Source organism: Euleptes europaea, chromosome 9 (assembly GCF_029931775.1).
Source record: "Euleptes europaea isolate rEulEur1 chromosome 9, rEulEur1.hap1, whole genome shotgun sequence".
Classification (NCBI taxonomy): domain Eukaryota; kingdom Metazoa; phylum Chordata; class Lepidosauria; order Squamata; family Sphaerodactylidae; genus Euleptes; species Euleptes europaea.
Window position 1 is genome coordinate 78045498 of NC_079320.1, and position 144179 is coordinate 78189676.

Here is a 144179-nt window from a genome sequence, read left to right on the forward strand (position 1 = left end):
GGAGGGCAGGGTTTGGAGATGGGAGGGACTTCAATTCCATAGAGTCCAATTGCCAAAGCGGCCATTTTCTCCGGGTGAACTGATCTCTATTGGCTGGGGATCAGTTGTAATAGCAGGAGATCTCCAGCCACTACCTGGAGGTTGGCAACCCTAGTTGGACTAGTTGACCCTGGTGGTCCCTTCTAACTCTATGATTCTAAGGCGATAGCTTCCTTAGGTTCAGGCTATCCTAGTATGAGTTTCAGCTCAGACTGGTAAGTGACCGGCATTCTCAGTGACACATCTTCTTCAACCCCCCACACCGACTGGACTTGCTCTCACCCTCCAAACCACCACAACATCAAAAGCCATGAAAGTTCAGTACAGCCCTTATCGTTATCGTAACCGCTGCTGTTGAGGGAGGATCGGCGAACTGCTAGTCTGTGCCGGTACAAGCAGCAGTACGGCGTTGGCCATCTTAGCTGGATTCTGGAACTGGCCTGCCCGACCTGGTCGCACGTATTCCAAACTTCAGAGTAACAATCCATCTTCCCTCACGCGCAGATGGTGTCAGGCGCATATGTTCCAATTGAAAAGGGCTTACCTTGTTACCTTACCCGAGCATTCTTTCGGTTGATCATTTGGGAGTATTTAATTGGACCTTCTGTGCCTGCACCTGCCATTCTCTTTCTACTGTGTCGCAACAGATGAAGAAATTATGCATTTCTCCCCCACAGTCGAGTCGTTACGGGTCTTGAAACGTTCTTCCGGGCTGCTGCGCACAAAGTGGATGAGTACATCATCCTCTAGATCGGACCAACCTCGAGGCAGCTTCCAAGGACAGCAATTCTCCATCTGCCCAGCCAACAAGTCAACACAGGGCAATCCAAAAGGGGGGGGGGAAACAACCCTGCCGCCTACGATTCCGTCGCATAAAGCAGCACATCTCTCCGAGGTATGAGCAATTATTCTTCATTTGTTTGATATGGGAAATTAACTTTGGAAGCACTCTGACAAGCAAAACCTTCAACTTATTTTGCTAAACAAATGTGCCTTTTTAAAAAAAGTTGTGTTTTTCATGACAGGGCCTCCTGCACTCAGCATGGCTTCCAAGAAGCGTGAGGGCTCTGCTCTCCCTGCGCAAGAAGATTTCCCACCCAAATAATTCTTGGCACAGGAGAACTGTTCCTGGATTGGACTGCTGGAGATTGCGAGTGAGGAATCTGCACAGCGGAATGCTCACAGTGAGGAAGGAAGGAAGGAAGGAAGGAAGGAAGGAAGGAAGGAAGGAAGGAAGGAAGGAAGGAAGGAAGGAAGGAAGGAAGGAAGGAAGGAAGGAAGGAAGGAAGGAAGGAAGGAGAAAAAGAGGAGTTGGTTTTTTATATGCTGACTTTCTCTACCACTTAAGAAAGAATCAAACTGGCTTACAATCCCCTTCCCTTCCCCTCCCCACAACAGACACCCTGTGAGGTAGGTGGGGCTGAGAGAGTGTGACTAGCTCAACGTCACCCAGCTGGCTTCATGTGGAGGAGTGGGGAAACCAACCCAGTTCACCAGATTAGTGTCCACCGCCCATGTGGAGGAGTGGGGAATCAAACCCGGTTCTCCAGATTAGAGTCCACTGCTCTTAACCACTACACCACACTGGAAACAATTGCAGAAAACTACCAAATAGAGAAGACTAAGGCTGCAATCCTGGGTGGGGGAGAGAGACACTCCATAGGAGCTGGCGTGACCCCGCGGTGGCATAAGTGCCCATTTAACCTGGGACAAGGAGCCCTAACACCATCACGGGTGGCACCCATGCTGGTGCCGGGAATCCACCGAGTTGCGCAGGGCTCTGCTGCCAGCATGCAATGGCGAAGGAGAAAAAAGACACCTCTGTACTATTATGAGGAGGATGAGAAAACCAGTACAGAAGCAATGCTGCTAACAATGCCAATATATTATAGCTACATATACACTTTACAGTATGTGGTAATGAAACCACCAACAACACATACATTCAGTACAACAGTGGATGTACAAAATTTCCACAGCTCATTTGAATTCCATCTGGTAAGTATCAAATAAGTCCTTTGAAGTAATTATCTTAGTTGGTTCTTGTAGGTTATCCGGGCTGTGTAACCGTGGTCTTGGAATTTTCTTTCCTGACGTTTCGCCAGCAACTGTGGCAGGCATCTTCAGAGTAGTAACACTGAAGGACAGTGTCTCTCAGTGTCAAGGGTGTAGAAAGAGTAATATATAGTCAGAAAGGGGTTGGGTTTGAGCTGAGTATTGTCCTGCAAAAGTATTGTCCTGTAAGTATCAAGATAATGTGCTAATGAGGGTATGGTATGTTAATATGGAACCATTGTATCCTGAAGTGATCTGTTAATGTGTGTAATCCAAAACTAATCTGTATGGCTATTGTTGAATGTTGTCTTTGTCTGGAGGTGTTTCAGGGCAGGAAGCCAAGCCTTATTCATTCTTAAACTCTCCTCTTTTCTGTTAAAGTTGTGCTGATGTTTGTGAATTTCAATGGCTTCTCTGTGCAATCTGACAAAATAGTTGGTAGAATTGTCCAGTCTTTCAGTGTCTTGGAATAAGACCCTGTGTCCTGTTTGTGTCAGTCCATGTTCAGCCACTGCTGATTTCTCAGGTTGGCCAAGTCTGCAGTATCTTTCATGTTCTTTTATCCTTGTTTGTATGCTGCGTTTTGTGGTCCCGATGTAAACTTCTCCACAGCTGCAAGGTATACGATATACTCCTGCAGAGGTGAGGGGGTCTCTTTTGTCTTTTGCTGATCGTAGCATTTGTTGTATTTTCTTGGTGGGTTTAAACACTGTTTGTAGGTTATGTTTTTTCAAAAGTTTCTCCATCCTATCAGTGACTCCTTTAATAAATGGCAAGAATACCTTTCCTATGGGAGACTGTTTTTCTTGAGTTTTCTGATTTTTGTTTGGTTTAATGGCCCTTCTGATTTCATTCTTGGAGTAGCCGTTTGCTACTCCAAGAATGAAATCAGAAGGGCCATTAAACCAAACAAAAATCAGAAAACTCAAGAAAAACAGTCTCCCATAGGAAAGGTATTCTTGCCATTTATTAAAGGAGTCACTGATAGGATGGAGAAACTTTTGAAAAAACATAACCTACAAACAGTGTTTAAACCCACCAAGAAAATACAACAAATGCTACGATCAGCAAAAGACAAAAGAGACCCCCTCACCTCTGCAGGAGTATATCGTATACCTTGCAGCTGTGGAGAAGTTTACATCGGGACCACAAAACGCAGCATACAAACAAGGATAAAAGAACATGAAAGATACTGCAGACTTGGCCAACCTGAGAAATCAGCAGTGGCTGAACATGGACTGACACAAACAGGACACAGGGTCTTATTCCAAGACACTGAAAGACTGGACAATTCTACCAACTATTTTGTCAGATTGCACAGAGAAGCCATTGAAATTCACAAACATCAGCACAACTTTAACAGAAAAGAGGAGAGTTTAAGAATGAATAAGGCTTGGCTTCCTGCCCTGAAACACCTCCAGACAAAGACAACATTCAACAATAGCCATACAGATTAGTTTTGGATTACACACATTAACAGATCACTTCAGGATACAATGGTTCCATATTAACATACCATACCCTCATTAGCACATTATCTTGATACTTACAGGACAATACTTTTGCAGGACAATACTCAGCTCAAACCCAACCCCTTTCTGACTATATATTACTCTTTCTACACCCTTGACACTGAGAGACACTGTCCTTCAGTGTTACTACTCTGAAGATGCCTGCCACAGTTGCTGGCGAAACGTCAGGAAAGAAAATTCCAAGACCACGGTTACACAGCCCGGATAACCTACAAGAACCAATGAACTCTGACCGTGAAAGCCTTCGACAATAATTATCTTAGTCTTTTCTCAAAACAGATGCTGCAAGATGAACAGTCAAGGAGAATACGATCGTTTCAGAGCACAAGGGCTCAGTTCTTCATCAGTTCTTCAAAAGATGCAATGCATGCAATCCTATATCAACATCCATGATATCAGGTTTCAAAGAATAACCTTTTCCAGAATAAAGTGCATAATACTCCCCCAGAGGGGTAAGATGCTGAGTTCCTTCCACTCCTGGTAAGGACTCAAGTGGAGAACCTGTGCCGGCGTGGAGGGTGCATTCCCAGGGATGGAGTTGACGTTAGTTAACTTCCTTTTGCAGAGACGTTGCTTCAGCGCCTTTTTGGGTGGCGTAGCCTTGTTAAAGTCAATGGGAGATTTTTCGCCTTTTCCTGTCCCCCCCCCCCTTTTTTTATTTTTATTTTGCAGCCGGGTAGCCTCTGTGGTGGTGGTGGCGGCGGGACTGCGCTGCTCCCAGCCTCCGTCTAGCCGTTTATATGCTGGATTGGGCTATAAGATAGAACCCTTCTCTTTGATATAAAGTTTACCCTTGGGAAGTGAAGGATTAATATATAGGGGAGAATGTTGCCACGAGGTGACCAGCCTGCAGGCTGGAATGGTTTCACCTCTGCCCCCCACATAGACCACTTCAGATGCTGTCAGCACACAAGACAACAACATTGGCTAGTAGTAAGCTCAGGTCACAGAGCACATACACAGCCTCATGCTAAACACAGTCCAGCAACTAGAACACACTGCTGTAAAATGTGATCATGTGGACCCTAGGCCAGGAATGTCAAACTCATTTGTTAGGAGGACCAGGTATAGGGTTGCCAGGTCCCTCTTGGCCACTGGCAGGAGGTTTTGGGGCTGGAGCCTGAGGAGGGTGGGGTTTGGGGAGGGGAGGGACTTCAATGCCAAAGAGTCCAATTGCCAAAGCGGCCTTTTTCTCAGGTATTCTTCACGGAGATTTGCTGCTGTTTCGATGCTGATTTGCGTCGGAGGCAAATTTTGGTTATTCACTGCAGATCCGTGTTTTCCCCCACTGAACAAAATAAGCAGGGTTAAAAGAGAGGCAATCCAAACCACTTCTGAGCCGTACTTTCCAGTAGAAGAGCGTTTTGTTGCTCGGATGCCCATGAAAAAATGTTTGCTTCGCTCCCCGGGACGTCTCCTTTCTCCTCCCCCAAGAACGGTGATTGGCTGGGGGAGTTGCCACTCTAACAGCATCGCACCGGCAGGAGGGAGACCCAAAGCAGACTGGCTGCCCCTCTTCAGAAGGGTGATGGGGGTTTTGGCTTGGATGTGCTGCTCTCAGGATGCCCCTCCCCAACACACACACACATAGGATCGCACCGGCTGGAGGGAGACCCAGAGCAGACTGGCTGCCCCTCTTCAGAAGGGTAATGGGGGTTTTGGCTTGGATTTGCTGCTCTCAGGATGCCCCCCCCCAAACACACACACAGGATCATGGGAAGAGTGGGCGGGATTAGGCGGATTTGGAGCGGTGAGTCATGAGCGGCAGCAGACGTAAGCAGCGCAGAGAAGTGCGCTGTTTGTCCCGTGAAAAATTGAAGATGCCTCGGGATGGGGGGGAGAATCTGCGCTGCCATGAAAAAGCTATTTAAATCGGTTTATTGTTTGCTCCGATTCGAAACCGAAGCAAAATCCACCGTGAAAAATACCCCACTGTGATATGATCTCTATCAGCTGGAGATCAGTTGTAATAGCAGGAAATCTCCAGCTATTACCTGGAGGTTGGGGAGAAAAACGGCACCTCTGTACTCGTACCAAAAGGTTTAGAAAAACAGTACAGGAAACTGTATATACACAAAGTGCAAATATTTATAAGCTACTGAGGTGAAACATAGACCAAATGAATGCTGATATTGTAATCCTTGTGACTAGCTGCACTATGTGATGTACTTTACTGACGTCTGATTGCTCATACTTACCCTGTGTGGGAAGGAATGATGAATATGTAACAGCACTTTTGTATTAAGGACTGAAGAAAGATTTCCACTGCTGTGGATCTGAAACGGCCGTATCCATCGATGATTGTGGCTCTATATGAACTTTACACAAGGATTACAATATTAGCATTCATTTGGTACTCAGTTGAGACCTTTGGAACTTCTTCTATATATTTGTGGTACTCAGTTGAGACCTTTGGAAATTTCTCTACATTTTTTGTGTGAACTGTACATATTGTATATAATTGTGTTGTATATATGTCACGTATATGGTCTATGTTTCACCTCAGTAGCTTATAAATATTTGCACTTTGTGTATATACAGTTTCCATTACCTGGAGGTTGGCAGCCCTAGCTAGATCTGACATAAATTGGTTAGGCTGGGCCATGTGTACCAAGTCAAACAAATACATAAATAAATACCATAATGTAATGCCAGGTACCGAGGTGCTGAAGAACAAATTCACATCTATCATTTTGCTCAATAATAGCAATTTCTAAAAAGCCTTTGGCTTGCATCCTTTAATAATCATAGGAAAGAGTTGGTCTCAGTATGATAAAATGAAAATTTGCAAACATATATTACAATTCATTATTATTCTTTATGTGCCTGAATTGATATCCACAATCCTCTTTTCATTTTTTTCAAAAGCATCATACTATACAAGCCTAAAAAGAAATACAAAGAGGCAATTTTGTTGATTTTTCCTCCTATTTTTCGCTGATTGCGCTACGACTGCAGAACAGAAAAAAATACTGACAAATTGGGTCAGGTTTACAATTTCACTGTTCTCTGTTTGATCTGAGAAACTCTGGATTACAAATTCCAGTGCACCAACTTCCTCTAGTTTAGCAAGCTGTTCTGCAGTACAAGTAAGGTTGCCAAGTCCCTCTTCGACACCAGCAGGAGGTTTTTGGGGCAGAGCCTAGGAGGGCGGGGTTTTTGGAGGGGCTTCAATGCTATTGAGGCCAATTGCCAAAGCAGCCGTTTTCTCCAGGGGAACTGATCTCTATCAGCTGGACATCAGTTGTAATAGCAGGAGATCTCCAGCTAGTACCTGGAGGTTAGCAACCCTAAGTACAAGTATCCCACCCACATGGGCTGGGGAGCCCGCAAGCGGCGCTCAGATCGCTCTTCCAAACAAGGGGGGGGGGGAAACAGCACAAACTTCCTCTAGTCTAGCAAGCTGTAGTACAAGCACCTTACCCAAGTGAACTTGGGAGCTTGCAACTGGCTCAGCCCCGATACCCCGCCCAGCAGCCGACCTACCAAACAGCAGGAAGGCTTTCCAGCAGGCAGGTAAGGAAGGAGGGCAGCCCAGGTGCTTACCTTTTTTCTTCTCCCTGCTTTCAGGACAGGCTTCTTTTACTAAATGTGACTCTCTCCCTCTGCCCCATAGGCACAGTTTGGCCCCTCGCCTGCCGCACAAACACAACCTCAACTCTGGTAGAAAAGGACTGTAAGTGTAATCATTCCTCTGCAGAGGCAAAAATATCTGCAGCCCAAAGGGGGGAGAGTGGGGCTGGCTCGGCGGGCCAGATCACAGCGTTCAAAGGGCCGGATCCGGCCCACAGGCCATATCTTTGACATTCCTGGCCTAGACAAATCCATGAAGGTCATCAGTGGTTTTTAGCTAGGATACATGGATGGAGTATCCATGTTCAGAGGTAGTATATCCATCTAGCTCATTTATACCAAGGAGTTTAGGATAGTACACATGGTTCTCTCGAAATTTTATCCTTAGGACAGTCCTGTGAGGTAGGGTAGGCTGTAAGAGTGGGAGAAGCCAGCCCCAGGAAGCTCAACGAGTTTCATGACTGAGTCTTGTGCTCTGACCACTAAACATATTTGTATCTGAAGAAGCGAGCTGTGACTCACAAAAGCTCATTCCCTGCCAGAAATTTGGTTAGTCTTTAAAGTGCTACTGGACTCTTGCTCTTTTCTACCATTAAACATATTGTCTCTCTGAATTCCAGAAGCTTCTGACAAACAAGGATAGGATACTACCTTCATGCCCTGCTTCTGAGCCTCCAGAGAATCTAGCTGGTGATTTTTAGCTTGCAGGGCAAGCTGGACTTGAGTCCAATTCAGCAAGGCTGTTTTTATATCCTTAATTAAAGAGATGGCAATACATTTTGTACTGCTTAGGAAGTTGCACACACTTGTATTCTGTTTAGCTAACCCGAAGCCTCCACCGAGATTTTTTGAAACGTTACCACTAACCTCTTTTAAAATTCCAGCTCCACTCAGCATGTTCCCTAGTATACCTGACCCACCATCTGTACTGACGGTTCTGAGCTACAAGAAGTTCAAGCCCTCAGGGGGACTTTAGTAGGCAAGAGACGTCTGCCCTTTAGGTTTCCGGCAAAAAGTGCTGTGCTTGGAACCACAGCAGTAAATTTCTAATCCAAGTCCTGCTTTAAAAAAAACACACTGCTACATAAGTTATATTAATGCACTCAAGACACCCCTGAAAACATTTAAAAGGCATTGCTTTCCCCCCCCCCCCACTTCATTTCATTGACCATTCGGTTGCCAGGTCCCCCCTCACCTCCGGCAGAAGATTTTGGGGGTGGGGATTGCACGCACACAGCCACGCGCAAAGCACTCCCGTGACTTCCAGAAGTGCCGCAGCACAAGAGGATGATTTACCACTCAAATCCCCATTTGAGTGTTAAATCGTCCCGTCAGGCTGCAGCGTTCCCAGAAGTAAGCCAGGAGCGTTCCCGGAAATAAACCAGATTGCGTTGCTCACAGCCATGTGTACACACGATCCTTGCTGTCAGCCAGCAGATGGATTGGTAGACAATTGTCCACCATTCCAAGCCACCCAGCAACCCTATCAGTCAGGGCTAATCTAAATGACACGCCAGTCATAGGGAGGCTTCCCTTTCCATGAGACATGTTTGTTCAGAAGTGTTTAGCGTATGGAGTTGGTTAACTCGCCATTGCAGGAGTCTACAATTCCATTTGTGATATTTTTAGCCTGTAGCACTCTGAACACTTAAGACCATGTCATTTCAACAGTGCCATCAGTTCTGGTCAGGACCGCTACAGTATTGGGGGGGCCCTCCTGCCTCCCCCTCCCACAAACATACCATTTTCCCAACTTGGAATGGTGCTGGAGAGTGTTATTTGCCAACATGCCCCCCCCCATGCTATTTTGGGTTGGAAAAATAGCACGAGGGGAGACAGGAGCCCGCCCCTCTTACTCCATGCTGTGGTGGTCCCCACCAGAATTGGGCCACTGCGGCTCTGTCAAAAGGCGTTCCCCAATGGGAATTCACTCTACAAAATGGCAGTGTGTCCCTGGGGCGAATTTGAGGACCTTAGATTACACTTAGAAGGAAGACACTTTTCCTGTCTTGAAACATAACTTCAGGGTTATTTTCCATACACCATTCCTACTTACATATATTGTGTGTGTGTGTATGCACACACATGTATATACACACACATTTAAAATACTGGTTCAGCCCTCAGCCTTGTTCACATGTTCCAGGTCAATTCCCCACCTCAGGCACCTATTTTTCCCCCCAGGAAAGGATCAGTGCCTTTAAACATGACACAGTATTTATTCAGATATTTATTTCAAGCTTTTCTTCCCAATAGTGACTCAAAGCAGCTTAAAACATCATTCCTTTCTCCATTTTCACCTCAGAACCACCACCCCTGCGATGTAGGTTAGGCTGACTGTGCTATGGAAATTCTAAAGGTGTCATTTGTCCTCATACGACAACACCTCAAAGTCTTTGGGAGTCACATACTAAAAGGCCCTGTGATTCTGTCAAGAAAAGGAATGTGGCATTTCTAGCATTGCTAGGTCACTTAGATTGGCGGGCAATTTCCCGGCTCGGTAGTGGGGATTGCTTGCATGCAGCCGCACCAACACGATCATGTCACTTCCGGTTTACACCTGGAAGCATTGTATCACAACGGGCCTTTTACCACTCAACTCCCTGTTTGAGTGGTAAAAGGCCCATTGCAATGCGGCCGTGCCCATTCAATCCCTGCCTCAGCTCCGTCCCTAAACGCCCTGCCAGAGAAGAGGGGGGACCTGGCAACACTAGGTTCCTACCATGTGAACAGCACAAAGGTTGTCATGTGTTTGTGTACAAAAATTTGCATAGTGCTGCATAGTTAAAAGGAAAAGTTTAAATTGAGGTATGCAAAACTTATTGGAAGGTCAGACAAGTTTCAGTTGCAGTCACAATTACACCTTGGGACTAACTGTTCTGTCAACTTCTTTTCATAGGGAAGGGCTACAAAGGGCTCCTATTCATGCGCACCATGTAGAAGCTGACAAACGGGCTACTGATGTTTTCATCAGTGCAAATCTATAATTCAGAAAGTGCTGTGGAAATGGTAGATAATTAAGGCGACATGGTGCATTAAATTAATCTGACAGTGTCGAAACTGCTCAAGATGAGAGAGGCAAGCCAGCCTGTCAAAACACACCATAAATGGAAATAAACCAGCTCCAATATTTCAGAACAGATTCATGATTCAGCAGTTGGTTCACTATGGGGTTTAACGCATGGCCAATTTGTCTTGCCTTTGTGCATTAAAAGTAGCGAATTCCTATGGTCTAAACGCATGACCGTCCAAGGGCTGCGCATCAGACCCACCTTAGTCGCGAATTAAGGCACTGATCCTTTCCTGGGGGGATAAAGGAGTCCCTTGTTGTCGGTGGAGATCGGCATGGGCTTTATAGGCGGCCTTGGCACGGTCAAGATGCTCCTGCAAGAGAGTGTGCTGGGCCTGGAGTTCTTGAACAAACTCATTTGCCGCAGGTACGGTCTCGGTCATGGGTGCTGCCTGCCAGAATCGGGGATGGTATCCATAGTTTGCGAGGAATGGGGATTGTCCTGTGGATGAATGATCGGAGTTGTTATATGCAAACTCGGCAAGTGGAAGTAACTTCACCCAGTTGTCCTGCTGGTAGCTGATGAAGCACCGGAGATACTGCTCCAGGATGGCATTAACTCTCTCCGTTTGCCCATCAGACTGCACATGGTGGGCCGATGAGAAGTGTAGCTGGGTCCCCAGGGTTTTGTGCAGTGCTTTCCAGAAGTGGGAGGTGAACTGCACCCCCCTATCCGAAATCAGGTGCTCGGGAACTCCGTGCAAGCGGAAGATGTTTTGGATGTACAGGGTAGCTGTCTCCCGAGCAGTGGGCAGGTCCAGTGCATGGAATGAAATGTCCCATCTTGGTGAAGGAGTCCACCACCACCAGGATGGTGGTGTAGGTCTGGTCTTCTGGGAGATCTGTAATAAAGTCCAGGGTGACGGTGTGCCATGGCCGGGGTGGTGTCGGGAGGGGTAGCAGCAACCCTCCCGGCTTTCCTGGCATGTACTTGGCTCGGCGGCATGTGGAACACTGGTGGATGTACCGGAACACCTCATCCCGCAGCCGGGGCCAATTGAACACTCGTGTAATCAGCTGGGTGGTCTTGAACCGACCGAAGTGTCCTGCCGGTGGGGTATCGTGGTGCAACTGAATGATTTCAGCCCGTAATGGGCCAGAAGGCACGTACAACTGTCCCCGGAACCACAATTCTTCATCTTGGATGGAGTAGTTCGTTGTTCCACGGACCCTCCCTTCGCGGATCTCCTGGATCTTGGCTTGTGTATCTGGATCCGTCCGTTGCTGTTCTCGGACCCGGGTGACCAATGTCTGTGCCTCAATAGCTGCAGTAAAGACCTCGGGGTTGAGGATGGGTGGAGCTGGAGGTTCCTGGGCTGTTAGGCAGTTTGTCTCGGAAATCCGGGAGAGGGCATCTGCCCGTTTGTTCTGGGACTTTGGGATGTATTGGATTCTGAAGTCGAAGCGAGAAAAGAACAAAGACCAACGAATCAGCCGCTGACTCAAGCAGCGGGCGGTTTTCAGGTGCTCCAAGTTCTTGTGGTCCATCCGTACCACCACTGGGTGTCGAGCCCCTTCCAAGTGGTGGCGCCAGACTTCGAATGCCACTTTAATTGCCAATAACTCTTTTTCCCAGATAGTATAGTTCTTTTCAGCGACCGAGAGTTGCCTGGAATAGAAGGCACATGGTCTCAGGACCTCGGTACCTGCTGTAGCCTGCAATAAGATGGCACCTAGTGCTCGGTTAGAGGCATCTGTCTCTACCACAAAGGGGATCGAGGGGTCAGGATGAGCCAGGACAGGTTCCTGCGCAAAGGCATGTTTCAGGGACTGGAAGGCTTCGTCTGTGGCAGGAGTCCACCGGTAGGGAGTCCTGGGTCGAAGCAACTGGGTGAGGGGTTGAGCCCGGTCGGCGAAGCGATGGATAAAGGTTCTGTAGTAATTCATGAATCCCAGGAATCGCTGCAGCTCTTTCCGATTCTTGGGGGCTGGCCATTCTAGAATGGATTGGACTTTGTCAGGGTCCATCTGGACGCCCGCTGGCAAGATCCGATGACCCAGAAAATCTATAGTAGATACATGGAACTCGCACTTCTCCAGTTTTGCGTACAATCGGTGCTCCCGCAGCCGATGGAGCACCTCCTGAACGTGTTGCCGATGTTGCTGTGGGTCCCAGGAATAGATTAAGAAGTTATCAAGGTAGATGATCAGATACTGGTCAAGCAAGTCCCTGAAAATCGAATGCATGAAGCGCTGGAACACTGCAGGGGTGTTACACAGGCCGAACGGCATGACCAGATATTCGTATTGGCCGTACCGCGTTCCAAACGCAGTCTTCCATTCGTCTCCCTCTCTGATTCGGACCAGATTGTAAGCCCCACGTAAATCCAGTTTGGTGAAGATGGTAGCTCCCTTAATCCGTTCCAATAAGTCAGAGATCAGGGGAAGTGGGTACCGATCCCGAATGGTGATCTTATTCAAGGCCCGGTAATCATTGCAGAGCCGGAGTTCTCCACACTTCTTCTTGACGAAGAGGACCGGTGCAGATGTAGGCGAGGTGGAGGGTCGGACAAATCCCCGTTGCAGGTTCTTTTCCAGAAAGTCTTGGAGTGCCAATCGTTCGGGTTCAGAGAGGGAATACAACCGGCTGACGGGAAGTGGTGCCCCTGGCTGCAAAGTGATCCCACAATCAAAAGGTCGATGGGGGGGTAGCTGGTCTGCTCCGGTCTCCTCAAAGACATCTTGGAATGTCTGGTGTTTAAAAGTTTAGTTGATCTTCAATTGGCTCATGGAGAGCAGAGCTCTAGACTCTGCTAGAGTAACCTTGATGGGAAAGTCATTACCCACCTTGTTCCCTGGGATCCCTGAAGTTTTAGGGTTCGCCTACCAATTACACTGGCTACGGGGACTATCATTTCCCAGGGGGGCACCCCTAAAACATTTCACATGAGAAGAAGATATAATAATATTATAGTATTGGCTAAGAGTCACTATATGTGGTGACAGAGGCAGGATAGAAACACTTTAATTAATAAAATAATCAATTTCATACACAAACCCAATCTTGAACCCTGTGCCCATTTTCAGGACAAACAAAAGCAGGCAAAACTTATCAGAAAGCAGACAGTAGCAAGCACATAGAGAAGCAATGCTAGTTTTAATACAGCTTGGTTATCCCAGACTGTTCATAGCTTTCCAGCCAAGCAGTTGGATCCCGTCTAAATTTTCCACAAGCAGAACGTAAATTTCCTGCCTTCCCTCGTTCCACCGATCTCCATGAAATGTCACTCCAGGGGGACCCCAAGGAACGACATGGGGAGGGGGTCCCCTAAGGTTTTCTTGTTGAATTAGGACTTCTTCCGAAAGAAGAGCATGAATTTGTGCTTAAGGCAGTATCATCGGCAAGGTTGACACTTGCCCAAAATTGAAAGAAAAATATAATCCCAAAGGAGGAGGAGTGGCTGGAGGAGCTGTCAGGGTGTATTAGCCTGAGTAAACTAACCTGTCTTTTACACGGCCAAAAGTCTAAAAAGTTTGAAAAATGGAATTTTTTTGTCTAGAATGTGCTGGTATATTTTGTTGAATATGTATTTAGTAATTTCTGTTCTAGACTCTTGTATTGTATTTTATTTATGTATTTTTTTAATGAATGCATACCTTAACGTGGTGAGGGGGTTTGTGTGTGTCAGAGAAGCTGGGAGCAATACCATAAGGGGTCTAGACTCTATCAAGAGACTAAACTCCTAACAGAGTCACTCAAGACGGAATGGTCACAGCTGAGACACCAGACGAAGATGCATCCCTTAAGGGATCAATGGCCACATCCATAGAAGAGAACAGGCAGTTCCAATGGGGATGGGGGCAAAGGAATCCCTGAAGGTTAGCTACTGGGCAGCAGCAGTAGTGGAAGGTAACACTGGCGGAGGATATTTCATAGACAACGGCAGTGCCACTACGGCTAACCCTGGTTAGTACTGTGTAGAAGAAGGCACTGGTAAATCACTTCTGACCAACTTTTACCTTGAAAACCCTATGATGAGACAATCCAAAATGAAAAAAGATATAGTGCTGGAAGATGGGACCCCCAGGTCGGATGGCACTCAATCTGCTACTGGGGTAGAGCAGAGGACAAGTACGAGTAGCGCTGTTCTTAATTATGCGATTAGACTAAAGCTGAAAGGACGTTCAGTGGCTGACATGAATAGATGCAAAAGGAAAGTCTGAAGCTGTTCGACACATATAATAGGAACATGGAATGTGAGAAGCATGAATCAGGGTAAGCTTGAAATTGTTAAACAAGAAATTTTTAAACAAGAAATGGAACGTATGGACATTTCAGTCCTGGGAGTAAGTGAATTAAAGTGGACTGGATGAGGACATTTTCAATCAGAAAATTACAAAGTATTTTATTCAGGGAATGACAAAAAGAGAAGAAATGGAGTTGCTTTAATAGTGAGGCAAGATGTAGCAAAGGCAGTCAGGAGCTATAATGCAAAGTCTGACTGAATAATATCAATCAGACTTCAGGGAAAGCCTATCAACATAAGCATCATTCAGGTTTATGCCCCAACTACTGAAGTGGGTGAGTGCCTTTCGAGTGACTATGCTCTTAGAATCGACCCCTTCCTGAGAAGTGGTATGTTATCTTATTCAGTTGGTCACCTACTAAGCAGGACTCAACTACTTTACTCACTTTAAAAAGTCTTTTTATTGATGTGCTCCAATGTAATTGTATATATGTGTGTGTATATGCAAGTATTACAAAGTCTTAAAATTCAGTAACAATGTATACAGTAAAGCAAGCAAGTTCTACATACTATTCAGTTTTAAAATCCAACACTTAAAATATAACAGTTAAAGAAGTCTGATTTAGTTCAAAGTATCTAATTCACATTCTAGAATAATATATTTGTAAAGCCATACATACCAATACCATCTTCTGAGCCTCCCTTAGAGGTCTGAAGTTCTAGCCTTTTCCCTGCCTATATTTATACTGTTTCAGTCACCTTCAATGAGCTTGAACCTTGAGCACAAGCAGGAGACAGTTGTACTGCACATGCTCAGTGGCTTCTCTTTAGATTGCCATATAAGGACTTCCCCTTCCACCAGGCTAATTTGCTAAACCTTAAACACTCAGTTCTGAGTCATGTTATCTCTCTATATAATCAATTTTACCATCATTCTCATCTCCAGAAAAATACGTTGAGATTGAACCTATTCGACCGACTTCCGGTGGGACCGACTTCCGGTGGTGCCACTGGAGTGAGTGCCACGTTTCCCCAGGCTGTCCTGGGGGAAATCCAAGTTTGCGTTAATCCTGGGATGCTATATGCACCCCAACCCGACCCTTGCAAGTGGGTCGGATAGCAGGAACTCCCTGCAGCCCGCAAACGCAGTTTGACCTCCCAAATACTCCAAGGGAGCTTCCATAAGTCCCCCGGAGTTTTGGACGCCAGTCCTGCGAGGGCACCAAGGGAAGGAAATCGCCAAAACGCAACTTCGGCATAAGGCTCTACCCTCCACCACCTTATAACCAACATAAGGACTACTTTAAGATAAGAACCTCACCTCTAGACGCTCAAGTGAGTACGCAAGAACCCTTCGTCTTTTACTGACGTTACTGAATAACCGGGGGGTAGATGAAGACATTCCCAGTACCCTTGTTCCTCCCTTAATTGAATCGGATAAGTTTGACTTATAAAATTCATCAGGATTAGAGGCAGGAGCCTTATCAAGTTGATCAGCTTAAACTAAAACAAAGAGCTAGAAAGACGCTTATAAGATGGACTAAAATCTCCACCAATGAGAAGTATTCTTGAGGGAAGGGGAGGGTGAATTTCTTTCTTCCGGTGGAAAGAAGAAAAGGGGGTCCTCCTGCCACGTTTGCAGCAAGGGATTCCTTAGACCGGAAGACCCTCTATACCACCCTCTCTATCATCTGGCTTACAACAACAGGAAGCAAGTCATAGGACCAGATACACGTCGCACTCGAGCAACATAGAAATAGTTCCTGAAGGAAACAATCATCGAGAAGAGGCGGTAGAAGGTCCACGGCGAAATTAACTTCCGGAATACTTCCTGATTGACCCGACCTAGAGTGGCCGGCAAAACTCGCTGGTATTTTAAAACTTTAATAAGCTGTTTTAAAGCGAAATAGGGGTCTTTTCAATGCGGAAAAATTATTAAGCTGATCATCGAAACACTTTCTATCAACAACTAATTAGGGGGCCCTGACTGAGGACATGTATTTTACCAGCCTTATTTCAATGTAAATGTCTGCATCCCGACCCCGTTCTGGCTCATTACATAGCCCTGCCTATACAAAACTGAAAGAAGCGACACAAACCTTAACCATGGAAAAGAAATTGCAAGACATGTTAGCCAAACAAACAGAGGCAACAACTAAACAGTTTGAACAGATGTCTGCACAGATGACACAGCTGACTGCCATGATGACAAATCTTGGCCAAGCATCTCAAGCTATTAACCAAAAATTAGATGTGGTTACAGAAGACCTTAAAGATGTAAAGACCCAAATGAATACTATGAAGATGGACATGCAAGCAATGGACTCATCAGTTAAGAAAGTGATGGAAGAACACAAGGATACAAAGAAAAAATTAGCAGGCCAAGAAAAGCAGATTGAAACAATACAAACTAACCAGACAGCTGTTAAAGATCAGATAGCAATGATGGAGATGAGAGTTAGAGAAACCAACCTTCGTCTGCGCAATTTTCCAGATATGATGGGAGATAACAAAGAAACTGTAGTCCCTAATCTGGCTTACTTATTTCAAATAGAGGAACAAGACTTAAACCAAGCCATTAACAGAGTTTATAGAATACCATTACCTGCTAGAATGAAAAGATCTAAACCAAGAGATCTCATGATTGTCTTTTATGATACTAGGATCAAGGATAGGATCATGAAGATCCATTATGATAACCCAGTTTCAGCAGGAGACATTCCTCTAATATTATTAAAAGCCATACCAAGACATCTACTCTCACAGAGGAATAATTACAAAGAATTTGTGTCTGTTCTGAAAGCTAATGGTATCAAATATCGTTGGATCATGCCACAAGGCTTGGCTTTTACCTACAAAGAAATGAAAATGACAATCTTATCCTCATCAGATGTTGGAAAATTTTTGAGGAAATACAAAACAGAACTTAAAGGACTAACCCTGGAACAAAAGGAAGAGGAAGAAGAAGAAGAACCACAGGGAGCAGAAGGAGGCACTGCGTTATAGACTGAATATTTTGCTTCAATAATTACTACATCATGGCAAAAGTAATTTCTTGGAATGTGAACGGTTTGAATGAAAAAACCAAACGGGCTAGAATTTTTAAATATTTACAGAAATACAAATACTCCCTAATCTGCTTACAAGAGACTCATAGAGCAACAAAACACAAAAAATATCTAGATAGACAAATGCTTGGACAAGCATTTGTTGCATCGGCTAAAACAAAAACAAAGGGAGTAGTGATATATGCTCATTCTAGCCTTAGTCCTGAACTACTGTACAAAGACAATGAAGGGAGAATTGTAATTATCAAGACCAAAATATTGGGGCAAAAGACGATTGTAGTAGGAATATATGCACCTAACGAAGGAAAGCTAAATTCTATGGACAACTACATGAACTGATTTCTCAGTATGCAAATGACCAGATTCTTTTGATGGGTGACTTCAATGGTGTTATCCTCCCAATTTTGGATAAAAAATCAAACGCAAAAGACGAAAATGAAGGATGTTTACCTAAAACCTTCTTCACCATGGCTTCAGAATTGGAATTACAAGACATCTGGAGAACAATGAATACATCGGCTAAAGAATATACTTTTTATTCAGCGAGACACGACTCACACTCCAGAATAGACATGATATGGGCTAGTAAATCTATTTTTACGCAATTACGTAAAATCCAAATCATACCAAGAACTTTTTCTGATCATAACCCGGTTACATTTGAATGGAACAATAAACAAGCATTCAGATGGCGACTAAATGATAAACTTTTAAAGGATAACAAGATTCAAAAAGAATTACAGGATTTAATTAAAGATTTCTTTGAAATTAATCTTAATGGAGAAACTTCGTTGAACACAGTTTGGGATGCATTTAAGGCTGTTCTAAGAGGATTTATGATACCGAAACATACGGCCTGGAAGAAAACCCAACTACAATTTACCAATAATATACTTTGGGATCTACAAAATTTGGAACAAAAACTTGTTATGGCATTACAGGAAGCAGAGAAAAATGAAATACAAATGAAGATTTCTGTAGCTAAACACCAACTAAATTTGGTAATAATGGAGGAAATGAATAAAAACTTAAAATTTGCCAAACAAAAATACTTTGAACATGCTAATAAACCTGGAAAATTTTTAGCAACACAATTGAAAGATTCATTTCAAAAGAAGATTATAACAAAAATCCAATCTGCTAAAGGACCAGTTTATTCGACTTTGGAAATACAAAAGGAATTTGTTTCATTCTATACTAAACTATATCAGAAAGAAAATATTTCAAAACAGAAAATGGACAACTTCTTAAATTCAATACAGATGAACATCCTCTCAGCAACCCAATGGATAGATGCTCCAATTACAAGGGAAGAATTACAAGAAGCAATAACGAAACAAAAAACGGACAAGACACCTGGACCAGATGGAATTACTGCACTATTTTATAGAACATTTAGTGATAATTTAGTAGACTTTTTTTGTATTACTTTGTAACACAATCTTGGATAAGGGAGTATCCCCAGAGACTTGGTCACATGCATGATACCTAAGGAAGGAAGAAATCCAGAAAAAACATCAAACTATAGACCTATTTCGCTGTTAAATGTGGATTATAAGATTTATGCCTCGGTCTTATCAAATAGGATGAAACATTTTATTAAGAACCTTGTACACGAAGATCAAGCAGGCTTTGTTCCAGGAAGGCAAATTAAAGATAATATAAGAATCATGTTAGATTCAATGGAATATTATGACCAGAATATCCAACAAACGGCGGCCTTTGTATTCTTGGACGCAGAGAAAGCTTTTGATATGGTCTCCTGGGATTTTATGAAAAGGATACTGGAAAAATTAAATTTTAGAGACCGTTTCTTGAGAGGTATATCGGCCATATACACATCCCAACAGGCAAAAATTTTGGTGAATGAACGATGTCAGACAATTGTTCAGTCAAGAAAGGAACTAGACAAGGTTGCCCTCTATCTCCGTTATTATTTTTGTTGGTGTTGGAATCACTATGTTGTAAGCTAAGGAGCATGAAGGACATTCGCGGACTAAAAATTAAAAAACATGAATTCAAATTGAGAGCATTCGCAGATGACCTCTTGTTAATTTTAGAAAACCCAACACAATCAATGAAGACATTATTGGAGACTCTGGACGACTTTGGAAGAATATCGGAATTTAAAGTCAATCAAGAAAAGATAAAGACAATATTCAAGAATCTACCAGAAATACAGCAGCAGGAATTTACTTCATACACAGGTTGGGAGAAAGTTAACAAAGTCAAATACTTGGGAATCTGGATCTCTGTGAAGAATAAAGAATTGATAAACAACAACTATCTTAAACTATGGAGTAAAATAAAAACTGATATGATCATTTGGTCAAATAAAAAGTTGTCATTATTGGGACGTATATCAACAGTCCAAATGAACATTTTACCAAGGATACTCTTCTTATTCCAAAATTTACCTATAATATCACATGTCAAATACTTTGATACCTGGAGGAAAGACATATTAAACTACATCTGGCAAGGGGAAAAACCGAGGATTGCTTATAAATATTTGGTGGCTCTTAAAGTTAGAGGAGGTTTAGCACTACCTAATTTTCAACTCTACGCTGAAGCGGCAGCTTTAACATGGCTAAAAGACTGGATGGACTTATCCAATGTGCGTTTGTTAGATCTTGAAGGTTTTAACAACATAAGTGGATGGCACGGCTATTTATGGTACGATAAAATCAAGATACATGCATCATTTCGTAACCATATAATCAGATCCGCTTTATTTCGTACTTGGATGAGATATAAACATATTTTTGAACCAACAACATCGATGTGGATATCACCCCAAGAAATGTTGACACTACGCCCACTTAGACCGGACAAATTTATTACTTACCAGGAATTAATTAACTGGGAAGGGAAAAAATGCTCACTAAAAGACTTTCAGTTACTTAAAGATGATTTACAATGGCTTCAATACTGTCAGATTAAATCAGTCTTTGCACAAGATATGAAAAATGGATTCTCTAAAGAAAAATTGCTCTTTCATAAGATGTTATTAGATAACGACACTCAACTGATTTCTAAAATGTATAATCTTCTTTTAACAATATATTGTGAGCAAGAGACAATTAAACCAACAATGATTGATTGGGCTCAAAATGTGGGACATGATATTGTTTTAAACAAATGGGAAAGACTATGGTCGAAAGACCTGAAAGGAATAAATGCGCAGTCAGTCCGAGAAAATATTTATAAAATGATGTATCGATGGCATTTAACACCTAAGAAGATTGCAAGGATTTACAAAATAACGTCCCCTAAATGTTGGAAATGTAACAAGGAAGTTGGTTCCTTTTACCATATGTGGTGGACCTGTGACAAAGCCAAGGATTTTTGGGGTATGATTTATAATGAATTAAGACTGATACTACAAAAAAATATACCCAAAATACCAGAAATGATGCTACTAAGTATGATACCTGATGACCTGTTAACACAAAGAAACTTTTTGATTTACGCTACAACAGCTGCAAGATTGCTCTATGCAGCAAAATGGAAAGGGGCAGATATCCCTGGGAAAAAAGACTGGATTATGAAAATGTTTGAACTGGTGGAAATGGCAAAACGTACAGCTACTATAAATCAAAAAGACAATGTTCGATTTATGGGGGAATGGGAGGCTTGGATGAAATATTGTGAATATGAATTGAAACTGGGAAAAATGCAAGAATACCTTTTAATCTGATCTAAATGACACTATTAATATTAAGAATTATAACCATTTATATCAATAGAGTATGTTATATGAAATTTAAATGAAATTTAAATGAGTTTAAGAATAATTAAGATCAGACCATATTACGTTGGGATAAAATACTTTATTAAGAGGCGGACAGAGGTGATGGGGAAGTCAAAGAAATTTCCTTTATTTTTTCTCTCTTTTTGTAATGTTTATATGTTCTTAGTTATTATGGAAAATTTCTATTATAAAAACCAATAAAAAATTTTTTAAAAGAGATTGAACCTATTCATTAATTTCTAGAATCATGTCTTCATGGTTAAATCTTAAAATACAATATATTGTTTACATTACATCATTACATCTTAGTCAGCATAGAATACCCTTGGAGTGGAGAGCATTTCTGCACTTGAAGTCATTGGAAAGGCAGGAAGTTAGCACTTTGTTCTGTAGCCTAAAAAATGTAGGAGGTGCTGCAAAGGCTTTGCTCCCTAGCCATTGAGGAAGCTGAGAAAGGTAGGAGGTGCTGCAAAGGCTTTGCTCTCTAGCCATTGAGGAAGCTGAAAAAAGGCAGAAAAAAGGAGTGGAGAGCAGATCTGCACTGACACTGAAACCTTTGACAGAGTAATTCAGAAACATAAGCCTCTGGCCAAGAATATCCAGGCTTTCTTTTCCTTTTAAAAGGAAATTTAAGCCTCTGCTGTATAGTTTGTAGTTTATATGTGTAGCTTGGTTTTACATTGAATATTTCTACATATGTACAACACCAATTCCATAGTTCATGTGCTTCAATATGTCAAAGCCTGTAACACTACAGATGTAGATGAGGAAGAAATTAAAAGTTTTTATGCTAGTGTTCAGGAAGAAATTGATCACACACCTAAACAAGATATTCTTTTTTTTTTTCATAACATTTTTATTATTTTTAAAATATTTTACTGTCTGGTACTTTTCAACAACACATTCATTTCATAAATCATACAATAAAAAACCTTAACAGCGTCATCGAAAAGCATATTCATCTATTAATGAAAAGATATTCAAATAAGAGACTTCCCCCTCACCTTCCTCCATCTTGCTATAAATTTATCTATTCTTTTGCAAAGAAGTTCTAATCCAGAAAAATACATCAAGCTTGATTACTAAGTTAATTCTAAATTATTCAATTCATTTACAATTAGTACGTGTTTATTCTTGATTTCATATATAGTAACAGATTTTATTTCAAAACCGTTCTTAAGATAAAAGGATTAGATCAGTAAATACAAAATTCCCTAGTCATCATTTAAATCCCTGTTTAGCCCTCCGTTTCTCTCTATCACCCATAAACTGCATGTTTCCTTTTAGTTTTGTTCTTGCTGTGAATTTTTGTTTTTCCAACACTTCTGTTATTTATGATGTCCTGTCTTTTTTGTCCAGATGTCAAGGCCAACTCCTTTTTCTCCTCTTCTTGTTGATGTTGTGGCTTCTGGTTAAGGCCAGCTAGATCTTTTTCATAGTTCTTCAAAAAGTTTTTTACTTCCTCCTGTGAAGTGATAGTAAATCTGACCTCTTTGTAGGTAAAAGTGAGTCCCTGTGGGAAGATCCAGCAGAATCTTATTCCATTCTTCTTCAATGTCCCAGTAAATTCTTTGTACATATTTCTCTTCATCATCAAATGTCGTGGGATATCTTTAAGAATGATAAGAGGATTTCCATTCACAGACAAAGGATTATCATAGAGGGTTTGCATAATATAATCTTTCATCCTTATATCATAAAAGGAAATCATAATATCTCTTGCCTTTGTCTTCTCCAGACTGGTGGGTAAAGGAATTCTATATACTTTGTTTATTGCATAATCCAGATCTTGTTCACTTATATGAATCAGGTCAGCCAATGATTTTATGATAGTTATTCTGGTACATCCCATTGCTTCTGGAAAATTGCGAAGATGTACCTTCGATTGTCTTAATTTTAACTCCATAGTAGCCAGTTGGTCTAAAACATTTTCTTGTTGGAAATGTATAGCTTGAATTTGATTACCTTGAAGTATCTGTTTATTTTTAATATCTTTCTGTTCTTCAATTGCCTTTTTAATTGAAGTATCCATTTTTCCCATGTCAGTTTTCATTGTAGATATTAGAGATTTCATATTTGTACTTTCGCTTGCCAAAATGTCCAATTTCTGACTAGTCTGGTTGGTAGTTTGAGTTAGACTAGTCAATATGTTGGTTAGCTGAGCCAGACGTTGAGATTGTTGCTCATATTGTTTAGTAAAGGCATCCATGTGTTTTGTTAACATTTCCTGTATTTTCTCGTCGGCCTTTCCCATGTTTATTTCTGAAAATAGTTCTAATAATTCACCAGTACCAAGAAGTATTGTTTTAAATATGTTGGCAGGGTCCAAGACCTTATAGTGGTTCTATTCATCAATTATACAGGTCCCGGGATTAAATGGCTGTAAATTCTTCTCTCCGCTGTAAAACAATTAGTGTTGTTGTAAAAGGCCATCAAGTTTTATTGACACTCTGCTCGATTGTAAAAGAAGGGGGTGAGCTGGGCATTATTTAAATCGCGGACCTTCGGCTGTCTTGTTTTCCAATAGTAGGAATATGTTGCGTGTTGCACAATAAAGACACACTTCAAGCCCTGCGATTTTCCTGTATGATCTTTCCCTTTCAGTCTCGATGGTTTTCTTTGGTGAATCGGAAAGACGTCATCTCCAGAGGAATTTAGCCCATTCGCTCCCACCCCTTTTAACACCTCGGCTTCTAATTGGTAGCTAGAGTGTCTGTCAGCCGTCCCGTTTGTTATGCCAAAGTGGAGATCGAATAGATAAGGCTCCTGCCGTTCAACTATAGTCTTTTTAAACAAACAAAGTCACTTATATTCTGGACAGAGAGATGCAGATTGCATTGATGATTGTTACGATCTTCCAGAGCTTCAATTTCAAGGTAAAGACAAAAGAATTCTTGCAACTTACTCAGATGTTGGATGATAAGGTTACGGTGATGATAATTTTCTTAGATGGTGATTGAAGGGGGAGGACTGAACCTTGATTACCCATGAAATGTTCCGGCGATGACTTTCCCTCTTGCCCGCAGGACCAGCATCAAAACTTCCGAGGGGCTTAGAAGCCTCCCTCGGAGAGTTCTGGAGGTCAAACCGCATAAGTGGCTGCAGGGAATTCCTGCTTCCCAAGTCCACTGTTTAGGACCGGGTTGAGGTGCTATTTAGCACCCCAATTTGAACATTTCTTAGATTTTTCCTGGAGAGTCCAGGAAACATGGCGCTCAGCCCAGCTGCCCCAGCAGGAAGTCACCTAAACAAGATATTCTGATAGTCATAGGTGATTGGAATGCAAAAGTAGGAAATAAAGCAGAATCAAATGTTGTTGGCAGATTTGAGCTAGGAGCACGGAATGAAGCAGGTGAACACCTCATAGAATTCTGTGAAGACAATAATCTGTTCATTGCAAAGACATGTTTCAGGCAACCAAATAGACAATTGTATACATGGACATCACCAGACGGCCAGTATAGAAATCAAATAGATTACATAATTGGAAGCAGAAGATGGAGAAGCTCTATTCTCTCGGCCAAAACAAGACCAGGAGCCGACTTCGGTACAGATCATGAATTGTTAATATCGAAATCAAGATAAAGCTTAAGAAAAACACCAAAACATTCATAGCACCAAAATACAATCTAAGCAATATTCCTGAAGAGTTTAAAGACCATGTAAGGAACAGATTTGCATTACTGAGTTCAAGTGAATGTAAACCTGAAGAACTATGGGTGGTAACTAGAGATATTATCAAGGAAGAATGTGCAAAGACTATTCCTGTAGCCAAAAGAAATGAAAAATCTCGATGGATGTCTGAGGAAACTCTTAAAATTGCCAAAGATAGACGAGAAGCAAAAGTAGAAGGTGACAGAAACAGAATCAAAAGTCTAACTGCAACGTTCCAGCGACTCACACGTAGCGACAAAGAGACCTATTATAATAACGTCTAAAGAACAACAAAAAAGGAAGAACAAGAGATCTGTTTCACAAAATCCAAGAAATCAAAGGGAAATTTAAAGCACGGTTAGGCATGCTGAATGATCAGCATGGAAATACGTTAACTGACAAAATAAGGAAAAGGTGGGAACAATACACTGAAGAACTATGCAGAAAAGATGAAGGGATAACAGATTCTTTCCAAGAAGAATCTTTTGAAGAAGAACCTAGTTTTAGAAAGTGAAGTGAAAGCTGCACTGAGAGCAATAGGGAGAAACAAATCACCAGGAGCAGATGGGATATCAATAGAGCTGTTCCAAGCCACAGAAACGGAGTCCATCAAAATCTTGTCAAGAATATGCCAACAAATATGGAAAACAAAACAGTGGCCCGCAGACTGGAAACGATCCATTTACATTCCAATTCCCAAGAAAGGAGACATCAAAGATTGCAACTATAGGACCATCGCATTAATTTATCACGCAAGTACAGTGATGCTCAAAATCTTACAGCAAAGGCTGTTACCATATATGGAACGAGAAATGCCTGATGTTCAACTGGTTTCAGAAAAGGAAGAGGCACTAGAGATCATATTGCAAATATATGCCGGTTACTGGAGCATACTGGAGAATTTCAGAAGAAAATCAGCTTGTGTTTCATAGATTACAGCAAAGCTTTTGACTGTGTGGATCATGAAAAGCTATGGCTGGTTTTAAAGGAAATGGGTGTGCCAAAGCAGGACTACAGCCGAACATCAAGAAAACAAAAGTAATGACTACAGGAGAATTGCACAACTTTAAGGTTGACAATGAGGAAATTGAAATTGTTCAAGACTTTCTATTCCTTGGCTCCACCATCAACCAAAAGGGAGACTGCAGCCAAGAAATCAGAAGGAGATTGAGACTGGGAAGGGCAGCCATGAAGGAGCTTGAAAAGATTTTGAAGTGTAACCATGCTGGCCACCAAGATTAGATTAATTCATGCCATCGTATTTCCTATAACTATGTATGGGTGTGAAAGCTGGACAGTGAAGAAAGCTGATAGGAAGAAAATCGATTCCTTTGAAATGTGGTGTTGGAGGAGAGTGTTACGGATACCGTGGACGGCCAAAAAAACAAATCAGTGGGTTATAGATCAAATCAAGCCTGAACTGACCCTAGAAGCTAAAATGACTAAACTGAGGCTATCGTATTTTGGTCACATCATGAGATGACAAGAATCACTGGAAAAGACAGTCATGCTAAGAAAAGTTGAGGGCAGCAGGAAAAGAGGAAGACCCAACAAGAGATGGACTGACTCAATAAAGGAAGCAACAGCCCTCAATTTGCAAGATCTGAGCAGGGCTGTCAAAGATAGGACATTTTGGAGGACTTTCATTCATAGGGTCGCCATGAGTCGGAAGCGACTTGACGGCACTTAACACACACACACACACACACACACTAAAATTATTTTTTTTAAAAAGACATGGGGGGGTCTGCAGCAGGAAGAGGGAATGGCTAGATCCAACCCGAGGACAGTGATTCCAATGCTCCTGTTCCTTTTTGGCCAGATTCCAACTGCAAGATACTTACAGCCTTCCTTGCTAGATGGTTTTTGCTTCCACCTTGTAAAAGGGTACAACCTATGTTCTAGGTTCAAGTAACGTCACCTGACTCTTGACGCCCCCTTAAGCAATCATCTTTCACTACCACATAGGCAAAAACCCGGAGACGATTTTTCCTTTATAAAAAGTAATTTCATCACAACAATATTGTGCTACCGTTCTTGTCTGAGATTTCCTCTGAGCAGTAAAAGGCCGACGGCATCTTACTGAAGATATAAATAAAATTTAAAGGCCCCTTAATATTGATGTTCAACCCCCTGGAAAATTAAATCCAATGTTCGTCAATGAAAATATTCTAATTATATGTTCTAGGAAGGAATTGTTTTCAAAACATTATCTAATTAACACGCCTCTGGCAATTTGTGTGGCAGCTCAATATTTTGCGAGTTTTCTATAATGACCCTGACAGAGACAGCTCCTATCTGCTTGGACTTTTATTGCTTTTAATCAGCCAAGAACTTGCTTTCCTTAACAAAACTTTGATCAGCTCTCTTTTTCCCTTGGTTTACTAACCACCCTCCATTATGAGCTAGAAATCTTTAAAACCTTTCCTGGTGCCTGCCAGGTGTTTTAAGAAAATGGGTCGGGCCAAGTGTGGCTTTTGCCTAGTAAGGCTTCTGATTGGCCATTGGAAATTTGATTAGCTTTGAATATTTTTTGGGTAGGCTCATAAGGCAGTAGGCAGTCCTTAAGGTATGCTGGTCTCATGCCACACAGGGCTTTGAAGGTCAATACCAGCCCCTTGTATTGGGGCCAAAAACCACTGGAAGCTGGTGTAGATGGGCCAAGGGTGTAGCGCTGTGGTCCCTACAACCCACTCCAATCACCATCCAAGGCACAGCATTCTGCAGCAATCGAGGTTTCTGAACTGTTTCAAGGGCAGCCCACTATGGAGCAGCAATCAACTTTCGTCATATTTGTCAATGCTCGAAAATGACTGGATCCATTACCGTTGTAAGGTTGCCAACTCTGGAAGCTGCTGGAGATTTGGGGGTACAGCCTGGGAAGGGAGTGTTCGGGGAGGGGAGGGACACATAACGGTCTTGGGAAAAGTGCAGTGAAAATAGTCCAAATATGTCCATATTCAAGACAGATATTAAACAGAATGCCAAACAGGTGAGGAAAACCAGAGGCCTCGTTTTGCTTCTCACTGACCATTTGCTCCTCTTTAACACTCTCTTTCAGCTCCTGGCCCAGCTGGCTTCTTTTCATTCATTCATTCATCGTTATTACAGCCAAAGGCCAGCATAAAATGTACATCCTGTGATGAAACTATACAAACCCTGCTTACAGCATCTCATTCATGCTGATTAACCTGAAGATTTACCCATAAGACCTTTATTCATCATTAATGCCTTCTGTTTCCAACAGACATAGGAGCAAAATTTTGCTACAGAGTAAGAAATAAAAGTCACCCTATCTTCCAGTAAATATTCCGCCAAAGAGGCCTCAGAGGTGTAAGAGTGTACAAACCGAGATAGTAGGGGAGTAATTAAACGATTTCTGGCATCATCATAAGAACATAAGAAAAGCCCTGCTGGATCAGACCAAAGCCCATCAAGTCCAGCAGACTGTTCACACAGTGGCCAAACAGGTGCCTCTAGGAAGCCCACAAACAAGATGACTGCAGCAGCATTGTCCTGCCTGTGTTCCACAGTACCTAATATATTAGGCATGCTCCTCTGATCCTGGAGAGAATAGGTATGCATCATGACTAGTATCCATTTTGACTTGTAGCCATGAATACCCCTCTCTTCCATGAACATGTCACCTCCCCTCTTAAAGCCCGCTTAAGTTGGCAGCCATCACCACATTTTGGGGCAGGGAGTTCCACAATTTAACAATGCATTGTGTGAAGAAGTACTTCCTTTTATCTGTTTTGAATCTCTCACCCTCCAGTTTCAGCAGATGACCCCACGTCCTAGTATTATGAAAGAGGGAGAAAGGTTTCTCCCTGTCCACTCTCTCTATACCATGCATAAATTTATAGACCTCTATCATGTCTTCCTTTAATTGCCTTCTTTCTACGCTAAACAGCCCTAAGTGTTTTAACCACTCCCCATAGGGCAGCTGCTCTCGTCCTCTGATCATTTTGGTTGATCTTTTCTGCACCATCTCAAGCTCTGCAATATCCTTTTTTAGGTGTGGTGACCAGAACTGTACACAATATTCCAAGTGTGGTCTCACCACAGATTTGTACAAAGGCAGTATGATATCAGCTGTCATAATGTTCACAATGAAACAATATATGTACCAGCATCTCCACCACATCCATAGAACAAGAATATTTGTGTGTCTCTTTGGGGCGATGAAGAAACCTTCCCGAATGTACAGCTGATGGGAGGGCATCAAATTGGGCCCATCTTAATGTAGGGGAAATAATTGAAGTTAGGTAAGGGGCTGAATAAATGTCTGTCCATGACCTAAGGTTTTTAAAAGAATTAGGAAGAAGAGCATTAGGCTGGCTTCTTTTAACAACATGGGCTTCCACAGCTGCTGAAGCGCATACATGGCAATTTAGGTCACACACCCATGCATGGAATTTTATATTGTTATAATAATGTAGAATTGTTATAAGTATCCCAGGTGTCTTTTAATTTTGTATTTTCTAAGAGTTTATATACATTGCTGTCTGGCTTGTGCTGTATTAATAAATATTCATTCACCCAGGAAGATGGGACAAGCCGCTGATGGAACTGGGTGGTTTCTACAAGGCTGATTTCCACACTTGTTCGGTTTTCTCTCTCCAATTTCTTATTTTCTTTTTTCTTTTTTTTACCTCTTACTGATAAATTTGATACTGTTGGAGAAAATAAGGGAACTAATTGCAGCAACAAGAATCCATATTAGAGAAAAACATACCATTGCAAAGCATGGACCCTTGGGTTATATAGACAGTGCAATTCTGCCACCTTGTGGACAAGCACACAAAGTAACAATAACTCGTCTACAGAGCAGCCACCCTTTCTTCCACTTTGAGACTCGTATAACATGAGAGCCTCGAACATTAGGCAATTATAGCAAATCATGTTGTTGCTGTATTAATATTTCAGTCACATTGCACAGTCATAAGAAAGCGGCGTGTTAGGCACGTCAGATAATAGCATTGCCAGGACGCCAGAATACAGAAGGCAGTTAAAATCTCTAGCATATTTCCTATGGTTATGACGCTGCCTCCCATGCTGAACTGCAAGATTACCTCATTTGTTGAAACAGAAAACAGGGTTGCACTTACCTGTAACTGCTGTTCATCGAGTGTCTTCTGTGCAGGCACGCATGGGACTGCACTGAAGACATGAAGACGAACTAGTGGAAATCGAAGCAATGTTTCAGAAATTGGTGTGTTCACACACACACTAGGGCAAGGTTTCACAAGCAGGGCACAAAGATGATGAGCATCCTCTTTTGTGCTGAGCGTGAGTGCTACGGTATACTGCTGCTGAACATGGAGGCCCCATTTAGCTCATATGTTTGACCAGCCTATCCGGCAATAATTTGTTTAATCTTTTGTTTAAAAGCCAGAAGCATCTGCCACATATTGTAGCAGTTAATTCCACAAGCACATTACGAATTCCACAAAAAAATAACTCCTTATGCCTGTTTAGTATCTTCCTCAAATAAATGTTATTGGGTGGTCTCAAATACCAGTACTGTGAATGAGGAGACTGCATCTTCTCCACATCATTCACAATTTTAGAAGCCTTCTAAGGTCATTTATGCATGGGAGTTTTACCTGAGGTTCGTTGCTCGCTGGACCCACACTTTCGTGTTGGGAATCTCTGCACCAGCAGTCTCCAAGCTCAAATCAAGTCCTCGTCCCTTTAAATTCTGCTTTGTAATTGGCTTACTTGTAGTGCTTACGGTGAGAAATAAAAACCCAAACCCAATTGCCACATAAAAAAGCATTTTAAGAACAAAACAAAAACAAAAAAAACCCAATGGAGCAATCTGAAAGGAGAGGGGGGAGAAATCCATGCCTTGGTTTCTAAAAAGCCTTTCTTCTGCTCAGAAAGAGCTTTGAGGAAGCAGGAAGAATTTGAATCCCCACCTCTGGACATGCTGCTTTGCAATTGGCTGTGAGCAAAACCAAGCTTGGGTGTCCCACACTTTGCCTTCTGCATGGGGATTTCACCCAGGCTTTGCTCAGGGGAGATGGAAGAGTCAGATTAACAGAGGAATGGGAAGACCCAGACATTGCGAGGGCTGGGCACAAGGTCATTTCTAATGAATGGAAAACTCATGCATAACTCCAAAGAACAACCAATTCAGACAGGGGGTGAACGTGGGTGAAAGAACCCATGTATAAACGACCTGTGTCCCCTTAGAATTTTTCAAATAAAAGTACAAAGCCCAAAATGCTTCAGCTTTTCCTTGAACGGTGCTCCAACCCCTTGATCATTTTAATTGTGCCTTTGTGTTTCTTTTTCAGATGGGGAGAAATGTACTTTAATCCCTTGAAACTATTCTAACTGGAAGACAAAAATAATTATGACCCATAGGAATAGCTGCTAGCGTGTTATTAAGGGTGTGCATTCCGCTAAAGCCAAACGGGGGGGGGGGGGGAATTGGTATTTTTTGGGGTATTTTTTAACCGGTTTTTAAAAAGGCAATAAAGGGAACGAAAAAGTGGATGCCGAATAATGCCATTTTTCGGTATTATTCAGGGCTGCTTTGGCCCTGCCATTTCCCCCCTCCTTCCTCCCTCCCACCTTACTTACCTGATTCAGATCCACACTGCCTGCCGGCTCAGACCACTGCGAGGACCTGAATACATTTTTTGGGTTCGGGTTTCATTATATTCGGCTTTTTTAAAATTTCTGGGTTTATTAAACCCGAAAAATGCCAGGGAAAAGGTGCAGAGCTCTAGTCTTTATTCATGAGACCAAAACATTTTAACCCTGAACACAGACGTAATACTTATTGCCTTATTGCCTCTCACAAGCTGCTCTGTTCTTTGAAACAGTAGTGTCTAATTCTTACTGAAGGCCAGTTCACATGTAACAGTGTGTGGCCACCCCAGAACCCACCAATCAGACCAGTTCAGAACTAGTTCCCAGGCGTGTACTGGCTGAACCCTGCCTGCCCCCCATAAACAGCTCCATTTAGTCAGATGTTTGCTGCACTGGGGAAACTTACATGTAGACCATCTGTACATGCTGAGTCCCAAACAAAGCAAAGAAATGGCTTCCAGAGTAGGGTTCAGACTGGGAAGGCTAAGAAGCTGGGCAGGGGCTGTGGTTCAGAACATCTTTGCATGAGGTCACAGATTCAGTCCCCAGCAATCCTCTACTTCACCATTTCAAGCTATTGCACTCCAGAGATAGTGAGCTTCCCCACTGCTAGGGTTGCCAGCTCCAGGCTGGGAAATATCTGGAGATTTGAGGAGGAGACTCTGAGAAGGGCGGGGTTTGTTGAGGAGAGGGACTTCAGTGGGGTATAATGCCAGAGTCCATCCTTCAAAGCCTCCATGTCCCCCTCAGGATCCCGAGGGCCAACATCTGCATTCCCTTCCATGGGGCACCAAATACAAGCCACCGCCCGCTCTGACGCACAGGAATCACCTTGAGAAGCCAAACGCATTTCCCATTAATACCAACGAAAAAGTAAATAATGGACACAAGCATGACCAAAACAAATGAAGTTCTTGAAATGAAAACTGGGAGCAGGGGAGAGATTGCCCGACACTCCCTAAAAAGCAATTCTATCTATGTCCTGTAGGAACAGAGCTTGCAGCAAAATCCAAAAACAAAAGCTGCTTAAATGTTTGTTTATGATCAACCAAAATAACCAAAAACAGTATGCGAGTTCTCTAAACCAGGGTGTGTTGCAGGGAGACAGGGGCAGGGAGACATTCCAACCCCAATCTTTAGGCCTCTTATCTGCACATTATTCATATTACTAGACAGATCTGATTAGACAAAGGTGGATTTTATACCAGGTTGTCACCTTTCGACCTTACTGGCTTAAGGGTGGTTTAGAAGAACAAGACACGTTTCATGCTTTGGCAGCCCAGGTTCTTAAAGTATTAGATTTCCAAGAATCTCTCTCTGGCCTTTTATGCATGGGTTGTTTCCATCGGATATGCTGCTCTCTTGATGCACTTGAAGTCTCAAATCACTCTGCACAGGAGTCTGAAACTGACCAACACTTGCTGTGAAACTGAGATCCAGCGTGGGGGAGTGGTCAAGAGCGGCGGACTCTAATCTGGAGAACCAGGGTTGATTTCCCACCCCTCCACATGAGTGGCAGACTCTAATCTGGAGGACCGGGTTGGTTTCCCCACTCCTCCACACGAAGCCTGCTGGGTGACCTTGGGCTAGTCACAGTTCTCTTTGAGCTCTCTCAGCTGCACCTACCTCACAAGGTGACCGTTGTGGGGAGAGGAAGGGAAAGAGATTGTATGCCGGTTTGATTCTCCTTAAAAGGTAGGGAAAGTCAGCATATAAAAACCAACTCTTCTTCTTCAAACAAGCAGTGGCATAGGCCATTTGTGATTATTTTAGCATTCTCGCTAGTCGCAAACAAAAAAAACCTGTTCAATCTGGCTGAGGTGAACTGACCAAATAAGAAACCTCATAGTACTCCAGCTTCAAGGGGAGTAGCTGGATGAGGGGGAAAGACAAGTGGGGGGCAGAAGCAAGAATGGCCATGGGGAGAAAACCCCGAATTGACAAGTATGCACAGGACCAGCTTTTGATTTGAGATCGAAGCAGACATTAAACTCAATATAAAACAGCATCCACAAAACACGAGGAAAACGTGAGGGGGAGAGCAAGGCAACTTCTAAAGGTCAGAAAATACATACATAATGAAAACAAAGCCCGAAGTACTCAGGGCTTGATGGTGATGGAAACAACCCATGCAGTTATCCAGTCAAACAGTAAAAGACCAGGAATCTATTCACAGCCACAGAATTCTCCAGGTAACTCCTTTTAGTAGTAAAGACTTCCCTTCCAGGATTGAAGAAGGGGTCCTCATCTCATAATATGGAACAAACAGCTACCCTGTCTGGCATCATGACCACAAGAGCAGTGGTTGGAGAAAAGCAGTGAGTGAAGACTGCTCAGAGGACCTCTACCATCCTCCATTCTCCTGGTGGAATCTTTTGCATTGAAGGATGTACCATTAATATTGAAGGTTGTACCATTAATATGTTTAGGAAAAGCAGAACATTTCATTTTCATTTATTTGGATGAGAATCTTAAAGAGTATTTGAAGTTTCTTAAGGGTACTTCAAAAGGTAATGCCAGCAATTAGCCTTTTAATAATAAGGACACAGTTTCCTTCTATACAAAACAAAAATTTAAAAGAGACTTTCTCTTTTTTTGCCATCAAGTCACAGCTGACGTATGGCAACCCCATAGGGGTTTTCAAGGCAAGAGATGTTCAGAGGTGGTTTGCCATTGCCAGCCCCAGCATCATGCCTCTGGTATTCCTTGGGGGTCTCCCATCAAAATACTGACCAGGTCTGACCCTGCTTAGCTTCTGAGATACGATGAGATCGGGCAAGCCTGGGCCATCCAGGTCAGGGTCATAAGATAACTTAAATATATCACGTTACTCTTCTGCTCCATTAAGAATTTAGAATAGCCTTCTTGAAATGTTATAAAGTTCTTTAGATGTTTCACTTGAGAAGGAGCCCTGAAATTAATTCTGTTTCGCTTCAGGACATAGTTTCAGTGCCAATTCTAGTCCATACCACTCAAGAGATTTGAGGTAAACCAATGCCTTTGTAACAGGAAAAGGCAAGCTTGCAGCAGGCATACAGAACAATACCCACCTAACCATTTTGCCAGCCACAAATAAATGGTTCTGTGCCCAAGGCCCAGAGGTGAAGGGAAAATCAGAAGAGGGGTGCATGGAGGTAATAATCAGAGTAGGCAAGAGGACCTTTTTACATCTGTGCAAATTTCCCTTTTGAGACAGCGGGGGATACTTGTAAATGATAAAAATATTGTTTAAGGAAAGTTTTTAAATAATATATTGTGTCCGCTATGATGAATTGCATACAATGATGCTCCTATAAGGAAAAAGATTTGCCAGTTGTACATCTTAATTGAAATGTACCCCTTAATTTTAAATGGAAATAGCTTTATGAAATGTATTGGCTGGATCCTATGGCTCCTTTACTCTCGGAAAGCATCTTTCTGAAAGTGACTTAAGAGAAGGGAGTTATCAGATCCAGCTTTGTAAGTAGATGAGTGATACATTGCAAAATAGGAGTAAAGGGGTACTCCATCCTAACATGCACTTTTGTGCTGTAGCACTCTTGAAAGTACAGCAAGCTCAAAACGCACAGAACCATTCTGTTGTCTCCAGCACCTTTCAGATCATCATGAGTCAGCCTGCCGAGGCTTCCTCGGACAGAGAGGACCTTGAAGCAGAGGAAGGCAGTGGAACAGAGCAGCTGCAGCAGGCTGAGCAACCACAGGCAGATGGGACCATCCCTGGTCTACAGCCACCCAACACAGGGGACTTATCTGTGCCAGAAGCTCAGCCTCAGGCAGTGGCGCTAGATAGCCCTCCAGAGCCGCTGGAGCAGAGGTGCAAAAGACTCGAGAGCACAGCTACATGACAGGAGAAGAACTGCCAGACTACAAACTCAGTGAAGGACACTCCCAGACTACTGTAATGAGGCTGACGAGCTTCACCAGACAGAGAACGTTGAGTCAGGGTAAAGCGCCGCAGCTGATCCACTTCACGGCTATTTTAAGCAGGCCACTGGGGCTGACTCACTGGTGCTTTTTTTAAAAAAAAATCCTTTATATATATATAATGCTTGATGGTAGCAAGAAGCCTTTTTCCTGGTTATCTTTGTCTTATAAAAAAGGTTGAGCTTGCTGCCTGCAGTGACTCTACTCTAACAAAACTGTAGCATTACAGTAAGAGAACTAGGCTTCTGCCTCTGTTGATTTATCAAATTTTACCCTGCCAGAATACTTTTTTTTTTTGGTAGCTACAGGGTCCTGACACACCTGCCCCCCCCCAATCACTTACATACAAGATCATCTGATTCATGTCACCTCGCCAGATGAATTCATTGATAGGACTTGGATGCTGATGAAATGGAGAGGCACATAAGAAAAAGAAAAGGTCAAGGAACTTCTGAAGTTGTGATTGTTACTGAAGAAGAATTACTGGCTTTGCCAAAAAAAAGTTTGGAGGTTTAGGATAACAGATTTTTGGCCAAGCAGTTTTTAAGGGGCTGAGGACTTTATTCCAAGAGGACAAATCAAATGTCAACACCACTGTTAAAATAATTCATAATTTTGCATTCTCCCCTACTAGGTGACATCATATCCCAGTCTGCCATGGGGACACGGCACCATTTTGCAGCCCGGCTTTTAACTTTTCAAAACACCAATGGGGCCTGATCCAGCTGGGGACCACAGCACGCCATCCCCTGGGCACACCCAGGGATGCAATATCATCTAGTTTGGCCCTGAGAGAGAACATCAAGCCTAATGACAATGAGACAGTAATATGGTGGCAGGAATAGACTGTACCACTTCACACTGAAGAGGGGAGGATCATGGAGAGTTGCATTTTGAAATGAAAAACAAAGGTTGCAGTTACCTGTAACTGTTGTTCATCGATCGTCTTCAGCGCAGGCATGCATGGGAACTGACTAGAAAGCTTTCAGAAGCGTCAGAGCGCCTGGAGCGCTTCGCCTCCCCTCCACCCCAGAGCAAGCTGGCTTCCCGCCCAACGACCGCATGATGGAGTGGGGAGGAGCTCTCCTCCCTCAGTTCTCTCTTCACCGCCATGCAGAGAGGACTAGCTTTGTTCCAGAGCATCTTTTCTTTTACCTCAGAAAAGTTTTTCTCTTCAGGATTTGATTTCTTTTTTTGCCAATATGGCTTTATTTAACAAATGTGCCAAATGTAGAATGGTTATGGCACAAAATAATGGTTGTTCTGTTTGAGAGATTCGTGTCTTTTCTTTTACCTTAGAAACGTTTTTCTCTTCAGTGTTTTATTTCTTTTTTGCCAATATGGCTTTATTTAACAAATGTGCCAAATGTAGAATGGTTATGGCACAAAATAATGGTTGTTCTGTTTGAGAGATTCGTGTCTTTTCTTTTACCTCAGAAAAGTTTTTCTCTTCAGGGTTTTATTTATTTTTTGCCAATATGGCTTTATTTAACAAATGTGCCAAATGCAGAATGAACATGCCTAAAAATAATGGTTGCTGTTCTGCTTGAGAGATTTGTGTCTTTTCTTTTACCTCAAAAATGTTTTTCTCTTCAGGATTTATTTTTTGCCACTGTGGCATTATTATTATTTTTTTTTAACTTTTATTTTATTTATATAGTTGAAGGGTACAGGAAGAGAAAAAGGGGAAGGGGTAAACGTTAACATTATAAAAACAATACAGTATTGTAAAATGATTTCTAAATAAAATATAATTACAAAATATCTTTAGTTTGTTGGACTTGCATCAGGCTGATTTCTAATATTTTAAAAATTCATATTCTGCTTGGCAGTTAATTGAGATAAAAAAATATAATACAGAGTTTGTTATAATATTTAAGCATACTTCGTTTACTGTGGCATTATTTAACAAATGTGCCAAATGCAGAATGAGTATGCCACAAAATAAGGATTGTTGTTCTGTTTGAGATTGTATCCCAGAATCTACAGAAGCAGCACAAGAAGAAAAAGCAAGCAAAAGTAGCTCTACAGGGAGTGTTTTACGAGAAGGAACATTCAGCACTGGAACCCATTGCCTATAGTGGTGTGCTCCACCTCATTCTTTTAGCAGCAAAAAAAAGTTAGCCTGATGTACACGATAGTAGAAGTCAAACAACAGCAGTAAGCCAAAATACAATGGTTAAATGCAAAAGTGTAAAGTTTATTTACCAAGTATGCACTAATGCACAATAAACAAGAATGAAACACAAAGTAGTACAGTGAAATTCCAACAACACGGAGTTGAAAAGGACCACGAGGTCCAAAACATGGATATAATGCACAATGCAATAATGAGGTTAATATTGAACCTTCAAATGTCCATGATCTTTAGAGTTATAGTTCTTGTATATCAAAGTGACCATGGTTCCTGTGAGTCCAGTCTCTATAGGGATCCAGTATTCTCCTGTTTCAATTTTGGAAAATCTTCCTCAAGAACAACATAGACTGCTACGTAGCCTGTTCTCATGTGTCTTTCAAACGACTTTTTGTGTATTTGTGCATACTTGGTAAATGAGCTTTACACTTTTGCATTTAGCTGTTGTATTTTGGCTTACTGCTGTTGTTGGACTTCCACCTCATTTGTTTAAGCATGGATAAATCAGGCTTCCATTCTCTCCAGATTACAGACCAGTCCTATTTCAATATGACATTGTGCAAATCACACAAGGCCCAACAAACACACGCACAAAAGAGAGGCTCTACATTGACAGCAATTTTCATTTAGTTAAAAAGAAAAAAGCAGACTTGAAAATTAAAAAGAAATGGGAGAATCTCTAGGTTGCAGCCCTGAAACTCTATCGGTGGGGTTAGTAGCAGCAAGAAGAGAAGATGGCCCTATTCAGATTACTGTTCTAAACCGGATGACATCCGTTGTTGGCCCGTTTTGGAACAAAGCAATACAGAGATGGGTGTTCATTTCAATCCATTTATGAGCCATCCCTAAAGCTCTCTCACTGGTTCAAACAGCCCTGTAATTGTTTTCCCGCCTTTTTTGCCACTGCATTCTTGTCTGGCTTTTTTTTAACGTTCTGAGATTTGCGCTATAACACAACCCTCCTTTTGTTAATGAATGGTAATTTCAAACATTAAGATAAAAGATATTAGCTGAAAGGGAAGGGTCTAAAATGTAACAATGTAACAATGCTGTAACAATCTGATTCTGCTTTACGTTAAATACACAAAAATCACATTTCACTTAAGTGGCCTTAACATCCATTAAACATTATTGTAGTTTAAAACTAGTAACCCCCTACATTATTAGGGCAGACTTAGTTTATCATATTTTAACAGAGGGCTTCACAAACCCCAGGTGCCAGGTTGCCAGGTTGCCGTGGGGGCTACAGATTTTCATTGCAGAGTGTGGCCTGGTATTTTTAGCAATGATTTTATTGTAGCATCTCTCAGCAATCCTCATTGGAAGTACAAAGCACTACCCCGTTTTTCCACTAGTGAAAAAAGGAGTAAGGTGTGACCACCAAAAAGGCTATGTCTGAGGTTCATGGGACCTGCATGGACAAAACCCAAATCTTATTTATCGTGTTGCATTGGAATGTTTTGTTGTATGACAAGAAAGAAAGAAAGAAAGAAAGAAAGAAAGAAAGAAAGAAAGAAAGAAAGAAAGAAAGAAAGAAAGAAAGAAAGAAAGAAAGAAAGAAAGAAAGAAAGAAAGAAAGAAAGAAAGAAAGACTGTAAAAGCCAGTGTGAAGTAGCAGTTGGAGTGTTGGATTAAGGCACTGGGAGACCCAGGTTCAAATCCCCACATTGCCACGGAAGCTCACTTTGTAACCTTGGGCATGCTACTATCTCTCAGCCTAGCGTTCCTCACAAGCAGTAGAAAAGAGCAAGAGTCCAGTAGCCCCTTCAAGACTAATAAAATTTCTGGCAGGTTATGAGCTTTCGTAGGTCACAGCTCATTTCCTCAGTTCTGAAGAAGTCTTTAAGGTGCTACTGGACTCTTGCTCTTTTCTGCTGCTACAAACAGACTAACATGGCTACCCATTGTGATGCACCTCAGAAGGTGATGGTTGTGAGGTTAAGGTGAGGCAGGGGAGAATAATGTGACAAGCTGCTTTTCTCCCTGATTGGGACTAAAGGGATATTAAAAAAATGAAAATAAGGTTAGGATTAGATTTTGTGGCAGCAATAATTAGAAAATATTGTCATTACAATACATAATTCTGAACACTGAAAAATGAGCCTGGCTCCGAAGCATTTTTAACATTATGGTTGCTTGGATGGTAGAGAAATTGTATCTTCTGGCATTTTTCACTGGATGATTTCTTAGCCGCCTTGGATGGTTTATTGGAAAAGTGGGATGTAAAGTGAAATATCGCATATACAGGTCTGATTTACAGATACATGTTCATCATGTGACTGCAATATCAAGTGATGACTTGTATATGCGAATGAATGATGGCACATCTAACCAGAATGTCATGTGATCTTATGATGGACATAGGGACCGCCGTCCTGCACAGTCATTCGGAATACAGCTCCATTCCACGCAGCAGGATTCGCAACCAAAACAAAAAGCATGCTTACTTTGGCTGTAAGTGTGCTCAAACAATAGCATGTCCAAGTTAACAGGGCTAAGGGGTTCAAGCAGCAAAATAACTATTAATCTACTCTGAAAGGAGTACTTACAAGAATATCCACAAACGGAACAAGTGCTGGTAACATATAACATCTAGCAAAGAACTCTGGGAGGCTTGGCTGAAAAGGGGGGTGGCTAAAATGGGGGAGTGGCTAAAATGAGAACAATCCACTGCACAATGATATCTCCAATTTATTGTCTTTGCCACAGTACAAATATTCACAAATCAAACATCCTTTGCCTGTCAAGGTATGTAAACAAGTGCCCACAGTTGTCCCTATCCCAGTTTTTAAGGATGCGAATGTCTTAAAAAGTCCTTCAAATCAAGTTTAACCTTTTATCGCTTGCATATGGAATCAGGAGCTTCTTCTCTTAATAGGAGTCTCTCTTTTTTTAGCCATATAGCCTGTGCAATGCAGTAGAATCACAGTGAAAGCCCTGGATAATTATGATCTTTACAGCAGGACCCAATCCATTTACATTAATAGACGCAGTTAGAGAAGCATTCTGTAGAAGAAATGAGGCTCCAATTCCAGAAACTGACAGTTAGTTTTTGCATTAAAAACGACCAAAAAATATTGAACCAACCCATCTTTTCCTGTCATCTTACAAGTCTGAAGTATCCACTTGCAGAGATACGTTCCAGTCGAGAAAACAGTAGTGCAATTTAAGTAGTTTTTACTTCATTAAGAGTTTATTAAGTCCAGTATGCAAATGCCATAGCTCTGTGGAAAGATAAGAAGATGCTCCAGTAAACAAGAAAAAAAAAACTTTGGCAAAGCCCCTGCAGGCTTCCTAATCCGTTAAAGCTTGTGTTAAAGTGGTTTTTTGTTTTTTTAAAAAAGTTTTAATATATAAACTAAAAAAAAAAGCAGAAATAAATAGACAAATGACTGTAAACCATCTTGAATTTTTTCTCATCAATAGCTGGCACGACTTGACTCGATAGTCATTTAAAAACAGAAGAGGAGTTTGACCTAAGAGGTTTTCCTGCCAGGGCATCCAGGCCTGGGAAAACCTAGATGGACTACATTCTTAATTTTTTTAAAAAAACAAAAAAACAGCCAACAAGAGTCTACCAATCTTGAGAGCTTTCTCCTGTCGCTTCACTTGGACTTCTTCTTAAAAAGGCTTTTTATTTTGGAGGACTTTTTGTTTCGTTCCCCGTTCTGACAGAGGTCCTGTGAGGTGTAGCTTATCCGAGGGGCGGCAGCAGCCGTTTCGTGGCCTGCTTTGCTTTCGCTGCTGGTGGACGAACACGAGGTGTGGCGAGGTTTGGGGACCGGGACGCCACTCGGGAGCTGGTTCATGCTGCAGGACTTCTCCAGGATGCCGTTGTAGACCTTACTTGCTGGACTGAAGATCATACTTTTAGTCTCTGTCATGCCAACACAGTCAGGAGAACCCCTGGAAATGTCAGCGGTTAAGGACGAAGAGTCTCCAGTGGAGGACTCTTCCAAGGAGAGTTCTTCCCGTGATATTTTTTGAGGCGACAGGGGTTGATATATTTCAAGGCTCGAAGGAGGAGATTGCTTCCTTCCGACGGAGGAATTTATGGAGTCACATTCTGAACCTGTGTCTTGTACTTCCCTAAAACAAAGGGAGAGAGAGAGAAAAATCAGAAAGAAAATCAAATCAAAAGGAAAGCAAAAAAGTAATTTATTTCGCAACTAATATGCCACCACTCCAGAGACCTGCTCGAGGCAGCTAATGCTATTTATTTTAATGTATTTTTACACTGCTTCTCAGCCAAAATTTATATTTTGATAGTCATGAAGCTGCTTTTGTGGTCTAATACAAATGATTCAGTTTATTATTTAATTCTCAGCCCCAAGTAAGTGAATTGCTCATGGCTGCTGTGGGATTTATCCAGGGAAGGTCGCTCTGTCCCTTCCACTATTAAACATCTAGCACTGGATGCTCATGAAGTGCATTGGAGTGAAGTCACTGTAGGACACCCAGAACACAATAATTAACATCATTCTGGGCTACGCGTTGGTAGAGAGCTCTAAAGATTAATTGTGTCTAGATAGTTGATTTTAGGCATTAATATTGATTTCTACTTTGTCTACAAGTCACAATTGAAGAGCAGACACCACCTTCCAGAAGAATGTAGGACCAGCTGCGGGTTGTTTACTGGACAAAGACTTCAAGAGCGGGCCGCTGTGTGATCAAAAGACATTCCACTTTATCAAAATTATAAAAGGAAAACAACTGATCACTTCAAACAGAAGAAATTTGTATTTTATTTTATTCATTAAAATGTTTTTTTAGGTTGACCTTTCTCCCACTGTTGCTGGGACCTGAGGCAGTTAACCAGGGGGAAAAAACCTCGACAAAACCAAATATCAATGCCCCTGATAATAATTCAATACAATAACTGGCATGTTTTTTGTCCCAAACAACTGTTACATTGGTTCCACGCGCCCTCCTTAACAATTCTATTTTATATCCTCTCTGGAAACCCTGACTCATCCCCTCTGGGAGGCTGCGCCAGAGAAGGGGGGTTGTAACCCAAAAGGCCTATGTCCAAGAAGAAGAAGATTGGGTTTTATACCCTGCTTTTCTCTACCTTTAAGGAGTCTCAAAGTGGTTTACAATCCCCTTCCCTTCTCCTTTCCACAACAGACACTTTGTGAGGTAGGTGAGGCTGAAAGAGTTCAGAGAGAACTGTGAATGGCCTGAAGTCACCCACCAGGCTGCATATGGAGGAGTGGAATAATCAAACCTGGTTCTCCAGATCAGAGTCTGCCGCTCTTAACCACTACACCACGCTGGCAGCAGCTGGTCCCACCCTCGTAAGGGAAGGGATGCAGAGAAGGCATGGGGGGGGGGGAATGGAGTTACTGCACGGGTGCATGAAGGAAGAGGCCGTTCTTTGAAGTATGTGGGTCACAGTTCATGAAAGGCTTTGAAAGAGAAGCCCCAGCGACCCTGAACTAAATTCCAAACACAAATAGGCAGCCAGTGAAGAAATCTCCGAGTAACATGGTTTCTTCTTCCATTTTGCATCAAATAAGAATGAAACCAAAGAGACCTGCTCTCGTTTATCTGACCAAGCTCTGTTTCATATGTTAAATTTACAACTCTCTAACTGTGTCAGCCGGCCCACAATCAGTCCACTCTCCACACCAGGGCGTCGAGCAAAGATAAGACTGACCTATGATGGCAACAGCAAACAATCAATGCTGTAGATGGAGCAGTCTCCCCAGCTCGCTTATCCATCACGACTTCACAGTTGCAAGATCAAACTACTGCTAATAGGTTCTACTGATGGGGAATGCCCTTGTAGACTGTTCCCCTGCAGTCACAACCTGTAAGGGGATGCTACACCTGGACTGGCCTCCTTCAGTGCTCGCTCATAAAGTCAAAAATACTTTGAACCCTATAGACCTGACTCCAGCACAATTTCATAGAATCATAGAGTTGGAAGGGAACACCAGGGTCATCTAGTCCAACACCCTGCAGGAAATTCATAACTACTTCCCCCCGCCCCTGTGACCCTTACTGCATGCCCAGAAGATGGCCCCCCCAAAAAAAATCCTCCAAGCCCATTGACCAATCTGGACTGGAGGAAAATTGCTTCCTGACCCCAAAGTGGCGATCAGCATTTCCCTGGGCATGTAAGAAAGGGCCACGAGAGCCAAACTCAGACGCAACCCTTCCTGCCCTCCCTCTCATGATCTGCCTACGTTCACAGATTCAGATGGGTGACAGATGGCCATCTAGCCTCTGCTTAAAAACCTCCTAGATCAACAAGAAACAGCCCTGATTATTCCTTCTAGGTGCCAAAAATTTGAACATGAAGGGCACTCAGGCACAGAATTTCACACAGCTGTGGAGGCACGGCCTACAAACCCAGTCATCATGCAAAGCGCCGTTCTTGTACCATTGTTTGTCTGCCGTGAAATAAATGGCCTCCTCCTCCTCTTCTGTGCGGTAAGCAGCGGGGCAACTGGACACGGAGAGGATGTCGGGGTCTGGTGAGTGCAAAGTAGCTTGTGTGAGCGGGGTGTGCGGTGTTTGTGCCAAGTGTGGCAACTGCGGAGATGACGGCACGATGTTTCGCCTGGAGCGGCACATGCTACTGCTTCTCACTAAGGTGGCAGGTTTCACAATGGCCCCTGAGAGGAATGAAACAACAGGGTTCACAATTAATCTGCGGATGTATATTATAACATGAAACATTTTCTTGCTCCATACAGGCCAAAGAATAAGTTTACTTTTACAAGGTGGTTTTGGAAATCATACCTATATAGGCCCCTGTCGCCCAGGAGTTTCAATTTAAAAAGGAGAGAAAGATAGAACTCCAACAAAACTTGTATAAAAAGTGCATTCTTCTTCCCTGATTATTAGTTCCATATAAAACCTGCACACGAGTTACCACATGGAGACAGGCAGGTGTAAAAGTGACCTCTACTTGGTGGAATCTCACAGCAGGATTGGTTACCATTTTTAAGGTCTCAGGAGAAAAGGTCATGCTGGAAGTCTCAAACTGATGATGCTAGCAGCAACACCCAACTCAAACATTTAACAGGAATCTATTCTGGCACATTCAATTTGTTATTACAGTCCATTAGAAAATAGCAATTCTGAGTAAATCCGCTGTATATAATGGCTGCTACGATCAAAGGGGTTTAAACCCTCATTTAAAAATGTAAGGCCTTATTAAAAGATATGCTGATATGTGGTAAGCTAAGGAGAAGCCAAAAATTGGAACAGGAAATATAGATTGTAAGGAATGAGCTCAACGTAACCTTGGATGACAGAAATAATATCCAACCACTGTTGGAGAACAATAGATTTGCATTACATAGGAATCAAAACATCACAAAAATGAAAAAAAGTATAGCTTTTTGTATGCTGACTTTCTCTACCTTTTAAGTAGAATCAACCAGGTTTACAATCTCCTTCCCTTCCTCTCCCCAAAACAGACACCTTGTGAGGTAGGTGAGGCTGAGAGAATTTGGAGAGAACTGTGACTAGCCCAAGGTCACCCAGCTGGCTTCATGTGGATGAGTGGGGAAACCAACCCGGTTCTCTAGATTAGAGTCCGCCGCTCATGTGGAGGAGCGGGAAATCAAACCCGGTTCACCAGATTAGAGTCCACCACTCTTAACCACTACACCACGCTGGTTCTCTTGGACCTGACCAATGAGAGTCCTCAACCAGATATTCTCGCGAGGAAGCCCTGGACTTCTGAATGTCATTCCCAGCCCAGATGTCTCTGAACAAAGTCACACTGCATTTGTAATGCAAAGTCTGGAATTTAGCTCTAATGCCAAATGGGATAGGGCCAGTGCTGACACATTTCTGGTTTACAGAGAACAGTGTCCTGACTCCATCAGCGATTGCTGAAGATTGCCAAAGAAAAAAGGTCTGAGGGCAGCACAGAGGGTTGGGCATAAGGCTCTGTCAGAACCCAGAGGTGGCGTGCACAGCCTCCAGAGCCATAAATTCAACAGCTTTACACAACAGCATAAGTCTGGAAAGAAGAACTAAGTTGCTTCTTAGCAGCGATGTCACAAACATGACTCAATAGGAGCTATGGGCATTCGACACAGCATTCACAATCACAAAAGAAACACTAAAGGGGCAGCTGATCAAAATGACAGTGTTTTTCCAGCTACAATTTTTTTATTGTTTGGGGATTGGGAAAATGCGGTATCCCAAAGACCAGATGTACATCCTTTGAGGACAGGTTTTCTTTGCAAAGAAAAAGAGTTGGTTTTTATATGCCGAATTTCTCTACCACTTAAGGAAGAATCAAACCGGCTTACAATCACCTTCCCTTCTCCCATGATAGACACCCTGTGAAGTAGGTGGGACTAAGAGAGCCGTGACTCGCCCAAGGTCACCCAGCTGGCTTCATGTGTAGGAGTGGGGAAACAAATTCAGTTCACCAGATTAGGCCCCACAGCCCATGTGGAGGAGTGGGGAATCAAACCCGGTTCTCCAGATCAGAGTCCACCACTCCAAATCACTGCTCTTAACCACTACACCACCACAAAAAAGATGCAAAAGGGTGACTGTCTACCTTCAGCCTCACTTACCCGTGTACCCTTCCTTCCCCCTCCCCACCAAGGGGCAGCGAGCATTATTACCCTGAGCTCCTTTACACAACACAATACCAATAAGGCTTTCCTTTCTGCTCTCTTGGAGCTGCTGCCCCGGCGGACAAGGCTGACTGGAAACAAAAGAGCCACACAAGGAGCTCTAAGAGTGTTGCTCTTGTTGAGGCTCCAGCTGAGCGTTTCATCCTTTGAAGCAAGACCAGGAGAGCATCTCCTCTCCGCCACCTGCCCAGGGATACATCTCAGAGGCTGCCTGTGACATAAAGGAGAGAACTTTCCGACAACACACTGCAAAAGAGCACAGCGCCAGAGGGCTATTCCTTGCCAGAAGCATCCCCCCTTTTTTTATGGGCAACTGGGTGGGAAGAAGGGAGAGATGCCACAGGATATAAATTCTTTTAAATAAAGTAATAGATGCCCCGAAAGTGTATTTTTCCTCTCTCAGGGGCTGCATTCCAGCCAGGCCTAATCCCTTTCCCTATTTTAAAGAAGGAAACTGGGGTCTGCTGCCAGATTGCTTCCTGGAAAGGGGGCAAGAAAGGAGAAGAGACAGAGTTCCACAAGAACCTTCCACAGAGACACAGCTCCCACCCCACAACCAAGGAGATTAATTCCTTTCTCCGTTTCTGGAAAGGATCCTCACCTGACCATTATTCTTACTTATGCAATATTTATCACAGAGGCGACAGGGTGAGTGGTTATTTACAACCACGCTCAAGCCAGCTATCAGTAACCAGCTACTGATGTCTTATGCCAAAAACAGTACTACTCTGAAGCCACTACCCTAACATGTTACGCTGAAACACACCCAGCAGTTTCAAGTTAGGAAAACAGACAGCAAGGACACAGAAGATCAGAGGAAAGCAATTAAAGCACAATTTTCCAAAAACAGCTGGAAATATTTCTCTTCCAGATGCATTACATGCCTATAAATATTTACTTTTATTTATTTATTTTTAAACTTTTATCCCGTTCTCTATCCCAGCCAAGCCAGGCTCAGGGCGGAGAACATCAAGTAAAACACCATAAAACAATAAAACACAAGAAAATTCAATACTAAATTAAAACCGTTCTGAATTTAAAACAAGTAGGCACTCATTTCAGGAACAAAGGACTGCATCTGGCCTGGGAAGAGCAATCAGGGTCCCCTATCAAGAATCTGATGGAAGAGAAGGAGGAAGGGGAGGGGAAAGGGAGGCCAGCTTTGATGGAAACCGTTGCTGCCCTCAACTGTAGGCCTGGCGGAACATCTCGGTCTTACAGGCCCTGCAGAATTATGTTAAACCCCACAGGGCCCTGGTCTCATTAGAGAGAGAGTTCCACCAGGCTGGGGCCAGGGCTGAAAAGGCCAGACATTTCTTGGGCTGGGGACAACCAACAGATTGGAATTAGATGAGCCCCTTCACTTTCCACCGTATAACTAGGATCCAAGACCTGCCTCTGTGCTCTCTGCTTTCTATACTGCTAGAATCTTTAACCTGCTGGCTTGAAAATGCTACTTAACCCCCACTTTATGTTTGTATCCCGTCCAGTTAATCCCTGACACAGCCAAATCCTTTGCCAGCCTTTGGCATACCTCCTTTGTCCAATGCCTTTACTTCGATAAGCCCCCACGTACCGTGAAACTGAGAGACGATTGGAGGAGTATCTTCGTCAAGGTCATCCACACCACCCGCAATTGGATATGGTGGAATGGAGACTCGCGGCATTACCACCCAACTGTGATCAGAGTAAAGTGAGGAAGTCAGACTCGGTAGTCCTGAGTTGTGCGCTATCTGGAAGCCACAGATCTTCTCAATCTGCTGCCATCTGTAGAGACGCTCTCTCAAGCAAGTGGTTAACTCAGAAAGCGCTTTCCTGGGAAGGAACACAATTCGCAAATTATTGGCTATGCAATCTAAATCAGCAGTATTAACATCTGCATATTTCAGGAACTTCATTTGTCCTCTGGAGCAGCTTAATATTCACATTGTAGGTCTTTACATTTTTAATTTTAAAAATGCAGCATGATAGTACTAAACAACCCATTGACTTGGCTTATGTATTTATTTAGGGTATTTCTATACCACCTCTTCAGAATCCTTCTTGAGGTGGCTTACAATCAAAACAATGTCCCAATATAAGAGCAAGGCATTAAAAACAAGCCATTAGACATAAACAGCTTAAAAGCTATCCATAAAACAGAAGCAGCTCATTAAAAAGTTGGTAAGGTAAAAACCCTAATTAAAAGCCTGGGTAAATACATGTTATTTTTGCCTGGCATCTAAAAGAAAGCAAAGTAGGCACCAGCCATGCCTCAAGGGGCAGGTATTCCAACGGGAAGGTTCCACCATAGAAAATGCCCTGTCTCTAGTCATCGCCTGCCTCACCTTTGAAGAGAGCACAGAGAGTAGGCCTTGAGAGGCAGATCTTAACTAGGGGGCTGGATAGTATGGGAGACAAAGATCCTTCAGGTACTCCGGCCCAAGACGTTTAGGGCCTTACAGGTCAGACCCAGTACTCTTCAATGTGCCTAGAAATAGATGGGGTAACCAGTGCAGATCTTTCAGCACAGGAGTGATACAATCGTTGTGACCAACCCCCGACGGTAACTCAGCGGCCACATTTTGGATCAACCGGAGTTTCTGGGCCATTTTCAAAGAAGAAGAAGCAAAAGAAGAGTTGGTTTTTATACCCTGCTTTTCTCTACTGAAAGGAGTCTCAAAGCGGTTTACAATCACCTTCCCTTCCTCTCCCCACAACAGACACCTTGTGAGGTAGGTGGGGCTGAGAGAGTCCAGAGAGAACTGTGACTGGCCCAAGGTCACCCAGCAGGCTTCACGTGGAAGAGTGGGGAATCAAACCCGGTTCTCCAGATTAGAGTCCGCCACTCTTAACCACTATGCCTCGCTGGCAATCCCACACAAAGCACATTACAGTAATCTAACTTGGGAGTGATTAGAGCATGGATCACTGTGGCCAGGTCATGCTTTTCAAGCAACAGTCATTGCTGGCAAACCAGCCAGAGGTGATAAAAGACATAACAAAGTTCCACCCAAGACTCCAACCATAGGTCAGGATCCAGTCGCACCACCAAGCAATGAACCCGCTCCTTCAGGAGGAGTGTCACCCACACAAGAGATGTGGTAGCCCTGCGTACTTTGCTTCCAGAATCTTGTGGTCCACTTCATCGAGGGAAGAGCTGTGTGCGACATGTAATGTCCCGAAGACAGTGCTTCTCTTCTTTTTAATCTTTTCTGCCTAAAGGGCAAACGGGAAGCCAAAGCTTATATAAGCAATGATGTAGTAAACATGGAGAGAGAACCTTTTAGACAGCAGGTTATGCGCGGAAAGCATTACCAGTTTAAAACTCCAATGAATGGCTTGGTCATAGTATACTCAGAGATAACCTGCCCCATTACAGCTTCTAAAAAAACCCACACACATAGAAATACGAAGCCCTCCCCCAAAGTTCTCCCCTCCCATGTGTACTACGAGGGCCCCTGCCTCACATTCAGAGGTACTTCCAAAGCTACCCCACAGCTCTGCAAGTCCCTCCCACTGGAAACTTGCCAAAGCAAGATTTTTTTAAACTAGCAGCTTAATAGCAAAAAAAATTAAGTAGACATTTTGGCTGCGTTACAATGGCAAGCATAAGACCATGGTTAAGGTAAAATGTGCACCACCCCATGGAGCCCACACACCTAACTCCACCCTTCTTTTGCAGAGCACAATGAAGGGATCCCAGTTAGAAGCTAACTCCAGCCACGCATAATGTACGAATACAGGCTCACAGATTCGTTTTCCCCGGATATGGGCAATGGGAGAGCTGCAGCAAGCTGGCTTGGAGCACCTTTTAATTTGCTGGTGGTGAAGTCTGCTGTCTGAATGTGACCTTTATACTTGCAGTCTACCACATTGGCAGTCTATACTTTATACTTGCAGTCTACCAAGTGTTACCAATTGTGAACTTTCAGGGTAGGAAGAATATTAATCTGCCTTTACTTAGAGAGCAGATTGAATGCAGCGGAAACGCAGCTAAGGGAATGAGGGCAGCCTCGGCAGCAGGTGCCAAGGAAGACTAAAGCACACGGCCCTGGAATTTTAATTATCATTTTTTGCTAAGGCACACGCTGAAGTCTGCTCAGAACCAGAAATCTTTCTTAGTTATCTGCAGCCAGACAAGCCTAGGACTCGATCATCAGCTAAACGAAACCCAGCAGGCTTCTGCTATTTTAGGCCCTCCTGACTCCAGAATTTGCCATACCTCTTCCTTGGCAATAGCTAACTGCATTTCTGCATTCTGCCTCTTAATGTTGTAGTACTGGACTTCGACTTCGTGTGTCAGCTGGAGCCACTTCTGCAGTGCATCAGGGACAGACCAATTACTTCTCAGTTCAAACTCTTTCTCGGCCTTTTTTAAAGCCATACGGACCTAAAGAAGAGTCAAGAGACGCGATGCACAGAGTTATTCATGAAGACCGAGCGTAAAATACATATTTTGGAAGCTCTTTTTTGTATGTGTGTTTGCTAACATTTCTGTGACTGCTTCTGGAATTCGGCTAAGTACTAGTATGTAATAAGGCTCCCAGGTTAGTCGATTTCTTGGTTGTATTAAGCACCTGAAATCCGTTTTAAAAGGTGGGCAATTAACTGGAAAGGAGAGCTGTACCTTTTCTCAGAGATTGGTCTGATTATTAACCAGTCCATAATTTTAATGGTAGGTCTATTGTAGCTGTGAGAGACAGAATAGCAACAGGAAAAAACCCAGAAACCCAGAAGACAAAAGTCAGAGATTGATGTGCATTATAATGAGTTAAATAAGTATTTGATCCCCTATCAACCAGCCAGGTTCGATCCCCTATCAACCAGCCAGATGTCAGGCTACCTGGTATCTTCACTGTAAGGGAGAGGTCTTACCTGTAATCCCAGTTTGTTACAATACCTGTACAAAAGACACCTGTCGACAGAAGCAATCAATCCATCAGATTCCAAACTAGCTACCATGACCAAGACCAAAGAGGTGTCCAAGGATGTCAGGGACAAGATTGTAGACCTGCACAAGGTTGGACTGGGCTACAAGACTATTGCCAAGCAGCTTGGTGAGAAGGTTACAACAGTTGGTGCAATAATTCGCAAATGGAAGAAACACAAAATAACTGTCAACCTCCCTTGGTATGGGGCTCCATGCAAGATCTCATCTCGTGGAGTTGCAATGCTCATGAGAACAGTGATGAAGCAGCCCAGAACTACACGGGGGGAACTTGTCAATGATCTCAGGGCAGCTGGGACCATAGTCACCATGAAAACAGTTGGTAACACACTACGCCATGAAGGACTGAGATCTTGCAGAGCCCGCAAGGTTCCCTTGCTCAAGACAGCACATGTACTGCAGCCCGTCTGTACAGCCCGTCTGGACAGCCAGTCTGCAGTTTGCCAATGCACATCTGAATGACCCAGAGAGAACTGGGTGAAAGTGTTGTGGTCAGATGAGACCAAAATCGAGCTCTTTGACATCAACTCAACTCGCCGTGTTTGGAGGAGGAGGAATGCAGCCTATGACCCTAAGAACACCATCCCCACCGTCAAACACGGAGGGGGACATATTATGCTTTGGGGGTGTTTTCTGCTAAGGGGACAGGACACCTTCACCGCATCGAAGGGACGATGGACGGGACCATGTATCATCAAATCTTGGGTGAGCACCTCCTTCCCTCAGCCAGGGCATTGAAAATGGGTCGAGGATGGGTATTCCAGCATGACAACGACCCAAAACACATGGCCAAGGCAACAAAGGAGTGGCTCAAGAAGAAGCACATTAAGGTCCTGGAGTGGCCTAGCCAGTCTCCAGACCTTAATCCCATCGAAAATCTGTGGAGGGAGCTGCAGGTTCGAGTAGCTACACATCAGCCTCGAAATCTTACTGACTTGGAGAGGATCTGCAAAGAGGAGTGGGACAAAATACCTCCTGAGATGTGTGCAAACCTGGTGGCCACCTACAAGAAACGTCTGACCTCTGTAATTGCCAACAAGGGTTTTGCCACCAAGTACTAAGTCATCTTTTGCAAAGGGATCAAATACTTATTTCACTCATTATAATGCACATCAATCTCTGACCTTTGTCTTCTGGGTTTCTGGGAGTTTTCCTGTTGTTATTCTGTCTCTCACAGCTACAATAGACCTACCATTAAAATTATGGACTGGTCATTTCTTCGTCAGAGGGCAAACGGGCAAATTCAGCAGGGGATCAAATACTTTTTTCCCTCACTGTAACAGTAGGCATCAAAACTGCAAATGTCAGGCACCATCTCTGAAGAACAGCCATTCCTCATATTGCGCACAGGAGGAAATGAGTCTCATGTGCTGCCTGATAAGACAAGGCATCATCCAAAGCAAAAAGAGAAACATCTTTCCCATTCAAAACAGTTCTTTTTATTCATGTACAAATGTATGCAGATTTAATTAAAACTTGTACGATTATCGACTTGGGATTGTTTTAAGAACATATTAAGAACATAAGAAAAGCCCTGCTGGATCAGGCCAAGGCCCATCAAGTCCAGCAGTCTGTTCACACAGTGGCCAACCAGGTGCCTCCAGGAAGCCCACAAACAAGACGACTGCAGCAGCATTGTCCTGCCTGTGTTCCACAGCACCTAATATAATAGGCATGCTCCTCTAATCCTGGAGAGAACAGGTATGCATCATGATTAGTATTCATTTTGACTAGTAGCCATGGATAGCCCCCTCCTCCATGAACATGTCCACTCCCCTCCTAAAGCCTTGCAAGTTGGCAGTCATCGCTACATCCTGGAGCAGGGAGTTCCACAATTTAAAAAGTACCCCGGTCTTCCACTTCCTTCAGCAAAGACTTGAAACTTTCTTGTCCCGCTATCAAATATTGAGGATGAGCAATACCACTGCATAACTATCAGACAGCTGCTGCTTTGATCCTTATAAGCAATGCCGAAGCAATTGGTAGGTGGCCTAAATTTGCCTTGCTTCTCTGTGGCATCCTGGAGGCTGGGCAGGACTTCGCTTCTTGGGCTACAAGACTGGCTAGAAACCAAAGGCCTTTGGGAGGCCAGACTCCTCACCTTGCTCCACAGTCACTGCCCTTCCCTTTAGGAGACTTTGAGAGCTACACACAGTGGCAGCCATATTTACACAGACACTCCTTTGCATAGCGATCAACTGTCCCTTCTTTGGTGCTTCGCTCTGTAAGCCTGGCTCCTCACGCCTGTGAGTCACATGACCTACCGCCTTCCTGGCTTTCACCTGAACCGCCTGTCTGGGACGGACCTCAGTTTGCTTCTCTCGTCTGCAGTTGCATTTTGTCCCTCAGCCAGATGCTACAAACTGGACTAAACTTTTGGAAAAGGTCCAGCATTGTAAAGTTGTCAGTCCTTTCATTCCTAGCCCCAAAGATCCTGAGCCCCTCAGGTGGGGTGGGGACTCTTTATCACAATGAGCACAGTAAAAACATATAATGTCTAGGCTATACCTGTGATTCTAGAATACATGAAGAACTGTTCATTTTCTAAGCACAGCAATACATATCCAGCCATACACAGACTCCACTGAATGGAACTTTTACACTTCTGCTGGAGCCCACTGTGGCCCCCCCCCCGCCCCCAATTCTGCTCCTGGTAGTTGGCATACCCTCAGGAACAGCCTACAGGACAAAGTAGGGGCCTGTGAGGAGGGGGTGCCAACAGAAATCAGTGTTTCACAGCAACCAGCAGCACAAACAATAGAAGCAAACAGCAACTGAGAAATACCTGAACCAGCTCCTCTTCTGCATACTTAAGCCTGCTGAGTTCACATTCGGCTCCTTCTCTCAACTCTCTCAGCCGACAGGCTTCTCGTTTTGCATCGCTAATTTCATCCATCATCTTGCGCTCCAGGTTTTGCTTTTCTACAGCGACAGTCCGGTTCTCCTCCTGTGCTTTTTCAAGCCTTCAAAATAGACATTCCCCCATGCCCAAGTTAACAGAGCTGACTTTGGTCTGACCTTCTGGGGCAACAGAAAACAACTCTACACTCTCTTCTACATGACAGCCCTTCAAGTACTTGAAGATGGTTATCATATCCCCTCTCAGTCTTCTCCTCTCCAGGCTAAACATACCTAGCTCCTTCAACCTTTCCTCATAGGACTTGGTTTCCAGACCCCTCACCATCTTCGTTGCCCTCCTCTGGACACGTTCCAGCTTGTCTACATCCTACAGACTGAATCACACCATCTGTGTGTGTGAAGTGCTGTCAAGTCGCAGCCGAGTTAAGGTGACCCAGTAGGGTTTTCAAGGCAAGAGATTAACAGAGGTGGTCTGGTATTCCTTGGTGGTCCCCCATCCACGTACAAACCAGGGCTGCCCTTGCTCAGCTTCTGAGATCTGACCACCTAGCACAAATTTATGGCAGATGTGTTGTGAGGGGTTACCCATCTCTTGACAACCACTATATTAGGGGGTGTGTACAGTTATATCCGCTTGTTAAAAACACAGGGGGACACACGCTCAAATATGTGAAGAACCCAGTTCTACAATCTGATTACACATGAGAGCTGGTGTAGCTAGAAGCATGGATTACAATATCCCAGTTCAAATCCTACCATGACTGGGACCTCACTAGGTGGAATGAGCAACCCTCAACAACAAGGGTATAATAATGACAACCTGGGATGCCAGATTGTTTACTGAGATGTTGTCTGTGCATGCATCTGAACAAAATGCTAAACCATTTTCCACCTACCTCTCTTGCAATTCACACAGGCTCTGCTCGGCTGTCTGAAGGCTTTCCAAATCTTTCATCATTTTTGTGATATGCTCTTTGGAGGTCTTGTTCTGAGTATATGCAAACCAGCAGCCTCCCACACCAATCACAATTGAAATTGTAAGTATGAAATCTTTCATCCAGTTATGAGGTGGCCCTGAAAATGACACACACAATAGGATAAATGTATGTAGACATCAGACCCCCACCCCTTAACTGCTAATTATTAATGGCATTTCAGCTGCAGGAATTTGCTTTGGAAGGGGGGAGTTAATGAGGTTTTATTTCTGGGATTGTAAACCACTTCCAGCCATAAGGGAAAGGCAAGGGATGAATATTTTTAAGTTTAATTTTACAGTGTGCACAGGCTTCCCAAAACACACACTTCTCCTTACACACTTCAGCACTGAACCTGAACAGTTCCAAACTTGAGTTTGACCTTAATACCTCTTCTGACGCTAGCAAAAAAAAAACCGCTTCATGTTATGGCCAGGATCTAAGCATGCACCCAAGGGGGCTTGCACTGGGGAGTTTCCTCACAGCATATGGAAAGCCATTTTGCAAAAAAAAAAAAATACACATAAGGGAACTAGCTTGTGAAAGGGCACAGAGGACTGCTTGTCAGGGCCAAGCATCTGACTGGGCATCTGCACAACTCACTTAGAGCAGCCATGTAGTTATATGTACATGAGTACTCCTTTTTTGTACAATGCAGCTGGTCAGACAGGAAAACTACATGAAGTGTCCCACTTTCCAGAACAGTCAGGCTACAATGACCAACTGGGGTGTGTGTGAAATGTTCTCTCTCTCTCTCTCTCTCTCACACACACACACACACACACCAGTCTATGTGCACTGTTGGTAGTGGAAAGTACTATCAAGTCACAGTTGACTTACGGTCTGTAGGATTTTCATGGCTAGAGACATTTGGACATGGTTTGCCATTGCCTGCCTCCGCATACGCTGAGAGAGTTCTGAGATAACTGTGACTGACCCAGCAGGCTCAATGTGGAGGAGTGGGGAGTGGAACCCGTTTCTCCAGATTAGAGTCCACCACTTTTAACCACTACACCACATTGGCTCTATGTGTATTATGCAGATGTAATTTCCAAATTCCTTCTGAAACCACTAAAATAGGGTTCTAAAAAGTCATTTTTTTAAAAAGAACAGAACGAAAATTACTAGCCCATACAGATGTTGATTAGCACACTTGTCTACCAATACTAACATTAATCATATGGATTAAAAAGAAAAAGAACCAGAGCCTGGCCACCTGGAAGCAATTCATACCCACTGCGGGTGACCAGCACAAAAGAGATTTAGAATGCAGCTGTGCCAAAGGTGGGAGGGGGAAGGGTGTTCTACCCAAAAGTTGGCTCCTCTGAGAAGTTCCTTCTTTCAGTGATTGGGGTGGAGGTGGATTGGTTCAGAAGTCTATGAGAAAAGAGACAGGATTGTTTGCGAAGAACCAGAGAGCACCTGTGGTGAGGGGGCTTCTCTGACTGTAAGATCTTCCGCACTCTCTTCGCAGAGGCCTTGCAAGTGGGTGGGTGTGGCGGAGAGGAGAAGCTGTACCCTTCTGATTGGTTAAGCTTCTGAACAGCCTAGGAAACGCCATCCATACTCTAAGTTGGCCACATTTGCCCTTGGGGGTTGTCATTACATAATGTTCAGAGTTTCACTGTCCACCCGCCATTTCCTTCAACTTAGATAAAATGATGCTATTGTTGTTGTTGTTGTTTTTTTGGGGGGAGTACCAACTGATTCTTTTTCTTTAAAACCCACTTAGTCGTTTCAGAAGGAATTTGGAACAAGCATCTGCATAATCTCATAGGAAAAGACCAGCGGGCAGGGGGGAAAAAGAAGAGTCGATATTTCATGGCTGCCTCAGCTGCTAAGTGCAGCTTGTCTGTTCTGGAAGCGGGACATGGGATGCAGTTTTCCTGCCCGGACTGCTGTCTTGTATGAAAGAAGAATAAGGTAAGTAGATATAGTAAAGGTATGGTTCATGCAAGGAACTGTACAGAATGCATTCTACCAGTAGCTAAAAGGTCAGGGAGGGGGAAATAAATAAAAATGGTACTGACGTGTAAGAGGTCCAAACAAAACAACATCCAGGGCCTTCAGCTGAAGCTTCTGCCTGTGGCTCCGATCAATGATTTTCAACTGAGAGATCATAAATGAAGGTTCATTGACCGCTATCCTGCACACAACAAAGTGGAGGTTTTAGGTTGCTTGTCCTGAAAGCAATCGTTGAAAGATGTGGCTAACAAAATGAACATTCCACTAAGTGCGATGTGCCAATAATGATTACTGAATTTACTAGTTAAATGAATTTCACCCTCAGTGGGGATGGGTAGCATGCCAGCTTAAATACCATGAGACAGGTAACAAAAGCCATCCCTCTGCACGAAATATCTCAACGAACGTTCGACTTTCCTTATTTTGCTATTTCTTTGGGTCTTCACCTAGAGAGAAGTATCGGCACCACTGCACTGCTGTTCTTTACACTTCGGCAACAACAGCTGTATAAGGACAGGTTCTATCGCAACAATTTCTCCTGAATAGGGACTATGCTCAGGCAAAGGCTATGATTAAACAGAGGATTTTGGATATTGAGAGGCAGCATGATTTGAACAGAGTTGAGAGCTTTCTTTATGATCCAGGCAGGTTAAATAAGGTAGCTTTGATGACTTATGTTAAGCATTTAGATAACCCTCATCATAGAAGGATTTTCACCTTATTAAGGTATGATATGCTGCCCTCAGCGATTCTTGAGGGTAGGTACAGAGGTTTACCATCCACAGAATGTATATGCCTATGTGTTGATGGGAATATCGAGACCCTAGAGCATATCTTTTTTGATTGCAAGATCTTTAGTCATATTAGGGAAACGCTGATTACCCGCATAATTTCCCGCCATCCCAGTAAAAATAGAAGGACTCTTCTCTCAGTTATCTGGATTTGGATGGACAGCCTATAAGACTAGGAAAACTTGGGTAAGCCATAAAAAAAGTTTAGCTATAATTTATATAAAGATAACGTAAAATTCTGTGAATTTATAATTTTAAGTGTTTCTTTTCTCATAAGTTACTTGATATACTGGAGGTTTGTACTATTATATTCAATATCAAAACCTTTATTGGCATAAAATAAATAAATACATATTAGGATAAAAGGAGGTTTTAAACTGAGTAAGACTCTTCCTTAAAATTACTATTATATTGATTCTATTTTTATTGGTCCCGGACTGTATTAAATAAATTGATGTTATGTATAAAAACAGGATCCATCCATCCTATCCATCTAGTACTGGTCATACAGCTATAGCCTTGAGCAGAAAACAATAATAATAGAGACAGGATATAAGCACATCTATTCAGCTGCAGGAACTGTGTTACTACTGATGAGCAGGGACTCTGCAGATGACCTTGAAGTACAAGCAAGCCAAGCTTCTATTAGATCCTGGCTGAATCCTGGCCGGAACAGGGAATAAAGGAGGCTAAAGCGACCATACGTTTTCGCCCAATGATGTTTTATCATACAATTCTTTGAATAAGGTGACCTTATTCTAATTGTTCTGAAAATAAAATCATTGTCTGGGTTTTGGGGAGGGGGGATTGCACCAAAGGGGAGTTTTAACTAATTGTCACACAAGCATCATCTGACTGGGGAACTCTTTTTCACTGCAATGAAAAACATCCTCACCACTAGCATGTGGGCAAGGGGTTTTGTGGAAGGATAGAGCGTAAGAAATATTAAATAACTGTCCTTAAGTTTTATGTGTTGAATTTGAAGCATATTCTGCCAGCAATATACAATAGCAGTTTGACAGCCAAGAGGAAAAGGTGAAATACAGAAAGAATATTGCAAATTTAGCATCTCTCTGAAAGCAGTGCTTCAAATCTGGCCATAAAACTGGTACAACATGCACAGAACCTCTCAGGGCTGAAAAGTCACCTAGGCAATGTCGTTCCTTTGACATGACTTTCTCTGAAGTTCTTCTCGTACTGAGGAAGCTCAACAAAGTCCACCAGCCACTCAAGTGTCTCTTCTTGCGTCCAATTGTGAACTACAAAAACACACAGAAATACTATCTTACACTGACTGGATTATCTCGAATTAAGTCAACAGTACAAATAAAAAGCAAAAGCAAGTTATTGGCAAGTCTGCAGTCTTCATCATGTGCTCAGAGTCAAGATTAAAGAGATTATAAACAAATAAGTCTTTAAAATATTCCTTTATTAAAAATTCCACCGCATGATTGCAAAATAAGATCTTGTGACCAATAAAGTGTACTCTGAGTGCTTGATCCCTCATCCTGTACTAGAACTGGACTCAAGGAAGTAGGTATTATATCCATTTAAGGTAAAGACAGAGCTCTGCTCACATTAAAGGGAATCCACGCGTTTAACTTTGTAACCCTAATATGAGTTAGACGGTGTGTGCATGCGTAAATGAACTAATTAGTTTAATTTTCACATTCATGCACAATGGCTGTTATTCTGCAAAACGGTAGCTCTGATGGGACCAGGTTTTGTACATTGTCTGTGGGATATTCAACAAGAAAGCATAATGACTAGAGATCTTAAATACAGAAGGAATCATACCGCTGACCACAGTTTTAAGAATTCCATGTAGCTATTGCTGCAAGCTACCGTAGCAACGTTTATTTATTAGATTTTTAAGTCACCACTCACCAAAGGGATCTTTGGTGACTTACAACACTTAAGCAACATCATAATAAATAAGTTTAAAATCAACAAAAATCAGATAATACATAGTTATATATCTTATTTTTATAAGCACCATACCAATATCAAACCAGCCCAGAACATCTGGTTAACCTCCAAAGGCCAACCTGAACAATTCAGCTTTCTCAGTTTCATGCCCTGTGGAAACTAGGCAAGTCCCGCAGGCCATGGGTGTCATCAGTGAATGCATTCCACAGGGCCATAACTGAGAAAGCCCTTCCCCTGGTGGCAGCTAACTGAATCATCCTGAGGCCAGGCACCTGCAAGAGGCCCCAAAAAAACGATTGAAGGGGGTGCAGGGAGCTGTAATAGGAGAGGCGGTCCCGTAGCTATGAGGGTCCCAGACCGTAACGGACTTTAAGGTTGCACCAACACCTTGAAGTGGATCTTGAAAATAATTGGTAGGCAGTGCAGCTGTGACAAAATTGGAGTAATATGAGCTGACCATTCTCTTTTTTTTATTATTATTAAAATTTTATTGGATTTTATAATACAAATTTCCCATATTAACAAACAACAATAATGGTAACATGTAATTCTAAATCCTAACTAGATGTTGTTGTAATTTCTTATATACGTTATAAACTACCAGATAACGGAAAATTTTTCGACTTCCCCATCACCTCCGTCCGCCTCTTGATAAAGTATTCTAACCCGTCGTGATTGGTCTGATCTTCTTATATCTCAGTTAAATTTCATATAACATATTCTATTAGTATAATTAATTGTAGTTCTTGATATTAATAGTATCATTTAGATCAGATTAAAAGGTAGTCTTCCATTTTCCCCAGTCCTAATTCATATTCACAATATTTCATCCAAGCCTCCCATTCCCCCATAAATCGTGCATTGTCTTTTTGATTTAAAATGGCTGTAAGTTTTGCCATTTCCACCAGTTCAAACATTTTCAAAATCCAGTCTGTTTTCCCTGGGATTTCTGCCCCTTTCCATTTCGCTGCAAAGAGCAATCTTGCCGCTGTTGTAGCATAAATCAGAAAAGTCCTTTGTGTTAACAAGTCATCAGGTATCATGCTTAGTAGCATCATTTCTGGTGTCTTGGGTATATTTTTTTGTACTATCAGTCTTACTTCATTATAAATCATATCCCAAAACTCCTTAGCTTTATCACAGGTCCACCACATATGATAAAAAGAACCAATTTCTTTATTACATTTCCAACATTTAGGGGATGTCACTTTATAAATCCTTGCAATCTTCTTAGGTGTTAAATGCCATCTATACATCATTTTATATATATTTTCTCGAATTGACTATGAGCTGACCATTCTCACTCAGATACGAAGAGCTAGCCATGGCATACCAAAAGGATCATTCCCACCCAGTGGAAAGTCATTTGTACATTAATACAGATTGAGTATCCCTTATCCAAAATACTTGGGAGCAGAAGTGTTTGGGATAAGAGTTTTTTCCCCAGATTTTGGATGTTCCTGGTGTCCACACTGGGGGAGCAACAGCAGAGCCCGCGGCACGCCATGTCTCTTGCCCCACTGGTGCCCCACCGGCAGCGCCCCCTACCCCAGCATGCCCCCAAGCCCAATTATGTAGAGGATCACTTTCACAATCTGTGGTGGACACACAGAGACACTCAGCCTCCAAGATGGCAACTGCAGAAGGTTGCTGCTCAGAGGATTTGTTTTGGCCTTGTGCTACCAACTACTGAACCCCACGGGCTGTGTTTTTAGCCTCACAATAATCCTCTTAAGTAGATTAGGCTAAGAAATAGCAATTGGTCTAAACATACCCAAGCAAACTTGCTAGTTGGGTGTGGATTTGAACTTTCTTTTCTCAAACAGTCTAGCCAAGGCAGCACAATGATTCATTACACATAGCCCTACGACACACAGGCCCAGTTCAAGCATAATGGCAAACTGTGCCTGATGCTAACAGAAGAGTTGAGGGAGGGACCTGAGCCTTCCATCTCCTCCCTGGGAACACTCCACTCCCCCCACCCCTGCAGAGCCAGCTAATGACTTATTGATGCTTTCAAAAAAAATTCTGTTACATTACGTCTGAGCTGGCAAATAGGGATTTGGAACCCGGGTTCGCAGGGAAAGGGAAATAATATTTTGTTAGCAGAGATTAAATGGCATATAACATGGGTGTCCTAAGAAAAACAGAAATAACTCATTAGTTGACTGGGTAAGAGAAAAGGGTATGTATGAGTCCAGGGGTCCGTCACGTTTGTTCACACAGTAGCTACCTATACTCGCCATTATAGCTGAGCAACAGTATAGTTCCAGCATGTCCACAAGAATACTGTACTGTATTACTACTAAGAAATAAATACTGATACCATGGTTAAAATACAACTCACTACAGACCTTGGGCACTATTCTCACGCAAAATGTGAAAGCAGCAATAAACCATCTGCAACTGATAAGCAATTTTAAAAAATCATCAGCATTAAAAATGAGCAAGCACTAACTTTGGCTAGGACAAAAAAACCCACAGTTTTATTATTTCAGCATTTGATTATTTAACATCCATTAGAAGCAGGGTTACTAAGAGACAGTTTTAAAATCTGACACGTGGGACAAAATAATATGCAAATTTCCTTTTTATTGTGTAGGTCAAATTCCTGAAGCAGCAAATGGCATTACTGGGATACAAGAATGTGAGTATCAAGTTACTTTTAAAAGGAACAATTTCAGTTCTACAGTGGAGACAGATCGTGCTGGGCAGCCATGTAAGTCTGTCTGTAGCAGCAGAAAAAAACAAGAGTCCAGTAACAACTAAAAATATTTCTGGCAGGGTATGAGCTTTTGTGAGTCACAGCTCACTTTTTCATCTGAAGAAGTGAGCTGTGGCTCACAAAAGCTCGTACCCCACCAGAAATTTTGTTAAGTCTTTAAGGCGCTACTGGACTCTTGCTCTTTTCTAGTTCTACAGTTTACTTCATTTACTTCAAGTCCTGTTTAACCTAGTGCAAATACATATGTGAGGACAATGTTGGATATGCAAGTATCCATTCATCACAGGACAATACGTAGGTAAGATTATAAGGGCTTATATCCTTCAAGATCTGCAAATGGAACCCAAACTCACAGTGTAGTACTTTCCTACCTCCCCTTCCTGCTGGCCTCTGAGCCACCTATCATTTTAATTTGGGGGGGGCAGGCGGCTGTAGTGGGAGGGGGGAATCAACAGAAGTTACCCATACACACTGGACATTCCCACGTTTTCATAAACAGACCATCGAAACAAGCCCTCATGTCTCTGCTGACAGATAAGTCATCAAATATGGATTCCCGAATGTGCTATCGACCACAGACAGAACTTTCACTGTCAAATCACAAATCGTTTTAGACATTCAGCTGTCTCTCACCAAATGTATAAGCATGTGTATCCTTTGCCTGCATCCTTTCTCAGTCATACCTTCACAGAGCTAACGTTGCATCACACGTTTTTTCTCTTATTCCTATTTGGTTAACTGAAACCGTCGCAAACTGTTCAGCTGTGCAATCTTGATAAGAGACCATCATCCAAGCTGAAAGTAGATACACTACATCAAAATTAAATGTTTTAATGTCTTTCATGCCTTGAAATCCCCTTTATCTCCCATTCTTCCTCCATGGGCAACTGCTTACTCTTCACCTCTCAGCTTTTCTGAATATTTTTTACCTGTAGTCCGGGCCTACAGACTCTACATTGTCAATCCTAACTAACTCCCTTTTGCCCATTCAAATCCCTTTATAATTTACAAATTGCTTCTGCCCCCAAGAGAAAGTCATCCCAGTTCCATGTTTAGAATTTTCCGGCAACCGTTTCCCTGTGGGAGGCTTGGCAGTATAAAACTGCTAAAGCCTTTCCAGGTGGTCACAAAACATGCCGGAGAGGGGAAAAATGGAAAGCAATATGATAGCAACCCAAGAAAAACTACAACAGTGATGTCTGAACACTGCTTTGGGGAGTAGCTGTATAAGTCACATTTCAAAGATTTTCTCCTCAGCCTACAATACTTCTGCAAAAACTGGAGTTTAGGTTTCACGTTTTCCTAAGGAAGAAACATAGTCAGACTTATAATTAGCCAAAGCAACTGTTTCACCAATTCTTTGCAAGCCTCGTTGATAAGATTGCTAGAAATCTTCCTGCCACCAGGAATGAAGGGGGGGAGGAAGAAGAGCGGTTCCACAGTGGCAGAAGTTGGCACTTTATGAAGAACTGGTTCAAACTGTGGAAGAGCAAGTCTCATTTCGTCCTATTTCTCAGCAAGCCTAAGGATGAAAAGCTTGTTCTATAAACATGATATGCCACTCAGAGAGAAAAGAATAAGAAAAATCTTAGACTGCTTTTTCTACCATGGCAAATGGTCAGTTGTTTTTGCCATTATGTGCTCAAATCTCTGACCCTATGTTTTCAATTAAAAAATGCACAGAAGCAGGCATTTTAATAAATTCCTCCACATGAGCGGCGGAGGCTAATCTGGTGAACTGGATGTGTTTCTTCACTCCTACACATGAAGCCAGCTGGGTGACCTTGGGCTAGTCACAGTTCTCTTAGAGCTCTCTCAGCCCCACCTACCTCACAAGGTATCTGTTGTGGGGAGGGGGAGGTGATTGTAAGCCGGTTTGAGTCTTCCTTAAGTGGCGGAGAAAGTCAGCATATAAAAACCAACTCTTCTTCTGGGTTCCAATTCTGCCATACAGCTCTCTTTGCCACTAGTTTGAAACAACCTGCTCCCTTTGCCCAGAACTCAAAGCATAGGAATACATCCTAGTGCATTACTAGATCACCTTCATGGAGAGCAAAGAGATAATAAATTAAACAAAAAGGTATTTTTCTCTTTATTAAAAATCTGGGGTTTTCAGGATTTCATCTTGCTAAATAAATACAGGTTCTCAAGGCTTCATGCAGCCAGAAGCCACACTGCTCCTACCTAGCTTGGGAAGTCTATCAATAGAGGCTGAATTAAACGTCACATACAAACCTCACATGGTGGGGGGGGCAGGGCTGTGTCAGGGCAAGTTGTAGGGGCAAAGTGGTAAATTGAGAGAGGGTCAATCAGTCCCCCAACTTCATTTCTCGTCAGATCTCCACTTCCCAAACACAATTTCTTTAGAAAAGGCCAGCAGAGTTCTGCTACATGAAGAAGAGTTGGTTTTTATACCCCTTTTCTCTACCTTTAAGGAGTCTCAAAGCAGCTTACAATCACCTTCCCCTCCCCACAACACCTTGAAGTAGGTGAGGCTGAGAGAGTTCAGAGAGAACTGTGACTAGCCCAAAGTCACCCAGCAGGTTTCATGTGGAGTGGGGGAACCAACCCAGTTCACAGTTAGAATCATCTGCTCTTAACCACTACACCACTCTAGCTCTTGCATGGAGCCAGTTCAACCAAGAGACAAACGTTTAAACAAAGAAATACTCAAAAGTGAATGATACATATCCTAGTAGTCAGCATTTTAATTTTAAAGTGCTTTCATAATTGAAGTGCAGACAAAAAGGTCGGGGCACTCACATGTCAGACAATCAATTATTCTGATGGGATCCAGCAGGCGAGTTATAGACAGAAACTCAACACACACATGCAAACAATCAGCCAGTAAAGAAGCTATTTGCACAGGAGTGAAACCCAAAGTTAATGTGGGACCCCATTTTCCCATCCACACACCCCACCCCAGCTTTTGTACTGAGACTCCTGAAGAGCTTGCTAATGGCTGCACCAATCTTCATTGATATTATGGACATCAGCCACTATGGCCCTTGAATACATGTGGATTCCAAATTGTGTTACTGACCTTTGAACTGAAAGAATGTTCTGCAAAAGTTAATATGTGATACAAGCAGGTTAGGATTTGATTATCTTCCCCAACCAACCAACCAACCCCACTCCACCATATTACTTCCAGTTAAAATTCTGGGACAAGTAAAAGTGCACGAAGTTCAGTGAAAATCCAGCAAGAATTAAAAGAATAAAATCATAGCAGTCAATCTGGCAAAAGTCACAAAATAAGTAGCGCTACGGGGGGGGGGGGTGTCATTATTTTCTTAAACAGTGCAGACTCTATTCATTAGAAAATTAATTTACTGTGGAATTTGTTGGGAGACTTTGTAAGGATTAACAAGTTGGTGCTGTTCGTACACTTAATCCTACTGCCTCCATTTTCTGAAGTCGCCCAATTTACGGTACGGAAGGATCACATCTACAAGTTGCTAGTAGACAGCTCCAACCTCTGCTCTTCAAAGATCACATGGGGCTCTCTCAAATGAGAGCAAAGGTCCCTACCATTAATAGCATATGGCCTTAACATATACTGAATAGAAGAAGAAGAGTTGGTTTTTATATGCCAATTTTCTCTACTACTTAAGGAAGAATCAAACCGGCTTACAATCACCTTCCCTTCCCCTCCCCACAACAGATGCCCTGTGAGGTAGGTGGGGCTGAGAGAGCTGTGACTAGCCCAAGGTCACCCAGCTGGCTTCATGTGGAGGAGTGGGGAAACAAATTCAGTTCACCAGATTAGCCTCCACAGCTCATGTGGAGGAGTGGGGCGTCAAACCCGGTTCTCCAGATCAGAGTCCACCGCTCCAAACCACACCACCACTCTGGCTCTCAGGACACACAGCTTCCATGCTTTGACGTACAGCTGAATCCTATAGCATGTCTCAGTAATTTTTTTTTTTGCGCTGTCAAGTCACAGCTGACTTATGGTGACCCTGTAGGGTTTTCAAGGTAAGAGGTGTTCAGAGGCGGTTTGCCATTGCCAGCCTCCACGTCACAATCCTGGTATTCCTTGGAAGTTGCCCATCCAAATACTAACCAGGGACGACCCTGCTTAGCTTCTGTGATCTGAGGAGATCAGGCTAGCCTGGGGCTATCCAGGTGAGGGTATCTCTTAGTCCCAGCAAACTGCAAAAACCTTTCTCCGTAATGGATTTCCCCACCCATCTAGCTTCAAGTTCAGATAGAACGGAAGTAAAAAAAAGGTGGGAAAACGATAAGCTGAAGGCGAGTTCGGGAGGATGCCGGATAAATTCATACAAATTCAGCGACCCCGAATCAGCATTCTCCCGCAGCCAATAGGTGGCCAAGCTGGGTCTTCTTCTGGCCAATCAGTCATGGATGAGTGCGTGAGGCCGGCCACTTCGTGGCCCGGGGAGAGAAAGAGAGAGTGTCGGTGTGTGAGAGAGATCCCCGTGGGGGGGGGGGGTTCCAGGTTGCTGCGCAGCCCAGGCAGGGGGGAGAGTGTGTCTGTGTGTGTGAAAGAGAGATCCCCATATGTGGGGGGTGCATGTGCGTGGTCCCGGGTTGCTGTGCAGCCCGGGGGGGGAAGGGAGAGAGAGAGAGGCCATTTATGCATGGGAGGTTTTGCTTTGGATTTGCCACTCTCTAGATGCACATTTTCCCCATCCAAATTCTCAAAACTCAATAATAAGCTCCCATGCAGAGTTTTGAGAATCTGGACGGGGAAAATGTGCATCTAGAGAGTGGAAAATCCAAGGCAAAACCTCCCGTGCATAAATGGCCAGAGAGTCTGTGTGTGAGTCTGTATTCCTTCCATTGCTGCTGCTCCTGTGCTGATCGTGAGAGATCCTGAGCTGAGCTGACCTGCTGTTGCTTGCTGGAATCAGATTGGATTACTCCTCCTGACCCCTGCTTCTGCTGGAAGAGAAGACATCCACAGTTTGACCCATGTTGGGGCTTTTCTCTATAACGTTTTTCCTGTGTGTGTGTATGTGGGGGGGGGAGATTCTGTGTGGGGGGGGGAAGCCAAAGGTGGGGCTGTTCTGCTGGGGGGGTTGATTGCCTCTGCGCTAGTGTTTTTTTTTGCTGTTTTCACTGGTTGCCACCTTCGCCTGGAGGTCAGTGTGGGTTGGTGAGTCTCTCTCTCTGGCTGCCCCGTTCTCCTTCGTTTGGAATTTGCATCTTCTTGTCCCGGGGGGGGGAGCTGTTTTGCTTGGGGGGGTCAATTGTCTCTGTTGGCCGTGTCCATAGAATCCGAGCTTTTGCCTTCTTTTGCGCGATGGGGGGGAGGGAATGGTGTGTAGCGAGCGTGCATGTGTGTATGCGCCAGTGGTGTTGTGTGCCATACAATGCAGCATCCTGCTTATTCCCCCCCTCCCCAGCCCCCCGTGGGTGTCCCTACTCAGGATTTCTCTTTTCCCCTGACAGTGACAGCTCAGCCACATTGTCTTCTCCCTCAACTCCCCCCCGGTCTTTGTTGTTTTTGGGTGCCCCCGGGGCTGAGGAAGCAGTGACAGGTGGAAGCGAAATGAAGAGAAAGGGTGGGCAGTCCTGATCCTCCAGCCTGCTTACTCGGAAGAGCCGCAGTGGGGCTTTGCTCCCAAGAAAAAGCGGAGTGAATTGTAAACAACGCCTTTTATCAGTCCACAACAATGAGAGGTTTTGCCTTGGATTTGCCGCTCTCTAGATCAGGGGTGGGGAACCTTTTTCCTGCCAAGGGCCATTCGCACATTTATAACATCTTTCGGGGGCCATACCAGGTGTAGATCTCCCGGTGGGGGGGGGAGAGGCTAGGGTTGCCAGGTCTCCAGCCACCACCTGGAGGTTGGCAACCCCAGGAGAGGCCACACAGAGAAGGCCTGCAGGGCGCCCCCGCTCCCCCCTCCCAGGTGGGAGGGCAGCCAGCGGTGAGCCCCAGAAAATGAGGCACCAGGGGGGCGCAGCCCACAGTCGATTGGCAAGGGAGGAAGGGAGGAAGGAAAACAGAGAAAGAGGAAAAGGGAGGGAGGAAGAGAGAGAAAGGGAGAAAGAAATGGAGAGAGGGGGAGAAAGAAAGTAAAGGACGGAGGGAAAGAAAAAAAAGGACGGAGGGAGACAAAGAAAGAGACAGAAAAGGAGGAAGAAAAGAGAGAAAAGCCTCCCCCCCACATACACACACACCTGTGCATGCCGGCCTACGCGACCAGAGCCCCAAGCAACCGGGCCTCAGTCTCCATGCCCTCCCCCCCCCAGAGTCCATTAAAAAAAACCCAAGCCCAATTGGCTCCCGCATGCATGCTCTGCCACCGGGAGCCACTGGCCTCTTCCCCACCCCCCCACCCCGCTGCTCAACAATCGACAGGCAGCGAGAGGGGCTTACAATGTGCTGCAGCATTCCTGTACGCCGCAGCTGTAGGGGGCAGCCTTGGGGGAAGTCCCTCCCCCTCCCCTCTCACCAACCAACAACTGACAGTCGGTGAGAGGAGGTCCAAAGGGCGCTACAAGGGTGCTGTAAGCCGTGGCCCCAGGAACACCTTCGGGGAGGGCCACCCTGTGCCCCGCCTCCGGGGCAGGGTTCCCGGAGCTCCCGAGGGCCACAAAAATGTCCTGAGGTTCCCCACCCCTGCTCTAGATGAACATTTTCCACATCCAAATTCTCAAATCTCAACAATAAGCCCCCCTGCAGAGTTTTGAGAATTCAAATGGGGGAAATGTGCATCTAGAGAGCAGCAAATCCAAAGCAAAACCTCCCATGCATAAATAGCCAACGAGAAACAATGGGAGGTTTTGCCTTGGATTTGCTGCTCTCTAGATGCACATTAAGGATTGCCTGCTCCCATTCATTCCAAAGGGCGGATGGGGGGACCCCTTCCAGACCCCATAACTCGGGACCCCGACCCAATCTTCACCAAACTTGGGGGTTCTTGCAAGTAGGGTCCCTCCAAGCTACCATGAACGTTTGGGACCTCTACCTCCAAAAATCCCCCCCCCCGAGCTGCGGAAAGCCACGAATGTGCTTTAAATTGCTTTATTCAGCCAAATTTATTCAGGAATGCCGAATTTCATGCCGAATTTCACAAATCCGAATAGGGAGAGTTTGGACTTCGGCATTTCCCAAATAAAAACGGGCCAAATTTTGCCAAATCTGAATTTTACCGAATTTTTTTTTTCAACAGCCCTATGAAGGACTGGATGTGAAGACTTTTGGTGATGGTGGGGGAATGCTCTTTGAGAATTGCTGGGGGTTTCCCCCCTCATGCCTGTTCAAGTACTATTTGATCAGCAGTGCTTTATTTAAACTCCATTTTCCACTCCAAACTCCCAGTCAACTAGCTTTCTTTAACATCCATCCCAACAGCCAAAGCTCCATTATTCCTCAGCCTGTAGGCTGTAGTAGAGCATCTCCTCTCAAAAGAGCTTTTTCCTGAAGCTGGAATCCAAAACATCATGGAAAACATGATCAGAGAGATGAATTCACAAGTCTCCAGCTCTGTAAGTTTATCATCACTACCCGAACTCAACGGTTCTGAGCAGAGAAACTGGCACCTTTTATAAAAACATAACGCTATTTACAGTTAGCTCTTGAAGTGGATGTCAAGGGGTGACATAACAAGACCACAGTTACGGGACACTATTGTTTCTTAAATCAACTTTTAACTTTCCTAGGAGGAGCTCTTTGTCCCAGTAACAGGAACTTGCAATTTCTGCTTGAAATGGAACTGGATGCTATGGAATCCATGCATTTGTTTCCTCTGTCTGGGTAGGCAAAACCTCATGCTTCCTAATCATGAAGAATGTGCAATCCAACCGTAACAGTTCGTTCCCAATTTCTGCAAGGGCATCTTAATGTACGAAGCCAGATCTCAGCTGGTTAGGCCACCAGGAACACTGATTTTTTTAAAACAGCAATGCCGTTCAGCTGCCTTTGCGTTTTAGTCTGTGCAGACCCACCCCCACAATGCAGCAAGCTCTTTGCACATTTCCCATACTGACATAGTTCCTCTCCTTCAGGTTTGTGATCAAGTTCTTTCTTCTTACATTTTGAATATATCATGCTTGACAGGAGGAAACAGGAACTTCGAGAGGGAGCACATGTTTTGCATACAGAAAGCAGTGGGCAGAGTCACAAGAATCTCCCATTTCAAAGCTCTTTGGTAGCAAAGCTCAGAAAGATCTTTCACAGAAAATTTGGGAGGGCTGCTGTAAGTTAGGGAACAAGACAACAGGCTAGTCTGACTGAGGGCCCGACTTAACTGCAAGACAGCTCAATATTTTCACAGGTACAAAACTTTGCTGGGCTGCACAAAAATAGATACACTGCAGCACGCGAACAGGAAAGGGGATGTTGGGAAGAGCGGCAGGCCTATGCAGTAGTTTTACAGTGCAAACCAATCCCATGCAGAGTTAACCCTAGATCCACTGAAATCTATGGATTTAGACCAAAATAATTTTGTAAAGGATTGGATTGTAGTGTCCCAGAGCACCGGAAAGGAATCACCCGTCTCTCAAGATGCCCTCCCCCTCAGAGAGGGAACAGGAATATTGTCTGTAAGATATTACATGTCTTGAGAGGTATTGGGTTGGATCCCGCATTCCACTCCTCCTAGAGCTTTTGCACAAGCAGAAATGCAAGAAACTTTTATGCTAAGACACACACTTATTGTAAACCTATTTGCATTTCTGATTGTGCAAGATCTCGTGCAACCAATTCCTGGGCACAATATTGTATACAGGGAGGGAACTGATATGTTTCACAAGATCTTGCACAAGAAGAACGTGCTAAGTCTATTTATGTTTCCACGTGTGCATTGCTGAATCCAAGATACTCGCTGTTATATGGAAAAGCCTCAACACTGAATGCCAACTGCAACAGCACAGGGATATAAATTAAAATCTTTTACATCAGAATTCACCAGCAGCATCTGGTTCAAAGTTTCAGGATGTCTCTGGATTATCTTTTCCTTCCGTTCTCCCTGCATATTGAGGAAATGAAGGATTTCATTTCAGCTGGGGTCATGTGGGAAGGTAGATGCAAACCTTTCCCTGATGTTTCCACTCTCTCTCTCAACTGGCCAGCAGTTCATTCCCATTCCAGTCAGATAAAGTAGCCCCACTTCTTTCTTCAAAGAAAGATGGAAGACACCCGCATCTGTTACAAGGGAACTCTCAGTATCTGAGGTACCCTTCACTCCTCTCCTGACCAAGCTTGAGGACACATTCTACTTAAAGAGATGTGAACTATGACCACTACACAGGCATCAACTGTGCTTCAGTGCGGGCTTCAACACACCCTAAGCACAGAAATATAGCCAGCATTAAAACAACAACCTGATGACCAAGAGAAAGAATAACTCGTTCTGTAAGAGAAAAAAAGGGAAAGCAGAGGCTTAAGAAACACACACAGTGTGTGTGTGTGTGCGCGCGCGTGCGTGCGCATCAAGACATATGAGAGTGGAGTGTAGCATCTTTCTTCAAAAGGTGTATGTTCATTCACAACAGAAGCATGACACTGCTTATGTTTCCAAGCCTGGAACACAATTTACATTTTAGTAGGAAGAGGAGGGGGATATATAGATATATAAAATCTATCAATATCAACACCTGTGACAAGGTGCATCAATCAAACTTTATTCAAGCTTTCTACCAGCCTGTGTTGCTTTTCAGTACGCAAGCCAGTTTTTCCAATAACTTCTGCAGAAAAGCGGCAACCCCCATTTAGCTAAGCTTAGCAGATGACCTGCCATACATTTCTCTTTCTAACATGCACAGCTACAATGCTGTTCTGTGTTTCTCGGATGAAGGGCAGGCTACCAAAAAAGAGCATGATTAAATTAAGAATATGAGCTGATAATCAGAAAGGTGAAGCTCTCTAACAGCCTCCTCCTCTCTTCTTGCTCTGTACAGGTCAGCAGTCTGCAAGGCTTTTCAAACTCACAGAGATCCTGTCCCTAAATAGTTGTACGAAGAGGGAATTTTGCAAGGCATAGGGCTGAGGATGCACCTGCAAGACTTCCTGCTTTTTCATAACTACTACCAGAAAGGAGTTTTCACACTTTGCCATATACTTCCCCATACACACAGGGTTTCTTCTTGCTCTCTCTCTTGCTCTCCAGTCCTTTTTACACAATTCTTTTATTTAAAAGAATGAAGATGGCATCACTCTTGTGACCTATCTGAGATCAGGGCATGATTCACTTTGGGATCCCACCACACCGGTGGTTCAGGACGTTGCCATGCTGTCGCACAAATGTGACAACATTTGTTAATAATAATACTCTGAGAACCTTCCCAAAGCTTTATTAGTAAAAAAGAGCCCAAGTTGCTGCCTTGACACAAGCTAATCAAAGAACAGACTCATCGTGATGCAGTATTTCTGGGGACGGCTTACTTGGTTCTTAATCAGACACGATCAGTACTATTTATGGCTCGTGACCCTCGCACACAAATTCCTTTCAAGCAAGCTCAAGGAAGTTGGTGTTATTGACACCATCCTTTACACCATCATCTTGAATCCATTTAATTCCATGTCAATAACTGGTTTACAAGATGCAGCTAACTGAATAGCTAACAGAATAGCTTTGGGGGGGGAAATCTAAGCCACATTGCCAATTAGAACAAAATATAGCATTACAGTTGCTGTAGAGACAAACACATTGTAAGGCAAAACAGTGTTTGGAAATTGTGTATTCTCTACCACCATCTTATTTTCCAAGGCCCAAAGCAAAATGTAGATTTGTAGGGCAAAGGCAATAGTGAACTGATATAAATATAGCTGTCCAATTATATAACATAATGCTGACATACTTTTAGCACCTCAAGCAAACTTGTTTATAGACCCAGTTTGCAGATTAGTACCTGAATGTTAGGGTTCTGGCAGACGGTGGGGGCTTTCTGGCAGCAAACTGACTCCTACGCCTCTGTCGCCGATGACACAATGACATCACTTCTGGCACGCACTGGAAGTGACATCATCACATCACTGTTTTTACCAGAGTTTTTGCCCAAATACCAGAGCATCTCCATGTCGCTGGTCACATGATCACTTCTGCTGCTGGTAAGTCCCCCCCACTAGTCAGCTGATAGGTGCCAGGAGGGGCCCTGGAGCAGGGGATCCCCTACCCTCAGAAGGGTCTAGAAACCCTACTGAAAGTTAAACTAAAGCAGTGGTTCCCAAAGTGGGCATTACCACCCCCTGGGGGGTGATGGGATTGCCTAGGGGGGCACTAAGAGGCAAGGGGGTAGCAGGGGGGCACTAGAGGTGGGACCCTTCAGCTTTGTTGTTCACTAATTTACAATAGATCAAGCTATGGCACCATGCTGGCAAAATTGGTGGATTCCCCCACCCCAGACTTTGAAGAGCTGGTACCACCGGATCAAGTTCATCAGTTTTGCTGAATAAATTTCAACTAAAAAGTTTTGATTTTAAATAATGTGCAATTAATTGTTACTGTTTTGAGATTTTTATTGTTATTATCTTCTTTAGTGCATCATGCAAACCCCTATTTTGAACAATGTTTTTTATAGGATAGGGGGGCTCTGGGGTTGAGTTTGTGGGTCCAAGGAGGCGGTGGCCCAAAAAGTTTGGGAACCGCTGAACTAAAGGATGATTAAATTCATCTGGTCATTTATGACCTTGGAATGCTCACAAAACCTGGTCCAACAAGATCCCATGTACAGAACAAAAGCAAATAAAACTACGTTATGAGTAATAAAAGCATTTGATTATGACGGGCAATCAGTGATGCGCTACGTGCAAAATTCATTAAGACACAAAACAAAAATGTCTGCATTTACATTGTGGTGTTTTTTCCACTGATAAACCAAGAACTAGGCACTGATTTATTTTGTAATCATTTCCACGGTAACACCATCAGGACCAATAGATTTAGCACACACATGAAAATTTTTATTAGCTTTGATATGGTAAAGGGACTTGGCATATGTTTCAGGCCAGAAAATATTCTAAAATGTATTTTGAAAATACATGTTGCACTTCACCATCTAGTCCATGGCAGCTCACATACTGTGAATTCACTAAAATGTTTCTTTTGGATCACTAGAATAGTCTGGGCTGTTACAATTTCACTCAAACTAAAAAAAACTGTGGAAATGGATGCCACCTCAACTTTAGCACAATGTGAATAGTATGGTCTAACTTTTTTTGCTTGCTTACAACTTTGGTTCCTTGCAGTTAGGCCAGGGGTCTGCAAACTGCGGCTCCCGAGCCACATGCGGCTCTTTGGCCCATTGAGTGCGGCTCTCCGAACTTGGTTCGGAGCCCCTGCTCTCGCGCCTGCTTGCGCCGGCAGCCAGGCTGCGGAGCCGGCGCGCTTGAGAGAGAGAGAGAGAGAGAGAGAGAGAGAGAGAGAGAGAGAGAGAGAGAGAGAGAGAGAGAGAGAGAGAGAGAGAGAGAGAGAGAGAGAGAGAGAGCAGGCGCGCTGTCTCCCCCCCCCCCTGCGCCATGGAGAATGGCCAGGTCCCCCTTTCCCTTGCCCTCAATGGTTGGGAGGCTAAAGCCTCCCCTCCCCTCTAGCCGCGGAATTGCTGGGCGGGCAGCTCGGCAGTTCCTGCCCCCCCCCGCCTGTTGGGCGGGGCGGGCTTCCTTTGGTAAACCTGGCCTCCGGCTGAGTCCCATTGGGAGGCCATGCCTACCCACTGGCTTCCTTGGTGGTAGACCTGGACTCCAAGGAGGGGAAAAAGTCCCCCTTCAGAGGCCAGGTCTACCAATTGGCTTCTCTGGGCCTCCGGAGGCCAGGTCTACTGCCAAGAAAGCCAATGGGTAGACCTGGCCTCCCAATGGGGCTCAGCCGGAGGCCAGGTCTACCAATAGGCTTTTATGGCGGTAGACCAGGCCTCCAGACGAGGACTCCAGACGGGGAGGGGGAAATGGCAGGGACTTACAATTTAATTTTTATCAATAAATAAGAACACTATTAAGTATGATATCAAGTTTTATTCAGTGTACCTATAGTTTAATTAAGACTTAAAACTTTAATTAAAGTTTATTAAGTTAATAAACAGTGTACCTACCTATATAGTTTAAGTTTAAGAAATTTGGCTCTCAAAAGAAATCTCAGTCGTTGTACTGTTGATATTTGACTCTTCTGACTAATGAGTTTGCCGACCCCTGAGCTAGGCCTTCTCTTGATTTTTAAATAGGCTTTTTCCTAAACTGCCATTGACATTACATTCGCTATGCCTAATAGGCATTCCTTGCCATTATTTTTGATACATAAGCAAACTATTATTAAACATTTATACAATCCTGAGCCCACACTCACAGTTACATTACCAGTATGTGAGGAACACATGTTTCGGGGTATATAAAAAATTAGTTTCAAATTGTCAGCACTTTTGATTTTTCATCAGATTTTCCTGGAATTTGGCAAGACTATCCCATCACTCTGAAATTTGGCAAAAGAATTTCCTCCCTCTTTCCTAGGCCATGTGTACATCCTTTCCTGGGCTCCTTCCAGCACTACTAGTGAAATCTGCATGGGATTTTACACAGAATGCAAGTAAGAGGCTTTAGGATTTACATAAAGTCTAGTTAGAATTATAATTGGTTGATTTCTACGGTGAATTGTTTTTTAAAGAAATGCTAATCATTTAATATATATAGGATGATAAAATGATCAACATATATATCTTAAGAAGTATAAACATTTATTTAATTAAACATAAATATATTGGATTGTTACATTTGTTTGTTTAATAATTCTTCAACTCTGACTCAGTTTATGTACTTATATATTTGGAAAAATGCTTTTTCTACATTGGATGATCTCCTTTCCCTCCTTCTGTTTTTCCTTTGTACCCCCTTATTAAAATAAAAAATATATTTTAAAAACATTGTCCATATTTCAGATCTTTCCATATTTTGGATGTCCGGATAAGGGATACTCAACATGTACTTGACTATTACTTTGGGAATCTGCATTGAATCGGCATAGCTACACAGCCTCTAGTTTGTTGTGTCCACCAACAGACTCTGAGCCAGTCGCCAGACTTTTTCCTGCAGTTTCCCAGCTATATTCACTAATGACATCAGTAAAACTTGCAGGATAGGAATAGAGCAGTTTCAGCTGCCTTACCTTCAGACGTTTTCCAGCGTTTCCACAGATCTTCAATGGTGATGTGCTTGTCTTCTCTGTGCAAGTGGCTGTGTTTATTGGAGGCATCCTTGTATTTCATATCTTCTCTAATAAACTAGAGATGTAAAAGAAAGTTAGGTCAGAGTGTTTTTGCAACCAAAGGGTCGATGCTGTGCCTTCCACCCCTGCACCGGTGAGCTCAAAGACTCATCTTCAGCCTTGCCCAACACTAACCCATCTCTTACATCCATTTTGAGATCTTCAGCTGCCACGAAGGATTTACTGGGGCTCAAAAACACAGCACTTAATTCTGGCTTCAGATGTGGTGTGGACTAGATGACGTTCCCCTAAATTTCCATGTGTGAGATCGTCGCCATCATTTCTTTAAAAAAAAAATCAACCAACTCAAGCTCACCAATATGTGCACACAAGCATCCTTGAAAGTATAAACACAAAGTGAGAGGGTGGGATGAAAGATCCAAAACAGAATTGGGATAAAGAGAGGAGAAGACCAGAAAGTGGGCTTCATGGGGCAGGGCTCAACGAATCATAGCGGAAATTTCCATTACCTATGCAAACTCCCAGTTCCCTGACCCAGGGATGGACAATGACACTGTCAGTCTTCTGAAGAGAAACTGGCCAGTCCAATCCAAACTCCTGCTTACTAATCCTTCCCATTGGCAAGAACACCAAACCAAATTACCCCTTTGCAAGGAGACAGAAGCACCAGAAAGGCACGCCAACTTTCCCCACTTTTTAAAAATATATCCTTCAAGGTGCACAGTTCCTGTATCAACGCATGAATGTCTCCTTTTCTGGTAAGCATTAGATGAAATCTGACAAGCTTTGTACATTGAAGAAGAATTGGTTTTTATATGCCAATTTTCTCTACCTTTTAAGGAGAATCAAACCGGTTTATCTTCTTCCCTTCCTCTCCCCACAACAGACACCTTGTGAGGTAGGTGAGTCTGAGTTTGCAGAGAAGAGAACTGTGACTAGCCCAAGGTCACCCAGCTACCTTCATGTGGAGGAGTGGGGAATCAAACTCGGTTCTCCAGATTAGAGTCCGCTGCTCCTAACCACTACACCTCCAAGCAGCAACGCGGTGCTCTGTTTGTCCAAAGCAAAAAGACAACAGCTGAACAACAGACAACAACTCCGAAATGAACATAGGAGGTATTTTATTGTTCTTGTTTTGGGAGGAAAATGGGACTCTTTATTTCTACCCCTGGAGAAGTCAATCTTTGCAATGGACTTGCAAAGTTTTAGTAGTGTTGCGCTCCTAACATTCATCACCAAACCCTTATCAGTTAACACTCACGCCTTTACAAAGGAACCAATGTTTCACAGCTTGTTCCCACTTTATATTTCCCCAGTCACATTTTTAGAAGACGTAGCACACAAGCAGTTACAAACTGGCTAAAACACAAATGTTCAAATTGGAAGGCAAACTACATAATCCTGCAGCCCTGTTCTGATCAGCTAGAGTCATGTGTTGAATCTGTTTTACAAGGAACCAAAGACAGCAGCTGGGAAAGATGGCAAAGAGGAATTATCGTTTTTCAATCCCACCGCACATACACACCCTTCTACAGGTAGAAATGTAAAACATGCATTGAGGAGAGTAAATTGGAACCTCATGCTGCTGTGCGAAGTGTCATTACAGCGGTAGCAAATTTGGCATTTATGAATGGTTCTGTCCCACAGGGTTGGGCTCTGACCACGCTGTCTCAGACTGGCACGCAACAAAACAAATGGCAATAATTGGTAAATAAGACCCGTGGCGCAGAGTGGTAATCTGCAGTACTGCAGTCCAAGCTCTGCTCACGACCTGAGTTCAATCTCAACGGAAGTTGGTTTCAGGTTGCCGGGTCAAGGTTGACTCAGCCTTCCATCCTTCTGAGGTCGGTCAAATGAGTACCCAGCTTGCTGGGGGTAAAGGGAAGATGACTAGGGAAGGCACTGGCAAACCACCCCGCAAACAAAGTCTGCCTAGTAAACGTCGGGATGTGACGTCACCCCATGGGTCAGGAATGATCTGGTGCTTATACAGGGGACCTTTACCTTTTTAAGACTACAGTACTCTCCAGTTCCAAAGGAAGCAACCTAGGTTCAGTGTTATCCCCTGGTACTTCTCAACACTTGAAGAAGCTGGGTGAGATGCACTTGCACAGAATAGGGGGGACACTGAAATCTCTATTCCCCATAGATGTAAATGCCCAGGGGGAAAAAGCCCAATAAATTAGGGGGCTGAGCCAGGCTTTAAAAAAAATCCCTAAAAGACAAACTGGAAATTGTGAGGGCCACTTTAAGAAGTGCTATGAAATATTTTCTCTTGTGGTGTGAGAGAAATGCTTTCAAAGACAAGATTTTACTCATGAAAATGGGTTGGATTCAGTAGCTTTCCCACTCAATATCACCCAATCTCCCTCCTTACTACAGCCCCGACCACATCCATCCCATGATCCCTAGCATACTTTTTATGGCACATTTTGTCTTTTCATAATAGCATCAAGCAACAACTTTATGTTAAAAATATACAAATGATACTTATTCTGGTGGTCAAAAAAAAGCTGGTTGAATCCAACCCAATGTGTGGTATGAAATGTTTTTATGTACTGGAAATGTGTTACCCATTTTTTACGTTCACTTTTGCAATCTAAGAGGTAACAAAAAATAAAGATAAACTTGCTTAGACACCACAAGTTGCAGCAGTATGCAGTTCTCTCTAACACCAGCCATGTTAACAATTTTGCTTGTAAAAAACTAAGACATTTATACTTTTAAATTTCATAAATATGCGTGTCACAACCACATTCTTGGTCCTCAGCTCCCCTGCACTGAAGTATGTGCCAGAGGGGTCAGGTATTTTAAAAAAGCTTTTCCTCTCCAACCCCCCTCTATCTGGCGTTGTTCCTCCAGTAGGTGAACTGCCAACAACAACAGCATCCACCCCTTTATGCTTTTATCTTGGCTCTCTTGCACATAGGATGTTCCGGAGGGGTGTTTGTGCAACTGATTCACAGGCTTTTGTACTTCTGTTCCCTCCCATTCCTATTCAGGATTGACAGAGTAGGTCAGCATAACCCAATGGCTGTCAGTATTGTGCATAAGATTTTCTGAGCAGTCAATTCACACCCAAAACAATAGCACAAATCTTTAATAATGAAACATAAATCCTAGCAAGGACTAATAACTGGGAATGATCCGTAGAAAGACAGCTTTAAAGCAGAATACTGACAGGAAATATGAAACGGTATCTTGCTAACTAATCCTAAACTTAGAAAGACCCTCAAGAACAGGTCCAAGATCTAACATTTTGGTTCAGACTGGCAGTTGCCTGCCTGACAGCCCAACAAGTCAGACTAACACTTTTATCTATTTTCCTACAGCCTAGGAGTTCCTGTTTTAGCTCAATCAGAATTTAGCGGTGCACATTCAGAGTTTGCCTCCAAGTCTGCTCTTGTCCAATCACTTGAAAAGTCTGAATAACAAAGATCAAGCTGCCAAGGAGGAAACCAGTAATGATTTATCACAATACTTACCAGCTTGGCAAAATGGGCAAACTAAAAATGGGATTCAGGTTTTTGGTTAGCTCATAGTTCATTATATACCTGACTTGCCAATTCCTGGGATGTAATTTAGTATTTCATTGCCCCAGCACACAACCTTGTGTTACTCTAACAGCACATTTTGCCCTTTCAGAACAATGTCAAGTAACAATTTTATATCTTAAATAAGATTTAAAATTATGCATTTCATGTTGTTAACATAGTAAAATCATTTTATGCTGTTAACATCATAAAATCAATCTAGGTCTGGTAAGAATTTAAGTAATGCATATATTACAAATTTTCTCCAAATTTGCATTCTCCCCCCCCCCCGAAAAACCACAGAAAGCCACGTTTTTCCCATGGCTTGAAAATTCCTAGAAATTTTACATCTCTATTCCCCCATCTACAAGTCTGAAGTAGTACAATCTACAACACATGTAATATCTCAAAACATTAAAATCTCATTCATCTGCATGGATACACCCAACCAAACTCTTGGGTCTTCTGCCACTATTCATTAGGTGCTTACACGTATGAAATCATGGAATAGGAAATAATGTCACACATTATACCTTCATACTTTTCATCTCAAATTCTTCCTTGCCTTGACTTTCCCTGTTGTCAGTTTGCACTTCCTTCTTGCAAACAAGACATCCCCATTTTCACAGGAAGTCATCTTCTAGTCTATAGCTTCCTTGGAACTCCACAGGCTGGCATACTTTCGGATGGGCTTTCTCCCATCATTAATTTGGGGCATACATTCGATTCAAGCAACTATTGCAGTGGCCTTGAATAACCTCCAAGGCTCTTGAAAGGAACTGGGGAGGAGGACAAGGTTTGGAAAGGGGAGGGACCTCATCAGTGTGAGGCCCCGGTCGCCTTGTCCTGCTGAGACCTCTCAAATCTGACCTGCAGTCTCCTCTTTTCAGTTTTTAATTAAGTCTCTCTCTCTTTTGAGGGGGGAATCGTGTCTTTATTATCTTAAAGGATTCCACTACTCTCCCTTCTGAACTTAAATATTTCCCGGGCCATTTTCTACTTATGCACCCCACCCACTCTTTGCAACGCATCCAACTCAGATTACAGTGTGTTCCCATGGGCCCAGATTTTCCTGTGATGGCCAACTGATATGCATGCATCACATTTTCTTCTACGTTGCCTTTGAGTGGTTGCAACAGTGCTAGAACCGAGTATGCGCAGAGTTCTACACATTAGTTCAGCAGTCACTCTAACCATCCCAGCCAGTGGCAGTGGGCTACAAATCATAGCTAAATAAATCCCACTGTGGCTGCCCACTGCAAGATGATTGTGTAATCTAGCCTTAAGGAAACAGTACAAAGAGGGACAGAATGAAGTGTTTTCCAGTCTCTGCACACCCATTGTAAACCTACAGCTAAGTGCTTAAACGCATGTACTAGGCCTCTGTATAAACATACCTATGTACAACTCGTTATGTTTTTTAAAGGAGAAACGCAGTGCCTATATACAGGAAAATACAAGCTAATTATTAATCCTGCCAACAAACCACATTTACTGTATGCATGATACTTTCATGACACCTTAATATTCCTGTCTAGAAAAGGCGATTTATGTTTAAGCAAGCAATTATTTTCCTGGCTTTGAAAACATCCTTGTTCCTCTTTATTCCTGTTAACAGGATTTTATGAAAACATCCCAGTGTCTGAGGGCCCTTCCTAGTCCCTTTATGCCATCCCAACAGCTATAGCCTACCCAAATGCACCTACAAGCTTTCCTCCACATGTAGCACACCCTATGCCAATCCTCTAGTGCCCAAATTGGTAAGGAATATGGGCAAGGACCTTGAAAGGACTGCAAGAGCAAATGAAGCTGCAAAATGTAGCTTTGTTTACCTACTGCAAAATGTAGCTTTGTTTACCTCTTTCTGCTCTGAGGAAGAAGGGCATCTTGAAGCTTTGGGTTTTTCCACCCATTGCTTGGGAAGGCAGGATCAGTTTTCAGCTTCCTGTCTCTCTGTCTCTCTAGGACAATAACACAAACTCTTAACAGGTAAACAGAAAACTCACTTTAAGGTAGTGAAGACAACATGTATAAAACATGAAAACTGTGTCACTGGACCACTGAGGAAGATACCAGGGAACAGGAACATGAAGGAAAAAACTATATAAAATGGGATCATCCCTTGTAGACAAGAGAGACCACCCAGGAAATTGTTTATTCCTTTTTGGGTGGGCAAGATGCCCTTCTTCTTCAGAGTGGAAAGAGCCGTCTCGGTAAGTAAACAAGGCTACATTCTCGCTCTGAGAAAGGGCATCTTGAAGCTTTGGGATGTCCAAGAGCTGATGTCACGGGTGGGAGTTCAGTCCTCATCATCAACAACATGTTGTAGAATCCTTCTACCGAAGGCGGCTTCCGCCAATGCGTAGGTGTCGATGCGGTAATAGCAAGTGAAAGTGGACACTGAGGACCATGTGGCCGTCCTACAAATTTCTTCCACCGAAGCTTGTCGATTGGAGGCTGCGGTGGTGACAGCACTTCGGATGGAGTGCGCTGTGATGCCTTCCAGGACAGGAAGCTTGGTGGCCCTGTTGGCCTCTGTGACTCAAGGAGTGACGAGACAACCAACGTCCTTTATTGGGAGGTGAGATGGAAACGAAGAGGGCGTCTGAGGACCTGAATGGAGCAGTGCGGTTGATGTAGACTCCGAGCGCTCTTCGCACGTCCAGAGTGTGCCATTGCTTTTCCTTCGAGTTAGAAGAACAAGGGCAGAAGGAGGGGAGATGGATCTCCTGTTGCCTATGGAAGATGGAATTTATCTTGGGGGTGAACGCCGGGTCTAGGCGAAGGGTCGCCTCATCTTTGCGGAAGACACAGAGCTCTTTATGTATGGAGAGAGCGCCCAGCTCAGACCCTTCTGGCTGACATGATGGTTGTAAGGAAGATTGCCTTGAGCCCGAGGATTCTGAGTGGAACTTCTTTGAGAGGTTCAAATGGAACTTTAGTCAGTACCTGTAGTACGACATTCAGCCTCCAGGATGGAAATCTGTGAATGGGAGGAGGATTGGTCTGTGCGACTCCCTTGAGAAAGGCTCTCATCTGTGGATGGATGGCGAGCTAGTGGCCGTTGAGGGACGGAATGATTGTGGAGAAAGCTGAAATCTGCTTCCTGAGGATGGCTGGCCTGAGATGTGGGAGGCTCTGTCCTGTAGGAAAGTGAGCAGGGAGGATAGGTATATGGAGACAGGGTCTTTTGCCTTCCTCCGACACCATCTCACAAAGGCGTTCCAGGTGTAGTCATAGATTCTTCTGGTGGAAGGTCGTCTGGCTTGTAGAATGGTGGAAATTACATCTTCACTCAGCCCCATTTGTGCTAGCCTGAGCCTTTCAATGTCCAGACGGTTAGTTTGAACCAGTCTGGGGTTGGATGTAAGATGGGTCCCTGGTGAAGGAGGCCTGGAACTGAAGGGAGGTGTCACGGGTTCCGGGTGGACATTTCCCTGAGATGCTCGTACCACGGGTGATGTGGCCAATCTGGAGCGATCAGAACTACTGTGGCTCTCTCTAGTCGTATCTTCCTGAGCACCTTCGGAAGAATTGGCAGTGGTGGAAAAGCATACAGGGTCCCCTTTGGCCATGGTGCCAGGAGAGCGTCGACCTGCTCCGCCTGGGGATGGTAGAACCTTGTGAAGAACCTGGGGAGTATATGGTTCATCCCAGATGTGAATAGGTCTACCTCAAGAGGGCCTGACTTCATCAGGATCATTTGGAAGACTTGCGGGCACAGCGACCATTCCCCGTCTACTGAACGGCGGCTTAGCCAGTCAGCTTGTACGTTCAGAGACCCTTGGATGTGTTGGACCCTTGGAAGCCTGAGCTGGCGGGGTGACCAAGCAGTGCTTCGGTCCCCGCAGCCATTCTGGACCTTTTCCACTTGCCACGGAGCTTGACTTTAGGTGGCGCTTTGCTCCCACCTTTTGGGAGGTCACCTTCTTGGAGGACTTTACAAGTTCCCTCACGTCCTCAGCCTCCATTGCTGTATCTGCTCAGTCCTTGGGGGCTTCTCCACCTCCCTCAGTTCCCTGAGGGAGGAGACCTGGATCGTAGTCGGACACGGAAAGAAGATCGTCTTCCCGATTGACCTGGGTAGATGTGGCCATTTTGAAGCTTTCTAACGTTCGGAGAAGCAAAGACAAAGAGAAGGACAGAGGAGGACAGAAACGCCTTTAAAAAAAAAACAGTAAGAGAAAGAGTATGGAAAGAATAAGAAAGAGCAGTCCTAGCCTAAAAACTAACTAGATTAACTACTAGACTAATAGGAAGGAGCACAGCAGAGCTATGCAGCAAGCGTGCTCTCCCCAGCAAGGCAGGAATGAAAGTGGAAGCTGTAGGCTTTCCCGCCAGAGAGACAGGAAGCTGAAAACTGATCCTGCCTTCCCAAGCAATGGGTGGGAAAACCCAAAGCTTCAAGATGCCCTTCCCTCAGAGCGGGAATGCTAAAGGTGCAGGGACTGTACTATTATTACAGGGCAGGGGACACTCTCCAGGCGCAGAGCTGCTCTGAGCAGGAAGTCCAAGAGCTTTCTTCTCCCTGATTTGCAAGCAGTAATAGTCAGGCTTTCATGACAGACACAAGCAGCACGCTGTTCAACTGCACGCTTTTTTCCAAGTCTTTGACCGAAGCGGAAATCAAAACCTCTACTTTTAGAGTAACTATCAAGTGCATTTCTTTTTAGTTAAAACATTCTCACTTTCATTTGTCAAGCTCCATTTCATTTGCCAAGTTCTCTTCTGGAAAGGGTAGGGGCAAGCAAGCCTCCAATTTAAAAAAACAAAAACAAATCGAAGACAAAAGATACTTTCAGTTACAGTCCCCTGGGAATAGGCTTAAGGCATTAAGAAGCAATCAACAAACTACATTAGCAACAACAATGAAAGGAGAGATAAGGTGATAAAACAGACTTTGTAAGAAACAAGGTACAGTTTCACCAAGTAGTTAACACAGAAAAATACTCAATTTTTATTTTATTTTATCACTCTTATAACCCACTCTACCCCAGCAAGCAAACAGCCTGCAAATGAAGGTTTGCCTGACTGGCTATTAAGGTCCCCATAATGACCTTTGATTTTCACTAGCCCATGAAGTTGTTCTGACATTAAAGAAGGCAGCAATTAAGATGGCTTTAGGCTGCAACCATTATTGGCCTTAGCAGCTCTGTTTTCTCCTCCTCCCCTTTCCCCATAAAATCCTTTGCTGAGCTCTAAGTCGCTCAGAGGCCTTCAAATGGAATAGCTGACTTCTGCTGCATTAAATGCAGGGATGGGACTGAATCCGCACTGGAGCCTGGGACCTGACCCCTCCCCAATTCTGCTGCCACTACAAATGGAACCTTGGCTTACCTGTGAGGCTTCCTTCTCTACTGAGGGAGGAGGGCATCTTATCAGTGGGTCTTTCCATCCTATGCTCAGGGAGGCAGGAGTTAAATTCTTCAGATCCTGTCCTCTGGCTAGGACCGCTCCCTGCTGCCCAGTTCGAGGACCAAGTTTCCCTCTAACTCTTGATTCCATTCATGGCTGTAGACCAATTTCGGAATAATGCATCTGCTTGTCGTATCTTCACCCTGGGCGGGCAAGATGTTCTCCTCCCTCAGTAGAGAAGGAACCCTCACAGGTAAGCCAAGGTTCCATTCTCCAACTGAGCTCGGAGGACATCTTATCAGCGGGATCTTCAAAAGCTGTGTTCCCTTGGGTAAGTTAATCCTCTGATACGATGTGCTGGAGAACTCTTCTGCCGAAGGTTGCATCAGACGAGGAAAAGGAATCAATCTTGAAGTGCCTCGTGAAGATGGAGAGGCTGGACCAAGTGGCTGCTTTGCAAATCTCCTCGACCGACGCTTGCCTGTCAAATGGCGCCGAGGTGGCCGAACTGCGGACAGAGTGAGCGGTACTTCCGCTCGGGACCGGGCTGTTGCTGTGCTGGTAGCATAACTGAATACATTGACATATGCACTGGCTTATCGCGGCATTGGACATCTTCTTGCCCATGTTGGGAGGAGATACTGAAATGAACAGAGAGTCCGAACGTCTCAGGCACTCAGTCCGGCGTAGATAAATCCGCAAGGCCCTTCTTAGATCGAGGGTGTGCCACGTCTTCTCCCTCGGATGCGAAGGTCGAGGACAAAAGGATGGGAGATTAATCTCCTGTTGGCGATGAAATCTGGAGTTTATCTTTGGGACAAATGACGGATCAGAACCACCTTATCGGCGTGGAAGACGCATAGTCCCTGTCTGGAGGATAGAGCTCCCAACTCCGAGACCCTTCTGGCCGAGGTCACTGCCATAAGGAAGATGACCTTCATCCGGAGAAAATTCAGAGGAACCTCTTTTAAAGTTTCAAACGGGTGTCTAGTCAAGGCACGGAGCACCACGTTAAGGCGCCACGTTGGAAATCTGTGCACTACCGGTGGAGAAATGGCTGAAACACCTTTGAGGAAGGTAAGTATGTGAGGATGTTTGCCAATGGGAAAGCCATCAAGGAGTGGGATTACCGTGGCTATGGCCGCTACTTGTCTCCGAAGGGTGGAGGCCTTCAGGTTCTTTGACACTCCGTCTTGGAGGAACTCCAGGATGTTACCGGTAGACACGGCCATCGGATCCAGAAGCTTGCGTCCATACCACAAAGCAAAGGTCTTCCAGGAAAGGTTGTAAATTCGAATGGTAGATTTCTTTCTGGCGGATTGCATGGTGGACACGACCTCTGGAGAGTAGCCTAGTGTTAACATTTGTTGCCTTTCAAGTCCCAGGCGGTCAGTTGGAGCCAAGCCGGATTCGGATGTAGGAGAGGTCCTTGATGGAGAAGGTCCTGGACCGGTGGAAGAGGCCAAGGATCCTGCAGAGAGAGCTCCCTCAGAGTGGGGTACAATGGTCTTCGAGGCCAATGAGGGGCAATGAAGATGACGTGTGCTCTCTCCTGTCTGACCTTCCAAAGGACTTTTAGCATGATGGGAAGAGGAGGGAAGGCGAAGAGAAGACCCCGTGACCACGGAGATTCCAGTGCATCTATTCCCTCTGCTCCTGAGTAATTGAACCTCAAAAAGTACCTGGGTGTCTGGTGATTTCTGTGTGAGGCGAACAGGTCTACCAGAGGATGACCAAATCTCTTCGTTATCTAGAGGAAGACTTCCGTCTTCAGAGACCACTCCCCCTCGTCTACCTGTTGATGGCTGAGCCAGTTCGCCTGGGTGTTCAGAGTCCCTTTGACGTGCTCCGCTCGAAGGGATGACAGATGAGCTTCTGCCCAGTTTAGGATGGTGTCGGCCTCTGTGTGAAGGGACGAGGAACAAGACCCTCTTTGTTTGTTTAGGTGGGCCTTTGCTGCGACATTGTCCATTCGTACAAGCACGTGCTGGCCCTCTAGCATCGGCTGGAATCGAAGAAAAGCATGGTGAATCGCCTATAACTCTAGTCTGTTTATGTGTAGATTCTTTTCTGCATCGTTCCACTGTCCCTGTGCAATGTGTTGAAAGAGGGTGGCTCCCCAACCCTCCAGGCTGGCATCCGTGAAGAGTTGTATGCTGGTCATCTGTAGATAACAACGACCCTTGTTGAGGTTGGAAGGTTTGGTCCACCACCTCAGGTTGCTCTTCACAGAGAGTGGCAGGGAGAAGAGAGGATTCCTCTTTTGTAGGGTTTGGGTTTGAAAGGGTTTGAGAAACCACTGCAGTCTTCTCATGTGGAATCGTGCCAAAGGAACCGCATCTGTACATGACACCATGAGGCCTTGGAGCTTGACTAAAGTGGATAGGCCTATGGATCTGGAGGAGATGACTGTCCTCGTTATTTCCACTAAGTTGGAGCTCTTGTCCTTTGGGAGAAAAACCATGTTCCTGGATGTGTCTATTATCACTCCTAGGTGGTGGATAGACTGTGCTGGGCAAAGGGAGCTCTTGTTCCGATTCACCAGGATGCCATGTTGCTCCAGAGTCGAAAGGACAGTGGATGTGTGCTGCAGGGACAGTTGTTTCGACGGGGCACTTACCAGGATATCGTCTAGGTAAGGGAAGACATGAATCCCCCTCTCTCTTAGGTGAGCCACCAAGGTCACTAGGACCTTCGAAAAGACCCTCGGGGCGGAAGAGAGGCCGAAGGGGAGGGCCCGGAACTGGTAGTGCCATTGGCTGCAAGAGAAGCATAGATATCTGCGGTGGTTCGGGTGTATCAGAATATGCATGTACGCTTCTGTAAGGTCTATAGACGTCAGGAAGGCAAGTGGGCACAGAGCTTCGATGATCGAGCGCAGTGTCTCCATTCTGAAGAGTCTGAGATGCACAAACTTGTTCACATGCTTCAAGTTTAAGATGGCTCGCCAATCCCCATTCCTTTTTGGCACTGTGAAAAAGAATGAGTACACCCCTGCGCACTGCTCTGGCAAAGGAACGTGTTCTATGGCCTTGATATCTAGCAGATAGTCTATGGCGGCTTGAGTGCGGGCCCACTTTTCTCGCTTGAAGGCGGTGGGAGAGATGATGAAGCGATCTGGAAGAGTCTTCCAAAACTCTATTGCGTAACCCTCGTCAATGATCTTCTGTACCCAAGAGTCTGGGCGAGTGGATTCCCAAACTCGGGAGAACCAATGAAGTCTCCCCCCACCGGATGTGAGCTGTAGTCATTGCTTTCCGGGTTTGTCTGTGAATCTGTTGCCCTTGTCTTGGTTTTGATTGTACTGGGAGGATTTTCCGAATCTGGATCCCCCACGAAAGGAGCCTCGGCCCGAGGACCAGTTGCCCTGCCTCCGTTCTAAGGCGGGCCAGGGTGTGTGAGGTTCTAAAGGGACGAAAGGAGGATTTCCCCTCTTTCCGTAGGTACTTAGGGAGCGCCTTCTTCTTGTCCTTTGTTTCAATGAGAATCTCATCGAGCTTGGAACCAAAAAGACGATCTCCCTCAAAGGGGTAACCCAGGAGGATAGACTTGGATCCATTGTCGACAGACCAGGACCTAAGCCAGAGGGCCCTCCTAGTTATGGAAGTCGCCACCAAGGCTCTAGCCAACAAGGTCATAGAGTCCAAAGTGGCATCTGCTAAAAAGTTGACGGCCTTGAGAAGCCTGTTCAGGCCACCCGAGACCCTTCTATTGGCGGGGGGGGGGACCAGTTCAATCAACTTCCTAGCCCACATAATGCATGCCCGAACAAACAGGGTGGCAGTAGCAGATGCTTGAATTGAAGTAGCGGAAGCTTCATGGGCTTTTTTAGCAGCATAATCTGCCTTTCTATCCAGATGATCTTTAATATTGCCTGCTCCATCCTCAGAAAGCAGGGCATTAGACTGGAGAACCGCCACTGGAGCTTCCACCACAGGGACCTGTAGGAGGTTCATGGCCCTGGGTTCTATGGAATACATCCTTTTAATGGAAGGGGGGAATTGTCTATTGGACATCGGTTTGTTCCACTCAGCCTTTAAGAGATCCTCAAAGTATTCAGGGAAGGGCACCACCAGTGACTTAGATCTCAGTCTGGCAAAAAATTCTTTATTGCCTCTGAACTTGGCCTTACTCTTGGAGGCCTCCATCTCGCCTTCCTCATGCAATTCTATGGTGGCTAGGACCTTAGATAACATGGTCTGGTAGTCCTCACCAGAAAAAAGGCGAGACTGTTGATCCTGGGGTGGCACACCCTCCCCTCTTTTCTCGTCGCCTGAGGAAAACTCGCCCTCCTCTCTATTGCTTTCGTCTGAAGAAGGTGAACAAGCCCTAATAGTGGAGGGGGTTTTGCGAGCCGCCTTGGTAGGCCAGGCAAAGCTACTGCAGCTGGAGGGTTCTCCGGCCCTATGACCGGATTGGTGCAAAGCCACCTTGGTAGGGGAAGAGGCTCTGGAGCTGGCTATTTCTCTGAGAGAGGTTTTTCCCGCCTGTGCAAACTCCTCTCTAAGGGCTTGTCATGGGGAGAGTAAGCCAACGACCTGCTCTTCGTCTCCCAACATGAGCTCCTCTATCGCTCTGTCCCCCGTTGCCGCCATTCTCTCCTTCAGTGAGGAATGAGTGCGGGCGAGTTGGATGGTTGGAGGGGGGGAGTCGGGGGAATACAAAAGGGCAACAGACACTGAAAGCAGTAAGAAACAAAATGAAAGGATAGCTAACACCAAGGTTAAGTACAGAAGAAGAAATGCAGGACAGGAGAAGAAAGTTGAAGAAAATAGAAGGTAAGAAAAACAAGGCTTGCAGAGCTAGCCACTAAACCTGCTTTCCCCTCTAAGGCAGGAGGAGAACTGGGCAGCAGGGGGCGGTCCTAGCCAGAGGACAGGATCTGAAGAATTTAACTCCTGCCTCCCTGAGCATAGGATGGAAAGACCCGCTGATAAGATGTCCTTCGAGCTCAGTTGGAGAATGAGGCAGAAACATCATAACATCTCTTATCTTAATCTCCTTGTAAGCACTGTACTACTGATACGTTTGTGGTCCTGAGTCTTTGGGACTGAATGGGAAAGAAACCTAAAGAAACAGCCTAGAGAAAGCAGGGGCTATCACCAATATGTTTAACAAGAGATAATATCAACACACAAACAAGGGCCGAACACTCCCTGCCAATAACCAAAACTGGTTTTAGCCAAAGCTACATTATAATCACAATTCTGATGCATCGTAGTACAGGGGTACTCACTCTGGGGCTCCCACTGAGTCATATTTGCCATCAACCAAAAGAGCCACATTTACTTCCATCCATGGCATGAGGCCTGAACGTCAGGTAGGCTCACCGCTTGCCCATTCCACTGGTGGCAGCTGTGTCAAGAAGGGAATCACCTGCCAACCGCAAGTCTACTGGGAAAGGGCCTGGCCCACTCTCCTGAAACTTGGGGCAGGTGACATACTGGGGAACCATGTCCTGAACAGCCATTTGTGGCACCTGAACCATGGAGTCAGTATCACTTCTGTAGTCCATATTGCTCTAGGTCTGCATTTGGGAAATAAAGTATTTATTGATTTATTTGATTTTTGTCCTGCTCTTCCCAAACGAGTCAAGCTCAGAGCAGCTAACAACATTCTATGTCATGAAATAAAACATACAAACCAATATAACCAATATAAACTATAACCAGAGATTAACATGCATCTAAAAATACCTGAAAAGAAAAGAGCCTTGGTTTCACTTACCGTGAAGGCTTCTTCTGCTCGTAGGTAAGAAGGGCGTCTTCAGTCTGGTTATTTTCCTTTATTTGCTAGGGAAGGCAGGAATCAACAAAATTTGTAGGCCTTCCGGTTCTCTAGGGGAAATGACCCCCTCCCTTCGGAACGCCTCAGTAGTTGAAAAGCTTAAAAATGCCAATATATAGTAATCCTTATAATTCTTGCCCCTAATAAACGAGGAACACAGGGACGGAAAAAACAACTGGTAACGAGAAACAATCATTCAACTTCAACATTGAGGAAACACGTCTTACAGAAGACACCCTCCCGTAGCAGTAGCTATCTCCTTCTGTTTCTCTCTCTCTCTCTTTTTTTTTTTTTTTTTTTTTTTAACTAGGGCGGGGAAGACGCCCTTCTTACCTACGAGCAGAAGAAGCCTTCACGGTAAGTGAAACCAAGGCTCTTTCTCGCTCTAGGTAAGAAGGGCGTCTTCAGTCTGGGACTTACCAGAGCTATTTGTGAACTTGGGTGGGAATTAGGTCTCCTGTACAGTCTGAAGGACTCCCAGACCAAAGGCACATGCCTCTCTGGAAAAAGAGTCCACTTTATAATGTCTGGTAAATGTTGACAAGGAAGACCAAGTAGCAGCATTACATATTTGTTCCAAAGACACCTTGTGTCTAAATGCTACCGTGGTGGCCGAACTCCTGACCGAGTGTGCGGTGATGCCAGGTGGAGTTCCCACTCCGGAAGTCTTATAGGCCTGGGCAATACAGGCCTTAATGGTGCTACTAATAGCTGCCCGAGACATGGCGCCTCCCTTATTGGGTGCCGTCAAGGTAATGAAGAGACGCTCTGACTTTCTAATATGTTGAGTCTTTCTGATGTAAATGCGCAAGGCCCTTTTTACATCTAGGGAGTGCCATTCTCTCTCCTTCTGATTAGAAGGATTCGGAAAGAAGGTAGGAAGGACCACCTCCTGTTCAAGGTGAAAGCGAGTCTGAATCTTTGGAATGAAAGAAGGATCAGTACGGAGAATCACTCTATTCTTGCGAAATATGCAAAGATCTGGCCTGACGGAGAGTGCTCCAAGTTCCGAAACCCTTCTGGCTGAAGTGACTGCGGTAAGAAACAAGGTTTTCATGCGGAGCCACTTAAGGTCAACTTTTCTAAGGGGTTCAAACGGTGGTTTGGTCAAGGCTAGCAGAACCGAACGCAAATTCCAAGAAGGGAATCTATGAACCACCGCAGGGGATGTCAATTTAACTCCTCTAAGGAAGGCACAGATGTGAGGATGCTTTGTTAGAGGGTACCGACCTATACGAGGTACCAGCGTGGCTATTGCGGCCAATTGTCGTCGTAATGTGGAGACTTTAAGACCGAGTTTATGTCCGTCTTTGAGGAAGGATAAGACGTCAGGTACCTTCGGTTTTAGTGGATTCTTGGAGTTGCGGTGACACCAAGTGGCGAACACCTTCCAGGTAGCTCCGTATATCCTTTGTGTGGCCGGTCTTCTGCTGGCTAAGATGGTATCTACGATGTCGGCACTGTACCCCTGATCTAAGAGGCCTCGCCTTTCAAGTGCCAAACGGTTAGACGATACCACCCGGGATCCGGGTGACAAATCGGTCCTTGGAGCAGAAGGTCCTGTCTGACTGGAAGTCGCCAGGGAGGCTGAATGGATAGCTGTTGTAATACCGGATACCAAGGTCTCCTTGGCCAGTCCGGAGCTATGAACAGTACTGTGGTCCGAAGGCTCCGAATGCGCCGGAGCACTCTGGGAATGAGAGGTAGAGGTGGGAATGCGTAGAGCAGTCCGTTCGGCCACGGGGATAGGAGAGCATCCGTCCCTTCCGCTCCGGCCTGGTGATATCTGGAATAGAACCTTTTGAGCTGGGAGTTGGCTGGAGTGGCGAAAAGGTCTACTTGTGGAAGGCCAAACCTGTTGACCATCTGATTGAATACCTCTGGGTGTAAGGCCCACTCGGCTTCGTCGAGGCGTTGCCTGCTGAGCCAATCGGCCTGGGTGTTCAGCACCCCTCTGATGTGTTCCGCTGATATCGAGGCTAGATGGATCTCGGCCCACTCCAGTATCTTGGAGGCTTGCTTGTGGAGAGACGACGATCTGGATCCTCCCTGCTTGTTTATATGAGCCTTTGTGGCTATGTTGTCTGTTCTGATGAGGAGATGAGTCCCCTGCAACTGGGGACCGAAGTGCAGAAGGGCATTCCATACAGCAGTTATCTCTAGGAAGTTGATGCTCCTTGTCTGCTGACTGAGATCCCAGACTCCCTGCGCTGGTTGGCCTTGGAGAGTAGCTCCCCATCCCGTTAGACTTGCGTCTGTGAACAACTGAGTAGGTGTTTCGTGGATGTAAGGGAGACCCCGAGATAGGTTGGATGGGAGCGTCCACCAAGTCAGGCTCGCTCGAGCAGCGTCCGAGAGAATCAGTAATTTGTTCCGCTTTTTGGCAATGTCCTTCTGGAACGGTTGAAGGAACCACTGTAAGGGCCTTGCCCTGAAACGAGCCCATGGTACCGACGGGATGCACGACACCATGTGTCCCTGGAGCTTGGCAAGTGTCATAAGACGAGATGTCTGGGTAGCAGCCACCTGTTTGGCTAATGACGAGATGGATTCCACCTTGTCCTTCGTGAGGATGAGGGAGTTGGTTGTAGTGTCTATGACCACACCGAGATGAGTCAGCGTCTGAGAAGGAACCAGTTGACTTTTGTCCCAATTGATGAGGAAGCCATGGTCCTGTAGAATCTTGATCACGATGTTGGTGTGAATCCGACTGAGTTCTTGAGAGGGAGAACATATGAGGATGTCGTCCAGGTACGGGTGTACCTGGACTCCCTGTTTGCGGGCCTCTACCATGAGGGTCACCAATATCTTGGTGAAGACCCTTGGGGCGGAAGTTAGACCGAAAGGTAGGGCCCGAAACTGATAATGGTCCTCCTGGCAGGAGAAGCGAAGGTACTTCCTGTGCATTGGATGGATGGGGACGTGGAGATACGCTTCGGTGAGGTCCACCGAGGTAAGGAAGGCTCGAGGTGTTAAGGTCTCCGAGATGGACTTCAGAGTTTCCATCCTGAATTTCCTGTAGATGACAAATTTGTTCACCCATTTGAGGTTCAGGATGGCTCTCCAGTCCCCATTTTTCTTCGGAACCGTGAAAAACACGGAATAGACTCCCAAGGAACGCTCGGAGGACTCGACGGGCTCTATGGCCTGGATGTCTAGCAGATGTTGGATGGCTTCTCTTGTTCGGAGCAATTTTTCTTTGCCTAGATTTATTTTGGAGATGAATCTTGCTGGTGGGGTCCTGCGAAACTCGAGTAGATATCCTTGAGCGATGATGGAGGATACCCAATGATCCGCATGTGATGCCTGCCAAGTTTTCGCAAAGCGAGAGAGGCGGCCCCCCACCGGGTCGATCCTGGAGTCATTGTTTGGGTTGTTGAGGCCCATACCCAGACCTGTCAGGAGGATGGGAAGAGCGTGGGGATCTGGAGAAACGACCTCCCCTCCGAAAGGAACCCCTGGCGGAGGCCCAGGATCCCTTTCGTTGATCGCCCCTAAATCTCTGGAGTGTGTGGGAGGAACGAAAGGAACGTGAGAAGGACCTTTGCTCCCGCTTGTAGCTCTTGGGAAGAGCTTTTTTCTTGTCTCTTGTTTCAACTAGAATAGGGTCTAGTTGGTCGCCAAAGAGCTTGTTTCCCTGATACGGGAATCCCATCAGGTCAGCCTTGGAATGGTGGTCCACCTGCCAAGGTCGAAGCCAGAGGGCTCTCCTAGTTGCTAACTGGGTGGCAATGGCTCTGGCAGAAAAAGAGAGAGTGTCTAAAGAAGAGTCGGCCAGAAAGGTGACCGCTTTTAGGACTCTGGACACTCCCTCCTGGGCTTTCTTATTTCCTTTAGGAACGATCTGTTGAAGTTTGCATGTCCACACAATGGCCGCTCTGGACACTAAGGCTGAAGTGACCGAAGCGCTGACAGCTAGAGCAGAAGCCTCGTGTGTTCTCTTGAGAGAGATCTCAGCTTTCCTGTCTAGAGGATCTCTGATGGATCCCTTACCGTCTCTAGCCACAACGTCATTGGAGTGCAACGCACACACAGGTGCTTCCACTATCGGGGGTTGCAGTAATCGGGCCGTGTCAGGGGCTAAGTCATAGAACTTCTTAGCAATGGCAGGAGTCTGTCTGCCTGCTAAAGGCTTTTCCCATTCAGCAGTAATGAGAGAGGTGAAATAGTCTGGGACTGGTATGACCCGAGCGGGGTTGGCATGCCTGTGGAAAAATTCCTTGGAACCCTTAAGCTTGTCTGGAGCTTGTGGGTCCTGTGGTTCAGATACGTCCAAGGCCTCTAGAGTCTTAATCAAGAGCGAGGGGAAATCCTCCTGAGGGAAAAGCCTTAGCTGTTTCTCCTCTGGCTTAGGCAGATCTTCCTCAGTGGATGAATAATCCCCTTCTTCATTCTCCTCATCCGAAGAGTCTGGAGAGGATTGGGCCTGCATTACTACCGACCCCCTGGGTTGGTGGGAGGATTTGCTGGAGACAGGCCTCTCACCCGCAGGCACAGCTTGTCTATGCTGTGTACTAGAGCCCTCTAGAGGATCCTGATAGTCCTCTGGGTCTCTGATTGAGGGGGTGGGGGTCCGCTGGGCCGCTTGTAGGCCGTCAACAAAAACACTTCTTAGGAGCTCCGTGAGCTCAGCTCTTAAGGCAGCCATTCCCCCCAACTCCAAAACCCCCGCGAGCGTCTGTACCTTACCGGTAGACGTTAGTTGTGCTGCCGAAGAGGGGTCTGGAGCTCCATCGCCGCTTGGGGAAGCCTGGCTAGCAGCCGCGGCGGTAAGCAGGGGTCTCTCCTTGCCGAATGGGTCCGCGGAGCTTTCAGCCGCCCGCGGGGTCCTCGGCGCCGGGCTAGCAGCCTCGGCAGGCGTCCGGCTAGCAGCCGCGCCTAACTTGACCCTCTCCGCCACCGATGTGGCGGCGGGTATGTGTGGCGGTTGGCTAGCAGCCTCGCCAGTCTTCTTACGTTTTCCTGAGGAGGGAAACTTTTTGTCCCCTTTTCCCTCAGGATTCAGTTTTCTTTTCCTCTTCGGATCGGGGCCTTTTTGGGACTGCGATGAGTCTCCGCGGCTGTGGTCCGCCGCTACAAGGAGGCCCGGGTCCAAATCTATGGACGAAATGAATTCGTCCTGGTGGGCGTCCGCCATCTTTTTTTTTTTTTTTTTTTTTAAAGGCGGGAAAAATTTAAACCGAAATTCCCCCCCCCCCCGGGGCCCGCAAACAACAGACAAAAAGGGGGAAAAAAACACGGAGGTAAGGGGAAAAGGAAAAGCTAGGGGAAGAAAACTTTCACCCAAATTTAGAGGAAAAACGGCGGAGAACCGGCGGCAACCTGCTTCCCTGACAAAGGCAGGAAACAAAAAACTGAGGCGTTCCGAAGGGAGGGGGTCATTTCCCCTAGAGAACCGGAAGGCCTACAAATTTTGTTGATTCCTGCCTTCCCTAGCAAATAAAGGAAAATAACCAGACTGAAGACGCCCTTCTTACCTAGAGCGAGAATAACCAGCAGGGGATCGTTTCCTGAGAGGATCCAGCAGGGATGCCAACTGATGTACAACCGTCGCTGCCCTCAACCGTAGGCCCGGTAGAACCTCTCTGTCTTACCGGCCCTACAGAACTGAGTCAAATCCCGCAGGGCTCAGGTTTCACTCAACAGACAGTTCCACCAGGATGGTGCCAGGGTTGAGGACAGCCAGATATGTCTTGGGGCAAGGATCACCAGCAGATTGGTTACAGATGAGCACAGAGCTCTTTGGGGGATATATTGGGAGAGGCAGTCCCGTATGTACAATGGCTCCAGACTGTTTAGGGCTATAAAGGTAAATATCAAAATCTTGAATCTGATTAGGTACTCAATCTGGAGCCTGTGCAGCTGGCAGAGCACAGGTTGTCTATGCCCTTTCCACGGGGTCCCCATAAGGGCCCGCGCTGTAAAGATAACTAACACAAAACAGACAACAAGCCTAAGGACAAGATCCTCAGCCGCTTGTATCCAGATCATCAGGAATCGCTGCCTTCCCCATTCTGGAAGGTTTCTCCGACATCACCAAAACGGTCTGAAAGAAGCTATCATCCACTCCTCCGTCCACCAAGAAGATAGAAAATCACTATCGAGTAAAGCCAGACTCAGCAGAGTTCCTGATGGTGCATCCTCCCCCATCCTCCATTGTCATGGGGGAGATGCAGTCTTGACAAAGACAAGGGCATCACTCCACCCCTTCTGATAAGGAGGGCAGACGCTTAGACCATCTGGGTAGAAAGGCCTATACCTCTTCGGCGTAAAACGTCCGTATCGCCAACTATCAGACGATCATGGGGGGTATCAATTGTTCCTGTGGGAAAAGGCCAGCCCTCACATACACTTACTGCCAGAAGAGTCCAGATCGGTCCTAAAACTCATCCAAGCTGAAGCAACTCGATTGTTGAAGCAGGAGATTAGTGCGGGCAAACATGCAGCTGAAGTGGCAGCCAGATCCATGGCCACAGCCATTACTTTAAGACGCCACTCCTGGCTACGCACAACGGCGCTCCCTGCAGACAACAGAACCCAGGTCGAGGACCTCCTTTTCGAGGGTGATACCTTGTTCGCCTCAGGCACCACTGAATTCTTGACTAATATAAAGAAAGACCATCAGACAGCAAGATCTTTAGGCATTACCACGGCCTTTCAACCCCATGTTTTGTGTTAGTTATCTTTATATAGTTTCTGATTATTCCCAGTAAGATTAATTCCCAGATATCTTACCAGCTTTTCTGTTATTTTGCATCCTGTTGCTGTCCGAATATCTTGTTTTTCCAAATCGTCTAAATTCTCTTATATAATCTTAGTCTTATTTTTGTTTATTCGGTATCCAGAAAGTTGTCCATAATATTCTATTTGCTCCATAAGGTGTTTAATTGAGCTTGCAGGGTTTTCTACAGTCAGGACAACATCAGCAGCATAATATTTCAATTTGAACTCCTCTCCAGGAATTTTCAGACCATACATTTTATCATCATGTCTTATTCTGGTTGCCAAAACTTCCAAGGCTAGATTAAATAAAAGTAGAGATAGAGGGCAGCCTTGTCTAGTGCCTTTGTTGATTATAAATTAAGATTGGCTAAAACCTTAAGATTCTGTTGCTAAAGAAGGTAGTGTGAACATAAAAATGTAGTTGCAATCCTTCATTTTTCAAATAAATTTGACAGGGAGCTGTGACAGGCTATTATTCTCTGTTAAGCGTACACACCTAAACTTGCCTTCACATAATATGTGCTGTAGCCCCAAGATTCTTTTCATTCCTGGACTACTGCCAGTAAGATCAACAGCTGTTACCAGTTTCAAAAATGAAATATGACTTTAAAGTGTGTTCGTTTTGTTTGTTAAAAAATCTCAAGTTGAAATAGTAAAATGAACACATGAGACTGCCAGGGACCAAACACATGTGAGAGCCAATCCCCCCTCCTTTTTAACTAGAAGAGCCCTCACATCTTTATCTGCAGGTCACAAAGACAAGCTCCTAAATAAACCAATCACTAAGCTATCCCTCTCCAAAAATCCTAAGGCACACAGAATGTTAATTACTGCTGATCCTAATCCAACAGATAATTCTGAATCAGGCATGCTCTCATGTGGTAGACACAACACTGAAGACCGATGTTTTTACCATCTCTTCAGCACACAAGGGACAAAGTAATATTCAGCCATGATACAAAATATGTCTAACATGGGCAAGACATCTCACAGATATAGACACTTATGTGCATTATTGCCAAATCTATGTAAGATATGCTCATTAACAAATATGAAGCACACAAGAAGCTGTCTTATACTGAATCAGACCAGTGGTCCATCACCATCAGTACTGACTACTCAGGCTGGCAGTGGCTCTCCAGGGTCTCAGGGTGAGAACTTTCACATCCCCTATTGCCAGATACTTTAACCTAGAGATGCTGAGGATTGAACCTGGGACCTTCTACATGCCAAGCAGATGCTCTACCACTGAGCCAAAGCCCTCCCCCTAAATATGAAGATTCATGCATATGGATCATGACAGCCTTTCCCAATAGGAGAACAATTGCGAACCTTCCTACTGTTTCCAAATTCCCAGACAACAGCTACTTTTCTACGTTGCAAGCAGATGGCACTGACGGTCTCAGCTGAGGAACAGATGTTGCTTTGAAACTTATCCACATGGCCTGCAGCATTCATCCAACCTGTTTGGATATGATGTTTTAAGCTCACACACACAAAAATGTTTTGTGGTGTAGTTAAGCACAAGAACTTATCAGGCAAAGCACCATATTGACAGCACTGTGAAGCCAGTTGGTTTACCACGCAGACACATTCCATTCCATGTTAGATTTAAATGTTTTCCTTTTGTAATTGGCTTACTGATTAACGGAATAGTTTTATCATACTTCTAAGCTGCCTTGTGTCCCAGTGACACAGACTATAAATAAAAATAAATCTGATTGTCACAGTAGTACTGGAGAAGCATTTAATCCTTTCCTCCTGCACCATTACTATGATCTCAATTACTCCCCATGTGAAAGCTGCCATTGGTCCCATGGAGCTCCTGTATCATATGTGACTCGGCTCTCAATTTGGGTCAACCCCTCTTCAGGGGCTCATACAGAGACAGATGTTTACTACTTAAACATACACATAAACGTGATGTATAATTTCATTACAAAAAAATTAACATGCATCTCAAAAGAGCCCATCTAACGCTCAATTGCCCTGACCTGGACAGCTAGCCAGATCTCAGAAGGTAATCAGGGTCTGCCCTGACTAATATCTGGATGGGAGACCTCCAAGGAATACCAGGGGAGTGACATGGAGGCAGGCAGTGGCAAACCACCTCTGAACATCTCTTGCCTTGAAAACACTACGGGGTCGCCCTATGACAGCTTTGACTTGAGGGCCAAAAAAAAATTACCCCAATTAAATATATCAAAACACTCCGAGATCTAGTTCTGAAGCATGAGTTCCAGCAATTTAATAAAGGGACAAAAACAGACCAGAAGCTAACCCCCACCCCCAAGTGCTCTGTTCGATCTAACACCAAGCCTTTTCCCTAGCGGGGGTGGGGGTGGGAGGAGGGAGTCAGGATCCCTCCCGCTCACACCTCCCATCTTGTTATGCAAGCAGCATTAAATCAAGAGGAGCAGAAGCAGCTGAGCAATTCACACCTTTCGCTGCCTTTCCTGGGGACTGCAACATGCAGAGTCCAAGGCTGGCTCTAACTCAAAGAGCGAAGGGAGAAACTGAGCCATCGGCAGCTTTTCTGTATTCCAAAACCTACAGCTTTATATCTGATGTTATTAAAATGAATTTCGCCATGCAGCATGAAACGCAGTACAATCTTTTCAAATTACAATAAAATGTTTACCTAAAAAAAGGTTATGGCTCCTTAATTTTTTTAGCACACATGTTTCCTGCCACTTTAAAAAGTCTCTCATTTTAAAAACGGATTATTCCCAGTTGAAATATTTCCTGTCGACATTGCTGTTAGCAAACAGAACTGTCAAATATTTCACAACGCTACCTTAATGCTGAATCGATACTTTATCTACCAATGCATGGCTAAACTTTGAGCCCTATAGTGCGCAATATTACAGATGACAAATTTAACTATGCACTGTTAAAATATATTTTAAAAACATTCTTGGTTTCCTAGAAAAGCACTATAGGAATCATCCTTATAACATGTGGAGAATACAGAGATGTCTGCTGCAGTCATACAACCCAAAGGTTTACAGAGAGAGAACAAACTGTAGCAGAGCATAGAAAGCAGCATTTGATAGGAAGTGATAAACAGCCATGCACTGCCCACAGTTTATCCACAGCTGGATAAACTGAAAGCCTGTGATTCCTTCCAGCTGCGCAATCCTAAACAGAATTACACTCATAAGTGCACTGAAGTTAATGGGCTTTTAGAAGGATTCAACTCTATTCAGGATCATGCTGATTTTTTTTTTAAACTGTGCTAGGGCAAAGGTGGTGCAAAGAAAAATCTATTGAGAAGATCCTCTCTGTTTCTAATGGGGGACTGCAGCAAATGAAAGGTTCACCTTCCTGGAAAAGAGGAAGAAGTGCAGAGAAGGGGGCATTGTTCCACCAAAGAAACAACAGTATGATTAAAAGCAAGGAAGGAGTATAGTCAGCACAATTAGGATTCCAAACCTGGCTGACAAAAATGGGGCAATTAAAAAAATATTTCAAAAAAATGCCAAACATGGGTGAGGGGTGGCATGTGTATATCACTCGATATGAACACAGTCCAACAGGTGACTAGATTTGGAACAATTTATTAATACATGTATCGGTTGCAGCAGTGCTGGTCATAATTCTGGAAGCGTTTGTGCCTCTTCCAAGATACGATTTGAAATGCTATAAGACCTAGCAGCACTAGTTAACTACAGAATAATATATGACTCAAAAATAAGTGAACTAAAGACAGTGACATCTCTATAATGCCACTTACAAGCCTCAGGACAGAGGAAGTACTGCCTATAATGGTGGCTCATTTAGACACAAGGAATAACATGGCAGAAGGCAAAGATATAGAATTGCTGCCCTAACCATGAAGGGAAATCAAGCTGAACCAAAATTCAAGGTGCTTGCCTCAGCCATGTAAAATGCCTTTGAGAGAATGCCGCCTGCTGACTGGGACAGCACCTATATTCCAGGGGACGCAATCAAGACCTTTTACTCTCTGCCAACCACCCACAAAATAGACAGCTGTACATGGAAGAAAGTACAGTGAGACAATGAAAATGGACAACTCTTGACCTTTTAATGTACTGATGTTATGACGTTCAACTTAAAATCAAATTCAAGGGCAGGGAAGGTAGAAATAAAAGATAGAGGATGGATAGTAGAAGAGTTTGAACAAGGGTCACTCCTGAAGGGCTCTCTTTGCAAGGACTACACCAGAAATTGTAGAGAGCAACGATTTGGCCCTGTGGGGGAGACCCTCAAATACTGGGAAGCATTCACAATTGAGGAAGGGGGAGATCCATGATTTTAAGGCAGTCCTTTCTCCACACTACTACAGCTTCTGACAAAAAGCAGAGGAGAGTAATTTTAATTCACCCTACCTTGAGGTTAATATCCCAGATCACCTGGGTTCCTTTCCAAGGCCCTTAAAGAAAGTGACATAGCAAATAGGAATCATATCAGATTTACCTATTTTATTTCATTCTATTTTATCTTTATTTATCTTGTTCCATCTCTTGGCTTATTTTTATTTGTGCATGTCCATTCTCCCGCCCGAATACCACTACTGCTATTGATATAGAAGGCTCCATTGGAATTATTAGATGTGAGCCGCCCTGAGCCCTGCCTTGGCAGGGGAAAGGCAGGATAAAAAAATCTGAATAAAATAAAATAAATATTAAGGACTTGGCTGATGGCCATTGAGGATCAGAGTTGCACTGAATATATACATACTACTATAAACAGATATAATACCACCAATAAAAAGTGGCCTTATGTCAGGCCTCAGCAAGTCGATGCGTTCCAGGCAATAACTTTCCTCCAGACGATACAGTGAGTAAAAAGTTTATTTCAGAAGAACAGCGATTTCAGCAGATCAAAAGACTTAAGACTAGCATACAGGTATGGGGAAATATTGAAACATATATAGGGTGGATACAATGGGGTTGATTGGATTATTGGAAACAAAGACACAATACCGGTAAAGACTTGAGCAAAAGTATTCAGAGTAAAATGTGTGCGTTAAGTGGCTGATCTTCCCGGGCTCCCAGTATTGTTCTGCGGGACCTGGTATCAGATCAGCCATTACCGGGACGGGTCTCCATTGAGCTAAAGATCTTGGGCAGGAGACCAGGTGCAAGCGGGGAGGGACGGAGTGCAAAAGGACTCCATTTTGTCCGTGGGGGAAACCATCTTGTTTCTATCCGGGGCCGGAGGAAAGCCTGACACCTTATCAGTACTACTAATGTTTTTCTTACAGCCAAGGATTTATTTGGTAATGCTGCATACTCAGTGGCCAGCAACAGATGATGGGTTAAGAATGATGGGACTGGATGCACTGTGACAATGCAGAAAATGAAAGCTAAGAAGGAGAGGGCAAGTGCAATACTTGTGGGAGAGAAGGAAACCGAAAGGTCAATAGGGAGGTTAGATCTAAATGGGGGAATTATTCACAGTGGGTAGCAGCGTTAGTCTGTCTGCAGTAGTAGAAAAGAGCAAGAGTCCAGTAGCACCTTAAAGACTAACAAAAATATTTTCTGGCAGGGTATGAGCTTTCGTGAACCACAGCTCACTTCTTCAGATACCTCACTTCCTCCTTTTTGCAGGGGGGGGGCTCTCTGTGAGCTGGCCTGGAGCCCAGATACAAAACAGCAGAGCTCTGGATCCATTCTGAAAACTCTTCCACCTCCACCAGAAGCCATGGCTCCAATCTGGATCCAAATAGAATTCTTCTGAAACACCCCAATACCTCCACGGGAAGCTCACTTTGGAACTTCACATTGTTCTTAGACCACAGGATGTCTGAGCTGCAGTAGAGTCATGTCTCATCTAAAGGTCAAGGAATTAAAATCAGGTGAAGACTGCAGCAAGAGAAAGTAGCCAGGCTCTCATGAGAACCCCAAATCTCCCTATTCAGTGGGTCCATCTTGTGCCCCCCTCTCAAGGCTCATCAACTTTTGGCTACAGGGAAGAATTAGGATTTATAAGACAACAATGTATGGCCCTTTATGGGCTATTCAGGGATCTCCCATACAATGTCGTTTCCTCCAGAAATCCATTTCCTGAGTCATTAGCATTGATCTGTCTACTTTAAAGTCCACCAAAAAAATCCATCCTCTACCCATTTCCTGGCACTTCCAGAAATTTAGTTAAATACATAATTAGGACTGTCTACTCACCTCCTAGCCCATCAGCATCTACCTGACATTCAGGTGATCCTGTTACTTCACCTAGGCCCGTCATTAGCATCTTACACAAAAAAAGGGTTCAAATCTTCCTGTGACAGATCTGATGTTAATATTTCCTCCAATGGGAAGTTGGATTCTAGTACTGCTCCAACCACAGAACAACCCCAAGTTTACCAGTAGCAATAAGGATCGTAAATATTTGCTCAATAGCAAAGTAGGAGCCAAAAGTGCAGCCAATGACTGTTGGCTTCAAAGGTAAAGACCCAGATAAAAATTGTGTAAGAATGGCACCTCAAACTGGGCAAAATTAGGTTTACTCTAATCCACAAGAGTAGTTCTTCACTGTCTACATTTCAGGCCAGAGACTCTCCTCCTCCACTTGAATCCTCTCACTGCTTTGGGTATTTGTACTACTGCGAGCAACGTATGAAACTCTGCTCTGTTGCTTTAAAACTCTCTCTTCCCTCCCAATCCTAGCCTGCTTGCTCCCTGGGGCTTATCCCTTCCACTCCAAGTGCCACTCAGAAACAAACCCTAACCCTCACCTTTCTACCTACCCTTCTCCTCCCTCTCTGGGGTCACTGTACCATCCTAACACCACCAAAAGTGGGCTCCATCTTTCAACTCACCTGAAGGAGGCTACATCTAGATAGCAACAGCAAGCAAATCTGTATAAATGGGGCTAATCTCCCAAATGCCTATATCATTTTATGTGTCATCCCGTTACTTGTATTGTGGAGATTCCCCAAACACAATATTTGCATTACTTTTTTTAGTCTGCCTGCCTTCTTCTCACTTTTCTTTGTCAGCTGTTTATGTTCAATAAAGACTGAAAAACCCATCACTTTCTCTGAGTGCCTCCCTTCCCCCCAGTTTCATCTGATATATTGTGCTGAGATTGTGCTCATGTAAAACCAGACTCAAAGATCTGTCACCCAGGGACTCAACATTGTATGTCTGAAAGCCAAACACAAGCAAAGCCTTCAGTGTTCCCCAAGTAACAGTGCCCCATCTCTCTACACAGCCAACATAGAACTTCAAACCCAGATCTACCTGTTTCAGTTCAACAGCATTCTATTCAAAAACAGTTGCTAAAAATTAATTGGGGCTCCCTTAAAAATTAGGGTTTGAAACCAGGTTCTGAGAGAATCCAGGGTTCTGCTGCTAATGGTGAAGTGTCAATCTGATGTTAAATATATATTTATTGGATTTCAATCATATATGTTATATGTTGTTAGCTGCCCCGAGCCCCGCTGCGGCAGGGAAGAGAGCAGGATAGAAGTAAGCAAGCAAACAAACAAATATAGATTCAAAGCCAGATGAGGAAAAGCCCCTATTGTATCCCTTCGGGTACTCAAACGGTGCTCAGCCAAAATCAATGCCTGCATGTCTTTCTTATTTATACAAGGACAGATTTTATTCAAGTTGTGTGATTCACAGAACATTCTGTTCTGGAGGCTCCTGCAATCCTCAACATTACAGGAGTGCAGAAATATGTTGGGGGCAAGGGGAAGCTGATGGGGGGGAAATCACTTCTATACACATTTTGGATGCCAATAAAACCACCAAAAACACCCATAAGAAACAGCAGTTATAATAATTAAGCACTGCAAATGAAAGACACAGCAAGGTAACATACAGAGATCAGTTGAGGATTGTTAAATATGTTAACAAAGCGTTTCAGTAGAATAAAAGCAGCCAGGAATAAAAGCATTCTATTAAACTCGGAAGAGCAGCTATTAAAAGGGCTCTACTAAATAATATCACCTTAACCTTGTATATCCCATGCCAGATATACCTATGTGAGGAAGAAACTCTAAAGCCTTAGGTGCCTCAGCATTAGAGGCGCAACTTCTGCTGCATACCCAACATATGTCTGCCACTGAGGGCTCAGAGAATTGATCCTCCATATCTCAACCAGCAATAAATTCACACAGGAGACAGCAGCCCTTCTTATACACTGTTCTGAGACAAACTAAGGCTCCAGACAATAGCGAGAAAATATTTTCTACACCTACCTCATCACTTTCCTCTACCTCAATACCGCCATCTTTGTCATCATCCACTTGTTTGTGAATTGTGCGCAGCGCTTCGAGACTGTATTTATCCTCCTCAGTAAAACATGGCGGGCTCAGTAAATGGCAAGGATCTAAGGACAAAATCAGAAACATAACATTTCAGTCTTGACATTCAAGTGGCAAAAGAGAGCCAGCAGAAGCCACCCCCTCCAAACCTGAAGAGTACTCATTTATGCCAGTCCAGCAACATGGAACATGCAGTATCACAGACTGAGTTCACATACCCCATGCATGACACATGAGAATTGCTTCTCCATGGCACAGTCTGTATATGTTGAGACACTAGAGCCATATGGAAGAGAGAATTGCAAACAGATGCCCTCTCTTCTAGCCAGATACTGATTAGGTGGGGAAGACCCTTGTGATTAGCGGCTCCATAGGAAACATACCATGGAGAAAAAGCTCCCAAGCTGCTTCCAAGACCTAAAATGGTAAGCTTTCCAGGACCCCAAGTGACCTTTAACATGTGAGATTTATTTAAGCAAAGAAGATGAAAAGCTGAAAGGCAGCATGTGCAAAAGGTGCTCTATGGGGGGGTGTGTGTTAATAACTAGCTTCTCCACTTTATTTTTCACTCCCCTAACTCATTCGATCAAGAGAGCCAGTGTGGTGTAGTGGTTAAGAGCGGTGGACTCTAACCTGGAGAACTGGGTTCGATTCCCCACTCCTCCACATAAAGCCTGCTGGGTGACCTTGGGTCAGTCACAGTTCTCTCCAAACTCTCTCAGCCCGAGCAGAGGCCAGCAATGGCATACCACCTCCGAACGTCTCTAGCCTTGAAAACCCTACGGTGTCACCACAAGTCAGTTGTGACTTGACAGCACACACATACCTCATTCAACCACTTTGACTACAGCTTTCTGAAGAGTCTTTGTGGGGGCTTTTTAATAAGTCATGCATTTCTACAATCCACGAGAAACAGGAATTGCCAGCATCTATGACACTTCACTATGTTTGTTTCTTCAAAAAGGTTGTACCATTCTTCAGTGAAAAGACACAATGAGACAGAAGAACTCACATACACCATGAGGCATGAGAACTGATTATCTATGGTACAATCCCATTCTGCTGTTTATGTAGAAACACTACAGGTATATACAGGTATCTACTTTAGGTGTGTATGCATGAGTTGGGGGGCATGGAGGTTCATGTGCTTGTTTAGGTACACGCAAAGGTCTGTGCCTTGGTATGATCGGGGAGGGGAGAGGTTATAGAGATCTATGTATATGGCAAACATGTTTGTAACCATGCAAATTATATACACTTGGAGCCTGAATTGGCTACAAAACCCTGGTGAATACACTCTGGCAAATTCCAGGTTTGGCTCTGCATAACACGTGACGTGCCTTCTTTAGATTGGTTTTATCATCTTGAACATATTCACTTGGAAGCCGGGAAGCATTTCATTAAAACACCAAACTATGCCACTTGAGAATTGTTTACAAACAGCTCGGATATATAATCTGCTAATGAGAGAACACTTAAAGTTCAGGTTGTACAGATGCCTATTTGTGTGTAAACACGGTGACATTTGCTAAGAACACTGATAATCAGACCAAAATATCAGCTAGAAACGTTTTAAAAATAGCAGCTCGCATAGCAAAGACTTCCAAATCCACAGCACAGAAACAGAGCAGAGGTCTGAAGGAATCACACATTTCATCTACACCTGCCATAACAGGATGCTTAGGATGTTCTGGAGGACATTAATTCATAGGGTCACCATAAGTCTGAAGCGACTTGATGGCACTTAATACACATACATGCACAAACCCACAATAGCAAAGAAACCATACTATATGAACTAATTGTGAATAATAGTTTAATAATTAATTAGCTATGTACCACTGCATTCCCCCATTTTAAAGTATCTAAATTTTAATTGTATTTTGTACTTCTTTTACTTTATATTATTCAGTTTGATGGTCTATGAGTGCAAATAAAATGATGATGATGAACACTTTAGTTACATAATTAAGGTAATTAACTCAGAATACAACAAATATTTTTAAATATATCTTTTTTTTTTGCTAGAGTACAGTGTTTGATGTTGGCCCCACTTCATTCCTCAAACCACTATCCACTTTCAAACACATTGTTGGAAAAATCCAAGCAAGTTTAACTCTATATTCAGATCTGTGGCTAATACTATTGCAACAGTATGAAGCTGTTTCTGCGCAAGTCATACTCTTTATTTATCACAATATCTTCTATTTTCAGCCTTTATTTTCTCAGATTGCAAAAACTAAGATACATACTCGAAAGTAGCACAGGATGCAGTGGGATACTTGCAGTTTTGCTTGTACAGAACTACAGCATTTATCTATTTAAAATTTCATAAACACGTGAAATAGTACAATGTTATATGCAAAGTTATAAATTATGCATCTTATATAAAGAGGTAAAGAAAGTTTGGTTCTGATAAGAAAGTGCTGCATGTTAATTCTATGCAAAATTTCTATTCCCACTCCCAAATCAGTTCCACCACCCCCAGCCCCACCCCCCACACCCATGACTTCAAAATCTCTAAAAGTAACAGACAAGGTTGCATGCTTTCACATGAGCCTACAAAAATGCAGAAATACAAGATGTGGGCTAGTCAACGCATCACTACAACCTAGACTAACTAAATTCCCTCCTCTCTTTCCTAATTAAGAGGTTTTTGGAACTCAGGGAACTTAAGACTGTTTGGGGGGGCTCTCTTGTGCTGCCCTAGATGGGCTGCCAATCTAAGCCAAATGCAGATCTATGTCATGTTACAAAGACACGGAGAATAAATTAAAAATTATTATCCCTTCTGCCAAGAAGAATTATTGCTAGTCACTTTGCTTTCTTTTTACAAGGGCTGGCCCTCATAATCCAAGGAATATATGATATTGAATTAAAGCAGCTCTTTTTAACTTTCCGACCTGTGAAAGAATCGGGGGGGGGGGGGGGAGATGGGGTCAGTTCCCCCGAGGACTAGTCAAGAGAACACTTGATACCTGTCCCAGAGAAGTGCAGATCAAGTTCCCAGAGGCTTTTGAGAGTGAGGGACGTATAGGAAAGACACTGACCTGGTTGAAACTGAGATAAGCAGTTTTATGACGGAAGAGGGGGGGAAAGGTAGTTGCAAGCTTTATTCCTTTTGGTAAACTCAGAAACAGGATTCTGACCTATATACTATAAGCTTCTCTTTTAGAGGCAAGGGACTAGAGATTATGTATGTAAAGAAACTGATAGTTGATCAAAAGTGCTGATATTGGACGCAGTACGATGACCACTTGCTCAAAGTAACATTTTCTTTTTACCACAGAAGGCAATAAATACTGAGATGCCATCAGTACTCTACAGTGGACTGCCACCCAAGGGGAGGGTTGGTTTTGGCTTTTCTATATACAGATTTGAGTATTCCTTATCCAAAATGCTTGGGACCAGATGTGTTTCGGATTTTGGATTTTTTCGAATTTTGGAATATTTGCATATACTTGGGTATGGGACCCAAGTCTAAGCACAAAATTCATTTATGTTTTATATACATTTTATACACATAACCTGAAGGTAATTTTACACAATATTTTAAATAATTTTGTGCATGTGGGGCATCCTGTGGAACCTGCCGTTGGCACGACCAGCTTGCACGCATGCCATTGTATTGCCCTTTGTGGGCGCCCAAAAATGTTTGGATTTTGGACCATTATGGATATTGGATTTTCGGATAAGGGATACGCAACTGTATATTTTTTAAACTGCCAGCAAAAATATTAGTAAAATGCAAAACTGTAAATAAAGGCACATCAGTTGTTCCATTGTCATGAAAAAAGTGGTCTACAGAACTCCAAAATATTAGCTCATTATATCTGCCTGTTTCACACACTATCTTCAGGAGAAGTGTTAAAAATTATAACAGAAGTATATTCTGCTTCTTCAGTGTAGCCATTTCCCAAGTCCCATCATATACCCGAGGCCTGTGGTATTTTCCAATTTCAATGTTCCCCTCTTGAAACATTTGCTTTTTGTTTTCTTGGCTTGCAGATGTTTTTTCATAGCAATTTTCCTTCTTCTTTCCCTGCATTGCTGTGACAAGCTGGATCGATCCAGGCAATTTTGGTCATGGTCATCAATTAAGCCGTCATGATGGATGTAGTGTTGCATCATTGACAAAAACCACATGGGCCACCATCGTCAGGTTACATGGCAACAAGGGCAAATGGGAAAGAAAAAGTTAAACAGCAGCAGTTAGGAAAACAAAAGAGCAGTGAATGGCATCAAAACATGAATGTGCTTGCAACAAATGCAAGAAGGTTTTTGGACAGGTGTGAAAAGGAATTTGGAACTAGGTAAGAAGTTTCAGATCAGGCGCAGTTATCATCATCCATTTGCAAATAGGTAGCATGAAAATCTCACTACATCAGAAGCCATTATCTTTTGGATCACACAAAGTGCTTAATACGCTTAGGCTTACTTGCTGTGTAAGGTTTAAATAGCACATGTGGGATCTAGGTTTAAATGCACACTTGTTTAGAAAAATCAAACAACTGCAAATGGTCAGTGGTAAAGAACAAAACCCAATGCAGTAGCAACTTTGAGTGAAGCAGTAGAAAAACAAGACATAAACTAAATGGATGGATCTTAAATCCATAAACGTAATAAACTGACTAGTGTAAGACAGAAAGGCTTCATGATTAACTTGCAGATCATAAGACAATGATCCAAAACACCCCATAAACAACAGTATATCACTATGCTGACTGTCATAATTAAATTGAGGACATGTTTCTGATGGGATTTTTAAAAGCTTAAGGTTACAATCAAGGGAACTGAGTAATTACCTCCTTGCATCTAATACTATTATCTTCATGAGAAGAGAACATCGACCAAGACTCCAGAAAGAGGGAGGAAGTGAGGTCAAACTGAAGGCATCTGGCTTCACAGAGCCTTATCTCTCTTTAGAACTGTCAGCTCAGAAAGTGCTTTTTGAAATAAAACTTCATGCCCAGCCACTCGTTCCATTGTTTTCGCTTATCACAGCTGTTCAAGGAGGTCAAGCTCACACAGGAGAGTGTGTCCTTACATGTAACCTGAGCCAGTTACACTAAGGGCTTTCCAGACGACTTATACCTTGGATCTGCCCTGGTATTCAACAAGGAAGCCAGTAAATCAGCGTAGTAGCATGTTCCGTACAGCTGGAGTTGAATAGCAGCATTGTGAGGGAAGTGACGTCTCTCTTCTCACTCTAATCATGATTTCCGAACAAGGAACTGTGTGGACTTCTCACGCAATGCTGCATGGGGGAGGGGGGAGAACTGGGTTCTGTGCAATAAAATGCTGCATTTCTGTTGCATGGTCCGTCAACTCTCTGTAGGTGACGCATGCTACTGGGTGAGCCCGTTCTCTTGTCTCGGGTAAGTCAGCCCCCTTGAATCTCAGTAAGAAAGGTGAACTAAAAATGACAAGTAATACAGACAACATCTGAGAAGGTGCTGTCAGCCTGACAACCTATCCACAGCTACTTGTGAGCAAGTACCACTGAATTCTGCAGGTCTTCCGAGTAACTATGCATGGGCTTGAGTTCTTAAAAAAAATTGCCTTAACAAAATAAAAAGGGGAAAGAAATTGCAGAGGAAGAAGAGAGGGAGGGAGAGAAAAAGAAAGTGCATGGAAAAATAATGTAATAGCTTTTAGGATGCTCAAACCATCAGTCAACAAAGAAGATACTGAATAGGATTTATCACTAGGAAAAACCATGAATTGCATAAGTTATGAAGTTGTAGACTTTTGAAATTAATCCATTATACTGAGCAGATACACAGCATCTTTTCTTTACTACTACATAATCATGGCAGACAGCCCCCACCAGATTAGAGATATCCAGCTTTTTGCTTCTCGAGTCTTCAAAAAACTTTTGTCAGTAGCTGCCACTGTATATATGGCAATAGGATCCAAGGGGAAACACTTATGGCTAATGACTCCATCAAAACTGCAAACCTAAAACCAGCCGTGATGCTGGTTGTTCCAGGTCAACTGTTCTGAAGGTGCACAGAAGCAGGGCACCACTCCACATCACGACCCCCCATCTTCTGAAGAGTTTCCATATGTTAACATTATCTAGAATGCCAGTGAGGAAAGCTAAGGTTCCAAGGGCTCTGTACTTTCCATTTGAACTTTGGCTTGCCTGGGTGCATCTTCCCCTTGCTAAGAATTTTACAAGGCAGAAAAACATTGAAATGTGTATTTGACCCAGCCAACACCTTCCTTGGTGTCAGCTCAATTCAGGCAGGTAGCAGCTCATGCAACTGGCCACAAAGGTGGGAGGGAGATGAGGGAGAGGAAGAAGAGGGAGAGGAAGGAAGAAGCGAAGAAGGAGGAAGAGTTGGTTTTTATATGTTGACTTTCTCTACCGCTTAAAGAAAAAACGGCTTATAATCACCTTCCCCTCCCTACAACAGACATCCTGTGAGGTAGGTGCAGCTGAGAGAGCTCTAAGAGTTGTGACTAGCCCAAGGTCACCCAGCCGGCTTCATGTGCAGGAGTAGGGAAACCAACCTGGTTCAGCAGCTTAGCCTCCGCTGCTCATGTGGAGGAGTGGGGAATCAAACCCGGTTCTCCAGATTACAGTCCACCACTCCTAATCACCACTCCTAACCACTACACCAGGCTGGCTCTCAGTGGTGCTGACTGAACAAACTCCATAGTGGGCAAATAACTGCAGAAGGTAGAGTTTATGAAGCTGAAGAGCCTGTTGTTTGAACAACCTGAAATCCTCCCAGGTCTGTGCACTTCCATGCGCATTACCAAACCAGCTCTGAGTCTATGTGAATAGCCAGCATTTTACAAATCAAATACCCAATTAAAAAAAATTATAAGTAGCTGCACTGGCACTCCTAGGCTGGTCCCTTGAATACTGCAGGAAGGTATTTCTAAATTGAACTTCTGCAGCACAACATGATCAAATAAATCTTCATTGAAGTCTGGCTGCTTTGTTCTGAAGTTTCCATCAGCATTCAAGGTATTCCATAACAGGAGGGAAACTGAAGTGGCTGAAAAAACTTCCTCTGCAACTGTTCATCACAGCAACTGGAAATGGCTGTGATGCCAAACACAGGAAACACACACAGGGAGACAACCTGTTCTTCGCTTCACAGCATTTCCTTTATGCTGCTGACAGAGAGAAGGATACAGCCGCATCTTGGACTGTCATACAAAGCAACTTTTTAAAAGCCACTCAGTAAAAGATTTGAGAAGGCAACGGGGCGATGTTCAGGGGGGAAAATAAGGCTGCAGCCACCAATATAAAAAGCCATCCTTTTATCCCACTTGGCCAGTCTGTCATGGTATTAGGACGTAAGCAATTTTTGGCAAAGAAACGCTAGTACTCTGGACAGATTATGCTCATTTCATTGGAATTCAAATTGGCCAGCCAAAGAAAAGACAGCTGTCGGTTTAAGTTAGATATCTTTCATGAACAATGACACAAGCAATTGGGAAGTTAGACCAATTACCCAGCTCCACAGTTGCTGACATATGGCAGCAATCGCTGCCGCCTCCTTAGTGTGGGGAGAGAGAGATGGCAGTGGGACCATCAGGAAGAAAGCATGACACACCTTAGAGGGAAACACGGGCTGGGCCTTAGCCACGCTGCACAGCCATGCCCTCCTTCAAGTGGAGAATGAAAAGCAAACAGCAAGAGAAGGCAACAGAAGCAAATAAAGCAGATGTACTACTCGGACATTCCTCACAGAGAAGCACCAAAAACTGTGTGGTGCTGCTGGAGGCTGCTGAGCCAAGCCACGTGGCCATCAATGCTACCACGGCCAACGCAGACTCCTCCAGCAGCTTCATGGCATCCCAGCCACATGGAGGCCACTCACTTTAGAGACCTAGGCTGATGCAGTCTGGATTATCAGGTTGAAGAAACCAAAATCAGCCTTCCAAAGACATCAGAGCAAGTCTTTGGGGCAGTGCTACCCTTCTGCATTTTATCCGATTTAGGGAACTGCATCGAATGGAACTTCTGGTCAGATTCTGGCTGGAGGTTGAGAGTTTCCACTCTAACATGATTCTGCATAAGAGTGCACAGCCTGAATACTGTCAAACACAGCTCACTGGCAAGGCGGTTTCCCTTTCTGACAAACAGCATGAAAACACTGCTTCTTCCCTCTTCGAACTGCTCAATGAATGACTAAAGGATTCTGGCCCAGTTTGACCTTTCTCAAAGACCAATAACTGAAGAACAAGTTATGGGATTTTTAAAAAAATGTCTAAGCCAGGCCTCTGCCACTTCTAATCCACTAAGCCAAGCACTGTGAAGCCTTGTGGACACAACAAGAGATCTCCTGCTGCTGTCACCCACTCAGGACAGAGAACGGGAGGACTGCCAAGTGTCTGGCAGATCAAAACATATCACTGGCAGTACGACTGATGAATCAGAAGTTCTCAGGGCTTCTGGTAGATCTTAAGTATAGCTTAAGACAGCTGTCCTGTTCCTACTTTCTCCTCGACTCCTTTTCTTCACCCCCACCACACATTGGTTCCTCCATTTCCTGCATTTTACGGCATTCCTTACTTCAACTCATTTCACAGGCGGTTCCACACCTGACCAGCCACAGCACACAGAACACTATGGATTTTCTCCAAAGCCCTCCACTCATAACCAATTTGTTCTCGCCCCAATCTTCTTGCAGCTCTGCCTCTCCCTTTCTAAACCTCGTTTTTTGCTCTCCAGGTTTCTTTCTTGTTCTACTGTCTGCTCTGCACCATTCCCTAAAGCATCCATCTCTATGGATCTCTTCCCAGTGTTCAACCATCCACAATGTAAAGTTTTCATGCCAGTTAATTTCTCCCTCCCTTACAGAAACTGTACTGCAAAACTGCTTCACACCCTGAGTAACTGCATATTTTTTTAGCCATTACAACAGCCAAAGTCAGAGGCTTCACTGTTATAAGGACAAAGCTGTATAGAGGTAGTCGACAAGAAAACCAATATATTTTAGTGCCTGGATATGAAATTTCCAAATTCTTTCGCAACCTTAAATGCCATTACAAACTCACTGATTAATGCAGTTCACTATGTTGCAACAAAACAAACATTACAAGCCAACACCATACTAGTCTCCATTTAAACAGAAATAATGCCTACAGGTTTACTGCAACAAGCTCAAATTTGTTGTCTTTATTCAAAAAAGGAATCTAGGGATACCTTACATAGGACACCTCCAAAAAAACAAATGCTCAAATGAAGCCTAACTATACCACTCTTCCTAGGGACTGCTGAAGTGAGGGGAAGGACACTGACCTCGGCCCTCAAAGAGGTCCAAGAGCCACTGGGAAGCTGAACTCACTACTGGCTAGAGGAAGACGAGCCCCTCCACAACCACTGCTCAGAAAACAGCCAACACCACCAGAACTCCATTCCAACTGCTAGTTTATCTGGAACTGCAAACGTGAGGGAAAGGACTCCATTTTAATTTCATGAAAGGTTTGGAATCCTGGTTCGGAAGGAAGAGAATAAACCACAGTCTGAGGATCAAACTATTTCCCATTAAAACAGCACTGAATAATTTCTGAGCCCCTGCCAGTGTGGTGCAGCGGGTAGAGTGTCAGACGAGGATCCGGAATACCCAGGTTCGAATCTCCACTCTGCCATAGAAGATTGCTGGATGACCTTGGGCCAGTCACATACTCTCATCCTAACCTACCTCTCAGGGAAGTTGTGAGAATAAAATGGAGGAGAGGAGAATGACGTAAGTGGCTTTGGGGGCCCCATTGGGAATAAAGGAGGGGTATAAATGAAGAATATTAACAAATAAAATACAAGGGGAGGAGGGAGAGGTAGGGGGCACGCCGACACAAAGATTCCTTAGGCTCATGTTGTTACATATGAGCCATGCTGCTGCGTCATGATCAAGATACAGGAATGTGTAAAATGAGCCCTGGGTTGGGCAGTTCTCTGTAATGAACACTGCTATGCAAGGAAGAAAGACCATGTTGTATATCTGCTGAGCAGAGACATTTATGAAGTCATATCTCTTTCGCACACATGCTGCATTTAAAAATATTGTACTTCTGGTTAGGGAAAAACCCAAGTACAAGTGGGATCGTTTTTTTAATTATAATATGCATCTCTTGATGTCTTCACCAGAGTGTCACTTGGTACCCTGATTCTTCTGAACGATGAGCCTACGACTGCAGGTTCCTTTCATGCAATCTCTGCTACTTTTGAATATCGGTTTCCATGAATGTTGAATCCTAAGAGATTTGGGTTAAGAGCCTCTTCCACAAAAGGGCAGCCAGCAGAATACCTTACACACTCCACCACAAGTATCAGATCATGTTTGTACCTGGCCAGTTGCCAACCTACGTTAAGTTCTTATTACTTCTCAGATTCCTGAAGAAGACCATAGAGTTCTTTCCATCACCAGCAACATTCAACACTGCACATATTAAAACAAGCTTACGAATTCAGAGTTTCTAAACTTATGGCAGTACAAGCTACCATGACCAAATACCCAATTTACCAAATACAATGATATGCAGTTTGCAATACATACATGCCAGCCTCTGAGAGTTTATCAGATTGCTTGTGCTTACTAAACATTCCATCCATCCATCCACCACATAGACAGCAGCACTCACATATTTTTCTGTGGAAAATCTATTTCTATAAATCAGCATGTCATAAAATTAATTAGTAAGATAACAAATGGATGTAAAACTAGTCAAACTGGGGAGTTTCAAAGGTGCAATTAACTTGTTCAGGTGATTCTCTAGAAAACATAATTTCATTGTTTGTGTGTATGTGTGAGAGAAACAGAGTTTGTGTGAGTGCAATTAGAAATAAAGGGAACAGCCACAAACCATAAGCTCAGCAGTGCTTGAGTATCTTATCTTTCCCTCCCTGCTTTTACCCCAGCAAGCCCTGAAAAGCTGAAGCTTGAAGAAACCTTGTGAACAAAATAGGCAATCCATGGAGGAAAAAACCTGAGGGAAATCACTCTTCCTTGCTTTTCAACCTGCAGACCCTTTTTATTCCATTCTTTATGCGTGTGGACCAACTTGTCATAAGCAAAACAAATTCAGCCTGCAGACCCTTCTGCTGGCTCACAAGGCTCCACTGGTTGGAGGCCGGCTGATTTTGTCCAAACATCTCCTCACTATTAACACCCAGAACCCCATGGCACAAAACTCCCAGCACCTCCCAGCACCCACGCTCTGAAGGTCTCAGGGAGCTGCTGGGAGGGGTAGACAGGAAATATCCACAAGCACTTTCCACTCACAGGATCCATCCCGTATCATCAAGAAACAGAGTATTTGTGTTTATAAACTCTATGGGAGTGAGCAAACAGGGGGTGGGGGAATGAAAAGGAAGTACAAATAACCCACCAGGCCTATGGTTGAGGCCAACTACAGCCTTTCTTCCATCACTGCTGGCCTTGCTACCCTGCTCCAGGATCAGAGGAGCATGCCTAATACATTACATGCTGTGGAACACAAGCAGAACAATGCTGCTGCAGTTGTCTTGTTTGTGAGCTTCCTAGAGGCACCTGGCTGGCCACTGTGTGAACAGACTGCTGGACTTGATGGGCCTTGGTCTGATCCAGCATGGCTTTTCTTATGTTCTAACCAACACTCCTGAATCATTCTATCTTGGGGATATGAAACATGGCAGGCACTTCTGTGGTCTACATATCACACCAGTTGCACCTTGCTGGATAATATATTATAGCTTATTGGTGTACAGGTTGGTTTTAGTCATAGTTTTAACTGTTTTATTGAGTTTTATGATAATTATATCTATGTGAGTCACCTGAGCACGGCCTTGGCCAGGGAGGGTGGATTATAAATGCAATAAAATAAATAATAAATAAATTTGGCTGCAAGTCAAATCAACACAAAAATTAACATAATATATAGCAAAGTAAAAGCAACAGCTGCAGTTTTACTGTTGCTTTTACTTTGCTATATATTATGTTAATTTTTAACTAACACGTTAGTCACTAACATGTCTATGCAAAGAGAAACAACATGGGCGGGCAAAGAGATTCACCAAGATTGGCAAAGGAATGAACAAAATTAAAGATAAAGCAAAGGCTTCGGGCTTTATCAACAGGATGGATGGGCAAGGTCAGTGAGAGGAAGAAAGATGAGCAATTCAGACATGGGCACACTCTGCACAAACAGAAGAGCTTGCAGGGCAACTGTTTTATGGGAAACCTCAGTTAAACATTTACCAACCGAGAACCTGAGTGTTAGTATTTTAAAAAACTCTGTGTTTCAGTAAAACTCTGAAACTGGAGCATTGTTTACTTACCGTGAATGCTCCTTCTCTCCTGAGGCGAAGGAGTCTTGATTTGTGGGTTATTTCCTTCCATAATCAGGGTAGGCAGGACTAATTCTTTTGACTTCCTGTCTTCCCTTGGCGGGAAATAGCCTACAAAACCTCAGTTACAGTCTTGCATAGCTATTAACAGGAATGAAGCTCCTTGAAAACATAACATGCAAACAAACTTGACAACGTAAATCCCAGGAATGAAAGCCAAGGTAGGTTGAACTGACCTCTCATAGTCGCAAACATGAACACTTGGAAACATGTAACCATATTTTAACCTTGACTACAATCCTAACCTGTGCCGGGTGGGCAAGACGCCTTCGCCTCAGGAGAGAAGGAGCATTCACGGTAAGTAAACAATGCTCCATTCTCCTACTGAGGCTCCGGCGTCATGATTTGTGGGACCTCCAAGAGCTCCCAACTGGGTGGGCAGTGCACCCTGTTCCACCACATGCTGAAGAACTCTGCGGCCAAAGGCCGCCTGAGCCGATGCCCACGTATTTACCCTATAATGCTTGATAAAGATAGATATCAATGCCCAGGTGGCGGCTTTGCAAATCTCTTCCACCGGGGCTTGCCTTTCGAAAGCCACCGAGGTGGCCGCGCTGTGCAAGGAATGAGCTGTTATGCCCTGTGGTGCAATAACGCCCGAGGCCTTATATGCTTGTATGATGCAAAGTCTAAGTGTGTGGCTAATTGCTGTCACCGACATCCTTTTGCCCTTAGAAGGGTTGCTGATCCCTATAAACATATAATCGGTTTGACGAATGTCTGAGGTTCGTCAATGTATATACGTAGGGCCCTACGTAAGTCTAGAGTGTGCCAGGCTCGTTCCTTGGAACCTGATGGTTTAGGGCAGAAGGAAGGTAGGTTGATTTCTTGAGACCTGTGAAAGGGAGAATTAACCTTTGGGGAAAAGGTGGGGTCTGGAATCAGAATCACCTTGTCCTTATGTACATAAGTACATAAGCCCTTGCGTATGGAAAGGGCCCTGATTTCTGATACCCGTCGCGCAGACGTGATGGATATCAAGAAAAGGACCTTCATCCAAAGGAATTTCATGTCCACTGTACGCAGAGGCTCGAAGGGAGATTTAGTGAGGGTGTTGAGGACCAGATTAAGGTTCCAGGAGGGGAACCGGTGTATAACTGGTGGCTGTGTTTGTGAGACTCCCTTTAAAAAGGCGATGATATGTTGGTGTCTGGATGTAGGAACTCCTTCCAGTTCTGGAAAGACTGTGGTCAGCACCGTTATCTGCCCCCTTAAGGTGGATGCTGAAAGTTTAAGACGCAGACCTTCCTGCAAAAAGTCAAGTACCCTTTGAATGCCCGGATGGAGGGGATCTATCTTCTTACGTTTGGCCCATCGGACAAAAACTTTCCACGACGCATTGTATATGTGTCGCACGGAAGGTTTGCGTGCCTCTAGGATGGTGTTTACTACCTCATCTGAGTACCCCCTATCTAGGAGTGATCTCCGCTCAAGCGCCAAGCGATCAAGGAGAACCACTGAGGATCTCGGTGTACCAGTGGTCCCTGATGCAGTGTTCCCACTGGGTTGGAATAGTCCAGGGTTCCTGGCTCGACAACTGACATAGAGCTGCGAACCAGGGCCGGCGTGGCCAGCAAGGGGCCACTAAAATGACCTCGGCCCGTTCCTGTCTGATCTTCCTCAGTACCTTGGGTAGTATGGGCAGAGGGGGAAACGCATAAAGAAGTCCCCGAGGCCATGGACTCAGCAGGGCGTCTATGCCCTCCGCTGCCGGATGGTAAAACCTTGAGAATAACCTTTCTACTCTGCAATTTTCTGCGGAGGCGAACAAGTCTACCAAGGGAACTCTGAAGACGGTTGTAATCTGACAGAAGGCCGCACTGTCTAAGGACCATTCTCCTTCGTCTGCGTACTGGCGGCTCAGGTGATCCACCCGCACATTTAAGGTTCCCTTGATGTGTTCTGCCCGAATAGGTTGAAGGTTGGATTGGGCCCAAATAAAGATCTGCACCGCCTCCCGATGCAAAACAGAGGAGCGGGACCACCCCTGTTTGTTTAGGTAAGCCTTGGTTGCAATGTTGTCCGTTCTTACCAGGACATGCAACCCCTTGAGGAGTGGAGCGAAGGCTCTGAGAGCAAGCTTTACCGCCTTCAGTTCCAATACATTGATATGTAGGGATGTTTCCCTGTGGACCATCGGCCCTGGGTAGAGCAGGTCGACAGGGTAGCCACCCACCCCTCCAGGCTGGCGTCTGTGACCACCTGTGTGGGCTCCTTGTGAATGTAAAAGGTATCTCTGACCAGGTTCCTTCGGTCCAGCCACCATCGAAGACTCCTCCGAGTCTCTGAGGATAGGGAGATTGTTCTCTTCCTCTTTCGTGCAATGTCCCGCTGATAAAGTCGGATCTGCCGACTTTATCTGCAGTGGCCTGGAGTGAAATGGGGCCCATGGTACGACCGCTATGCAGGCAACCATTAGTCCCAGCAATTTCACCAGGGACATGACACCGACTTTCCTTGACCTGACTATGGAAGAAGAAACGTTGATTAGTTTCTGAATACGTTCCTGAGGCAGAGATAGGGCATTGATAGTTGAATCTATTCTTACTCCCAGGTGAATCATTGACTGGGAGGGTGAGAGGGAGCTTTTCTGAAAATTGATTAGGTATCCATGTTCTTGCAGAACCTGGACCACCCTCGCTGTGTGACGCCTGGACTGATGTTCTGACTGGGAACAGATCAGGATGTCGTCCAGGTATGGGTGTACCTGGATTCCTTCCTGTCAGAGTGGCGATGACTGTCACTAGGATCTTGGTGAAGACCCTCGGCACGGACGCCAACCCAAAGGGGAGGGCCCGGAACTGAAAATGGTCTTGTCCAAAAGTGAACCGGAGGAAGCGCCTGTGCGAGGGGTATATAGGCACATGCAAATAGGCCTCCGTCAGTTCCACTGCCGTCATAAATGTGCCTGGGAGCAGTGAATCCACTATGGATTTTACTGTTTCCATACGAAAGTGTTTTCAAGCCATCCTTTTGTTTAGATATTTTAGGTTCAGGATGGCTCTCCAGTCCCCGTTCTTTTTGGGGACTGTAAAAAATATGGAATAAATTACTAGCCCCCTCTCTAGGGTGGGTACCTGCTCTATGGCACAGATGGACATTAGATGGTGAATGGCCCTGAGTGTTCTGATGTGTTTCTCTGGCCTGAGGGGCAGAGGAGATCTGACGAAGCGATCCCTTAGTAGGGATCTGGAAATGACTTGACAGACCCAGTGGTTGGGTTGTGAGGCGGTCCATCTGGAACTGTAAAAAAGAAGCCTGCCCCCCACTGGTAACTGATGGGCGTTACTGGAGGTTATTCTTTGGGAATTTGTCCCCTCTCTCAGAACGGGGCTGCTGGTTCTGAGGTCTGGAGAACTTTCCCCCCCTTCGGAAGGGTCTTGAGGGATTCCACGATCCCCTTCTGAAGTCTGAGCAATACCTATTTTGACCCCGTGAGGAACGAAAGGACTGGAAACCTGGGCCTCGTGGTTCCTTTTTAAACTGCTTGGGCAAGGCTTGTTTTTTATCCTTTGTCTCTACTAATATCTTATCTAATCTTTCCCCAAACAGACGGCCTTCCTGAATGGGGTAGGCCATTAAGGTTGTTTTTGCCTTAAAATCTGCTGGCCACGCTCTGAGCCAGAGTGCCCTTCTTATTGATGTTACTGACGCCATAGAACGCGCTGTAAAGGACATGGTGTCCAGTGAGGCATCAGCCATTAGGGTGATGGCGTCCTGGACTCTTTCTAAACCTCCCACTATCCTATGATGTTCTGGAGGAATTAATTGGATGAGTTTCTTCACCCAAAGATATGAGGCTCTGGCGAAAATGGATGTAGTAGCACTGGCCTGGATGGCCAGTGCCGCGTTCTCATGAGCTCTTCTGGTGAGAGACTCAGCCTTCCGGTCCAATTGGTCCCTCAGGGATCCCATGCCATCTTCCGGGACGAGCCTGGGGACTGTAAATCTACCACGGGTGCATCCACAAGAGGGACTTTCAGAAGGTTCATTGCATGAGGCCCAAGTGTGTATAATTTTTTGACAGATGGAGGAGTCTGCTTATTGGTTGCTGGACTGGCCCATTCCTCCTGAACAGCTCTTAGAAAAAATTCTGAGAATGGAACTAAATTGTGATGTGGCTGCTTTCTAGGAAAGCACTCTGCCACTCCTTGTTTTAGATTAGTCTTGGAATCCTCTGTTGCAGAGGCTTCCTCATTTAGGTCCAGGACTAAAATTGCTTTTGCCAGCAGAGCCTGATAATCGTCCCCATTAAATAGGCAAATCTGAGGCTCCTCCACAGGAGTTGACTCGTCCACAAAGTCAAACTCCCCTTCTTCTTTTTCCTCATCTGTATTGAGGGAAGAAGCTGTGAACTGGTGCCCTCAGTATTAAGCTCAGTTGTTTGAGATTTTAGTGCTGCCTTGGTAGGCCATTGAGAGCTAGTAGAGGGGCCTGTCCCCGAATGGGTAGTCGCCCCCCCCCCTCTAAGGATTGGGATCTTGCAGATGTGGTGGAGGGTGACTCAACCGTTCCCTGGGGTGGGAGTCTCATTTGGTAGTCATGAAAAGCCTGCCACTGCCTTTGTAAGGCAAGGTTAATCCAGTTGTCCGCTTCCTCCCTAGTAAGCACCTGGGCAGCCGCTCTTGGTGCAGGAGGAGGAAACTGCCCTCCCGCTATTACAGAAAATGGTGAGGGTTGTGCCAGCGCCGCCAGATAAGTGGGAGGAAAAAAGCCGTTTCCCGCTTGAAAAGAGGGAGGAAAATGGCCGCTTCCTGCCGGGAAGGAGGGGGGGAAATGGCCGCTCGCACCCGGGATAAGGGAAGGGATGTTACCAGTTAACGATGGAAAACACGTAGTCGTCGTCAGTGGAGCACCGGGAGCCTCGTACTCCGCGCTGTCAGGCGAAACTGAGTAGGCGGGAGACTTTTTCCCGGCTCTTGTCGACCCACCCGTCTTGTGACCGCGCCTTCTCTTTTTAATGCCCTGCAGGCCCGGCCCGGCTTTTTTCCTTTGGGCCCTTTCTCCGCGCTCTGCACAGAGCTCACCAGCTCTTCATTCCCTAAGGCACCAGCATTGTGGGCTTTGGGAGTAGTAGAATCTAACTCCTTTGGAGAGGACTGGACCAGCACCAGTTGATAATCTGTGACGGAGAGGAGGTCATCCTCCCTCTCCACAGAAACGCCCGCCATAGGAATCTCCGGGGTATAACTCCGGGGATCCAAATAAACACACGAACACACAAAAACGCACGAACACACAAAACGCACCCGGGGAAACGGGGGAGAGTAGGTAAGATCACGACAGGAGTAAACAACACAAACAGACAAAATCCACAAGGAGCAATTCTAATTAACCTAAAGAGGATAACTCTAATCTAGGTAAGCACAGAGCTGTGCTTACGACCTGCGTTCCCTTCCGAGGCAGGACGGAACTGAGGTTTTGTAGGCTATTTCCAGCCAAGGGAAGACAGGAAGTCAAAAGAATTAGTCCTGCCTACCCTGATGATGGAAGGAAATAACTCACAAATCAAGACGCCGGAGCCTCAGTAGGAGAATTTTAATTTGCCAGAAATCTGCAATATAAAACAGTTAAAACCATTTAAATCCTTCTTAAGAAAATACTGTTAACACTAATCAAATTTACAATTATACTTTCCTTTAAAGTATTTATTCAAATGCAAGACTAGTTCTTTTCCCAGATATGCCATCAAAAAAGGGGGTGTTGTCTTACATTCAATATACACATTACAGCCATGTCCAGTAATATGTTTTTGTCTCTGTGTGTATAAAACTTTTAAGGGGGTTGCCTTACATTCAAGGTCATCTTACTTTCGGTGTATAAGGTTACTACTTTACAGTGATTATGCAGAAACAAGAATAAGCCTTGAAAGTCTCCTTTGCACTAAATCACAGGACTTAATCAGCAGTCATCCAACATTACTGGCTAAACCTTAATTTCTCTGAAGTACAAAAAAGGCTTTGTTTTGTTTCAAATGCTCTGGATGCTTTCTAACTTAAAAAAAAAAAGACTCCAAAAATTAAAGTTAAGGCACTGGCATCTGAATTCCTTTGTATAATCCGGAACACATGCCCTGATCTTTTGATTCCCTCTCAATTCATAAGTTGTAGATGGACCAGAACATACTTCCCTTCTAAGACCCCTTTCCGAAATCCCTACCAAAAAAGAGAAAGAGAATGAGCAAAATCGTAACACGTACTGAAGCAGCTCAGAGGAAATATACAAGCTATCCAATCTCAAAATCCTTTTAATCAGACAGAATGAAACACAGCAAAAATGTTAAAACGCAAAAAGCAAACTGAGTTGCTGATAAGTAAACACATTTACATCATCATGATTAATGGCTTATATAGATAACTGGAAAATATCTAAATTGCTAAAATAGGTTATTGTAAAGTTAGACTTCAAGTGGCACAGAATTTTGTTCAACATTCATCAACCATGGGTAGAGATCTGGAAACCTCTGGATGCATTTTCGACCAATGGCCTCCAGTTTGTGGGTTGTGACATGGAGCCCTCTCACCATGCTGCAAGCCCCTACAGAACCGCCAATTTGGACAGCTGGGTCAGCAATCTAATAGGTGGCTGAGGGACTAGGACTGAAATGACACTTGGGAGGTCCTGGTCAAGCAGCCCCCGGGGGCTGTGCAGTTAGGACCCATCAGTCAACATTGGGGATGGCCAGTACTATGCCATTGCAGCTACTCAGCTGGCTCCAGCCAGCTCTTACACTCTGCTTGGCTTAGATACAATAGGCACCAGCTTCTTGGCGACATTAGCAATAAACTCCTCCCTCGAAGTGCTACTCCTGGCCCCACTCCAGCAAGCGCCATCCACAGTGTCTATACTCAGGGTACGCACAAGCTGTGAAACAGGAGACTGCTGGTAGGGCCCCAGGAAGGATTATACTGGTTGAGTATCCCTTATCTGGACATCCCATATCCGGACTGACCCAAAAACCAGACATTACTCACAGGCCCTCAGCAGACCGCCAATTTGCTTTCTGATGCTTCGATACACACAAAATTATTTAAAATATTGTTTAAAATTACATTCAGGCTATGTGAATAAAGTGTATATACAGCATATATAAAACATAAATAAATTTCATGTTTAGAGCTTGGGTCGCATTCCCAAGATATCTCATTATGTATATGCAAATACTCCAAAATACAAAAAGATCCAAAATATGGACCACTTCTGGTCCCAAGCAGTCCGGATAAGGGATACTCAACCTGTATTTCCTTCGGCTTTTGCAGTGTATTGGGTGTCTGGAGACACAAAGGCAATTTCTCTGTTCAGAAGCTCGGCCTTGGCATTTGCCTCCCTGGTGTAGATCTCTTCCCTCTGCCCTTTTTGATTGACCTGCCTGAGGCAAGAAACTTTAGCTGAAGTCCTAGCCTCATTTATTAGGAAAAACATTGAGCTCAGTGGATGTTTTAGGACTGCACCATTCATTATTTACATGGTGGGGTGGGGAACCTACAGCAGGAAGACAGGAAAGCACCCATTTGGCCTTGTCTGACACTTTGGCTGGGGAGCTACTGAGGCATGTCCAGGAAATTCTTGAACTGAGAGCATCTGACAACATACAGAGTGACTGCCTTCTTTCTACTGATTAACCAAAACGAGTTTTCCCTTTCAAAATAATGCATTGTTCCTTCCCTGCAATTTGCACTCTGCTTTCACCACCAAAGGAAACAGCTTCACAGCAAATTCTCATCAAGGGTCATCTTTCTCTCAGTTTGTTGAATACTGAAAGAGAGACTTATTACTTGCCTTTAACCTCTCCAACTTTGCTGTCCTGGACAAAGGCACGCACCAGTGCCAGGATGAGCCAGTCAATGAGCGGGTGAAGGGAAACAGCATTCAGGAAGTTGGGGGATGTTAATGGGGACTAATGGCACCAGGCAATGTTTGATGAAATTTAGTCTGATTTTAAAAGGTGGCGTTTGCACAGACAGGATGGCCATAAACTGCAGATAACAACTTACTGGTCTGTCACACCCCTGCCCAGAGGAATCCGCAGCAACCAAACAATGCCCCATTTGGGACAGGATGGCACTGGCGTCCGTGCCTGGCAGGACCCTGAACCACAGAGCCATCGTACACAGCAGGCATACAACCAGGCCAAATGTCTAGGAGCCCTCCAGAGGAGCTGGCTCTCATCAGCTCAAGGCAGGCTGAAGGGGAAGGGGGTACCCAAGGATGCCAGTTGACAATGACAGAGGGATCAAGCTGGCTAGGTGAGGAAGCGAGACTGGGCTACACACACAACTGATGATGCAAGAATATGGTATCTCCCAATGGGACTCAGCCGGAGGCCAGGTTTACCAAAGGAAACCCGCCCCACCCGCCCCACCCAACAGCTGATAGGCGGGGGGGCAGGAACCACCGAGCCGCCCAGCAATCGAGCGGCTAGAGGGGAGGCTTTAGCCTCCCAACCATTGAGGGCAAGGGAAAGGGGGACCTGGCCATTCTCCACGGTGGGGAGGGGGAGAGACAGCACACCCGCTCGCCTGCTCTCTCGTGCTCGCTCGCTCTCAGGCGCGCCGGCTCCACAGCCCAGCTGCCGGCGAGCGCTGGAGCGAGAGCAGGGGCTCTGAACCAAGTTCGGAGAGCCGCACACAACGGGCCAAAGAGCCGCATGCGGCTTGGGAGCCGCAGTTTGCAGACCCCGGTCTAAACTATCTAGCTAAGCAAAGAGGGGAAATGTTATTGAGCACAACTTGCTCTTTCTGCAGCTTCTCTTACTTTTATTGCCGTTATCTGTCTCTCTCCAAATGAAAAAAAGAAAATTATTTTATTTATAGTCTGTCCTTCTCACAGAGACTCAAACCAGATTATCCAATCAGACACCACAAGACAACCAATGAAAAAATATATAACAGAACTAGGATTACAGAATTAGACAGCCATTAGTGCAAAAGTAATCTAGCACCATCAAAAAATGCAACAGGATCCTCACTACACAATGTCAGCCAGGTCTCAGAAGTTTATTTTTGCCAAAATTGAACAAAAAGCTGCCTCAAGAAGCTGAGCATTAAGAACGACATTTTATATCCAGAAAATCAGAAAGAAGTATCTTGTGTTCGTGCAGTCCAAATGAATAACAAGAAAAACTAAAATCATCAATCTGCACATATTTGGGGGACTGAGCAAACTGGAAGAAGGATTGCTCACAGGTGTGTGTGGGGGGGGAGGGAGAGTAACAGGAATTTAAACCCTGCTCCCAACCACCAGTAATGGTATTCAGGAATTTCTCTGGGCTGCTGAAACTTCAGATGACTTTGCCCCCCACACCCCTGTAAATTCATCACTGCAGCCCAAGGACTAGAAGCTAGCTTTTCAGAAACGTTAAGACATTTACATGAAGCAGAATTCAGGTCCCAAACAATCACATCTGCCCATTCCCTCGATTCTCACAGAATCGTTACGTACCCACAGCCTTACTTACGAATCAAAGCCCAAATGATACATTTCAAAGACGTCTGACCAAAGCTACATATGATCTAGCATAAAAACCAGATTTCTAAATAAGTACTTCAACTAAATTCCATGTATAGATTTTCCTAAACCTAGATCTAAGCTCAGAGCTGTGCCTAGATACTGCTCTCCCTTCAAAGGCAGGATAGAAACTGAGTTATTGCAGGCTGTTTTCCCGCCAGCAGAGACAGGAAATCGAATTTTGGTTCTGCCTCCAGGATAGAGCAAGGAAAACACCCACAGATCAGTATGCCCTTGCCTCAGAGGAGAAAGACATATAAACAAGGAGTTGTGAGACCCACATAAGAGGCCAAATTTATGTATTGGCATAGTTATATCCTGCACTTGCCATACAAATATATTCAAGGTAATTTAATTTCAAAGATTCTAACATAATCTTCTTACAATATTCTCTTACAATATACCCACACAAACAGGGGGCTCCAGTTTCATGAACCGCAAAACTTTTAGGATGAGGAGAAAATTTCCTCACACCAACATGTCAATAATACACAGTAATGGCCTTAACTATTAAGTGACTCTGCTACTAAGGGTACCCTGCTGGAGTCCACACTTCTGCGGAACCACAGCCAACAGCCAAGTGTTCCATCTCCCCTTCCCAGAAGTCAACATGAACTATCACATGTGATACGAACGGCCCAAATACTTGGGGAGTAGCTGTCTGTCACCCTTTTAATAAACGGGCTTCTGCACAAGGAAGAAACAATTTGGAAGCTACCCACAACTCGCCCTCCGGGCTTCCATCAGGTCTCACAGAGGTTTGTGTGTGCTAATTTCTCCCATGGCTAGGGTTGCCAGCCTCCAGGTGGTGGCTGATCTCCCAGTAGTACAACTGATCTCCGGGCGACAGACAGTTCACCTGGAGAAAATGGCCACTTTGGAAGGTGGACTCTTATGGCATTATACCCCATTGAAGTCCCTCCCCTCTCCAAAACCACCCTCCTTAGGCTCCACCCCAAAAAAACTGCAGGTATTTCCCAACCTGGAGCTGGCAACCCTACCCATGCCCCTTTTCCCCCTTAACTGACTCAGCTGCACCTCACAGTCCTTTCCTCCAGTAGAATATTCAGTCCTCATCAGGCTGGTTTGGGGGACACTTCCTCCCCTTTTTTTCCAGCTAATCTTTAAAAAATATTTTTTCTACATACTTGGGGAGTCCCTTGAGTACATAGGAGAACTTCATCTGTTACTACTAGAAGGGGAGAAGAGAGCCAGTGTGGTGTTGTGGTTAAGAGTGGTGGTTTGGAGCAGTGGACTCTGATCTGGAGAATCGGGTTTGATTCCCCACTCCTCCACTTGAGCAGCGGACACTGATCTAGTGAACCGGATTTGTTTCCCCACTCCTACACATGAAGCCAGCTGGGAGACCTTGGGCTAGTCACAGTTTTCTCAGTCCCACCTACCTCATAGGGTGACTGTTGTGGGGAGGGGAAGGGAAAGTGATTGTAAGCCGGTTTGATTCTTCCTTAAGTGGTAGAAAAAGTCGGCATATAAAAACCAACTCTTATTCTCCTTGCAAACAAATGGAATATGCTAGTGCATGGGGAAAGACAGGCATTTTTTAAAAGGTTTTCCTTAGGGCAGTCAAACATCTGATAGCAAATCCCAGCAGGAAAGAGTCTGCCACTGTGTTTGCTTTATGTAAGTTCTCACATTACCTTAATTTGGGAAGTATATGACTAAACAAGTAAAAGTGGGTGATTTGCCTATTCACATTCAACAAGGCCAGCGATGTAAAACAGCTCCTCTCAATTATGATTACTGCCATCCTCCCACCCAGAATTTCATCGCAACCCAAAAGTCTAAACATGCAATAGCTTCGTTTTGTTATGGGAAGAATAAGGGCTAACGTCTGTTTGCCGAGCAAACAGATGAAATTTACATTCCCAGATATCAAGGAAAGCTGCACCAAAACGCAAACACAGTTCTGATATTACAGTCTCTGTCAATACAAGGACGCAAATTATTATTACTGAGGTTATGAAAGGGAAGGGCATGAACCTTCTAAACAGGAAGGTCTGTTCCATGGTAAGGAAGTCTAGAGGTTCTTTTAATCACTTCTGTCCCTTTTGCAGAAGCACACCTCCGTTTATTTTGTTAAAATGCAAACTACTTCACTGCTTATACATACTAGCAGCCTTGGCTTGTATACTTGTGGAACAAGCTGTTTTAACTGGCCCAACACAATATATCTATTTTGCATCTGTTTTTATTCCTCGTTTTAAAATGCAACTGTTGGGTATTTCCCCAATACACATATTTCCCACTAGCTTTTTTCATTTGTCTTGCTTATATAAAAGGTAACAGAGCTTGAAACAAAAGGTATGATTAAAAATTTTTTTCTCAAAGTACTGCCAAGCCAGGGAGAATTATGTTTTGACACAGCAAGAGAGAATCCTTTGCAAGTGCTTAGGATAGGATGCCAAGAATAAGCATAAATTAGCAGGATTGTTCTTTTAGTCTGCTCCAGAGGGGGGGAAACAGGAGTCTTGCCACACCTTAAAAACTAACATTTTCATCCCAGCATAAGCTTCTATGGATTAGAACCCACTTCTCCATATGCAGTCCTCCACTTACATACAGGTATTTGGGGGGGGGGGGAGGACACAACAAGGTTAAAGAACCATGAAATACAAGGTGGAAAATACGTAAAATTCAGATCTAAAATCAAGAAAAATACAGAGACCATTTTGCAAAACTGGTTAACACCTGTAAAGAGTGGGGAGTCCATTAATGGAGACAGTGGGGTGCAAATATGTTTCCCATCCCAAACAAATCCCACTAAAGCTGACTTTCTACCCATCCCTGCTTTGTTCCAGGAAAATACAAAGGAACAAAACATCCCATAGAATTAAGCATTAACAGCCATTATACTGGAATTAGACTGCTCACAAATCTACAGCACCAGATTTTTCATATTCAAAACCTGACTTTGTTAATTCATTAGGCTGTCAAATAAGCCAAACTCATTACCAAAACACAACAGTGTATAAAGCAGTGACAGCATATAAACAAGATATCTAGGATATCAATTGAAATTACCGCCTCTCTCTAAATAATGACCCATGGAGTGATGTCAATTGAAATTACTGCCTCTCTCTAAATACTGACTCATGGAGTGATGTCCTATCACAACGTTTACTAGGCAGACTTTGTTTACGGTGTGGTTTGCCATTGCCTTCCCCATTCATCTACACTTTAACCCCAGCAAGCTGGGTACTCATTTTTACTGACCTTGGAAGGATGGAAGGCTGACTCAACCTAGAGCCGGCTACCTTAAACCGACTTCCGTCGGGATCGAACTCAGGTCACGAGCAAAGCTTTGACTGAAACACTGCACCTTACCACTTTGCGCCATGCGGCTCCTCCACCTCTCTCTCTGGCAACTTCGCAGATTTGTTAATGTGTTGGTGCTACTCTTGATGACTCTTATACATGAAGGAATTCCTTCTGATACAGTCAAAAGCTGCTGTAGACTGACACACAGAAGCCAGATAAGATGAAGGCTTTTTAAAGTATTTGAAAAGATTGGCAAAGAGTGATGCGGGGTACGTTTAGGCAGGTGGCAACCCAGGAGAGGGGCTTCTCAGGCACGGAACCAAAACTCAGTTGTGGCATCAAACTCTGGAACTCTCAAGAAGATTCACCAGTCCCCTTCTTCCAACAGTGGGTAAAGACTGTTTCATTTGTCATTTCTTCAATGATCCCTCCTTCCTGTCCAATGTTTTAACTGTTGTTTTTGAGTCTTTATGTGTATTGTTTTATATTGTTTTAATGACGTATGCTTTTTGTGGGGGTGGCTGGTTTTAAATGGTTTTAAAATATGATTTTATTATGTATGTTTTAATTTGTTAGCCACCTTGGTGGCCTTTGTGGGGGCAGAAAGGTGGGATATACATTTGGTAAATAAATAAAATAAAATCATTAATCTGCAACATGAAAGCTGAAATGAGCCCAATAACAAAGCGGAAAGCCTGAAAATGTTCACGGTAAGAATTTTAAAAACCTCTTCCTACTGACAGCTCTTTAATAAAACTTTTTGTACAACTGCACTGTCGTTTAAAAAATGACATTACCATACCTTTGACAACTTTGCCTTCTATTCTGACCAAACACTCACACTTAAACAACAATGAATTTTAATCTGCTAGCGGCACTCTTACATCATACAGATGACTTGAACTCTTGTTATTTATGTTATTTATAGTCTGCCTTTCTCAGATGGACTCAAGGTGGAGAGCGAGTCAATACAATCAACAAGATGGGACATTCAATAAACAGTGAGATAGGATTTGGATTGTAGAACCAACCACAAGTCTAAAAACAGAACTTTAGCAAAATATAAATGTTAACATGACACATTTAATGATGCAAAATTACACAATAGGCTCCAACCCACAACAAACTATACACAGGAGTATAGACCACGGTCCCCAATAATGAATTCAATACTACCCTATTGCCTGTGTAGAAAAGCCCTCCTGAATAATTCAGTTTTCCATAGTCTGCGGAAAGCCAGGAGTGGGAGCCTTCCTGACCTCCATAGGCAGGCCTTTTCACAAAGTGGGGGCCACAACAGAGAAGGTACATGTATTGGCAGTTGTTGATTTTGCTCATTTACAGGTTGGCCCTGCTTAGATGAGTGAAGCTGTTGTGGGGGAGCATAGATGGAAAGGCAGTCTCACAGATATGAGGATCCAAGGCCATGAAGGGCTTGAAGTGCGTATTTGGATTACAGCCATTAACTATAATTAACAGCACCCTCAATTCATAAATCAGCAGCAATGCCAATTCATAAATGCAGAACATAATTGTTTGATATGGTAATACAAATGTTTAATTGAGAGAGAGAGAGACAGAGAGAGACAGAGAGAGACAGAGAGAGACAGAGACAGAGAGACAGACAGAGACAGAGAGACAGACAGAGACAGAGAGACAGACAGAGACAGAGAGACAGAGAGACAGAGAGACAGAGACAGAGACAGAGACAGAGACAGAGACAGAGACAGAGACAGAGACAGAGACAGAGACAGAGACAGAGACAGAGAGAGAGAGAGAGAGAGAGAGAGAGAGAGAGAGAGAGAGAGAGAGAGAGAGAGAGAGAGCGCAAACTGGATAATTTAAAAATAATAATGAGCTTATGTAGAATTAATCTGGGGATACCCCAGATCAGCTGAAATTCCTTAAGCTACTCTCCAGATACTTTGAACATATACATTTCTTGCCACTTTAAAACCCATTTATTTCCTAAAGGAGAACACCATAAAGAATGCCACTTTTTACATGAAATCATTGTAATATTATAAACTTAGAAAGCCCTCTGAAAAGATAGATTTTTTTTACTAAACTCACATAAAAAAGAGCACTTGAATGTAGCAATTGCAGAAATTGCCTAAAGAAAACCAAGTCAGCTTCAAACAGACCATCTTCCTCCCTGGCTTAGGTGAACGAAGTATCAGTCAGTGTTTGACATGAACCAGACTTTCCAATGAGGAAAAAACCTGACAGCAACAGCTAACTCAGAGATCCGGCCCCAGTCCAGCTTGCCTAATTACATCCTGCCTACCTGTATTTTTCCTTTGCTATTTTTATACCAGAGGAATTTCTGTGCTTCCTGTTTTGAGGGCTTACAGTATGCACAAATAATGCCATTCTATGAATGTATGGTGTGGATAGCCCAGGCTAGCCCAATCTCATCAGATCTCAGGAGCTAAGCAGGGTCAGCCATGGTCAGTATTCAGATGGGAGATCACCAAGCAATTCCAGTGTTGCTATGCAGAGGCAGGCAATGGCAAACCACTTCTGAACATCTCTTGCATTTAAAACCCTACGGGGTCACCATAAGGTAGCTGTGACTTGACTTAAAATAAATAAATTGTAGATAGGATCTACAGTTTGCATAGTCTGTACTACTTACCTCGGGCTAAATATGCATTAAACATGGCCAACTGTTCACACAGCTTGCCTTTAATGTGCAGTTGCATTCCTTAAGATGCCTCTAGTGACACGCAACATAAGTGGGTTATACACCACAGATCAGCTCAGGCGGCAGAATTAAAATTGTCCTCTCTGTAGGAGTGCTCGGCCTCTAAAGACATGCTCCCAGTTCAGAACTCCCAAAACAGAAATCACCATTAAGAGCTAGAAAAATAACTTGAAAGCTTCTCAAAACACAAGAGACTGTAGACTTCAAAAAGGAGACCAGCCTTGAACAACAAAGGAGAAACCTGTTTACACCTGCAGTACAGAGACCAAAAGTAGCTGCAGTAGGCCACACTGGTTGAAGATGTTGTTCCTTGCATTTATTCTCTTCCCATATTAATATTTTATTGTTCTTACTGCATTTTCATTCCAAATGGCTATGTTGAAGCATTGCCAGAGATGACCTAAGAAAGAACCAGATGGCCTTTCTCACGATCATTTTTGATGTTATGCTATACAACTGGATGTACCACAGAAAGATAAGCTTTAGAATTTGAGGAGGATTAAATTCCAGAAAGAAATTCTCAGAGAAGTATTTCCCCCCAGAAAATACTTATCCAGGACAACAACAATAAATATCCCTCCCACAAAGAAACAAAAAATTAATCCCATGCAACCTAAAGTTTCTCATATTGAAAGGCAGCTTCTGCTAAGATCAGAATATCAAACCTTGAATGCCTCATGAAACACACTGGGCAACCCTATCCAGGAAATTCAGAATGACAAAGCCCAAAATGTTCAGGCACCTTTCATAGAGCTAGCTTTCCCTTAAAACCGGGGGGGGGGGGGTGTCTCCGAACTCTTGCAAAATTCTAAATTACAAGTGTTAATGCATTCAGAAAAGAAAGCTAAGGTTGCTTTCTTGCCTTTATTAACTATACTAAAATGAGGCAGAATCTATCCTAATCAGACCTTAGAAAGAAATATAGAGAGAAACTCTCTGTACCAGCTGTATCCTCTTTAGGATTACTAGCAAGCTGATAAAAAGGTAACACTAACACTTGAGAACAGTGAAAGGGATATATGAATCTGAGACACGGTCAAAGGCCTGTGATATTACCATGGAAAAGACATAATTAGCCTGAACCAAGACAGCACACAGGTCCAAATTTTTCTAGCAGTTGTGATGGCTACTTTAGTACACAGGAAGAAACACTCTAAACCAGATTCAAAACGGAACCTACTTATAGCTTTCAAAACCAGATTCAGGCACGGAAGGGAGAAGTATGGTGTAGTGGTCAGGAGTGGTGGACTCTAATCTGGTGAACTGGGTTTGTTTCCCCATTCCTCCACATGAAGCCTGCTGGGTGACCTTGGGCCAGTCACAGTTCTCTCAGAACTCTCTAAGCCCCACCTACCTCGCAAGGTGTCTGTTGTGGGGAGAGGAAGGGAAGGTGACTGTAAGCCGGTCTGAGATGCCTTAAAGGTAGAGAAAATCAGGGTATAAAAACCAACTCTTCTTCTACTTGCCCATGCATACTCTGCTATGCAGATTAGTGGAGATTCTCCATTGCCACTAACAAATCACAATACTTGCTAACTGACAGCTTTGAAGGATTTGGTTTAAGCCTCTTGCCTAAATCTTCCTAGAGAAAGTATAAGTCACAATCTCTTAATTTTAGTAGGACAAACACACCACTAGGCTACTTTGCATCATAGATCCTGTTGGCTGACTGCCTACATACTGCTGAAAGAGTAAGAATTACTCTGTAAACAACTATACCCTTGTACCGTATTTATCCGAAAGGGAGGCTAGTTTTTTCTTCCTCTCCAGGACACTGTCAAGAAAAATAGGAGGTCATCTTAAATTTGTGTAGGTATGATAATTTTAAAAAATTGAGCACAGACTTGGGGGGGTCTTACATTCAGGGCTGTCTTTCTTTATGGTAAATATGGTATGTACTCTGCTCAGACACCACACAATCAAATTCAAGATGGATGGTTTGGACTGGAACTACTGAACCTCAAGTTTCAATGCCTTCCTCTATTCATAGCCGATCCTGTCCAGCAGCCAGAGAAGCTATGGCCTGCTAGGTTAGTATAGACTAGAGTATAGCAGCAAGCATGACTTGAGCTTCTCCAATTTGCTCTTCTAAAAAAGAAAAAAGCATTGCCTAAAATAGGAAAAACAAGAAGCCAAATCTAACAATAGAGCACATATCCCCCAAAAAGCTAGTGTATCACAACAATTTTTCCTGTTGTCTACAGAAGAGAGATCTAGCTATGAATTCCCAAAGGTTTTCACTATTGTCTTTAAAATGGAACCCTGGATACTCACTCTGAGGGTTCCTTCTGCTCTGAGGTAAGGTGGGCATCTTGATCTTTGGGTTATTCCCACCAGCTGCTCAGGGAGGCAGGGCTAACTTTATAATTTCCTGTCTCCCATGCAGGGAAACCCTAGAGCTCAGTTTGAGTACTTCCTGAGCTATATCAATGACAATAAGACGCAGGGTGGACACCTTCAAGTGCTGGTGTACCCCATCATGTAAGAAGGCTAGTAGTTGTCCCAATTTCTGGTTTAACTGATTAACATATTTGCGTTGGCATCATCTTGCAAAGACTTTCCATGTGGAGCTATATATGCATCTGGTGGACGTTTTCCTGGAGGCCATGATGGTTTCAGCTAACTCTGACAGATATCCTAATTCAAGGAGCCCGTTCTTTTCAAGTGCCACATGATCAGACGAAGCCACTCTGAGTCCGGATGCCACAATGGACCATGTTGGAGCATGCCTGGGCACACTGGAAGAACCCATGGAACATGTATGGATAGTTCCTCTAGAGATGGGAACTATGGTCTGTGGGGCCACTCTGGAACCAGGAATATCACTTCTGCTCATTCCATGTGTATCTTCCTTAAGACCTTCAGAATCATTGGTAATGGCGGAAAGGCATACAGGAAGCCTTTGGGCCACTGGGATGTCAGTTCATCCACTTGCTCCAAGCAAGGGTGGTGGTACCAGGAGAAGAATCACAGTACTTGATGGTTGGACACCAAGGCAAAGAGGTCCATTTCTGGCTGTCAGAACCTGCCTGTGATCTGCTGGAAGGTCTCCCACTTGAGAGAGAATATTTGTTCTCATCAATCTTTTGTCTGCTCAGCCAATCTGTCTGAGTGTTGAGGGAACCTTGAATGTGCTCGGCTGTAATTGGCTTTAGATAGTCCTCTGCCCATTAGAGGATGCTTCTCGTTTCCTGATGTAGAATCGAAGATCTGGACACCCCCTTGCTTGTTGATATGGGTCTTGGCAGAAATGTTGTCCACTCTGATGAGGACGTGGTGGCCCCTGAGTTCCGCTTGGAAGATTAGAAGCACCTTCCTGATGGCCCTGAGTTCCAGAATGTTGATGTACATCCTTTTTTCCTGGGTCCATAGCCCCTGGTTGGGGAGGTTGTGTAGGGAAGCACCCCATCCAGTCAGGCTGGCATCCGTGAATATTTGTATGATATTCTCCTGTATGTATGACTGACTTCACTTCAGGTTGCTATGTCTGGTCCACCATGGCAGGCTTTGCCGCACTGAGACAGGAAGAGGCATGTGTTTGTCCCTCTTTTGAAGAACATCAAACTGATGAGGGCGTAGAAAACAATGGAGCAGTCTGGAGTGGAATTGTGCCCACAGAACTGAGCCTATCCATGATATCATCAAGCCTTGAAAACATGCCAACAACATTAGCTGGATGGGTTTGGCTTTGGCTATTGTTATGGCTGCCCTGACCTGGATGGCAAAGGCTAGCATGATCTCGTCAGATCTCAGAAGCTAAACAGGGTCAGCCCTGGTTAGTATTTGGATGGGAGACCACCAAGGAATACCAGGGTTGCTGTGAAGAAAGGCACTGGGAAACCACCTCTGATAGTCTCTTGCCATGAAAACCCCAAAAGGGGTCGCCATAAGTCGGCTGCGACTTAAAGGCACTTTACACACACACATTGTTTTGGCTATATGGGATATCTTGCTGACCTTGTCCTCTGGAAGGAATAACATGTTTTTCCTTGTGTCTGTAATGACTCCTAGGGCTTGCAGCCGCTGAGCAGGAATGAGGCTGCTCTTTTCTCTGTTCAGAAGCTACCCGTGGGACTCCAAGATCTTTATGGTTGTGTTGGTGGCCTTGATGGCTTGCTCCCTTGAAGAAGAGCAGATCAGGATGTCATCCAGGCAAAGGTGAACCTGGATGCCTTGCTTTCGAGTCAGCGCTACGAGCATCACCAGCACCTTGGAAAAAACTCGGGGAGCTGATGCCAACCAAAAGAGGAGGGCTCTGAATTGAAAATGATGATATAAGTAAGAGAACTGAAGGAACCTTTGATGTCCCAGGTAGATGGGAATGTGCAAGTACGCTTCGGTTAGGTCTACTGAAGTCATGAATGCCCCGGATACTAGGGCTTCTGTGATGGAGCGGAGGGTCTCCATTAGAAAACGCTTGTGTGCCATGAACCTGTTGATATGTTTTAGGATGAGAATTGCTCTCCAGTTCCGGTTTTTCTTGGGAACTGTGAAGAAGAAAGAGTAGACTAGTGAGAGATGCTTGCCTGGAGGACAGGTTCCATCGCTCTTATCTTTAATAGATGGTTTATGGCTGTTGAAGTTCTTGCATATTTTTCCTCCATGAGAGATCTGGGAGATGGAAGAAACTGGTCTGGGGGAAGACTGATGAACTCTATGACACAGCCATGCTGGATAGTTTGCTGAACCCAGTGGTCTGGTTGTGAAAGCAGCTACTGTGCTAGAAGCACTCGCAGTCCCCCGCCCCCCCCCACCAGCAGGTGCCTGGCACCACTGTTTTCCTTGTTTTGTCAATCTATCAGATCGGTCAGATTGGAATGGCTGGAATTGAGGGGACCTCCTGAAGCAGGATCCTCTTTGAAAGGATCCCCTATTAGTTTTCCGCTGTAGTCGCCTCTGATCTGGTCTGGATCGTGACAGTGTATAATGGGAATGAAAGAAGTGAGGCGAAAAGGTCCTCCTGTCATCCTTCTGTAGATTTCTAGGCATGGCCTTCTTTTTGTCTCTGGTGTCCACCAGGATCTTGTCCATCCCCTGTCTGAATAATGTTCTGCCATCATGATGGATTTGGAGTGGAGGTCTGCTTGACAGGCTCTCAGCCACAGAGCACATCTAGTATTGGAAGCTGTCACCATTGAGCGAACTGCAAATGTCATGGTGTCTAGGGATGTGTCTGCTAAAAAGGTGACTGCCTTGACGATACAGTTCACTCCTTCTGATGCTCTTTTGTTATCATTAGGAATTAGCTGACTCAAAGTTCTGGCCCACACAATAAAGGCCCTAGAGATCAAGGCTGCCATGGCCATTACTCTAGTGGTCAACGCCGTGGCCTCATAAGCCTTCCTTGTGGCATTATTTGCTTTTCTGTCTAGGGAATCTTTAATATTTCCCACTCTATCCTCTGAGAGCAAATCCATGGATTGCAGTACTGCTATGGGAGCATCCACTAAGGAAACCTGCAGCAGTTCCATGGCATGTGAGGCCAGAGAGTAAAGCTTTTTAGTAGCATTGGGAAACTACCTCTATAATAATGGCTTAGCCCATTCTGCCTTCACTAGCCTCTCAAAGTACTCAGGGAAGAGAACCAATCTCTCTACAAAAGGCAGTCTAGGGGAAAATTCCTTGATCTCTTTGGGACAGGATTTGTCCCCTTTTACGTCCTCTCCCTGGTCAGGTTTCTCAGAAAGGTCCAGTGCTGTAATGGCCTTAGCCATTAATGACTGGTAGTCATCCCCGTTAAAAAGACAGATTGGTTGCTCTTCTACAATGGGTTCCTCCTCAGAGGAAAACTCCCCTTCCTCTCTCTCATTAGGTGTTACCGCATTATGTATTCCCAGTGATGTATTAAGAGTTTGAAACTGTTATGAAAAATACTGTTCGCACTTTGTTTGGCCCCTTTAGCTGTGAAGACGTCTTCCAACCATTTTTTAGCCATGGCATCCAAAAACCCTTTTAAAGCGATGTTTTTTATAACATTTTCAAACTCTTAATACATCGCTGGGAATACATAATGTGGTAACCCCCAGTGTTTGACAATGAAGAGGGTGTTTCATTGACTTAATGGTGGCTAGTGCTGACAAATGGGGCCTTTTTGGCTGTTTCGGTGGGCCACTGATGGGACTCATCCCTATAAGAGGTGGTTTGTCCCTCCCCTGGTCTGGACCTTGCCATGGAGAGATATAGGGGGGCCTTGCTGGGGGGGGGGGGGTAATGGGACCTCTGAGTCAAAGGTGAGGAAGACTGCCCTTGAATTTGCTGTAGTTTTTCTCTTAAGGCCTGCCTAGCCACCTCCATTAACTCTGATGAGCAAGATGGCCGCCACTCACAGCCTTGGGAGAGGGGGGATGGTTGTACGTTACCCCTGTCGCTCCGATGCTGGCATCTGGGTCAAACAGGTGTCCTCTGGAGAGGCAGGATCACCATTGTAGCTGTTCTGGGCAGAACAAGTGGCCATTTGGGCCAGTGTTCCTCACGCGATTTAGCACTTTTGTGTTCGTGCCATTGCTTTGTCCTGCATCTCTCTCTTGTTGTTGTGCCTGCTGACTGAAGTCTCCCTTCATGCATTTAGCCATGAAAACTTCTGCTACAATGTATCTTTAAGGTGGGGGGGGAACCTTTTTTGTTGAGCTGCAACAGACCACCATGGCTGCCCTCCTGGAATTCATCTTTTGAATGAATGACTGAATTTGTGCCAAGATCGTACCATATGCTACCGTACCACATGCTGTGCATGTGAAGCTTGCCACAACTTTGGGTACCAGCTGGACATTAGGAGAATTTTTTTTACAGAGAAAGTAGTTCAACAGAGGAACCAGCTGACCGAGGGAGATGGTGAGCTCCCACTCTCTGGCAGTCTTCAAGCAATGGTTGGACGAACACTTGTCAGGGATGCTCTAGATTGATCCTGCAATGAGCAGGAGGTTGGACTAGATGGCCCTTCCAACTCTATGTTTCTATGATTCTTCCCACCCTATTTCCAAGCTAAACAGCCCTAAGCGTCTTAACAGCTCCCCATAGGACAGTTGCTCTAGTCCCCTAATCATTTTGGTTGCTCTTTTCTGCACCTTCTCAAGCTCTGTAATATCCTTTTTTAGGTGCGGTGACCAGAACTGTACACAGTATTCCAAGTGTGGTCTCACCACAGATTTGTACAAGGGCAGTATGATATCAGCAATGATAACATATTGTTTCTAAATGCACTAGTTAATGAATATATCTCCTCAGAGAATCTGGTAGAGAAAGACATTAATTCAATTTGATTTTAGTACTGTCAGTTGCAAAATTATATTAATTTAGAACAATCAGAGCAGCAGTTACAAGTTAACCTGACAGAATTTGAAATACTAATAAACAAAGTGGAAGGAAGTAAAAGGTCTCTTGTCAGTTCTTTAAGAACGTTAGGTAAAAGCTATCCCTTTGGAAAGGCAAAGAATTGGGAGGTTATTAATTTTTCACGAACAGCTGTATAGTAATCAACTCTGCTCCTAACCTACATTATCCAGTATGCATCAGGAATCAGAAAATCACTACAACTTTCCTGAAACTATGTTGGTTTTACAACACTACATTAATCTGTAGAATATGTGTGCAGAACACAATCATAATGTGTGATTAAATCTAACCCAGCTGCATGTCAAAGTCGCTGTGGCCAACAATCATCATGAATTGCAATTTATAACAAACTCAAAGTACAAGATGTTATTTACTTGTGTGGTGATAAGAATTCTTTTCAGCTATCAGAACCAAGCTATGGATTCCCTCCGTGGCTGTTGCTAGGCAACCAACAAACCCGTAACACAGGCTAGGAACCACAGATTCCAGGCTTCTGTTCCTGTGAGTAAAAGGCAGGGGGAGAGGCTGGGCCCTTTCCAGGGCGGTCTTGGCCTTTGAGGAAGAACTAATTCGGGCCAGGCCTGGTTAGGGTTGCCAGCTCCAGGCTGGAAAATTCCTGGAGATTTTGTGGTGAAGTCTGAGGAGGGCAGGTTTTGGGGAGGAAAGAGGCCTCAGCAGGGTAGAATGTCCACCCTCCAAAGCAACCATTTTCTCCTGGGAAACAGATCTCTATTGTCTGGGGTTCAGTTGTAATTCTGGGAGATCTCCAGGTCCACTTGGAGGTTGGCAAATCTGGGCCAGGCAGCAACCTCAGGGTGACTTGATACCAGCTGACTTGCATGACTCAACTAAGCCTGGCCGCTTGCTACTGTTCAAAACAGCAGTCATCCTATGAAAGCCAGTGGGGCGTAGCAGTTAAAGCTTCAGAGTAAAGTCTGGGAGACCCAAGTTCAAATCCCTATCTTGCTGAGGAAGCTCACTGAGTGATTTGGGGCCAGTCACATACTTTCAGCAATCTACCTCACAGGGTTGTTGTGCAGAGAAAGAGGAGACTAATGTAAGCTGCTTTGGTCCCCACTGTGGAGAAGAATGATAGTTTTCCAAGGTAAAGGTTGCGGGGGGAGGGGAGATGGAAAACGTAAGACAGAGGGGCAGATAAAGGTAGGTTGGCTATTGGTTGGGAAGGAGATAGGATTGCCAACTCCAGATTGGGAAATTCCTGGATATTTTGAGGGGTGGAGCCTGGGGAGGGACCTCAGAAGGTCCAAAGCCATAGACTCCACCCTCCAAAGTAGCCATTTTCTCCACAGGAACTAGTGTTGTCAATCTCCAGGTGAGGGCTGGGGATCACCTGGAATTACAACTGATCCCCAGATGACAGATCAGTTCCCCAACCTCGCCCTCCCAAGGCTCAACCCCTAAAACCCCAGGAATTTCCCAGCTGGCAACCCTGCAGGGGAACTGATCTCTGTAGATAGAGCCTTGGTTACTCACCGTGAAAGCTTCTTCTGCTCTGGATACGGAGGCCATCTTAAGAGTGGGTATTTCCTCTTCCTCTTGTTCCGGGAGGCAGGACCTAAAATTTTAACTGCCTATCCCTGGAGGGAACGCCCCCGCCCTTTTCAGTCAAAAAACTTTCCGAGCAAGGAGCTTAACCGTTAAACATAGAACATAAGTAAAGAACAGTAGAAAGATATAGTAGTAATACTTAAGATAGTTGTAACTTTAACTATAAGCATGTTAATAAAACTTTACGTAAATCCAACCTGAGATCTGTTATATCATTTCATTGAGCCAATCAATTTTTATTTGAGCCAATTTTGCGTAGCATCCTCCTGAATTTACTTAGACGTCTGGGCAGGCAAGATGGCCTCCGTATCCCAGAGCAGAAGAAGCCTTCACGGTGAGTAACCAAGGCTCTTTCTCGCTCTGGGAGAGGAGGCCATCTTAAGAATGGGACTGAAAAGAGCTGTCCCTGCCCAGGTGGGATCAAACGTCGTGGAGAATGCTCTGAAGAACCTGCCTGCCAAAGGCGGCGTCAGCTGAGGCATAAAGGTTTATTTTGCAATGCCTCACGAATGTAGAGACAGAAGACCACGTAGCGGCCTTGAGTTGACCAAGTGCCCTGTGCTGGAAGTCTCTTCAGTGTGGCTCCCCAGCCTTTGTGGGATGCATCCATGAACAACTGGATTGGTGTCTGCCATATGTAGTGAACCCCTTCCTGGAGATTTTCTGGAAAGGTCCACCACTTGAGGCTGGGCCTTGTCACTGAGGAGATAAGCAGGGATTTGTTCCTCTTTACCAGGATGTCAGCGCGCCCACTGTACCTGTAATTCTGCCCACTGTAATTCGCCTGCCGGGCCCTCTCCCAGCGCGCTCCCCCCGGCCAGCTGTGTCAAGGTAGATGTTCTCCAGATTATCAGCAGGGGCTTTATCATGCCAGAGCACTTAATAACAGTTCCCTGAAGCAATGTTTGGGGGTGGGGAGAACCTCTTAGAATACTCTTTAACCTCCAACACAGTTAATGAAATCCCAGGACTTTAGTTATTATTCTCAGCATGTTTCTTTCAGCAGGTTTACAATTTTAAACAAGGCCAGAGCCAGGTAACTGGGAAAGAGGGGTAAAAGTTCAAGCATTTTTCCTACTTATTTAGGAATGCCTTTGTAGTGTCTTTCTTTCTCTTCCATTCTTTGCTATTTCGTATATTTCTGGACTGGAAGCTGTATTCTAGAATAAACTCAAACCTGTCATTTCTCTTCACGACAGGCAAGCATGTTTTACTTTTCTAGTTGTCATTGCATTTTGTTTACATCACAGATTACTCCCTCATACTGCCGCACACTATTTCTCAGA

At 44.2% G+C, this 144179-nt stretch overlaps 1 protein-coding gene across 1 annotated transcript; it reads right to left on the bottom strand.

Annotated features, from left to right (window-relative positions):
- Positions 1 to 41201: 41201 nt before the first annotated feature.
- Positions 41202 to 106234, bottom strand: STIM2 (stromal interaction molecule 2). The gene is made up of 11 exons (XM_056855103.1): positions 106082 to 106234; positions 76448 to 76562; positions 58878 to 58989; positions 57005 to 57120; positions 54897 to 55074; positions 53927 to 54104; positions 50416 to 50583; positions 49309 to 49409; positions 47788 to 48026; positions 43985 to 44219; positions 41202 to 41685 (listed from the first exon to the last, which is right to left on the bottom strand). Exons 1-11 carry the CDS (start codon positions 106232 to 106234, stop codon positions 41202 to 41204), a joined length of 2079 nt encoding a protein of 692 aa, XP_056711081.1.
- Between the last annotated feature and the right edge of the window lie 37945 nt (positions 106235 to 144179).

Excerpts from the sequence above, each read along its gene's own strand:
- STIM2 (XM_056855103.1), bottom strand. The coding sequence starts at position 106,234 with ATGTTTCTGATTTTGTCCTTAGATCCTTGCCATTTACTGAGCCCGCCA. Across the intron at positions 76,563-106,081 it reads AGGTAGAGGAAAGTGATGAG|TTTATTAGAGAAGATATGAA; the intron begins GTAGGTGTAGAA and ends TTACATCTCTAG. Across the intron at positions 54,105-54,896 it reads CTGTGTGAATTGCAAGAGAG|GCTTGAAAAAGCACAGGAGG; the intron begins GTAGGTGGAAAA and ends TCTATTTTGAAG.